At 43.9% G+C, this 143,812-nt stretch overlaps 4 protein-coding genes and 5 non-coding genes across 11 annotated transcripts in view; 7 read left to right on the top strand and 2 right to left on the bottom strand.

Annotated features, from left to right (window-relative positions):
* Positions 1-11,305, bottom strand: part of ZNF343 (zinc finger protein 343) — a 15,853-nt gene extending 4,548 nt beyond the window's left edge. Inside the window, exons 1-5 of one of the 2 annotated variants that reach the window (XM_057530028.1) lie at positions 11,124-11,305; positions 9,226-9,291; positions 3,999-4,264; positions 3,761-3,819; positions 784-910 (exon numbers count right to left, since the gene is read on the bottom strand). In XM_057530028.1, coding sequence (XP_057386011.1) covers positions 784-910; positions 3,761-3,819; positions 3,999-4,116 — 304 coding nt within the window. In that variant the 5' untranslated portion in view covers positions 4,117-4,264; positions 9,226-9,291; positions 11,124-11,305. The remainder of the gene's footprint in view (positions 1-783; positions 911-3,760; positions 3,820-3,998; positions 4,265-9,225; positions 9,292-11,123) is intronic. The other variant, XM_057530027.1, reaches the window with a different exon arrangement.
* An 18,553-nt stretch (positions 11,306-29,858) lies between these two features.
* TMC2 (transmembrane channel like 2) lies at positions 29,859-113,745 on the top strand. Its single transcript, XM_007195813.2, is given in 20 exon segments — positions 29,859-29,912; positions 45,054-45,375; positions 48,178-48,330; positions 59,517-59,607; positions 64,320-64,401; positions 64,804-64,910; positions 69,489-69,587; positions 72,554-72,696; positions 74,918-75,065; positions 80,969-81,157; positions 82,262-82,441; positions 84,025-84,174; positions 86,155-86,283; positions 87,734-87,801; positions 88,624-88,863; positions 97,155-97,280; positions 100,658-100,736; positions 101,585-101,696; positions 113,544-113,642; positions 113,645-113,745. Coding segments are annotated over 20 exon segments (2,646 nt in total). The 5' UTR covers positions 29,859-29,884.
* Positions 113,746-127,480: 13,735 nt separating this feature from the next.
* On the top strand, positions 127,481-132,924 carry NOP56 (NOP56 ribonucleoprotein). The gene is made up of 12 exons (XM_028162255.2): positions 127,481-127,591; positions 127,734-127,823; positions 128,281-128,395; positions 128,981-129,142; positions 129,300-129,498; positions 129,868-130,055; positions 130,137-130,288; positions 130,469-130,569; positions 130,934-131,082; positions 131,302-131,423; positions 131,608-131,745; positions 132,510-132,924. The coding sequence occupies exons 1-12, from the start codon at positions 127,589-127,591 to the stop codon at positions 132,879-132,881; spliced, it is 1,791 nt and encodes a 596-aa protein (XP_028018056.2). The 5' UTR covers positions 127,481-127,588; the 3' UTR covers positions 132,882-132,924.
* On the top strand, positions 128,757-128,824 carry LOC114235721 (small nucleolar RNA SNORD110). The gene has a single exon (XR_003621830.2). It is a non-coding gene; the product is annotated as a small nucleolar RNA SNORD110 (small nucleolar RNA).
* Positions 129,613-129,744, top strand: LOC114235719 (small nucleolar RNA SNORA51). Its single transcript, XR_003621828.1, has one exon. It is a non-coding gene; the product is annotated as a small nucleolar RNA SNORA51 (small nucleolar RNA).
* LOC114235720 (small nucleolar RNA SNORD86) lies at positions 130,632-130,717 on the top strand. The gene has a single exon (XR_003621829.1). It is a non-coding gene; the product is annotated as a small nucleolar RNA SNORD86 (small nucleolar RNA).
* LOC114235718 (small nucleolar RNA SNORD56) lies at positions 131,140-131,210 on the top strand. Its single transcript, XR_003621827.1, has one exon. It is a non-coding gene; the product is annotated as a small nucleolar RNA SNORD56 (small nucleolar RNA).
* Positions 131,468-131,538, top strand: LOC114235725 (small nucleolar RNA SNORD57). The gene has a single exon (XR_003621833.2). It is a non-coding gene; the product is annotated as a small nucleolar RNA SNORD57 (small nucleolar RNA).
* A 45-nt stretch (positions 132,925-132,969) lies between the features above and the next one.
* IDH3B (isocitrate dehydrogenase (NAD(+)) 3 non-catalytic subunit beta) lies at positions 132,970-138,122 on the bottom strand. Of its 2 annotated transcripts, none has more exons than XM_007195814.3 (12): positions 138,063-138,122; positions 137,863-137,943; positions 137,652-137,750; positions 137,432-137,552; positions 135,449-135,509; positions 135,239-135,371; positions 135,004-135,137; positions 134,811-134,913; positions 134,573-134,719; positions 134,246-134,340; positions 134,072-134,132; positions 132,970-133,384 (listed from the first exon to the last, which is right to left on the bottom strand). In XM_007195814.3, exons 1-12 carry the CDS (start codon positions 138,096-138,098, stop codon positions 133,298-133,300), a joined length of 1,158 nt encoding a protein of 385 aa, XP_007195876.1. In that variant the 5' UTR covers positions 138,099-138,122; the 3' UTR covers positions 132,970-133,297. The 2 variants fall into 2 exon arrangements, with proteins under 2 accessions (XP_007195876.1, XP_007195877.1); XM_007195815.2 differs by having other exon boundaries at positions 132,970-133,093.
* Between the last annotated feature and the right edge of the window lie 5,690 nt (positions 138,123-143,812).

Raw genomic sequence — 143,812 nt, 5'->3', positions numbered from 1 at the left:
CCAGAGAAATATCACAATCAAAAGTATTTATCAACCTAGATTTAAAGAATCAATGTCAGTTTTTAAATAAATGAAAAAAAAATGGCTTATGAAACTCAAAAGCCATGCAAACTTTGATATTTAATGTTAACTTCTGCCTTAGAAGGCATTTCTCACTGCTCTCCCCTGTATACTGTGCCTCCACTGCAGTTCCTTATACCTGGCAGGCACCCCAATTCCTTAGGGCCTTAGCACCGACAAGGTCCTCCACCTGAAATGCTCTTATCCTAGATACCTAGAATTCTAACTCCCTTTGCTCAAATGTTACCTTCTTGGTGATTTCAAATATCCAATTTCAAAATTCAGCCAGCCACCCCCTCCCACTCAATACTCCTTTCTCCGGTTCTATTTTATTATTATTTTTTACTATGTAGCGCTTATCACCTTCTAACATACCATATTATAATATCCCTATATATGTAATAACCAAAAATGGAGTATAACCTTTAAAAATTGTGAATCACTACGTTGTACACCTGAAACTTATGTAATATTGTAAATCAACTATACCTCAATAAAAAAGAAAATAAAAATAAACATATGCAAAAATTTTTAAATAATAATAATGTCCCTGAATATGAAGCTTTTTGTTAGCTGTCTCCCTACAGTAGAAAGTAAGTCCCCATGGGCAGAGATTACCATTTCATTTACTAACATGTTCTAAGTGTCTAGAACATTTTCTGCCATATGGGAGGTGGTCAGTAAATCTCCACTGAATTAATGAAAGAAAGAACACTGCCTCACCCAACGAGAGCAGATTCCTATAATTCTCCAGCAACACTTCTCTGTATAGGTCCCTCTGCTCAGAGCTCAGTCTCTTCCATTCTGCCTCTGTGAAGACCACAGCCACATCCCTGAATGTAACTGGTACCTATAAACAAGCAATAAATTAAGGGACATACAGCAAGTCCCCATCAGTCCTCCCACTATGAGGAACATAGCTGGTGGCCCCAGAGAGTCTGGATATGCAAGAAGTTGATCTAATTCTTTTAAGGGTACGTGGTTCTCTGTACCAAGTTCTTCTGGGCATTATTACTGTGGCTTTGTGTTGAAATCTGAGGAGCACATAACTGATGCATAAAACTCATTCCTGGCCCTCGGAGGCTTTTGATTTCTTTGGAGGCTTTTGATTTCTTTGGAGAAACAATTTGTGAATCAATTTGAAAACCTAAAGCAGTGCTCAATGACCCTGAGGAATGGAGGAATTCTGAGATGAAGAGTAGAGGATGGGCTGGAGAAGAATAAAAGCATCATGTACACAAGGCTTGTGCTGGGCATTAGGGAATGGAGACGACTTAGAGGAGAAAATGAAAGAAAACTTCAACCACAGAGAAAAGCAGGAGTGAACAGATGGAGCCCGGAATAAGCATTTTGTCTTCAGGTTACTAAATGGGATCTGCAAAATCTGTCTTTGCCTGGTATTTTAGCAACCTTTTTAAAATAAAGCCCTTAATGCTTCACTCACCACGTAGAGCAGTACAGGTGTACCTCATTTTACTGCACTTTGCTTTATTGCCCTTCATAGATATCAAGTTTTTTACAATTGAAGGATCGTGGCAACCCCGCGTCAAACAAGTGTATTGGTGCCATTTTTCCAACAGCATTTGCTCACCACGTGTCTCTGTGTCAGATTTTGGTAATTCTCACATTTCAAATGTTTTTATTATTATTATATTTGTTACAGTGACCTGTGATGAATGATCTTTGATGTTACTACTGCAGCTTGCTGAAGCCTCAGAGGATGGTTAGCATTTTTTAGCAATAAAGTTTTTTTTAAAGATTTTTTTGATGTGGACCATTTTTAAAGTCTTTATTGAATTTGTTACAATAATGCTTCTGTTTTATGTTTTTGGTTTTTTGGCTGTGAGGCATGTGGGATCTTAGCTCCCTGACCAGGGATCGAACCTGTACCCCCTGCACTGGAAGGCGAAGTTTTAACCACTGGACCTCCAGGATCCAATAAAGTATTTTTTAATTAAGGTATGTATATTGTTTTTTCACACATAATGCTATTGAACACACAATAGACTACAGTATAGTGTAAACATAACTTTTATATGCACTGAGAAACCAAAAATTTCGTGTGTCTCACTTTACTGTGATATTCACTGTACCATGGTGGTCTGGAACCAAACCCACAATATCTCCAAGTTCTGCCTATACTTCAATAAGCTTCCTGGAATGAAAGCAGGGCATTTAGCTCACTTTGCTTCCTAGCCCCAACCCCACTGGACATTCCCTAAGAGTATAACTTTGTGTCCACAGTGTATCAGTGAATGAACAACTCATAACCAATAGGGGAAGATGAATTTACAATCCAGTGAGATTATAATTTAACTCATAGACCTGAAAAGTTGTTTTCATTTTACAGACCAGGAAAATTTATTTAGGCTTTCTCGCATTCTTAAATTCATATATTCTTTCTTTCCCTTTCCCTCCTTCTCCCTCCCCTTATCTATATAATTTTTCTTTGAATATTGGACATCTTAGGTAAAATATTGTAGCAACTCTGGATACCAACCCTGCCCTCTTCCTAGGCTATTGTTGTGGTTGTCTGCTTGTTCATTTGTTTTGAGACCTGTCTGGATTAGTTCAATGAAGGTTATTTCCCCTGAAGCAGTGGCTCCTCAGAGGGTGCAGCCTTGAGCAAACACACAGTCACCCAGACTGTCCCCCTCCTGACAGAGGGCTCTCTTTGTGTCTCTCCTTGACTTCCCCGTTAAGCTTCCAGCAGGTCTGCCTCTATTGGTATCACACCCGGCTGTCAGCCTCCACTATTGGTTGCTGACTGCTCTACTGTTTTCAACAATGTCCTGGAGTATAAATGGCTCCACAGTCTGATCCAATTAAAGTCAGATCCTTTTGCAGGGGTAGTTTTGAGGCCAGTATTTGAGACTTACTCTGAGCCGTAGGAGAGCTCCTCTCAGCAATCTCTTCCCCTGCTTTCTCTGTTAAGCTTCCAGCTTATCTGCCATTTCACTTGTTGCTATCACAGGCGTCTCAGTTTCCTCTTAATTGCTCACCACCAAAATCTCCACTGTTTTCAACAACACCCTAAGACTTCAACTTCCCTACTCAGTTCCACGCAAAGCCAGTCCCCTTAGGGAGCGCTGCAGAGCTCTCTGTTCCTATGGCCTGCCTCTCACCAGGGCAGGACCTCTGCACCACTACTCAGAGGTGGCACAGGACCGGCAGACCACTTCGCTCAGTGTGACACTCCTGCTCTAACAGCGGGGCACTGGGCGGGGTTGGCAGCTCCTTTTCTTCTCAGCATGCTTCTCCTAGCACAGGATCTCTGTCTGCCCTATGAGCAAGATGGGGAGAAGGCAATAAGGTCCCTCCTGATTCTTGACCCCCTGTGCCTGAGACAGAGCTTCCATCCTACAAATAGGGTCTAGTGGAGATAGAAAACACCAGACTTCTTGGCCACACTTGCCTGCCACACCGAGCTGGGGGGAATAAGAATTGCTGGTGGCTTGCCCCTCCCAGGGAAAAAGACTGGGAACTGGGGGAAGAAAGTCCCATCTTCTCAGCTATACCCATTTGGAGTACAGCTTCCGTTACACTGAGCTGAAGGGTGACCAGGAGGGAGCAGGTTGTGGGACAAATGCCACAGACTCTTGCTGATTTAGTAGATTTTCTTGAATAAATGTTTCGCTACTTGCCACATGTCCTTAAGGGCACTTTTGAGAGACTTTAAATAAACGTAACCCCAACTCACCAGTATTTTGGACTTTCCCTCCTTTTCTTGAAGCCAGTCAGTCTTGTGAGAAGGCAAACCTAGAGAAGGAAAAAGAAGCTATGAGAAACTGGGGCTCCCATGGTGCTGCCAGAGCAGCTCCTCCGTGCCTTGTGAAGAGGAAGTCGCCCCTTTCCTCAGCTGTGATCACAAGGCATTCGCAGTAAACCTGGAGCCCTGCTCCCCCTCTTCACCTCGCTGGACCCTCAACAGCTCTCACCTTTTGCCTTATGATTCTGAGTCAGTGTCTTCACAGTTTCCATAACTTCCCTGTTCTCCAAAGGCAACATCTCCTCCCAGTTCTGCTCTCTCCAGGCAGAAGGATCAGGCAACGTCATGGCCCCAGAGTCAGCCCAGTGTTCGCCTTGAAATTCTGCCAGGAGGCCTGGTAGAAATTATTTCATCTCAAGATCAATTTCTGCTGCCTGGTGTGATTCCTCCAAAACTTACTTATAAAAGCCCAATTTGTTGCCATGCAGCCAGGACCTGTGGGACAGAGAAGCAATTTGACATTGCTGGGACCCTTACTGTGGGCCCTATGCCTGTGCCTCTTCAGCAGGGATCCTGTCCTCTCACACAATACACGTGGCGTCTCAGTCCACAAGGTTCCTTGCATTTTTTTACCTCATTCCTTTCTAGCCTGTAGGCCCTTTGTGGTAGATATCATCATCATTCCCAATTATTTGTTTCTCTCTATAATTCTCTGCCCCTGACATCAGGCTTGGTCACATGACTTGCCCTGGACAAGGAAATGTGACTGAAAGTGACAGTGCCACTTGTAAGCACTGCATTATTCCACCATCTCTCATGTTCTGAGAACAGAGGAAAGGTAAACTTACTCAAAAAGAAAAAAAAACAGGGAGGTGTTTCCCTGGCAGTCCAGTGGTTAAGACTCCACACTTCCACTGCAGGGGGCTTAGGTTCAATCCCTGGTGGGGGAACTAAGATCCCGCAAGCCACACGGCATGGCCAAAAAAAACACACATAAAATCCAAAAGCCAGTAAGGAAGTGGTGGGTATATTTTATTACACATCAATTTAAAGGTTCAGTTTAACAAGGACCCCTTTAGGAAAGGTGGGGGGTGGGGAGCAGGGTTTAATATGTGTGTTTAATCTTTGATTGTCTTTTCATAAAAAATACTGCCGGATAAACAACAAGGTCCTACTGTATAGCATGGGAACTATATTCAAAATCCTGTGATAAACCATAATGGAAAAGAATATGAAAAAGAACAGATATATGTATAACTGAATCACTTTGCTGTATAGCAGAAATTAACACAACATTGTAAATCAACTGGACTTCAATAAAATTTTTTAAAAATACTAGAGGTATACATAGAAAAATAATAAAACTGATTATCTATGGGAAATAAACCTATCTTTGTTTGCACTGTCACGACTGTATCCTAGACTCCAAAAGTCCAAATAAAAACTAGAAGTTGTAGCAGCTCATACAACTCAATATCAAAAAAAACAACTCAATTAAAAAATGGGGGGACTTCCCTGGTGACGCAGTTGTTAAGAATCCGCCTGCCAATGCAGGGGATGCAGGTTCAAGCCCTGGTCCGGGAAGATCCCACATGCAGTGGAGCAACTAAGCCCGTGCGCCACAACTACTGAGCTCTACAGCCTGCGAGCCACAACTACTGAGCCCACGTGCCACAACTATTGAAGCCCATGCGCCTAGAGCCCGTGCTCTGCAACAAGAGGAGCCACTGCAATGAGAAGCTCACACACCGCAACGAAGAGTAGCCCCTGCTCTCCACAACTAGAAAAAGCCCACACGCAGCAACGAAGACCCAACGCAGCCAAAAATTAATTAATTAATTAATTAATTTTAAAAAAGAAAAAAGGGCAGAAATCTGCAGAGACATGGATGGACCAAGAGACTGTCACACAGAGTGAAGTCAGAAAGAGAAAAACAAATATCGTATAATATCACTTATATGTGGACTGTAGAAAAATGATAGAGATGAACTTATTTGCAAAGCAGAAATAGAGTCAAAGATGTAGATAACAAACTTACGGTTACCAAGCGGGGAAGGGAAGGTAGGTTGAATTGGGAGATTGAGATTGACATGTATAGACTACTATGTATAAAATAGATCACTAATGAGAACCTGCTGTATAGCACAGGGAACTCTACTCAATGCTCTGTGGTGACCTAGATGGGAAGGAAAGCTGAAAAAGAGTGGATATATGTATACGTGTAACTGATTCACTTTGCTGTACAGCAGAAACTAACACAATATTGTAAAGCAACTATACTCTGATAAAAATTAATTTTTAAAAAAGGGAAGATGTTTAGTGAAGACTGATACACAGTATGGCACCTAGAGACCTCAAATTTTCAGTATACACAGAACATGGACGGGATAAGAAGCATTGCCACCAATGAATATACAATTCTGTTTTCCAACTTTTTACCAACACTAGGAACTATCTAACTTTTTAATCTTTGCTAATCGAATACATTAAAAATATCCATTTTTTGGAAGATAAAATAAAATAAAAATAAAAAATGAGCAGATGTGAATAGACATTTTTCCAAAGAGAACATGAAGATGGCCAACAGGCACATGAAAGGATGCTCAACATCACTAACCATCAGAGAAATGCAATTAAAACTACAGTGAGATATCACCTCACACCTGTCAGAATGGCCATCATCAAAAAAAACACAAATAACAAATGTTGGTGAGAACTGTTGGTGGGCATGTAAATTGGTGCACCCACTGTGGAAAACAGCATGGAGGTTCCTCAAAAAACTAAAAATAGAAGTACTATACGATACAGCAATTCCACTCTGGGTATATACCTAAAGAAAACAAAAACACTAATTCGAAAAGATACATGCACCCCAATGTTCACAGAAGCATTATTTACAACAGCCAAGATATGGAAACAACCTAAATGTCCATCAACAGATGAACAGATAAAGAAGACGTGGTATACATGTACTACAATGGAATATTACTCAGCCATAAAAAGAATGAAATTTTGCCATTTGCAACAACATGGATGGACCTGGAGGGTACTATGCTTAACAAAATAGGTCAGAGAGCGAAAGTTTGTACCCAACATCTCTTCATTTCCCCTATCTCCAGCCCCTGGCAATCACCACTGTACTCTCTGCTTCCCTGAGTTCAGCTTTTTAAAATTCCACATATAAGTAAGATCACACAGTATTTGTCTTTCTCTGTCCGACTTATTTTACTAAGCATAATACCCTCCAGGGAATACAGGCAACATTTTATAATAACTGTAATGGAGTATAATTTTTAAAAATTGTGGATAACTATGTTGTACACCTGAAACCTGTATAATATTGTAAATCAACTATACCTCAATAAAAAAAAAACTAGAAGTAGTAAGTTAATTTAAATTTAGCAAGGTGGCTGGACATGAGGGGTCAACATACAAACATCAATTGTATTTTTAAATACTAGTCAGAAACAACTGGAGAGTTACATTTTAAAAACATTTCCAAAAATATCAAGAACATAAAATGTATAGGAATGAATTTGAAGAGATGTGCAAACATTCTACACTGAGAACTACAAAATGTTACTTTGAGAAATTAAAGACCTAAATAAACAGAGAGATATACCAAGTTTGTGGGCTGGAAAACTCAGTACTCTTGAGATGTCGATTCTAACCAAACTGATCTACGGATTCAACGCAATTCCAATCAAAATCCCACAAGACTTATTTTTGTTGAAAAAATCTAGCTGATTCAAAAAAATATTTGGAAATGAAAAGGACCTTGAATAGCTAAAATAACCCTGTAAAAGAAGACTTACGATAAATGGTTTCAAGACTTAGTATAGGGACTTCCCTGGTGGCACAGTAGTTAAGAATCCGCCTGCCAATGCAGGGGACAGGGGTTCGATCCCTGGTCCGGGAAGATCCCACATGCCCCGGAGCAACTAAGCCCGTGCGCCACAACTTCTCAGCCTGCGCTCTAGAGCCCACGAGCCACAACTGCTGAGCCCGCATGGCACAACTACTGAAGCCCACGCACCCTAGAGCCCGTGCGCCACAACTACTGAAGGCCACGTGCCTAGAGCCCATGCTCCGCAACAGAAGCCACTGCAATGAGAAGCTCGCACACCACAACGAAGAGTAGTCCCTGCTCACTGCAACTACAGAAAGCCCTTGTGCAGCAACACAGACCCACCGCAGCTAAAAATAAAATTTAAAAATTTTTTAAAAAGAAATATAAAAGAACAGACTAACTATAAAGCTGAAGTTATCAAGACAGTGTGATGTTGATTAAATTAACGGAACAGAAGAGACTGTCCAGAAATAAACCCACACTTACACAGTCAATGATTTTCAACAAAGGCACCAAAGCAATACAATGGTAAAAGGAGAGTCGATTCAACAAATGGTGCTATAAACAAGTACTATGTCAAACCTCAAAACCTCAAACCATACACAAAAAAAATACATCAAAATGGATCATAAACCTAAATGTAAAAGCTAAAACTTTAAGCTTCTAGGAAAAAAAATCATAGAATACCATCATGACTTTGGTGTAGGCAAAGAATTCTGAAACAGGACACAAATTCCAGTTGTTGGAGGTGATGGTTACATGGGAGTACATATCTGTCAAAATTCCTTGAAACATATACTTCAGATCTGTGTAGTTGGTTGTATGTAAATTATACCTCAGTTTTTTAAAAAAGGGTAAATTTAAGTCCTTCTCAGTTAAGGACACATAATGAAACATTTATAAGTGAAATGATATGATGTCTAGAATTAGCTTTAAAATAATTCTGCAAAAAAAGGTGGGAGGCAGGGGTGGTATATGAAACCACCTTGAACATGAATTGATTATTGTTGATGCTAGATGATGGATTTATAGTTTCTATGTGAAAAGTTAACCACCAAAAAAAAGGCATTAATTATGTAATTTTGTTCTTATGTTTTTAACTTAGAAGAAAGCCCTCTGGCAGCAGTTACATGCTCCAAACATGTGTTGTAGAAACTAACAGTGCAACTCTTATCCGTCACATGTAACAAAGAGAGGAATCATATGTGAGCATAGGTTTGTTCTAATAAGTCAGTGCTGAGGGAATAAAATATTACAGAGATTGTAAAGCCCAGTGCCTGGCACAGAACAACTCCCAATAAATGGTAGTTGTCATCATTTTTTATTTTACAACAGCTGCCACAGTCTTGGGAATCCAGCAGCCAGGATGAAATGTTGCTAGGGCAAGGATGGTGGTAACCTGAATGAGAGCACTTGTCTGGGGTAATATTCCCTGTTAAAGGCCCTTGCCCTTAAATCAGCCCTGGTATCCTACAGAAACAAGCAGGTCCTCTGAGCCTCAGATGGGACACTGCAGGGCACAAAACGTCAGGATGAGCAAGGAAATCTGCCCAAGGTCTGGAGAACAGAAGACACTGCAGAAACATGGAAGGTGAGTGGTATCCACCTGCAAGAAGTCCTCTCGTTCTCTATACAGTCCTCTCTGGGCAGGCAGGGATGTGAGAAGGTGAACCTGAGGATGAAACAGGCAGTGTGAGCTTCAGGACTGTCTCTTGGCCCCCAGATACCAAGCTAAAAATCCCCAAGCTTAAAATGAGGGGTGCTCCTCTTCTTTAAAAAAAAAAAAAGGGGGCTTCCCTGGTGGCGCAGCGGTTGAGAATCTGCCTGCCAATGCAGGGGACACGGGTTCGAGCCCTGGTCTGGGAAGATCCCACATGCCACGGAGCAACTGGGCCCGTGAGCCACAATTACTGAGCCTGCGCGTCTGGAGCCTGTGCTCCGCAACAAGAGAGGCTGCGATAGTGAGGGGCCCGCGCACCGCGATGAAGAGTGGCCCCTGCTTGCCGCAACTGGAGAAAGCCCTCCCACAGAAACGAAGACCCAACACAGCAAAAATAAATAAATAAATAAAAATTAAGGAAAAAAAAAAAAAAAAACAGCCTCAGATCTGTTAAAGAAGAATGTAGACAGCTTCCTGAAGACAGAGTCATGTGGGGGCATCAAAATACAGCCTATCCTGATATGCTATTAAACAGGAAAATCATCTTTTGTTACTAATTAACACTTACTGAACTCTTACTATACACCACAGACAATCCCAGGCACTGTACAACTTTTGTCTCCCAAAGGCCCGGAGTTAGGTCTTCTGATAAACTGAGGTGACAGAGCTAGAAAGTGCCTAGATTTGACCTCTAGCTGTGGAGTGCCATGGCCTTAGCCTGTTGGGTGAGTTGTAGTATCAGTGATGGTCAACCCCTACCAGCTGTGACAGTTCTCAAAGCATATCCACAGACAAGTTGAGGGGATGTATATGAAACAGGATTGTCTGTGAATTAATGAATGTTGAATCTGGTGATATGTCCATGTGAGTTTACTGTACTATTCTACTGCATGGGTTTAAAACTTGACCTTACCCAAAAATTAAAGTCCTGATACCTGGGCTTCACCAGATCCCAGAAGTGATTTGGACAGTTGGCCAGCAGCCCTCAGAGGTCCCCACACTACCTAATCTGGGTAAGTCCCAAACTAGAGGTCTGAACCCCAACACATGAGGGAAAAGCATTCAAAGAGAGGGAGAATTAGCCAAACAAGCCACTTACATTACAACCAAATCTGGGATCTCTGTCATAAAGCAGAGTGGGCCCCGGGATGAGGACAAACGCTGGGACAAGAGATCCCAGAGAAGCAGACCTGCCTGCACTCAAAAAACTGCCTAGATGCAGGCCCCAGCGGTGCAGTTTACCATCACTGCAGGATGTCTGCCTCAGGCCCAAAACCTCCCCATTTTCTAAAAACCCCAGGAACTCCAGACCCAAGACACTCCACCACCCCTTACAGATGTTTTGCCCACGTCGAACTCACCTCCACCCACCCCCAACAAGCCAACGCACAGCAGGGCCTGAGATGCTCTCTCCTCCACCCCAAATCCGCCCAATCACCATTGGGTCATATTCAGCCCCATCAAAAACAAAACTTGACATTCACGATCAGTCCTGGGTTCCCACAACCATTCAGTGATGCGCGACCCACGCAAGTGCTCCCATGCCAAACAACACCCAGGAACACATGGCCCAAGCCGCGCCCCCAGCCCGCATCACAGGGGATGTCTATTTGGCCCTGGCTGAACACACCCCTACACCCCAAATAAACGCCGGGGATGCGCACTGGAGCTGCCCCCTACTCGGAAATTGTTTGGCCCAGAATATACCCACCCCCTTTGCAAGAAATAAATTTGAGTTCCAGGTCTCTCGCCCCGGCCGAGGAGTGAAGGTCCGCGTAACGCCCCGCAACTCAGGGATTCGTAGCTGGTAGGAGTCACCCCATTTCCCCGCCACAAACGCGCACCTCGAGCCGCGCCCCCTCCTCCAAGCACGAAACCGCCCGAACCCGCCGGCCTGGGCCGCCGCACTCCCCCAGCAGCCGCACTCCTCCCCAGCTCCCAACCCTAGGCCCTGCCCGGCCTATCCCCACCCTCCTGCACCAGGGGAGGGACACCGTGGGGCCACGGGCCCGGCAGGCCTCGCTCTCCAGAGAGGACGGGACCGCTCACCCCGCCCTCGGCCGCTCAACTACACCAGAACTACAGTTCCCAGAATCCTCGCGGACTCCCTTCCCGCTGGCCGTCCCAGGAGCCGCTTGTGGACCGCGCGGTTAATTTACCACGACAGTGGCTATGTAGTGACAGCCTACACGTCTCTGTTTATAAAATACCCATGCATAAACAGGTAGTGGTTCCCAAATGAAATCTCTGTTCCCTCCGCCTGTTCGCTTGAAAGACTCCCCAGAAGCCTCTGCGGCCGCTTCCGTGACGGCTTCCAGGTCCCCACCCAGGCGCTCAGGGTCACCCGGCAAAGGTATTTCCGGTTGGCTTGTGGAGGGTCCGGCTTCCGGTTGCAGGCATCTCAGGTGGTTTTTTTCCTCTCGTTACCAGGCTAAATTCCCTGGACTTAGGCTCTAAAATATGCATGCCGCCTTCCGCGAGCACCATCTAAGTTTGGCTCCGTGCTGTCCGCGCACCCCTGTGTTCATTGCCATTTTACTTGTGGGGGGCGGGGGGCGGGGGGTTGGCGGTTGGAAAACGGACTGCGGAGGTAAAGCGGACTCCCAAAGTCTCTGTTGATCCCTTACACTCAACTCCGGCGTTCTCCTTGCCGTGTAGTCACTTTCCCCTCGTCCAGGTCCTCAGGGTTAGTGACAAGCTCACATCCAGTTCCTAGAGGATGGAAGTGATCTCGGGTGGCCTCCCCTGTGGTGGTTTGAAGCAGCATCTCAGTTCCCAGACCAGAGATTGAAGCCGCGCCCTGTGGCATTGAGAGCATGGAATCCTAACCGCTAGACCACGAGGGCCAGTGGCTAGTGACAAGGCCCTGGATCGTCTGCTTTGTAGAAATGGATTTCAGCAAAGAGATGGAAAGTAGTGAAACAAGTAAAGTGTTTATTAGGAGGAAAAAAAGTACATGTGGATAGACACACAGGGGTGGGCTCAGAGAAAGAGTAGCACCTTTGGGGTAGTTTAAATCACTTAACGTGGGGCATTTCTTCTGGGTTTCCTCTGGCCCATCGTCTTGCTTTGCCTGGCTCTGAGTCCACATTTGATCTGACTCAGGGCCCCCCACTTTGGGCAGTTGTGTGTCTTTTAGCCAAAATAGATTACAGCCCTAGGGTTTCTGGAAAGAAGAACATATTATGGTCTGGCACCCCCTCCATTCTCTGACCGCTGAGGAACCTTTCTGTGCACGTGTAGTTTGGGAGGTCTCCTTGACCTCAAGAATGAGAAATATGTGTTCTCTTTATCTTTTATCCAAGCAGCACTCAGCTTCTCCTTGCTCCTGCCATTATCTTTATCTTGGAGTGTCTGTCCACAGGGGAAGGATTCCAGCTGCTCAGCCTGGGGCCCATCTATCGCCTGCCTCAGAAACCTCACTCAGGCTGGAGTCTGGCTCTTTGGCTTTTTACCAAAGATCCTGGTTAAGGGCTAAGCTGGTACCTTCAACTGGCAACACGCCAATTGGGATTCGGCAAAGCAGACCAAGTTCAATTCATAGGAAGAGCGTTTAAATTGTAATGGTAACTGAAAATTAGCTTTCACTGTTACCATGTCCTTGAGAAACCTATTTGTAAATCATGTGCCCCTTTGATATGTATGTAAATCTTTTTAAAAGCTAAGAAGTATGTTGTTTTTCTTAAAGGCCTGGCAGCCATCTCTGAAATAAACCGTTAAGGAAGATATTGCCCTATCTTCCCGTCATGTGGGAATTTAGCTTCAATGCGTAGCTCAAAACTATAACTACCTCCTTGTCATAGAGTTAGAAGTTTTTTTTTTTTTTCCTTTCAAATAAAAGTAATTACTGTTCTCAGAGGGACAGCAGTGAGCAATGTCTTGAAGCAGGATCTTACTTCCCTGCCCAGGAATTGAACCTGAGCAGCCTGGATGGAAACCTGGAGTCCTAGCTGCTAGCCCACCAGGGGCTAGAGGCTGGAAGCAAAGTTGCCCTGGCTCTTGCCCCGTTGTAACAAGAATGTTTCAAGGAGGCAAAAACTGTAAAAATGGGTACAAAGTTTATTATTAGAAGCACAGCACAGGACTTCCCTGGTGGCACAGTGGTTAAGAATCCGCCTGCAGGGGACACGGGTTTGAGCCCTGGTCCGGGAAGATCCCACATGCCAGGGAGCAACTAAGCCTGTGCACCACACTACTGAGCCTGTGCTCTAGAGCCCTTGAGCCACAACTGCTGAGCCCATGTGCCACAACTACTGAAGCTCACGCACTTATAGCCCACGCACCGTGACGAAGAGTAGCCCCCGCTCATCACAACTAGAGAAAGCCCGCACGAAGCAACGAAAACCCAACACAGCCAAAAATAAATAAATAAATAAATTTATTTTTAAAAAAAGCACAACACATGGGAGAGCTCACAGGAAACAGTTTATTTATTTAAGACAGAAGCAAGGCAGAAATACACACCTGAAGAGAAAGGGTGTGGGCACCCTCCCTAATGAGGAGGAGTGCAGTAAAGAGGTGGTTAAATCATTTATACAGGGCAGTTCTTCTGGGTCTTTGTTTTCCTCTGGCCAATTATCTTGCTTCTTTTCCCACATCTGACCTGCCCTAAGACCTTCCCCAAATATGTGTGTGCCTCCTTTTGCCAAGATGGATTCCAGCACAAAGGCTAGTAGGAGGTCTGACAACACCTATTATGTGATGACACCCCCTCCATTTTTGACCTTCCTGCACATGTACAGTTGGTGAGGTTTCCTTGACCTCAGAGTGGTTATCTTATCTCTTTACTCTAGCAGAGCTCAGCTCCTGCCACTAACTTTGTCCTTGGAGTGTCTACGGAAAACAAAACTCCAATTTACTCCACTTGACAAATTCCAGCTGCTCAGCCCAGGGACCCATCTATCTCCTGCCTCATCGGCACAGGTGGCTACCCCCAATTACCAGGTGAATTTAGTATGAACTGTGACAAAAAATGTACAGTAAACAAAGTTGTCAAATCCTCTTATAAGAGGACAAATTACCATTAACCTTGACAACATGTTTGTAATGGGTTGTATCCACTCAACTATATAAAAATTGGGATTTCTCTCTTTGCAATCTCAGAAGATTGCCTATGATGCATTTCACAGTCTGGTTTAACACTTATTCAATAATAAAACTGTTTTCTTTCTTTTCTACATTTGCGGAGAGAACTATCTGGGTTGGCAGGCAATTTTATTCTTAATTTTCTCCAACACCATCTCTTCTTCCACCCTCTCATTTCTCTTCACCTTCCAGACATTATTACTAAACTCAGGGCCAGGGCTTACCACTCGAAAATCAATACCCTAGAGGCAAGTGTTTGTAGAAACAGAAAACGTTGCTTTTAATTAGAAAGCTGGCAATGTGGGGAGAAGGTGGACTCATCCCAAAACCACCTCCAAAGATTCTGCTTGGCCGTGAAAGTTTTCAAAGGGAAAAGGGGAAATAATCTCAGTTAATCATTGAGATAGGGGATCAAACTGTCACCATCTCCCACTGCATGCAGACTTGTCAACTCCTCGTGATCTTTCTTTAGATGTTATCTTGTTCAAACAGTTTGTTTGCAAGATTGCTAAAGGGGAAGCTAGGGAAGAGATCTGGTCATCTGTTAATTACTTATTCTTCATTTCTACTTCTTTGATCTATGGAAAGAACCAACAGTTTAGGCAAGGCGTTTTGTGATCAAAAGATTTGAAAGGTGTGCTTGGGCCAGAGGTGAGTAGAGCATGCGGTGCCTGGTTTAAGGTTACTTACAATATAACTTTGCTAAAGTGACAAGACAAAAAGGGCCTCCTGCAAAGAGCTCTTTCCTGTAAAGATCTCCTTCCTGCCAAAAGCTGCTTACAGTATCAGCCTTGTAAGACTTCTAAGGCTTAGTTCCAGATCAAAGGTAAGGGCACAAAGCAGAAGTCTAATGTCCAAGTCTAAGTTCAGATATTAAATCCTGCATAAACCAGGCTACTAGGCTGAATGAAGCTTGATTTCATTTGTACTTTCAACTAACTGTGCTCTAACTCACCCTAATCAGATACCATTGAGAAGAATACATCTGAACTTGCATAGTCCTAACGATAAATAGGAAGCTTCATTTGTAATGTACGAGTGGTATTGAACTTGACTTCACATAAAATGTCTTGATTTGCTCTCCCCATAAAAAGTTAGCTTTGGGAAGTGTGGTAGTTAATTTTATGTGTCAACTTGGAGGGTGTTTTTGGATGAGATTAACATTTAAATTAGTGAACTTTGAGTAAGCAGATTGCCTTCCATAATGTGGGTGGGCCTCATCCAATCAGTGGAAGGCCCGGCCTCCCAGAGCAAGAGGAAAATCTCCAGCAGACTGCCTTCAGACTGGAACTGCACCATTGGCTCTTCTGGGTCTCTAGCCAGCCAGCCCACACTGCAGGTTTTGGACTTGCCAGCCTCCATAATTGTGTGAGCCTATTTCTTACAATAAACCTCCATCTATACAAATACATACACACACAAACACATACACGTACGCATACACACACACTATTGGTTCTATTTCTCTGGAGAACTCAGACTAATACAGGAAGAATGATAGATTCTGAGCTTGTTTGACATAAAGAACTTAGTTTCATCTAAACATGCTCTAACTCATAGTGAGATATTTCATTTCAAATGTTCCTGAACGTGAACCTTAGTTGAAGGTTTTTCTGCCTGTTTTCAACGAACTACTTAGTTTCAGACAGATTTTTATCTAAATCACCATAGGAACTTATCTTAGATATGAATGTACGATTCTGACATTGTTGTCACTTAAGCTGCTTAACGTTCATCCTAATTTGTTGTAAGTCACAAAAACAAGGAAATTAAGAGAACAACATGTAACTGTGAGCTTATTTTCTCTAAAGCTTGCTTAGATTCATGTAATTTGGCTGTAAATCATTTATATTTGCACTATCTCACCATTTCACACTTCAGAAGAGAGGAATATCTGGTTCTTTGCTTGTATACAAATATACTGCTTGGTTGCACAGTTTCATCTATATTTCCACTAACTTAACATTATAAGTTAAGTGCTTTTGAGGACTAAGTCTGCCTCTGAACTAGGTTTCACTAATACTGCTTAGATGCACATTACTCTAATGTAATTTGAGATTGTGTGTTTGTGTCATATATGTATTTCTGAGCTAGTTTATATATATATATATATATATATATATATAATTTATATATCACTTATGAAGCTTATAAATTTCATTTATAATGGATGAGTGATTTTGAGTTTGATTCCACATGCACTAGCTAATTTATTTTTTTAATTTTTTAAAAAATATTTATTTATTCATTTATTTTGGCTGTGCCAGGTCTTAGTTGTGGCACGTGGGATCTTAGTTGCGGCATGCAGACTTCTTAGTTGCAGCATGCGTGCAGGATCTAGTTCCCCAACCTGGGATCGAACCTAGGCCCCCTGCATTGTGAGCACGGAGCCTTACCCACCAGGGAAGTCCCTACACTGGCTAATTTAGACCAGCTACACTCTAACTCCTTAAGAAGTTACAGTTTCTCTTGAGAACAATGTCTGAGTCTCAGCTTGTTTTTATTAATATGCTGCTTAATTTTGACTAAATACACTCTAACTCACTTTAAGGAGAAGGGGACTCAGCAGGAGACCCAGCTGGGAAGATTGCCGGTTGGCTCTGGCTAGGGGGACATACGTAGCCTCTGAAGCAAAATATAGGGGAATCACTGGCAGCACAGGTTGGCACTTAGACTCTGAAATGGAGACTCAGCCTCTGGAAGAGGGATTGGGACTTAGGCTCTGGAGCCAGCAGTGGGTTCTCATCCTCTGGAAAGAAAGCAGGGGCACGGCCTCTCATGTGAGAGGTAGGTACTGCCTATGGAGCCAAAATCCAGACTCAGCCTCTAGAGAGGGGAGTGTGGACCTAACCTTTGAGGAGAGCTCCGAAGACTTACCTTTTGGATCGAGAAGCAGAGACTTAGACTCCAGTGAGGGAAGCAGGATGTAGTCTCTGGCACCAGGTGACTGCTGCAGCCAAAACTGGGACCCATCAGCCTCTGTAAGGGGTCATGTGGACCTAGCCAATGGGGTGTGTGGTGGAAACTTAGCCTCTGGTTGGAGAAGTGGGGTCTTTAGCTTCTGGTGTGAGGAGTGGGGTCTTAGCCTCTGAAATGGGAGATTAGGACTTAGTTTCTCGAGCCGAAATATGGACTCAGCCTCTGGAGGGGGAAGTAGGGACATAGTCACTGGTGGTCTCAGTCAAATCAGCTTCGGTCTGTCATGAGGAAAAGAGGGGTCTTTGTGCCAGGCCTGAGGAGCTCCCCCTAGCGATTGAGGAAACTGGGAAATTTTGAGATGAATGTGTTTTCTGAGCTTGTTTGCATATGTAAAATTTACAAAGTACTTCTGAAGCTGTTTGAAATGAATGAATGATTTCGAGCTTGATTTCACATAAACTCTTAAATACACTCTAAGTTACCCTAAGAAGGTCCTTTTGGGAACACTTGAGTCTGTATTTGTTTTAATATCAACTGTTACATATGAATATCTCTAAGGAGGAATAAGAAGTTTCATTTGAAATGAAAGAGTGATTTTGAGCTTGATTTCACCTAAAATGCTTAGTATTAACTATATTTATTCTAATTCCTCACAAGTAAATGAAAGAATAATGACATATTCCCTAATACTGCTTAGATTTATCTAAATTGGTTCTAACTCATTCTTATTTGCTCTCTCTAACCATTAGAAGTTTCCTTAGAGGGGAATGTCTGATTCTCAGCTTGTTTACAAACATACTGTTTGTTTGCAGACATACTGCTTATTTGTACACATAGTTTAGTTTCATCTTTATTTTCACTAACTCAACATAATAAGGCACTGTTGATTTACCTTACATATAAGTGTGTGATTAACACTGTTTTCACTTAACCTACTTAATTTGCTCTAATTTGCACAAAGATAGTACTTTTGAGGTGACGGTGTGTTTCTGAGCTTATTTGCACAAAGAAAATTTTATATAGGACTTTAAAGATCATACATTTTATTTTAAATGAGTGCTTTTAAGTTTGACTTCACACAAACGCAATTTGTTCTAATTTCCCATGCCAGGTTAGGTTTAGGACTGCTTCTTAGATGTATCTTAATTTGCTCTAACTTGCAATAAGATCTTTTAGTTTGAAATGTTTCTGAGCTAATTTGTTAATTTGCATTTCTGAGCTAATGTGCTTCTAGCTCACTATAAGAAATCAATATAGCTTAGTTTTCATTTTAACTAAACTGCTTGGTTACATTTGTATACGCTCTAATTCACAAGAAGTTACTTTTGAGATCAAAGATCTGAGCCTCTTTTAATTATACTGCTTAGATTCATGTAAAGTTGTTCTAATTCTTACCTTGGCAAGGAGCGCGTGATTTCGAATTTGTTTTCACATATAACAAACACTGGTAGAGTCTCCCGGCGCCAACGCCCACTAAGGCTAGCCTTGCCCCCTGCAGAGGCTCTTTCTGGTTCTGGCCCCAGTCTGTCCCGGGGTTGCCGCAAAGGCCAAGTCCCGGCTTGGCCGGCAGGGGGCGTCCGACCGTCCGCCAGGACCCAGGCGCAATTTCTCCGGTCCGCTGGGGTGGGAGAGCGGCCGGAACCGCAGGGGGAGCCGAGGGGCCTTTGCGGGAATGCGAGGCCTTTCAGCCCCTCCCCGGCTTCCCCCAGGGCCGCGGACTAGAGGCCTCCCTCACCTGGTCCCTTCCTGGCCCCTGTTCTAAGGATGGAGAGCGCCAGGTCTGACCTGGGAACCTCCCGGGGAGTCCGCGGAGCTCTCAGGGCCTTTTAGCGGACATCCTGCGCACAGCTGGTCCCAGAGGCCAAGTTCCCCGGTCCCGATTTAGACACTGAGTCTCCCTCCCAAAGTCCACCTGGATCCCCGGTGACCACTCCCTATGCTTAGTCCCCGCTCTCCCTCCAGCGGCTAGGGTCCCTCTGTTCCCTCAGGACTCCCGAATTGTTCACCCCAGAACCTGAATTCGGAACTTTTGACCCAAGGTCGAAGTCCTGACCTTCGGCTCCAGAGACTAAGATCTATGCCACCCTCCCCCTACCCCACCCCCAGAGGCTGAGTGCCAATGGCCACCGACCCAGTCCCCCCTTTTTGCCTTGGTGGCCTCCCTGTCCCAACTTTTACAAGCCCGACCAAACAGCCAAGAGGGGACCAGCTGTCCGTGAGCCCTCTGCAAGGTGCCAAGGGGTGAGAGTGGGCCATGTTCCTGAACAAAGGGGAGATGAAACCCCAAACAAGGTTCAACCTCTCTGCAAGCTGGCTCTGCTCCCTCCCTCCTTCTGGACTTGGGGCACACGTGGCTAACAGAACTTTCACCAGGAAAGGGTTACCACAGAGCAAGTGTAAACCATAATCACAGTCAGCACCAAATTAGAAAAACTTAATGAAGCAGTCACCTCCAAAAACCAGAGACAAATGTTGTGTGAATGTATTAAAAACCACTGAATTGTACACTTTAAACGGGTGAATTTTTTGGTAAAGCTGTTATTTTTTGATAAAGCTGATATTAAAAAACAAACAAATAAAAAGTTAGAACCTTAGACCCCAGTTCCTCTCCCGGACTCCTGAAGAAGTTTCAGCATTGACTCTCTGGAGAGGCTGACAAAATGAGAAGCTCTGTACTGAGGGCAAGATGAGGTACACAGAAGACAGGAGAATTGAGTAAAAACCCACATACTGAAGAGTGGGACTCTCAGCCTCCTCTTCCTCAGCTTCCCAAACACTGGCGGCCAAGGTTGTTTTCCTCAGGCAGGAGATGGGAAGATTTCTCTCTGGGAAAGAAAAGGCACACAAACGCTGAGTGGGTGTTTCTTATCCCTGCCTCATCAGCCTAAACAGTGACTCTCAACCCCATGGCATTTTTGCCCCCAGGGGACACTTGGCAGTATCTGGAGACCCTGTTGGTCGTCTCACGTGAGGAGGGGGCTGGGGGTTAATGGGTATCTAATGGATAGGGGCCAGACACCTGCTTAACATCTTCAAGTCACAGGACAGCTCCCACAAAAAGAATTATCTGGTCCTAAATGTCAATAATGCTCGGGTTGAGAAACCCTGTCCTAAAGTGAGGCCCCCCCATCAGCAAGGCTTGCCCATGGGCAGAAAGCTTCCACATGGCTTTTCAGTACCTCAAGGTTAAATATAAACAGATAGCCAAGAACCCCCAGACAATAAAAACAAACATCAAAAGAGTGAGGACTCATGAGAGTTCACCCAAATCACTGAGGCGGGTCAGTATTATCCCTGACAGATACATGCATCTCAACAAGTGAAGCCCCCTGCACCCTTTCCGGTCCCTTCCCATGGTCCATGCTCACCAAGCAGCATTCCAACCACACGGCTGGTAGTTTCCCAGGGATCTTAAACCATGGGGAATATACAGCTCAGTAAAGGTCTTTTTCTCCACCCCACTCTGTGCATGATCAACTTGACAGTCTAGTTTATCAGATGAGAGGCATCGTGCCAGGAGGATTGAACTCTAGAAACAACATGGCAGGTGGCATTCAAAAACTTGGGGGAGGGGGGCAGGGCACAAGCAGCCAAGGAACTTCATGCTGTTAAGTTGTCCCTGTTTGGGATTTCCTGCCCAGGGCTCTGCTACAACCACACCTGGTTATCCGCAATCTGCTGATGACAGGCGATTGCACACCATGTCCTGGGTTTAGTGCTGCTCTGTGGGATGCAGGAGAAGCCACCCTGCTCCCAGAGCCACATGGCCCCGAGGGAGCACAGCAGAGGCCAGAGGTGGGCAGCAGTGGAGCGAATTTGACCTCTCTGCCGCCGTGGTAAAGAGCATTGCAGCAGGTGCATCAAGGAGCAGAGGAAAGGGCCCCCAGTCTGTGCTCTGCTAAAAGTGGGGCTGTGAGTGAGGGGACCCCTCTGAACTCTTCAGGGCTTCAGGGTGTTCCTGTTATAGCCACATGACTCCCTCTATCCCCAAAGCACCCTTGTAGGACTCGTAGCAGAATTACCTCCACCAAACAGATGAAGAAATGGAGTATCCTGTTTATGTCCTATATATATATAATGGGGGCTGAAGAGGGATTTGTCACCTGTCTGATTCAGGTGACATCTGTAAATGGCTTGCTTGTGAGGAGCATTCCAGTTATTAATTGTCCTTATCCCCTATGGGCAGAAGTAACAGGGCCTCGGAGTCCTGGCTCCCAGCTCTCTGCCTGACTGACTCCTGGGGTGGAGGGGAAAGAAGCAGACGCATAAAGCCCATGGCCCCGTACACCGCCTGGCTGCAGTATTCTTCGTGGGCCGTGGGTCATGACCAGCCAGGTCTCTTGATCTGCTCAGCTTCCATCTGGCCAGAATCATCCTCTCCCTGGGAGTAGTGCTCCCTGAGGTCCCAAATACCTGGGTGTGGGTCTCCCTTCCTGACAAAGAGTCCAGAATGGCAGACACAACACAGCAGATCTTTGCGAACATTTTCAGGGCTCTGCGCTACCCTCAGTGCTGATCTAGGAAAGTTGAGGAACAAAGAGCCTGCCCAAAGGAGCCTTAGAATCAGCCTGTTCTTAATACATGCCTCCAAGCTTGCAGGGCACATGGCTGCCGTCCAGATCTCTATGGTCCCGCTGCTGCCCTGCACCACAAACTTCCCTGCAGGGAGCTCTTTGGTGCAGCTTAGTAGGTGGAAGGTAAGCACCCGGCCACCGGCCAGCTCACCTTATCCAGGGAGGGCGTTCCCTCCTGTCACTGGATCCTCTCCATTGTGCTGGTTTACAACATCCTGAGGGACACTGGATGTTTGTAAGCAGATACCCATAGCTAATTATATAGAGATATGTTTTTTTAATTGGGGAGCTAAATTAACAAGGTGATCCAAGTAGTTTCCCCATTAATGAGGGGTTTTGAGACAAAAGGACCATCAGATTTGGATGCCTGTGACTTTTGTTGAAATCTCACGTCATTTTGTTGTTGTTGCATTGGATTTTAGGGTTTTATTTTCTCAGATCGAGCCACACCCATGAAAGAGAATTACTACAGAGCTTACCACCCTTAACCTTAGCAATAGAAATATTCATCATCGTGATAAAATACCACTCCAATATTATTACTCTTCAGAGCAATGTTTATTTATGTTGAGTTGAATGTCCAATAAATGTAACTCAGGTATTAATTAGCTAGATCCTGTGTTGAGCAGAATGAAAAAAAAGAAAAAATATTTTATGAAAAGTTAAAAGATGTGTTTTTGCACCCCCTGATTTGGTCTCACTGTCCTCAAAGTAGATTGCTTTTCTTAAAACTTGCAAATATGTGAAATCAAGAGATTTCACCTTATAGTCATGGTGAAATCACCACAAAGAAAAGACAACTCTTGAGGCAAAACTCAAGGGCAAAAGAGAGAAGGAATCCTCCCAGAGGCTCGAAGGATCTCCTCAGACACCAGCCCCCACGTGACGATTCGGGATGCAGTTCCTTCCCGTGGATGGAGTGTTGACCTCTGCCTTGCCACGTCTCCCCAAGTAAGGAGCAGAGCTTGTCTTCTTACAGGGCTTCTTGAGATGGTATCAGGTACACCACCTCCTCATCCTCTGAAGAAACCTGCCACCTAGGCCAGTGGAGTTGTGTGCCCGGGTCCTCGTGTACCCACCGTCCTGGAGAAGTGGCAAAGATGCAAGGAGAATATAAGCCAGAATCAGACATCTGGCAAAATGTTGACCATCTCAAGTGGACTCGGAATCTCCACAGGAAAGGAGTATAAAGAATGTGGACACCAGTGTAACTACAATACCCAAGCCAGACACCTGGAAAGATCTTCCACAGCCATGGCTGCCCCACCTGCCCTGCAACTACCAGAGGCCACCAGGCAGGATACCTATTCTCTCCTGCTGGTGGCTGGAGTCGGATATTGTTTTCAGACACTCCATATCCAACGGCTGGATTTCCTCAAGGATGGCAAAACTTTTAGAATTCAGTGACTCGGCGTCACAGAGGTCATATAACTCACCTGCTTCTAACCCTCTGTTTGTCTGAGAGTCTTGTGCCCTTGATCAAAACCCTTCAGGGTGCTGTATCCTTGAAATATGATTGCAAGTCTCCTCCACAGTCTGCCCAGCCTGCCCATCAGCCTCACCCTCCTCCTGGCCTCACCTCACACTTACCCAGCAACACCACCAAAGGACACGTGGCAGACTTCTTGCCCTGTCCTTGCTGTTACCTCAGCCCAAGATACCCTCCTCACGTTTAAAACTCAATTCAGCACGCCGCTTCCTGGGGGGTCCCCTGATCCCTCCCCACAAACAAGACGGGGTACCTCCTTTTTTCTAGCATTGTGGAGGGTCAAGGGCTGCCTCACACTTGCGGGAACACAGGGGAGGGAGAGAGATTCAAGTCGCCAAGTGTGGCCAGTGCAATCAAAGAGTTGTGGCAAGTGGGTTGGGGGTGACACCGAGCAGGGCCTGTGGGGCTCCTGGGCACAAAGCCCTTCTGTGTCCCCCACTTCTCTGATTACAGGAAAGAGGCTTCATTCAGCCTCCATGACCTTCCCTGAGTTCCAACGAGCAGATTCAAGCAGTTGTTAATTAGGGAAGGGAGGGGATGCGAGACCAGGGAGGAACAAACAGTCAAGAGAAACAACCGTGCAGCCTTGGGACAGGGTCCTGGTGCCCCATCAGGGGAGACACACAATATCTGTGAGCTGTTTCCCAGATACTGACACCCCCACCGGGTGAGAGACGTTAACGGTTAACAAAGGTGTGCTGCCCATATCCAGACCCCAGACGGGTTGGAACCAGAAGGTTGATGATGCTTACTCTCACTTACCTCACCACCAGCCAATCAGAATAATGTCCATGAGCTGATCATGCCCTCTTTGAACCATTACTATAAAATTTCTCACTACCCTCTCCAAGTGGGGACACGCAGTTTTGAGGGCATTAGCCCGCTGTGGCCCCCTTGGCCTGGCAAAGCAATAAAGCTATTCTTTTCTACTTCACCCAAAATTCTGTCTCCGAGATTTAATTTAGCATCAGGGTACAGAGGCTGGATTCAGCTTCAGAGACTGGTTTGGATGGATGCAAAGGACCAAAACTTGTGTGTGTGGCTGACCACCTGGGAAGGAGCACTCTGGGTGCTTCTGATGGTGAGCCTTCTGTGTCTGTGAAGCTTTCAGAAATAGGCACCAGAATGAACTCTCCCCAAAGCCAGTGTGTATGTGAGTGAAAAGAGCAGCTTAAAGAGGGAGTGAGCTCCCCATCCCTGGAGGTATTGGACTCATGCCCGCAAGAACTCCACTGTCCTCTAGCAGGAGGGAGACAAGGCGAAATCAGTATGGTGGGACATGAAGCCCATGCAGCAGGGCAGCAGGAGGGGGACTGCAAGTGACCCCGAGACTCCCTGGTGTGGCTCGACCTGCTCTAACAAGGTTCTCCCCTGGTTGGGAAGAGTGCTACCCACAGCCTGAGAAACATCACTTCGAAGTGGAGAAGCCACTCTGACTGGGCTCGGCTGCAGCGTTTTGGAAGAGCTGTTCTTGGACTCCGGCTTGGGTTGAGTCCAGGTGCTTCCCTGCTGACAGGTGAGCAGAGTTTCTTGGCTGACCTGGCACTGGCCTTGGGATCTTCCTATAAGAAGGAAGAGATAAGCCCTCTTTGCACAGCTGCCAAGGGCACAGAGGGGCATGGATAGAGAACATGGAGTGAGGGGAGGTGAACAAGGCCCAGGAGGGCCCAGAGCATGAAGCAGGCACCTCCCATGTGTGGGCAGTGGGATGTGCTCTCCATCTACTGGAGTTCTCTGGCCTGTGCAGGCTCCTTTACCTGCCTTCATCCATTTATCCCTCACAAGTCCCAGAAGGGGTCCTCTTATCCCCAGTTTCCAGATGAGGAAACAGAGGCTCAGGAAGGATAAATAACATGTGTAAGTGATCTTGGAGAGACAGCAATGAGCGGTGGCTTGAAGTGAGATCTTAGTCCCCTGCCCAGGAATTGGACCTGGGCAGCCTGGATGAAAACGAGGAATCCTAGCCACTAGTCCACCAGGGGCTAGAGGCTAGAAGCAAAATTCCCCTGGCCCTTGCACCCACTGAAAAATGCATTTCTCAAGGAGGCAAAAACTGTAAAAACAGGTATAAAGTTTATTATTAGAGACACAGCACAAGTGGGAGAGCACACAGAGAAACAGTTTGTTTAGTTAAGACAGAAGCAAGGCAGAGATGCACCTGTAGAGAAAGGATGTGGGCATCCTCCCTAATGAGGAGCGTAGTAAAGAAGCGGTTAAGTCATTTATACAGCACAGTTCTTCTGGGTCTTTGTTTACCTTTGGCCAATTATCTGGTTTCTGTTTCCACACCTGCCCTGCCCTAGGACCCTCCCCAACATGCATGCACAACTTTTTTCCAAGATGGATTACAGCCTAGAGGCCTATGGGACGGCCTTGGTATCACCTATTCTGGGGTGGTGTCCCCTCCTTTTTAACCCCGAGGAGCCTTCCTGCACATGTGCAGTGTCTCCCTTGCCCCAAGGATGGGAAATATGGGACCTCTTGATCCTTTACTCAAACAGGGTTTAGCCCCTCTCTGTTCCTGCCATGACTGTTATCTTAAAGTGTCCTCAGGAGACAAAGCCTGGCTCTCTGCCCTGTTTCTCATCCAAGTACTAACCAGGCCCGACCCTGCTTAGCTTCCAAGATCAGACGAGATCGGATGCATTCAGGGTGGTATGGCCGTAGACTAAAAGTTATGTTTTATGCAGCAGACATACTGAGGACTTCAAGCCCGGAGGCAGCATCTCAAGTAACCCTGAGAAAACTGCTCTGAGGAGGCGAGGAGGGTGCCAGACTATATAGGAGTATTGCAACAAGGGTCAGGTAGTCTGAACATCAAAAGATTATTGTTAATTAAAGAAAACCAGATATCTCAAGTTAAGGAATTTAGTGCTTTTCTATGTAGGGGAAGATGCAACGTTCTGGGCTCACTGAAATCATTCCTTTGATATGCACCTCAGCTATCTGGGGCCAGTATCCTGTGTTTTCTCATCCTGAGTTCCCTCAGGCTCACTGCTGGGAGTGGCTGCAGTCCCCATGATGGCTGCTAGATGGCAGGTATTCTTTGTTTCTTTCCTGAGTTCCCTCAGGAACTCACGAGCTCAGCGTTGGAGGGCTACAATCACTGATGACTGTGACATCCTTTGTTTGTTGATATGGCAGGCAATATTTTATTTCTCAAAGTGGTGCTGGGAAAACTGGACAGCTACATGTAAAAGAATGAAATTAGAACTTTTTCTAATACCACATGCAAAAATAAACTCAAAATGGATTAAAGATCTAAATATAAGACCAGAAACCATAAAACTCCTAGGGGAAAACATAGGCAGAATACTCTGACATAAATCATAGCAATATTTTTTTAGATCTGTCTCTTAAAGCAGAGGAAATAAAAAAAAAAAACTAAACAAATGGGACCTAATTAAACTTAAAACCTTTTGCACTGCAAAGGAAACCATCAACAAAATGAAAAGACAAACTACAGAATGGGAGAAAATATTTCCAAATGATATGACTGATAGGGGGTTAATATCCAAAATATATAAACTGCTCATACAACTCAACAACAACAACAAAACAAATAACTCGATTAAAAAATGGACAGAAGACCTGAACAGACATGTTTCCAGAGAGGACATGCAGATGGCCAACAGGCACATGAAAAGATGCTTAGCATCGCTAATCCTCAGGGAAATGCAAATCAAATCACCATGAGATATCACTTCACACTTGTCAAAATGGGTATCATCAAAAGAATACAAACAACAAATGTTGGCAAGGATGTGGGAAAAAGGGAACCCTCATACACTGTTGGTGAGAATGTAAATTGGTGCAGCCACTGTGGAAAACAGTATGGAGGTTTCTCAAAAAACTAAAAATAAAACTACCATATGACCCAGCAATTCCACTCCTGGGTATTTATCTTAAAGAAACAAAAACGCTAATTCAAAAAGATACATGTACCCCAATGTCCATCACAGCATTATTTACAACTGCCAAGATATGAAAGTAACCTAAGTGTCCAACAACAGATGAATGGACAAAGAAGATGTGGTATATATATATACAACGGAATACTACTCAACCATAAAACAAATGAAATTTTGCCATTTGCAGCAACATGGATGGACTTGGAGGGATGCTAAGTGAAATAAGTCGAACAGAAATATATATAAGTCAGATATATGATATCACTTATATGTGGAATCTAAAAAACACAACAAATGTGAATATAACAGAAAAAGAAACAGACTCACAGATATAGAGAACAAATTAGTGGTTACCAGTGTGGAGAGGGAAGCGGGGAGGGGCAATATAAGGGTAAGGGATTAAGCAGTACAAACTATTGTATATAAAATGAGCTACAAGGAAATATTGTACAACACAGGGAATATAGCCAATATTTTACAATAACTGTAAGTGGAGCATAACCTTTAAAATTGTGAATCAGTGTATTGTGCACCTGTACCATATAATATTGTACATCAACTATATTTCAATTAAAAAAAGAAAAGAAAATGTCCGTGACTCCTACTGGGGACAAAATCACACATTTTTTGAGGGAAATGCTAAATTTCAGTTAAAGGCTAGAAAAAATGAAGACGTAATGTTTTCCTCCATTCCTGTTCACAGACCCACAAAATTCCATCCATGACGCTCAGAGTGCCAGGGAACCCAGGTTAAGAACAGGGGACGCTGAGGGCTGTGATTACCTTTCAGAGGGTTCCTCTGAAAGTCTGGTCATGGTTTTCAGTGCAGCCAAATCTGCCTTTTTTGAAACCAGGCAGCAGTGGGAAGAGCTGGTGAGTGAGCAGGTATAGTGGGAGCAGGAACAGTTCATCAAAGTGGGCTCAGGACTCCTGCATCAGGATTCAGACCAGGGCTCATGTGAATGCCCAGTGGTAGCCCGGGAATCTGCATTTTAAATAGAAGCCCTGATGATGACTTTCACAAACATCCTAGGATTTCCCTGGTGCCTGTCCCAACCAGTGACTCAAGACAGAAGGAAAGAACCCTGGGATGATCCTCACACCTCCCCTGGCAGGAGTGCAAGTGGCATCATTGCTGGGAGATGAGCCAGCAGCTTCTGGCCCCTCCAGGGCCCCTCGTGTGTAAGTGATGCCTGAAACATGAGGCCACACCGCCTCTTTGCCGGGAAACCTGAGCAGAGGAGTGTGCAGCTGGATTGAAGGGCTGGGAACTCACCGCCTCCTGCCCTGCCTCTCTCCCAAACTTCACCCGCCTCCACATTCAATCTCAAACAAGCCAAGGAGCACTGGCTGCCAGGAAAGGAGGCCGGCCACCATGAGGGCCTCAAAACACCCTGGGCCGAAGGTGTGCGTGGATGAGCGAGCCTTGTGAGCCAGCCTGGGGACCAAGCGAGCCCTGCTGACCATGAGCTGCCAGCTAAAGGGCCTTGGGGAGGAAGGTGAGTTTATCCTCATCTCTGCCCACTCCCAGGTTTCCTGGGCAGCAGGGGATGGGGAAACAGACAGCGCCTTCGAGGCGCAGGGACACAGGTTTGAGTGCAGGGCCTGCCACTTGCTGGCTGAGCAGCCTCAGTCTGGTTATCCAAACTCTCCCTGCCTCATCTATGAAATGAAGGCAGCCGTGGCCCCGTTGCAGGGCTGTTGGAGGGATTAAAAACGACCTGCCCTGTGCCTGCATTAACACTGAGCGGCAGAAGCCATCAGAGCCCGCAGGGCTCTTTCAGCCGCCCCTGTCTTGGTTAGAGTCACCTTTCCTTAGCAATCCCTTCCACAGATTTCTCTATCTGTCTGTCCGGGGTTGTGGAGATGTTCTGACCTCATGACTTTCCAGGGTGTCAAAGAAATGTCAGGACTGGGAACTCTGGAGCTTGTTGAGTTAAATAGCTGGAGCCTGGTTCCCTCTGAGGTGCTGTAAACCCTCTGAGGGTCCCCACAGTGAGATGGGGCAGTGCAGGGAAGGGGACTTTCCAAAGGGCAGTGGATCATCCCTGTTGCATCTCTTACAGGAGGAGGTGGTGCGCGGGGGCGGGCGAGGAGCAGCCCTCCCGGCACAGGTGAGATGGGGTAAGGTGTCCTGGGGAGCCCCAAGGCCCAGCCACCCACCCAGCCTTCTCTTCCATTCTCCTGCTTCCCTCCCTCCCTCCCTTTCACCTTAAGGAGCCCTCCCAATGCAGGTAGTTTAACTGGGGAGGAGGCTGAGTGCTGCTCAGAGAGGGCCTGCCCTCAGCCACAGGAGTCAAGGGAGAGGCCCAGAGTTAGTGACACTGAGCTGAGCCTCAGGGAGCAGTGAACATTCGCCAGCCTGGGAGGTCGGGCCGTCGTTCCAGGCAGCTGGTAGGAGGTGGAGCCAGAGCTCACACCCAGGCCACCTGACTCCAGAGGGCACACCCTTACCCTCCACAAAATACCAGCAGTGGTGGGTCACCTTCCCATCGGGAATGCAGACACAGCTCCCCTGTGAGCCACTGAAGGCTTTACCTGGAGGGGGCGACCTGCTGCACAAGGAGCTGAAGAGCCAGCGGAAGTAACGGGGGAAGACCATCCACTGCCAGGAGGGCAGGAGCCACATGAACGGTCGGGCAGCCTGCACTTCAGGTCAGGAGACATGTGGTCACGGTGCCCTTCTCTCCTCCTCGCATCCCAGGCAGGGCCCTGCTTACAGGTGAGGAAGCAGAATCTCAGGAGCTGATGGACTTCTTGGTGGGCGTGGGGGTGCTGGGAGAGATCCCCTTACCTCATTCTGAGAAGGACTTGTCCTGACCCCATGCTGGCACACGGTACGTGGAGGAGCTGGCCCCAGGATCCACCCCATCTGCCCCCTCTGCCCGGCCCTTCCTCTTGCACCTACTGCTCCCCGACTGCCAGGGTTCTGAGCCCTTGGGGAAGCAGCCCCATGATGCGGGGTGTGGCGGGGCACCCAAGAGCAAGATGTGCAGAGGAGCCAGGGCTCTTGGGCAGGCGGGAGGAGTCATGGAGGCACCACCAGCATCTCAACACTCCTTCCTATCCCAGAGCTGCCCCATGGCCACTGTCCCTCCTCCCCACCCCACCTGCCTCCGCATCCAGTCCTCACATCTCTCCAGAGTCTTGGGAGTGAGTGTGAGAAAGTGCACGGTGCTCAGTGGGGCTGGACGAGGACCTGTCCTCGAGGAGGGTCAGCTCCCTTGGTGACACTGTGTGTAGGATGCTCGGGTCTGGTCCTCCACATTCCATTTCCCTGCTGTCTTCCAGGTGCTCTCCCATCTGCACCCATCCTGACTCCCCCTCCGCCACCCCTGAAGGGGTGGGCCTTGAGGGGGTCACCTGTGGGCGAATGGTCCTTGAGCAGGACTGAAATGGAAAGTCATTTTGCCTAAAACACAAACCTTTTTCTACTGAAATATGCCACGTACACACCCCTCCTCCCCGCCCCTTGCCATCTTCCCTTCTGCATAGAAAAGAGGAAGTGAGTCAAAATTTTAACTTCAGGGACCCAAATGGTCAAGGGATGCAGTGAAGTTCAATAATGGGAATCCGCTAAATGAACTGGAGCACAATTACATAAAGATTTCCATTTTAAATCTCCTGTGGAGTCACCTCTGAGGGGCCTAAATCCTATACCTTCAGCTTATGTTCTACAAGAAGGAAAAAAATGTCTGAGAATACAAAGTTTGTTTCTCAAAATAATTACAATTTTTTATTCCATTAGTTGAAAAGGAGGATCAGAATTCTCCCTCCTCTTGTATCATTTGGTGAACATACTTAACTGTTAAGAGTTGGAGGGTGAGCCAGACCCACTGGGTCTTCCAGCTTCTCTATTTTCCTTTCAGCCTATTTTTCGCTCTGAATTTTCTGACTTGAGTCAGGTGCATAAACGTGAGGAAGCCTGTTAAGTGTAAACGAGTGCATTCGGGGCTTGGAAGTCTTCCTAATGTGACAGCTGCCTTCCTAGCTCCTAAATTATGCATTACGTGGAGTCTGTTGAAAACTGACTATGAAAGAAAAACTAAAAAAGCAGCTTGCTTTCTGTGTAAAAGAGGTTGGGGAAGATTGAAAGGGAAATTCTGGCTTGCTTTCCACATTCCACATGAATTCCATTCAGTTGGGAAATGAGATTACAACAGGAATTACAGCTTGGAAAAAATATGCGAACCACCAAGTTACATCTACAGTGCTTGGAAGAATGCCTGGTACAGTTCATTACCAAAGAGAAAACTGTTTCTTAGCTGACTGAGGATGCACAGTTCAAAAGAGTTTACAATCGTATATTGCCTTTCTTACTCAGTCTTGTCAAGCAATATGGAACTGGTCTTTGATGACCATGAGACCCTTCTCCTTAATCCCTTGCCCACCCTCTCTGTTCCTCTGCTCTCTCTGAGAGCCTAGCTCAGTTCTAGAGCTCTTCCCTGGGATCACAGCTGTGGTGGCACACACTTTTTCACACTTGCTCCCATGTCTTTGGAGGAAGGAGATTTGTTTCTGGCCAAAGCCTTTCAGACCATGGGAAAGAGCATCTGTAGGACAAACCCATCTTTCATGGCTAATACTGAACAGCTTCCTAACTTGGATGAGTTATTATCACACTTAAATAATTTGTTGTTACATTGTCTTACCAAAACCCTCTTCCCATAGGAGGTGAGAAGGAGAAGACGTTAGGGTAGGAGTGGGTGAAGAAAACCTACCCTGCCACACATGCAATCACCTGTCTTTGAATCTGTAACTAGCACTCAGTACTTTTCAGTGTACTTACACCAGGTGTCTCATCAGACACTGCAGTCATCGCAGCAATTGGAAACCAAGTCCCAAAGACATGGAGATTGTTAATGGTGGAGTCAGACCCTTGCTTGATGCCTCTTCTTGCCTTCACAACAAGTGAAGCAACCACAACAAACATGCTCATAGAGTCTGCCCCACAGTGACTGGGAACCACTGTCCCCACCCTCAACAGCCTCTTCAATGCTGCTAGCATCATCCTTTGATGCAGATCACATCCGGTCGATGCTCCAGTATTACACTCTCTCCCTCCAGATTTCCCCCTGCTTCCCAAGGGTATGCACTGCTCTCTGGGCAACTTCCTCTCTCCATGCTCCCTGCCCCAGCACCAACCATACCCGAGACTCGACTCTGCCCTGGTCACCCATGCCCCAGACCTCTTGGCATTTTCACTGGAGCCCTTCAAGCCCCCATTTCCTTTGCCCAGAATCCCCCCACCTCACTACCACCACTACCCCTCTCTATCTCCACCCCTTTCTTCTCTTGCCAAACTCATGTTCATCCTTTAAGACTCAGAGGAAACATCAGTTCTTTGTGAAGCATTTCCAACCATCCCAACCATAATTCATCACTCTCCCTCTGTAGTTCCAAGATCTTTTCTTCTTTAGTCCACCTTTCGTTCCTTCTTTTAAAAAAAAATACGTTTATCTAAGTTATTGCAAGAGCTGGCTCCCTAAGTATCACCAACACAGCCTGTTGATAAGACAAAGCCGACTTATTGCTTACAGCAAGCTAAGTCTTGACAATATCTCAGAGAGGGGAAGGTAAGTCAGAATTTATTAAGAAATGAAAGTTTGATTTAGGATAGGACTTTCAAAGTGATGGCTTGATTAGGATTGGGTAAGACTCACAATATAACAATCCACAATAAACAGCAAGGCCAGGATTTTGAAGCAAAGCATTGAAAAAAATCTTAGGGAGCAAATTAGAGTCTGTTATGCTTTCCATTGCAGAGCTGATGGGTCTTTGGGAAAATTCTGTAATGAGCAATCATTTGCTGGTCAGGAGATTCCTGGAAAAATAAAGTCATGCTAATGAAGACAGAGGCATAGCACAACATCATCTTCATATAGACACTAAGGTGTAATTGGGCTTCTCCATGTCCAGGCTGAATGTGGGGAAATGGCTTCAGTTCTCAGTTCGTCTTTGTGGTCATTCTTCATCCTGAGCTGAAGGACTGACCATCAATATCTGAGAGTATCAATTCAGATCTTCACTGCTGTTTGAGGTGTCATAATCGCATGTCAATTGTCTGCTGAAAAGTTGTTTCTGCTGGTGGTCCTTTCAACCTGTGTATCAACCTGTGTATCAGGTTTTCCAGTTCTTTTTGATGGATGACCCTTTGCTGGATCATTTGACGCACAGCAGCTGTGTAATAGAATTCAAAACTCTGGAGATCACACATCTGAACAAGGGAATGCAGACAAATACTAAGAGGATTATGACCAGAGTTTACATAGCCCACTTTTCAGCCAGGAGCCAGGAGTGCCCAGACTGAACAAGAAAACAGATCTCATGCCCAATCTGAGGTGTCCACAGAACTACCTATGGGGTCATTAGACATATTACCCAGTTTTATGATATCTTCATTTACTACCTGGATCTTTTTAGTAATGTTAAAGATCTCTGAGAGGTCTGCAGGAATGTGAGTACAACATTCTTCCCCTGAAACAACTCATATTACCCTTGAGAGGTCAATATTATATCTAAAGCAGCTCTGTTCTGAACCTCTAAGGAAATATATTCTACGGCCTTAGTGGCATTGCCTGAGTCCGACTGCTTTTTTCTCTCAATCATAAGGTTCACCCTACTATCTGGGCCTCTTGTAAAGTATGAAATGAAGAGTCCTGAGGAGAGAAGAAAGAAATCCAGAATTCCCCTAGAGTAGTTAGGGTTTCAGTTCTGGAATCAGGTCCAGTTTTTCTCCTTTTTCAATGAAACTACCTGCTGATCTCTTTTTCCTAGAGGACAAACCAATGGGCCAAAATGGAGCCTGGGTAATGTCAGAGGCAATCTTGAGAGTCGGTATTAGTATACCAACGTAATAAGTTCCTGTCCAATTTGTGGGTAGTAGCTAGCAGGCTTCTGTGCCAGATTCAATACCAGTCATTGAGGGCCACCAGTGACCTGGTTTTGGCCAACTGATTTCTTACAAGGAACTGGGACCAAGGGAAGCTGGTTGGCTCCCAAGGCTCCTTTTTGCCAGTTCATGGGTGAATTGTAGCTGTGTATTAGAGTCATACCAAGGAGTGATTAAGGATGCAAACAGCAATATTAGAAACAAGGATTATAAGTAACACAGTTAAAAGTAGCCTTAAGTGAGTGAGAGGATAGAAGATAGGTAAAAGAATAGAAAACAGAGGAATACAGATCGTAAAGTAACAATCTGTGGTCTTGTTCTGTGGATCTTGGGCTCAGCTGTATACATCCAAAGGCTGTCTGCTTCAGGGTGGCTCCTAAGAACCCTCAGCCTGATGTCACCAGTAGGGACAATCTTCCAGTTATTTGAGGATGCTTATCTCCTATCTGTATAGTTTCTTTGGTTAAGTATCTGTTCAGATATTTTGTCCACTTTTTTTATTGAGTTTTTCTTACTGTTGAGTTTTAATAGTTCTTTGTATGTTTGTGTACAAGTTCTTTGTTGAATATGTGTTTTACAAATATTTTCTTCCAGCATATGGCTTGTATTTTCATTTTCTTCTTAACAGTGTCTTTTGCAGAGCAGAGCTTTTAAATTTTAATAAAGTCCAACTTATCAAATTTTTCTTTCACAGATCATGCTTTAGGTGTTTTATCTAAAAAGTTTTTTCAAAACCCAAGATCACTTAGATTTTCTCTTGTGTTATCTACTAGGAATTTTATAGTTTTGCATTTTACATTTAGATCTACGATTCATTTTGAGTTTATTTTTTTGAAAGGTATAAGGTCTGTGTCTAGATTTTTTTTTTCTTGACATATGATGTGATGTCCAGTTGTTCCAGTACCATTTGCTGAATTGCCTTTCCTCCTTTGTCAAAGATCAGTTGGCTATATTTGTGTGAGTCTACTCCTGGGCTCTCTATTCTGGTCCATTGATCTATTTGTCTATTCTTTCACTGATATCACACTGCCTTGTTACTGTAGCTTTATAGTAAGTCTTGAAGTTGGGTAATGTCAGTCCTTCAACCTTGTTCTTCTCTTATGTTGGCTCTTCTGGATCTTTTGCTATTCCATATAAACTTTAGAATAAATTTATCAAAATTCACAAAATGACTCATTGAGATTTTGATTGGGACTGTGTTGAATCTACTGATGAATTTGGGAAGAGTTGACATCTCAGTAATATTGAGGTTTCTTATCCATGAACATAAAATAGCTCTCCATTTATTCAGATATTTGATTTCTTTCATCAGAGTTTTGTAGTTTTCCTCATATAGACCTTACATAGTTTGTTAGATTTATACCTAAGTATTTCATTTTTTGGTACTAATGTAAATGATGTTTTGTTTTTAATTTCAATTCCAATTTTCTCATTGCTGGTATATAGGACTTTGGCATGTTAAATTTTTTTTTAAAGCAGCAATAAATATTTATCATTGCATACAGTTTCTGTGGGTCAGAAATCTGAGGATGGTTAGCGATATGGTTCTGACTCCTGATCTCTCAAGAGGGAGTGGGTGAGATGGTGGCTGGGGCTGTAGTCTCATCTGAAGGTTTGGCTAGGGCTGGAGGATCTGCTCCAGTCACATGGCTGTTGGCAAGATGATGCTGGTCAATGGCAGGAGGCCTCAGTTCCTCCCCACGTCGACGTCCCCCTAGGGCTGCTTGAGCTTTCTCACAACATGGTGGCCGGCTTCCCTCAGAGCAAATGAGCCGGTTGCTTGGGGGTTCCTCCCATCTTCCTGGGCATCAAAGTCCCCCACCAGCATCCGGAAGGCACCCTAGTTGTGGGGAGATGCAAACTCCACGTCTTCCCACACAGCCATCTTGACTCACCCCCCACTGCCACCCACCGCGGCACGTTAGCTTTGCATTCTGCAGCCTTGCTATAATCACTTTTTAGTTCTAGGAGGGTTTTTTGTGGATTCGTTGAGATTTTCTACATAGATAATAATATAATCTGTAAACAAAGACAGTTTTATTTCTTCCTTTCCAATCAGTATACCTTTTATTTCTTTTTCTTGTTTTATTGCATTAGCTGGGACATCCAGTAAAATGTTGAATAGGTAAGAGGGAACATCCACATGTTGTTCCCAATCTGAGGGGGAAAGCATATAGTTTCTCACCATTAACTGTGATATTAGCTGTAGGTTTTTTGTAAAAATTCTTTATCAGGTTGAGGAAGTTCCCATCTACTTTTAGTTTGCCGAGAGGTTTTATTATGAATGGGTGTTGTATTTTTTCAAATGCTTTATCTGAATCTATTGATATGATCATATTATATTTTGTCATTATCATGTTGATATGATGGATTATATTAATTGATTTTCTAATATTGAATCAGTCTTGCATACCTGGAATAAATCCTACTTGGTTGTGGTATGTTATTCTTCATATATATATTTTTGTTTTGTTTTGTTTTTTCTTTTGCCATGCCATGCAGTTCCCTGACCATGGATTGAACCCTGGCCATGGCAGTGAAAGCCTGGAATCCTAATGACTAGGCCACCAGGGAACTCTTAATTTGCTAATGTTTTATTGAGGATGTTCATATCTATGTTCATGAGGGATATTGATCTGTAATTTTCCTTCTGTGTAATGTTTTTGTCTAGTTTTGGTATTAGAGTAATGCGAGCTTCATAAAATGAGTTGGGAAGTATTCCCTAATAGAAATTTTATGGAAGAGATTGTAAAGAAATTATATTTCTTGTTTAAACATTTGGTGGAATTCACTAGTGAAACCATCTGGGCCAGGTTTGGGGTTTGTTTGGTTGGTTTTTGGCTTGGGTTTTTTTTGTTTGTTTGTTTGTTTAAGATTAATTGTTGATTCAATTTCTTAAATAGATATAGGCCTATTCAAATTACCTATTTTTTTCTTGTCTGAGTTTTGGTAAATTGTGTCTTTCTAGGAATTTGTCTATTTCATCCAAGCTGTCAGATTTATAAGCATCAAGTTTTTCATAATATTCCTTTACTACCCTTTTAAAGTCCATGGATAATAGTGATGACTACTTTTTCATTTCTGATATTAGAAATTTGTGTTTTCTCACTTTTTTTCCTTGGTTTGCCAGACTAGAGGTTTATCAATATTACTGCTCTTTAAAAAAAAAAAAGCTTTTGGTTTCATATTTTCTCCATTGCTTTCCTGTTTTAAATTTCATTGACGTCTTGTTCTAATTTTCATTATTTCTTTTCTTCTGCTTACTTTGGATTTAATTTGCTCTTCTATTCTAGTTTCACAAGGTGGAAGCTTGGATTATAGATTTTTAAGTGTCTTCTAATGTATGTATTCAGTACTACAATTTCTCTCTAAGCACTCCTTTTGCTGCATCCACAAATTTTGATAAGTTTTATTTTCATTTAAATTTAATTCAAAGTATTTTAAAATTTCTCTTGAGACTTCTTTGTCCCATGTGTTATTTAAAAATGTGTTGTTCCATCTTCAAATATTTTGGTATTTTCCAGTTATTTTTCTGTTACAGATTTCTAGTTTAATTCCATTGTGATCTTACCTCATACTTTGAATAATTTCTATTCTTTTAAATTTGTTAACATATGTTTATGGGCCAGAATGTTATCTATCTTGGTGAATGTTCCACGTGAGCTCAAGAAGAATGTATGTTCTGCTGTTGTTGGATGAAGTGTTTTATAAATGTCAATTAGATCCAGTTGATTGATGGTGCTGTTCAGTTCAATTATGTCCTTACTGATTTTCTGCCTACTGTATCTTTCAATTACTGATAGAGGTGTGTTGAAGTCTCCAACTATAGTAGTGGATTTGTCCATTTCTCCTTGCAGTTTTATCAGATTTTGCCTCACATATTTTAGTGCTCTGTTGTTAGGTGCATACATATGAAAGATTATTTTGTCTTCTTGGAGAAATTACCTCTTTATCATTATGTAATGCCCTACTTTATCCCAGGTAATTTTCCTTGCTTTGAAATCTGTATGTCTGAAATTAGTACAGTTACCCTAGCTTTCTTTTGGTTAGTGTTAGCATGATATTGTTTTCTCCATCCCTTTACTTCTAGTCTATATGTGTCTTTATATTTAAAGTAGATTTCTTTTTTTTTTTTAATTTAAATAAATTTATTTTATTTATTTATCTTTGGCTGCGTTGGGTCTTCGTTGCTGTGCGCGGGCTTTCTCTGGTTGCGTCGAGCGGGGGCTACTCTTCGTTGCGGTGGGCGGGCTTCTCATTGCGGTGGCTTCTCTTGTTGCAGAGCATGGGTTCTAGGTGCGCAGGCTTCAGTAGTTGTGGCATGCGGGCTCAGTAGTTGTGGCTTGTGGGCTGTAGAGCGCAGACTCAGTAGTTGTGGCGCATGGGCTTAGTTGCTCCACGGCATGTGGGATCTTCCAGGACCAGGGCTCAAACCCGTGTCCCCTGCACTGCCAGGTGGATTCTTAACCACTGCGACACCAGGGAAGCCCCCAGAGCTTTCTGAAGTTGTAGCCATTTTCAGAGAGCGTAGACTGCACAGCCGCCTCGAGAGAACTTGACTGAATGGAGAAATCACCGACGCGAGACGACCGAGCGTGCCTAAAGTAGATTTCTTGTAGACAACATATAGTTGTCTTTTTTTATCCACTTTGACAATCTCTGTCTTTAATTGCTTCATTTAGACCATTGACATTTAAAGTGATTATTGATATAGTTGGATTAATATTTACCATATTTGTTGCTGTTTTCTATTCACTGCCCTTGTTTTTTGTTCCTATTCTTGTCTTCCACTCTTGTTCTGTGTTTTGTGGTTTTGATTGAGCATATTATATGATTCCAATTTCTCTCCTTTTTTAGCATATTATACTAAATACTACATTTTCCCTTTTTTTAGTGGTTGCACTAGAGTTTACAGTATACATTAACAACTAAGCCAAGTCCACTTTCAAGTAACACTATACCTCTTCATGGGTAGTGCAAGTACTTTATAACAGAGTGTTCCCAATTCCTCCTTCCCATCCCTTTAACATTGCTGTCATTCATTTCACTTATCCATTAGCTATAGTCATCTAATATATTGTTGCTATTATTATTTTAAAACTCTTATCTGTTAGATTAAGAGTAAGAAACATAAAAGATTTTATATGCCATTTGTTTGTTCCTTCTTGAATGCTCTTTCTTTATGTATATCCAAGTTTCTGACCTACATCATTTTCCTTCTCTCTGAAGAACTTATCATCTCTTTCAAGGCAAGTCTAGTCAATTTTTGTTTGTCTCAGAAAGTCTTTATTTCTCCTTTATGTTTGAAGAATAATTTTGCTGGATACAAAGTTCTAGACTATGGGGTGTTTTTTTTTTCCTTTCAGCACTTTAAAATATTCCACTTCACTCTCTTCTTGCTTGTGTGGTTTCTGAAGAGAAATCATATAATTCTTATCCTTGTTTCTCTAGAGGTAAAATGAGCTTTTTTCTTCCCCCTTCTGTCTTCCTTCAAGATTTTTTCTCTGTCTTTGATTCTCTGTAATTTTAATACAATATACTAGGTGGAGATTTTTTGACATTTGTCCTTGTTGGTGTTCTCTGAGCTTCCTGGATCTGTGGTTTGGTGGCTGTCATTGATTTTAGACAATTTTCAGCCATTATTACTTCAAATATTTCTTCTATTCCTTTCTCTCTTTCTTCTCCTTCTGGTATCCCCATTACTCTATGTTGCACATTTTGTAATTGTCTCACAGTTCTTTGGATATTTTGTTCTATCTTTTTATCCTTTTTTCTATTTGTTTTTCAGTTTGGGAAGTTTCTATTGACATATCTTCCACTCTACTGATTCTTTACTTGACTATGATCAGTCTACTAATGAGCCCATCAAAGGCATTCTTCATTTCTGTTACAGTGTTTTTGGTTTCTATCATTTCCTTTCAATTCTTCTCTAGAGTTTCAATCTCTCTGCTTACACTACGCATCTGTTTTTGTATGTTGTCCACCTTTTCCATTAGCTCTGTTAGCATATTAATCATAGTTATTTTAAATTCTTGGTCTGATAATTCCAGAACCTCTGCCAGAGGACTCAATTTCCTTTAGTGTCCTTGTTCTTGTCTCTCCTGTTGTTTTGAGTTTCCCTAGGAACTCCTTTTTTTTTTTTTTTTTTTTTTGAGTCTGAGCTTTGCAGTTCTTTCTGTTGTCATCCCCTGTTATTATACTGGAGTCCTGTTTATGTGGTGGTGAAGTATGGGGCAGGAGAAGTGCTATAATCCTATGACTAGATTTCAGTCTTTAGTGAGCCTGTTCCTCTAGGCTGTGACCTTCACAAGAGCTTCTCAGCCTTCTCCCCCCAGCCTTTGGTGACACAAGAAGTCTAGAGGTGGCTGGAGTGGGGGTATTTCCATTCCTCCAGGTCAATAAAGCTGGTAAACTCTGGTCAGTTAGGCTCACTCTGGTAAAATAGTTTCCCTGGAGCATAGGTGTAAAGGAAAAACTCTGGTTTTTTTCTTTCCCACATAGGGAAAAACCCAATTCTTCCCTACTGTGAGTTTCTTCCCTATGTGTCTCCTTTACTACTCACACAGAACACTTCACTTCTGATATTTCTTGTCACCAAATGTATGGAAGTTTTCCCTTACAACAATGTGACACTAGCTGGGTGTCCCACAGTATAAGTCAATTCTGACGCTACCTACTCAGACCCCACAGGCTTATTTCCCCAAGACTGCAACCTACCCCCACTTCAGATACCAATCACAAGCCCAGGTCCTTCTGACCAACCAGCTATAGATGCAAGGTTCCAAAGACCCCCTCCTTGGGTTCAATTAATTTGCTAGAGTGGCTCACAGAACTCAGAGAAATATTTATTTACATTTACCAGTTTATTAAAGGATAAAATAAAAGATACAGAGTAACAGCAGATGAAGAGATACATGAGGCAAGGTCTGGGAGTTGGAGTGTGTCACCCTCGCAGTATGTGGATATGTTTACCCATCAAGAAGCTCTCCCAACCCACTGTTATTGGGATTTTATGGAGACTTCCTCACATAGGCATCATCAATTCTTAACTTCATTTCTAGCCCCTCTCTCCCATCTTGAGGATGGGGGTGGGGCAGGGCTGACAATTCCAAGCTTCTAATCATGGGTTGGTCTTTCTGGTGACCAGCCCCCATCCAGCCATTCAGGAGCCCATCAGAATCACCTCATTAGAAGAATAGATGTTCCTAGTGCTCTTAGGATTTTACAAAGAGTTTAGGACCTCTGTGCCTGGAACTGGGGACAGAGACCAATATATATTTCTATTATCTCACAACAGGCCTTTGTTAAAGAGAACAGGACACTCTGGGTTACTTTTCATATTTAAAAATGAGTACTTTCCCCTCCCACTGCTGGAAGCACCATGGATTTTCCTCCAGTCTTCACAGTGAGAACCTGCTAGTGCTCCCAGGAGGTAAAATTCACGAAAGTGTGCCCCCTCCTCCAAAGACTGGGCCCCATAGTTTTTAACTCTCAAACTAGTACACAATAAGCCTCCAGCATTTCATCAATTACAGTTTGTATTCCTACCAGTAATAGCCATGCTTTTTATCTTCTATATTCTGATCCTTTGGCACCTTGAGGCTTTGTTGACCCTGGAGGGACAGCCCTCCCAGTTTTAGCTAATTCTTAGAGATAGCAAACAACTCATCTGCAAGCTTTCCTTTCGTATGCAAACCAACCAACCCAGAGTTTATAACCTCAACTTTTATCAGGCTCATACTCTGGGCCTCTATCCACCCGCCCTATTCACCCCAGGGCCTGGTACCAGACAACTAGGGAATGCCCCTATGCTCCAGGGCCCACTGAAATTATCCAAATTAGCCAATCCTAACCCTGTTTACCCTGCCTCACCTTTTCCTTTCCTTAGAAACCATAATAAAGGCTCTTGCCCACATTTTTCCTCTCTGCCTTGCTACTGACTGAACATTGTGCTTCCTCATGTGGCCCTATGTGACATGGTGTTGCTTGGGATCTGTAAGTATAAAAACCTCTTCCTCCATGACAGTCATTTCCATGTCTGAGTATTTTACCATACCTAATTAAAATAAGTCCTGAATACTCTCCCTTTAAGCACTACAAGCCCTGGCTCCCATGGAGGGCTTCTGCTCAAGGTAAGCTATGATTCTCTGCCTCTCCAGTTTGCGGACAGTAGCTTGCCCTACAAACTCAATTCTCTGATGGATCTAAGAAGAATTGTTTTTCAGTTTGTTCAGCTTTTTTCTTGTTGGTAGGATGGAGCTTTTTACACATTGGAGTGAAACCCAGAAGTCCAATCATTCCATTTTTTACCTATTTTCTCTAACTTCTTAGCCAAAGCAGGACAATTCTTTTTCCAGTATCCTTTATGATTACAGTTTCTTGAAGTATCTTTATCAAGGAACTCCGTCCATTGGGTTTGGAATACTGAATGAGACCTTTATAAAAGCACAAAACTGACCATGTCACCTCTGCTTAAAACTTTTCTGGCGTCCTTCCTACCCACTCACTACCTAACCCTGCCCTATACCCACTCGCTGCACACACACACACCCACACACACTCTATTTTCACTCTAGGTCTCAGCTTAGAAGTTTCTTTCTCCAGAATATCTTCCTCAGGTTTGGGTGAAGCCCACCACTGTGCTTCTTGGATTCTACCAGTATCCTAGTTTGAGATCCAAGAAGAGAACTCTGGATAGTTTATCTCTGAACCACAGAGCAAATTCTGTTTGCTAAATCCAGCATGCTCCCCTTACATCACACTTGTATAGATATTATCTCAGTTGAATTTACCTACCACACTTTGAGATAGATGCCTATAGATAAATCAGGTCCCCTGGAAGCAGAGCCTGAGATGGGGATTCTTGTGCATGTGATTTATTGAAGGCAGCTCTCAGGAGACAAGGAGTAAGGGAAGCAGGACAGATCAAGGGAAGGAGCTGAGCAAAGCTGTGTGTTCAGCTGGGGTCTAGCCTCTGCCTGATCCCATGGGGACCTCTGGAGAGTGAATGAACCACAGACTTGCTCTGCCTGTAGGCCAGAGGACTGGACTTTTTGTACCCCATATCAGCTAGCAATTGGCTGTCAGCTGACTTGAGGAGAGGGGAGGGATGTAAACTCCCAGACATTTCCCAAGATGGTTTCCATCAACCATGGGCTCCCTTGGAAAAGGAGAAGCTGTGAACTGTAAGAGCCAACATGCATAGCAGCTAAGGGACAATGCCACAGCCAGATAATGGAGATCTGGGTAGACCACCAACAGCATACTCATGAGAAAACTGACTCAGAGAGGACAAGAAACCTGCCCAGTGTTACCGAGGTAATAACCAGCAGAACAAGGTTTCAGGCCCAAATATCCAGACTCTGAATCCCCAGCTTACTCTGCCCAAATCCACCAGTGACCAGTTTTGGTTGCTGTTTCACGGGGTGGCTTGCTTCTCAGAATGTAAAGCTCAAGGGTCAGGGAGCAGCGAGGAAAACTCTCTGTGGCTGTTACATTGCATGCACAACCTTGAGAGGCTGGAAAAGGAGTGGACAGAGGCAAGAATTTGAGAACCTGGGACTCCTTGTCCTGGACTCCATCACTGATGGGACTGCTGCTGGGGATGCTGGGTGACGAAACTCCACTCTGCCCTGCCCTGCCCAAAGTTGGGGCTCTCACAGCTCTGTTGGGAAAATCTCCCTAGTCATGGCAGAAAAGCCTGGATGGGGAGCCACTGTGAAAAGTGAGAACCTGTGCTCTGCAGCCAGATCAGGTTCCAGGTGATGCCCACATAGAGCACAAAAATGGCAAGGCAGGCTGGAGGCGGGAGGGAAGGAGGAGGGCCTTTGTTGAGTACCTCTCATGAGTCAGACCCTTTATTCCTGTTTTAAATTAACCTAACTATGTAGGGAAATAGTGGCTACTAGAGCCATTTTACAGGTGAGGAAACTGAGGTGCAGAAAAGTTAAGTAATTTATCTGTGATCACAGAGATAAGTAAATGATAGAACTGATATTTTCAGGCAGACTGGCCTAGCTCCAAACCTGTGTTCTTTATACAAGTAAAAAGATCTTATTTCTGGATAAGAATATCAGAGTAATGACGTCCGTTCTCAGAAGTCAGTCACTGTGTCATGTTCATTAACAAGCTGATGGAGTAGTAACATCCCCATGTTAGAGATGAGCTGAGACTCAGAGAGGTTAAGTGACTGGCTCAAAGACACCCTGCTAGTAAGTGGTGGAGAGGTTGCTTATGAATACCAGAACCTCATTACAATTTTTCCTGCATTTAATGTGTAACTGCCCAGATGGGATAGTTGTGCTTATTACACTAGGTGTTGGGCAAGCTGTTGGGGAAAGTTCACACTGTAGAGTAGATTCTGCTCAGCCGGGCCATTTGCCAGTGCTATAAAGTCATGGTTTAAAATAACAGCAACAACGTGGGAGCAGCGCTGAGGCACAGGATGGGAACCGACTCCACTGCTCTCACCAACCCCCCCACCCCGCCCCATCCCTTCCCTCATGCCAGGTGGGGCACATGAGGGGACAGCCCTTGGAGAATGGAGCCAGCAGGCCCTCCGCATCTCAGTCTTCCAGCCTTACCAAACAGAGGCTCACGCTTGGCCTCGGCCCTGGGCGTCAGGAGAGGACTGAGCTCTGACCCAAGGGACTGCACCCCCAAGCAGAGGAAGGCATGTGTCTGGGTCTCTAGCTGAGGTTTAGGTGAGAGTGTGGGAGTGCCAGCCGGTCAGAGGAGGGAGACATTAGCTCTCAGCCGAGACCAGAGGCTCTGTCTGAAAGAGGTGGCTTTTGGAACCAATAAGCTCCAGGAAGCATCTTGAACATCTGATTTCTCACAGCTGGGGGCACTTTCCTGGGGTCGAGGCCCGTGAGGCCAGAACTGTTCATTCCCTGCCCCTGCAGGTGACAGGTCCGGGAGGAGACCCTCGAGGAAGCGGACTTACAAAGCCAAGAACGCGCCGGGCAGGCGCCAAGCCCCACCTGGCCAGAAGGAGCAGGCCGGGGGCAGCCCGGGGTCGGGGTCTCCCCGGAGGAAGCAGGCAGAGCGCAGGGGACGACACAGAGAGCAGCTGGGGGAACGGGAGCGAGGCTCGGCAGAGAAGACCTGCGGAGGGAGGAGGAAGAGGGACGGGAGAGCTTCCCTCAGGGAGCACCAAGCACCTCCAAAGAAGGAAAAGGAGGTGCCGAGGAAGGAGGAGATGTGGAAGCAGCTGAAGAAACACAGGTATGTTGTGACCAGGCTTCAGGCGCGTTTCAATCCGCGCTCTCCCTCTCCTTCCAGCCCTGCTTCCTTCCTTGATACGGGCCAGGTGCCGTCTTCCCCCCTCATTCTCTTCCATAAGCGGGCGGCCCCTGCTCTCTTTTCTTTGTCCCTGCCTTTGCCCCTGCCAAGCTCTTCGCGGCTGGGAGCGGAACCGGGATGAGGATCACAGCCATCTCAGGTTGAGTGGCCACTGCACACTCTCCGACTCAAACCCCTCCTGGAGCGCAAGTACAAGTGGAGCTCTGAGTGGGGAGGTGACATGGCAGCAGGGTGAGAAAAGATCCCAATTCTCCTCAATTTCAGCTGGTGACTCACCACAGCTCTTGATGAGGAGCTGAGAGAAATGAACAAAATTGGATTTAGGAGTCATTCCAGGGCTTAAGCACACCATTTCCTAAGCTGACCTGTGTCCTCTTCTGTGAAATGTGGCTTTGATCTAGAAGAACTTCAAAAGTTCTACCAGCTCTGAAATTCTAGGATTTGGGGGTTTGATTTACTTGCTGTGTTTCCTTTGTTCCATTAGCATCTGCATACAGGGGTTAGTAGATAGAGCCAGTTTATGGAATCAGCAAGTTGGGATTTTAGTTTCATTTTTTGCTACCAATTTTGATGGGACATCTCCCTCTCTTTGCCTCCCTCTTCCACTTTACTTTGCATCACTTCTCAGGATGTTTTAAGAATCCCCATTGATAATGGGCTGGGAGGCTTTGGAAACAGAGATACCAGGACTATGGCAAAGAGCTGATGCTCCTTCCCATGGTTTCTAATAAACCTTCCTTGTCCACACCCTCACTCAGGTGTTCCACTGTACATCTCCAACTTTACAGAGAGGAAATTAAGGCCCACAAAAGGGGCCACTGATTTCTTCTGTCACCCCCGCCAGCCATCCCTGGCTCAGTTAGGGCTTTTGTCTACTGTCTGGTTGTCCCTAGACCTGAGCTAACAGGGTAAAGGGTGCATGGTGTCCTTAGCAACTTAGAGAGGACTTGAATGCATTATTGACAGGCCCCAGAGTGTCCGGAACTTTAGAAGGAGGTGGTCCCAATCCTGTCTGGATGGCAGATGCAAAGTAAGGGATGCAGACAAGGACTCATTTGTACCATTTTCAGCTGAGTGCCATGGCAGGGCATAGAGAGATGAAAAATATCCAGTCCTGTTCCTCAGAAACTGACAGTCTAGCAGGGGAGGTAGGACATGGGCATCAGCTATCACAACACAAAGCAGAAGGCAATATGTATGCAAGAAAGGATTTGACGAAGAGCATGTTGTTGGGAGGCTGGGGTTCCTCCACGAAGAAGGTAAATATTTCAATAAGACTTTGAAGCCCAGATGGAATTTGAACAAGCAATGACTGAATGTCCCACCCCCCCTACCACCACCCAAACTGAGGGAACAACTTATGCAAAGACTCAAAGGCAGATATCCTGGGGTGGTGGGGATGGTGAGATATGGCAAAAAATCCCCGTGCTCTAGGCTTTCCAGCATTTAAGAGCTAGGGTCCCCCCCACCTTCTCCACCTCACTCCTGTGACCTCTCCTTGCTCCTCAGGAGTTGATCAGAAGCTAAACTCACAGAGGCAAACTGGTCTCTAAAACCTGTGGTAACCCAAGCCCACATCCTGATATTTCCATTTATCAAACGTGCTAAAAAGGCTGCCCAGGCCCTTCTCCAGCCCCTCCCTCACCCCCTGTCAGCTGCTGCCATCTCAGCTGAGAGTCAAGCCTTTTCATGAGTGAAGGAGGCTGTGAGTAGCACAGACAAGAACTTGGATTTTGTGGCAGGCGAGCACACAGTCTTGTCTGGGAGATGGTGAGGGTCGTACCCTCCAGCTGGAAGGTCTCTGCAGCTGTGCTGTTCCATACAGTAGCCACTAGCCACATGCTAGGCATTTGAAATGTGGCTGGTGTGACTGAGGAACTGAATTTTTAATTCAATTTAATTTTAATCTGATGTTAATACCACTGAGTTAAAAATTTTACTTAACTTGGACAGACAGATGTAGTTTTGAAGTCGATTTAACTTTGAAGCCAAAGCATTTCTTCTGGGAAAAAAAAAAAAAAAAAGACAAACTAGTTTTGTCAGTGCAGATGTGAACATCAAAGGAAAATTATATTCTGTTACTTTATTCATTTACAAGGAAACTTTTAAGTATGTCTAAAACAATTTGGATATGTAAATCTACTTTTTCAACTAAATTTTATGAAATCCAAGTACAGATTAAATATGTTCAATGAAAATTTTGTGCCTGAATTGACATCCACGGTGAGTACAAGATGAACACTGGGTTTTGAAGACAGTACAAAAAGACTGTAAAATGTCTCATTAATAATTTTTACACCGATTATATTACTGTAATTATAAATTATAAATTTTTCATATACTGGGTTAAATGAAATGTATTATTAAAATTAATATGTCCATGTCCTTTTACCCTATTAATATAGCGACTAGAAAATTTAAAATTACGATACATGGCTCACATTATATTTCCACTGGTCAGCCCTGCACGAGCGAGGGTGTGCAGCGCGGGGAGGACTCAGAGGCGTGGAGTTTGAGGAGGCAACCCTCGAGGGGCCCTGGGCTCCAGCAAGAGGAGTGGCCTCCTCTGCCAGGTGGGGGGAGTCGCGGAGGGCTCTGAGCGGCACAGGCCTGTGTGGGCGGGAGCTGGGAGTGTCCTGCGTTGGGCTCCTCACATCCCACAGTGCCCCCGAGGACCCCCGCCGCCTCCTCACTCCCCTCTGCTCCACCCCGCCTCTGCTCCAGGTCATCCTCCTCGGCCTCCAGCACCTCCGGTGGGGAGCCTCTGTCTGAGGAGGAACTGGCCCGGATTCTGGAGCAGGTGGAAGACAAGAAGAAGCTCATCGCCACCATGCGGACCAAGCCCTGGCCCATGGCGACGAAGCTGGCGGAGCTCAGGTGAGCAGTGGTGGTCGGCCAGGGCCCTCCCCGTCCAGAAGACTCAGCTCCTCTGATGGGCGCGGGAGTCCCTTCCTCCTCTCCACTCCAAGGGGGCTCAACAAGAAGGGGGGTTCACCCTCCCACCCTGCTTTGGTCACCTCATCCCCAGCACGCAACTGGCCATCGGGCCCTGCCGTTGGCCAGCACCGAGCAGGGCCTGGCGGAAGACAAGGAGGATCGTGGCCCTCCGGCTACGCACCCCCCTCCACTGCCAGGCCACCTCTCTGTCCCGCGCCCCATCTGGTGGCTTCCGCACCTCCCTCACAACCAAAAAGACATGCCTTCCTTGGGGGCGGGGGGGGACTTTCCATGACCCCCATCTCAACAAGTTCAGACCTCTTTTGTGTTCTCTAAGCACTAGAATCTCTCCCCGTGTCATACACTCACCCTTGAAGTGTGGAGAGCAGGCGGAGGGGCTGTCTTAGCTACACTTGTGTCCCAAATGCCTAACACAGGGCCAAGCTTGCAGTGAGGTTCCGTGAATATTGCCTGGCCTGGTGCCCACGCCCCTGACTCCTATTTGCAACTCAGCTATTTCCCTGGTTTCCATATCATGGGCCAGCCCACCATGCATTTTACGGCTCTTGACTCTCTGCTGCAGTTTTGAGAGAAGGGCAGGGCGTTTTTCCTAAAAAAGTCCCATTCAGTGTTACCATCTTCCCCCAAGTCCCACCTCGGTCTTTCTGCCACAAGATTGGAATGGCTCCCTTCCTCCTTCCCTCTGTATAAGAAGCCATTTTCCCTGGTTCCTCTCACACCTGATTTTCCTCATTGCTCAAGTCAAATGCCTCGCCCTTTATTACATAGAACAATTTGGCAGACATATCTATATGTATTTTTTATAAATTTATTTATTTATTTATATTTATTTTTGGCTGTGTTGGGTCTTCGTTTCTGTGCGAGGGCTTTCTCCAGTTGCGGCGAGCGGGGGCCACTCTTCATCGCGGTGCGCGGGCTTCTCACCGTCGCGGCCTCTCCCGCTGCGGAGCACAGGCTCCAGACGCGCAGGCTCAGTAGCCGTGGCTCACGGGCTTAGTCGCTCCGCGGCATGTGGGATCTTCCCAGACCAGGGCTCGAAGCCGTGTCCCCTGCACTGGCAGGCAGACTCCCAACCACTGCGCCACCAGGGAAGCCGTTGGCAGACATATTTTGACGTTCAGCCTCACTGTGTCTCGGAGGCACAGCAAAGATGCTGGCTGTGCAAACCCTGACTAGGAAGGAGCCTGGTAAACAGAGCTTACTCCACTGTCTTGCAAATTATTACGTTGTCTCCAACTCAGCTGCAGGAAGAAATGCCTCCCTTCGGTGCCTCCAGGCCAGTGCTGACCAACAGAACTTTCTGGGATGATGGAAATGTTCTAAATCTGTGCTAATAGAGTAGCCTCCAGTCACATGAAACTAGTGAGCGCTTGAAAAGTAGTCAGTGCAATTGAGAAACTGAATTTCTGTTTTATTTCCATTTATTTAAATTTGTCATCACAGGTGAATGGTGGCGACAGTTTGGGCAGTAGGTACGGCTTCAGGCAGCAGGCTGTCTGCCTTCCCAGCTCCCTTTTTCTGAGTCTCTTCTCCCTGCTCCCCCAGAGCCGAGTTCTTCCTCCTTCCATCTGTCGGTCTAACAGAACCTCACCCCCACTCTGGTGTCACCGGAACACATCTTTTATTAACAGTGGAAAAAGAGCAACCTTGATGCTTATGGAAATGAGATCTCCAGCTGGCTGGAAGTCTCTGGGACATGAAAATCCCTGAGGGCCATTCAGCTGCCCTGAGGAGAAGTCTGCATCTCCTCCAGACCTGGGGGCAGGGTTCCTGCTTTTGGTGGGGGTGGGAAGTGGCTAAGGCCCTAGAAGCTGAAAAGACTCTTGTCTCTCCCACTGGAGCAGGTCTCCCCTCCTTTTCCCTCTTGCAAGACTCCTTATCCCAGACTCAGGCTCTCCAGCCTCTGGGTCTCAGCTCCACTGGTGCCTCTGCCCTCCCACCTGGCTAGTTCCTACCCTCTGAGACTCAGGCCAGGTGTCCCCTCTGCAGGGAAGTCCCCATTGCCCCTCCCTGCATTCAGGCTGAGTTAGTTACTGCCTCTTTGACCCCTAAGGCCCTCACTTGACTCGATGCTCTTGTTTGCAGAGCTGTTTCTTTTTTTTTTTTTTTTTTTTTTATTTTATTTATTTATGGCTGTGTTGGGTCTTCGTTTCTATGCGAGGGCTTTCTCTAGTTGTGGCAAGCGGGGGCCACTCTTCATCGCAGTGCGCAGGCCTCTCACTATCGCGGCCTCTCTTGTTGCGGAGCACAGGCTCCAGACGCGCAGGCTCAGTAGTTGTGGCTCACAGGCCTGGTTGCTCCGCGGCATGTGGGATCCTCCCAGACCAGGGCTTAAACCCGTGTCCCCTGCATTGGCAGGCAGATTCTCAACCACTGCGCCACCAGGGAAGCCCTGCAGAGCTGTTTCTTATTCATCTTTTAATATTCTTTCTTTTTTTATATATTGCCAACATTTGCTGAGTGCTCCCTATGTGCCAGGCACTGTTCTGAGTGCTGGGTGTGTAACAATTCATTTAATCCTCATAATCACCCTTTGATGTAAGTACCATTATTATTGCCCCCATTTTACTGATGAGCAAACTGAGACACAGAGCAATCTAGTAATTTGTCCAAGGCCAAACAGTGAGTTTAGTGATCTGGCCAGAATTTGAACTCAGGAATTCTGGCTCCAGAACTTGCACTCTTAAATTGTAACTGCTTCTCTAGGATTACTAGACATTCTAGAATACACCCCTTTGCCTCCTGTATGATTTCCTCTTCTGGCAGTAAAGTCTTCAGTTGCAGATCTGCAGATAGCATCCCCAGACTACAAATTTTTTTAGAAGCAGTGGTGTGGGGACCCCAGTCTCTGACCCACTCAGGCAGCTGGCACAGTTGTTGTAGACAATCAAAGAAGGATGGCAAGGCATAAAGAGCAACAGCAGGGAATTGGGGAAGCCTGTCTTCACACCTCTACCATACCTGGTGGTTTGACTAGCTATTCAATCCCCCTCAGGCTGGTTTCCTTCCCTTAACCTCTCTGGGCCTCACAGCTGTCTTTTATAAAGTAGGAATAATAATATCTACCTGCAGAGTTGTTCTGACAAATAAAAAATATTTAAGTACCCAGCATATAATATGCAATTAATAGATAGTAGTTATTGCTATTAAAGCTTGAACATCTTGTTCCAGACACTGTGCTGAACCCTGAGAGATGAGGATGGGGAACAAAGATGAATCAGAGAAGACATTATTAATGTACATCATTAATAATGACACGAGGCAGGCTGTGATGTTGGCAAAAGAGTTTCTAGTGCCCATGAGTCAGGGATGTTTGCTTTAATCATAGAATTAATCAGGTATGTCACTCAGCTTTGTCAGAAACCTAATGTGTTAGAAAATTACCCAAAGTGAGATCTGAAGAATTCCACTTCTAGGAAGATGGAGTAGATATACTTCTCCATAGTCTTCCCACTAAGTACAACTGAAACCCTGGATATTATGTGTAAAGCAAACATAAGAGACTCAGAAAGGTGGAGAGAAGAAAGGCAGACTGGCTAAGGACCTCGGGGTCAAATGAATGACAGAGTATTGAGTTCCAATTTTCCTTTTTGCCTGTATATCCAGACTGGATATTGGAGAAGCTGGCTGCCCCCAAACACTAACAGACACACACAAAAGCACCTCAAGAAAAGTCTGCTGTCTCTAGCCAAAGGACCAGAAAAGGGACAGCCTGGGAAGACAGAAGACTTGTAAACAATAACAACCCTACTCCGGCCAAACACCATAAACAAATGAGCAGCTGTAGCCCCAGCCTGGCAGCAAAAGCCAAGTGGAGAAGCCTACATTTCCTCCCTTGCCAGGCTGTAACATGGTGCCCCTAACACCCCCATCAAATGTCAGAGAAGGCCAAGTGAGGAGCAGGGACTCTCATCCCCACTGGGCAGTAATGAGCCCTCCCTCTCCCTGTGGTGTCAGTGGAGACTACATGGGGAGTCTGAACTTTCATCACCACCTGACAGTAACAAGGTATCTCTTCAAGCCAGGAGGATATGAGTGGAAGGCTTGTGGGAGCCTGAACTCCCATCCCTGCTCAGCAGTAACAAGGAGCTCCAGCCCAGCCCCAGGTATCAAAGGAGGCCAAGTGAATAATCTGGACTTCCACCTAGAAGTAAGCAGGCAGCATCCCCCTTCACCTACTGGAGCAGTGTCAGAGGAGGCCTGCTAAAACACAATATTTAAATAAGATCCAGATTCTCATAACATAATATCTCAAATTCCAGGCTTCAGTTGAAAACTCACTCATCATACCAAGAACGAGGAAGATCTCAAGCTTGAATGATAAAAGATAATCAACAGATGCTAACATCAAGAGGACATATATGTTAGAATTATCTGACAAAGATTTTAAAGAAACCATCATAAAAATGTTTCAGGGCTTCCCTGGTGGCGCAGTGGTTGAGAATCTGCCTGCCAATGCAGGGGACACAGGTTCGAGCCCTGGTCTGGGAGGATCCCACATGCCGCGGAGCAACTAGGCCCGTGAGCCACAATTACTGAGCCTGCGCGTCTGGAGCCTGTGCTCCGCAACAAGAGAGGCCGCGATGGTGAGAGGCCCGCGCACCGCGATGAAGAGTGGCCCCCACTTGCCGCAACTAGAGAAAGCCCTCGCACAGAAACGAAGACCCAACACAGCCATAAATAAATTTAAAAAAAAATTAAAATAGCTTTAAAAAAAAAAATGTTTCAGTGAGCAATTATGAACACATGAAACAAATGAAGAAATAGAAAGTCTCAGAAAATGAATAGAGGATATAAAGAAGAACAACTGGAAATTTTAGAAGTAGAAAATATAGTAACTAAAACTTTTTAAAGCTCAATGAATGGGCTCAACAGCAGAATGGAGAGAACTGAGTAGAGAATCAATGAAAGTGAAGGTAGAACAAGACAAATCAATCTGAACAACAGAGAGAAAATAGTCTGGGGAAAATAGTGAACAGAGCCTCAGGGACATGTAGGATTATTATAAATGATCTAACATTAGTGTCTCCTCCAAATCCCTAGATGATGAAAGAAAAAAATGGAGTCTCAAAATAAGAGAAAGAGGGTGAGACTGAAAAAGTCTTCAAAGATATAATGACTGAAAATTTCTCAAATTTGGCAAAACTTACAGATTCAAAAAGCTAAACAAAACCCCAACAGGATAAATCCAAAGTAATCCATGCCAATATACATCATGGTCAAACTTCTGAATACTTATAAGAGTCAGAGAGAAACAATGCATCACTATAAAGGAAAAACAATTAGAATGACAGCAAATTTCTCATCAGAAACCATGGAGGACAGAGGAGGTGACATAAAGATTCTTCAAGTGCTAAATGAAAAGAATTGTCAGTCCAGAATTCTATATCCAGCAGAAATATCCTTCAGGAATAAAGGAGAAATCAAGACATTCTGAGATGAAGGAAAACTAAAAGAATATGTCACCAGCAGACCTACCATAAAGTATAACTAAAGGAAGTTCTCTAAACATAAAGGAAATGGTAAAAGAAGGAATCTTGGAACATCAGGAAGGAAGAACATGGTGAGAGCAAAAATCTTGGAAAATACCATGGATTTACCTTCTCCTCTTGATTTTTAAAATTATGTTTGACAGTTGAAGCAAAACTTAAAACACCACCTAATGTGGTTCTCAATAATGCAGATGAAATAGTTAAGACAATTATAAATGGGGAGAATAAAGGGACATAAAGAGAAATAAGATTCTACACTTCATTCTAAATAGTAAAATGCACCAGTGGATTTTGATAATACATAGAGATAGCTGGCTAGCTAGCTAGCTAGGTAGACAGATAGATAACAGATAGATGGATGGCAGATAGAGATAGACATATAGTAATACCTAGAGCAACTATTGAAAAGGCTATACAAATCGATATACTCGAAAACACTGTAGGTAAAACAACATGGAATCCTAAAAAATATTCAGGAAGACAGGGAAAAAGGAAAGCAGAAATGAAAAACAGAACAAACAGAAAACAAGAAATAAAATGACGTGTTTAAACTGTAACATATAAATAATTACATTACATGTTAGTGGTCTAAATACATCACTTAAAAGACAGAGATTGGCAGACTGGATTTAAAAGATGACCCAGGGCTTCCCTGGTGGCGCAGTGTTAAGAATCCTCCTGCCAATGCAGGGGACAAGGGTTCGAGCCCTGATCTGGGAAGATCCCACATGCTGCAGAGCAACTAAGCCCATGTGCCACAACTACTGAGCCTGTGCTCTAGAGCCTGTGAGCCATAACTGCTGAGCCCGTGTGCCACAACTACTGAGCCTGTGCTCTAGAGCCTGCGAGCCATAACTACTGAGCCCGTGTGCCACAACTACCGAAGCCCGCATGCCTAGAGCCCCTGCTCCACAAGAGAAGCCGCTGCAATGAGAAGCCCACGCACCGCAACAAAGAGTAGCCCCCACTCGCCACAACTAGAGAAAGCCCACGCACAGCAACGAAGACCCAACACAGCCAAAAACAAAAATAAATAAAATAAATAAATTTATTTAAATTAATTAATTAATTTAAAAAAATAAAAGATGACCCAACTAAATACAGTCTATAAGAAACTCACTTTAAATATATCATATGTTGAGAGTAAAGGGTGGAAGAAAATATACCATGCAAACGTTAACCAAAAGATAGCAGGAGAAGCTATGTAAATATCAGACAAAGTCAATTTCAGAGTAAAGAAAATTACCAAGGACATAGAGAGACACTACATAATGATAAAAGGGTCAATCCACCAAGCAAACAGGACAATCCTAAATGTATATGCACCAAAGAGATCAGTGGTTTGGATTCTACAGAGTATTAATTTTCCAGTGCTACGTAATAAATTACCCCAAAACTTAGTAGTTTAAAACAATAATAAACACTTATTATCTTCTGTTGGTCAGAAATTCCAAAGCAGCTTAGCTGGGCAGTTCTGACTTGGAGTCTCTCATAAGGTTGAGTCAAGGTGTTGGTCAGGGCTTCAGGCTTCAGATGACTGGGGCTGGTGAATCCACTTCCAAGGTTGCTCACACAAATGGATGACAAGTTGGTTCTGTTTGTTAGTAAGCGCCTCAGTTTCTCTCCATACAGGCCTCTCCACAGGCTGCTTGAGTGTCCTCATAACATGGCAGCTGGCTTCCCCCAGAAGAGGGGGATTTCAAGGGGGAAGTCACAATACCTTTTATGTCCTAGTCTCAGAAGTCATAAACTGTCACTTCTACCACTTTCTATTCATTGGAAGCACATCGCTAAGTCTGCCCTGCATTCAAGTGGAAGAGAATTCAATTCTTTTTTTTTTTGGCTGCACCACTTGGCTTGTGGGATCTTAGTTCCCCGACCAGGTATTGAACCCAGGCCCTCAGCAGTGAACACGCAGAGTCCTAACCACTGAACAGCCAGGGAATTCCCCAGTTCTACATTTTAAAGGGAGGAATGTCAAATAAGTTGCTGACATAGTTTAAAACCACCACATATGGGAAGCCAGGCATGCTTGGTTAAACTCAACTGCCCTTAAATTGATTCAGTGACTCCTCTAGAACGGATGCCATCACCTGGCTCTTCTGAATTTCCACTTAGAGTGAGCTCAGCCTCTGTTTGATCTTTGTCTCCACAACTGAAAAATAAAAACTGCTTCAGGACAGAGGGAGACACCAAACCAACACAGCCCAGATCACCTTCAACCTCTGACCACCTCCAACCTCTAGCCACCTCGCTTTGGCCACCTGTATTCCCTACCTTTGTCTGGTTGTCTTCTGGATTTCAGGCTGGCTGATACATTCTCCCAACGTTCTGCATGGGACAGCAAAGCTCTGTGAGGATGCCATCAAATGCAGGCTGCCCTGTGTCTATTTATACCTCTGCATCTCAAAATTAAGTGTAATTTTGAATCTGATCTCCTTCACCAGGGGGTAGTTTTTGGAGGTATGTAGTCTCTCTGAGAGATGCTTTGGATCAACTTCAGAGTATTCTCATTGTGGAAGGCTGCATTGCTGAGCCCCTTGTCCAGACCCCTGGGGAGCAGAAGTCTCCTCACAGCAGCCCCCTGGGCTAGGAAAGAATCCTATCAGCTGCCCACTCCAGGAGCTGCTGTTTCCCCAGAAGGAGAAGGGTGACTGCCTGATAAATGAAATTGCTGTGCTTACATGGCATGCATCCACACGTTTAAGTCTCATAACATTGTCCCCATTTCTAGATGAGAACTGACACCCTGAGAGGCACAGAATCCTGCCTGGCTCTCTCTGGCACTAAAGCCACACAATACTCCCCTTCTCTCCCAGCAGTAATTGCTGGCCACCCTGACTGTGTCTTCCAAACTGTTATTTGGGCCCCTTTATCGACAAGGAGGGTCTTTCTAGGGCAATGTGAGGGGCTGCTGAAGTGCTGTCTGTGGATGGCTGCCCAGGAAAGCCTTGCCTCAATGGCTTCCTCCTCTCCTGAGTGTTGGAGGGACCTGAGGGGTTGCTAATCACCTGCCAAAAGTGACCTTGAGATCCAGGCCCCTAGAAGTTTCCACAAAGCAAAGGATCTCTCTTCTTTTGCCTTTTTACTTCATTTACCACACACCATCTGGTTTGAGGAAGAGGAGAGATGAGCTTGAAGGAAGTTCCCCATTTGGAAGGAGGGGACAAGGAGGGGACAGAAGCACCCTACAGAAGTAAGATTTGCAGAACTGTTCGGGGAAAAAAAAGAAGTAAGATTTGCAGGGAATTAATTCCCTGGCGGTCCAGTGGTTAGGCCTCCACACTTGCACTGCCGAGGGTGCGGGTTCAATCCCTGGTTGGGGAACTAAGATCCCGCAAGCCATGTGGCACAGCCAAAAAAAAAAGTAAGATGTGCAAAACTGTTGGAGGGGAGGGGAAGAAGTAAGATTTGCAACAGTTGGGACGTGCAGTGCAAGAGCCAGTATTTCCATAAACCAACTACTATCTCTAGTAAGAAGAACACTGATCACGTATGACATGTTTAAAGGGGTTTGCTGTAAAAATGTTAGTTGTGATTATTTATATACTTTCAGTGGACCCAAAAAAGCTTGCTGTGTCCATCATAACTGTTAGATCAGTTGTTCTCTTTGCAGTGAATGGTCCTCAGAATTTGCACCCAGCGTTGGGCAGGGCCCTCTGTTCTCCTAAGGGCTCTCTGGGCATCTGGACACAGTCTGGACATTGAGAAGAGAAGCATTTGGTGCCAGGCTCAATGGCTCAGGCATAAGAGCTGGCCCTTACTTTTTTTTTTTTTTTTTTTAATTTATTTTTGGCTGTGTTGGGTCTTCGTTTCTGTGCAAGGGCTTTCTCCAGTTGCGGCAAGCAGGGGCCACCCTTCATCGCAGTGAGCGGGCCTCTCACCATCGCGGCCTCTCCCGTTGCGGAGCACAGGCTCCAGACGTGCAGGCTCAGTAGTTGTGGCTCACGGGCCTAGCCGCTCCGCGGCATGTGGGATCTTCCCGGACCGGGGCACGAACCCATGTCCCCTGCATTGGCAGACAGATTCCTAACCACTGCGCCGCCAGGGAAGCCCTACTTTTGAGAATTTTTATCAGAAGTCTTCAAATCTTAAAAGTTGTCACATTTAAATTCACAAACCTCAAATGCTTAGCAGTCTCTACCCACTCATAAGATATAGGAAGAGGACAAAAATATGAATTTCATGAAAGCATTCTTTGGTGTCTTGGAGTCGTTGGTAGTCACAGATAACTCACTGCCAGAATGAGTGCTGCCTAGGGGGAAAACAGGGGCTGACCCCACAAAGGAGTCTTAATCCCATACAATCCAGTTTTTGACCCTGGACTCAGAAGCTAGACAGTTGGCCTTATTAACATTAGGACATCATTGAGACATCCTAATAAAACCAACCTTGGGGTTAACCCCAGGTTAGAATGTAACTTTGACAGTTGTCAACTGCCTGCGTTTGCACTTTGGAGGTGGTGTCGGTTGTTTTGCCAGCAGGGGGCGCTGTAACAACAGCAGCCAGACACACAGGACCCAATGTCTTCTTCCACCCACCCTGAGAAGGACTTCATTCTTCATCTACTTGTGTGGGTTTATCCAGTGGTTCCTGATAAACTGTTTCTGTGGGGGGATGGATGGGGGAACCCTGATTTGGAGCACTTGCTGAATCCCATAGTCTAAATACTCCCAACATGGCCGATTTCAAGCTACCAATAGTTTAATAATTTGTTGGCCAAGTTCCAGAATATTTAACAATCGGTTCTCAGAAGCCAGCCCTCACCAGCTCCAGCACACCACCCAGAATATTTAACAGACAAACCCATCCATGTGTTTCTCGTGCAGTCTTCCTTGGATGTTCACTCACTCATCCAGCGTTCATGCACTCCACAAATACCTACTGACTGCTGTACTGGTTTTTTTATTGCTGCTCTAACAAATTACTACAAGCTTAATAGTTTAAGACAATACTCATTTATTAGCTCACAATTCTGTTGGTCAGAAGTCCAGCATGGTGTGGCTGGATTCTCTGCTCAGGGTTTCACCAGGTTAAAATCAAAGTATCAGCAGGGCTGTGATTCCCTCCCACCTGGGACTTGAGGTCCTCTTCCAGGTTCCCTGACTTTTGATAGAAATTCATTTTCTTCTCTTGCTTTCCAATGTGGCATCCTCCAGAGGGGCCCCAGCAACAGAGGGTGGAGAATTCTCTTCTAATTTCTCTGATTTCCGCTTTTGCTGCATCTCTCTCTGACTCTTCTGCCTTCCTCTTCTTTTTCTAAGGGCTCACATGATTACACTGGGCCCTTCCAGATATCCAAGGTAATCTCCCTGGTTTCAAGTCAGTAATCTTAATTACATCTGCAGAATCCTTTGTGCCATTCACCAAGGGGCAAAGGTCATGGGAGCCAAAATTCTGCCTACTGGTGCCTACCATGTTCCAATCACTATTCTTGGCATTTGGGAAACTTCAGTGGACAAAACAGACAAAATGCCCTGCCTTCGTGGAACTTACATTCTAACTAGGGATATAAAACACTTAAGGCTTTCAGCCACATATACACCCTCATAGTTCAGATTTCTTTTGCTTGGGTGTTAATTGAATTTCTGCCTTTTTCCCCCATCTAACCAGGGAGGCCCAAGAATTTGTGGAGAAGTATGAAGGAGCCTTGGGAAAGGGGAAAGGCAAGCGACTCTACGCCTATAGGATGCTGATGGCTAAGGTGTGTGGTGCAGAGGCCGCAAACCTGTGGGAGGACTTGCTCAACGCCTGAATCTGGGTGACCATCACAGTGCCTGCCCAGCTGCACCATTTGTGTCCACCTCCCCCAGAATCCTGAGCGTGAGGTCCAGTCAACCATTCCAATTTATCCAGGAATGGAAACCAACTGTATCCTGTCCATTTCTCTCTACTTATCTGTGAGGGCTTCAGTATACTTGAGACTTGTTTCCTCTCCAGTGAAGAACTAAACTCACAGAATTAATGATGTTGAATCCACTGGGATCTTATTTTCCAAACCCCCAAATCAAGACTTTGATTTGGTGGAGACCCAGAGGGCCATGGTGTAATCAGGGTCATACAGAAGGATAAGAGTAGTGTTGATGGGGCATTGGGGGCAGCTCTGGTTTATTGAGTTATGCCATAACCTGAGCTTCTGATTCAGGCTAGGGTAATGATCTCTAATTGGATATTTAATGTGGAACTTATGGAAGTATCCTTCCTTTACCTACTGATCTGAAAAACTATCATTTTCATTCACTTAATTCTTATATAAGGCCTTTTGTTTTGTTTGTATATAATGCATTTTGTTTTGTTTTGTTTGCATTCTTTTTTTCCACATGCATTTTTCAAATCACTTTGCCAAGTTCCAGTATAACCCATTGAGATTTTGATTGGAAATTTTTTAAAATCCTTGATTTAATTTGGGAAGACTTATCTGTACAATATTTAGTCTTTACATCTAAGAATACCATATACTTCTCGAACCTTATTTTTATATCCTTCAGCAAAGTTTGTCATTTTCTTCATATAGATCTTTTCCATGTCATATGTTATTTCTACAAAATTTATGTTTTGGTTGCTTTTGTGAATGGAATCATTTTTCCATTTATTTAATAACTAGAGATTCCTGTCTGGTTCCCCTATTGTACTCCCTTATTAGTTCTAATCATTTTCATCTGATTGTGTATGTAAAGGTGTTCTTCTTGGGTTCTTCTAAATCATTCCTGTTCTAAAGTGTGGGTTAGCAATCCTAGAATAGTTTCAATTGATGTTGATGATAATAGGTCTCTTTGCTTTTCCATTACTTTAATGAAAATGGCTCTACTGTTTCACACTAAGTTGATGGGAGTTGTTGCCTTGAAATAGATTTTCTTTCTCACAATAAGAAATTATCCTTCTATTTCTAGTTTAATGACTTCCATTTTATTGGAAATAGATGTTAGATTTTATTAAATACCTTTCCCTTCTGTTCATAAACTTACTTTTATCAGGCACATCTGATTTTTCAAGTATTTTATTTACAATTTTTACATAAATTTTCATAAGATTGATTTGAATTTATGTGTGTACATACATGCACACACACTATCTTGGCATATTTTAATATTAGGGGTGCACTTGCTTTATAATATTAAACGAATAGCATCACCTCCTTTTTATGCTATAAATCAGTTTGTAGAGCATGATTTTCATTTTTTTGGAAATTTGAAAGATGACACCCTTAAAACTGTACAGATCAGGAAGCATTTTATAGAATATCTTGATAATTTTTTTTTTTTTTTTAGAAATTCACGTTCTTTTATTTATTTTATTTATTTATTTATGACTGTGTTGAGTCTTCGTTTCTGTGCGAGGGCTTTCTCTAGTTGCGGCAAGTGGGGACCACTCTTCATCGCGGTGCGCGGGCCCCTCACCATCGCGGCCTCTCTTGTTGCGGAGCACAGGCTCCAGACGCGCAGGCTCAGTAATTGTGGCTCACGGGCCCAGTTGCTCCGTGGCATGTGGGATCTTCCCAGACCAGGGCTCGAACCCGTGTCCCCTGCATTGGCAGGCAGATTCTCAACCACTGCGCCACCAGGGAAGCCCTTGATAATTTTTTAATGTTTTTCCAATTGGTGTAGTCAAGTTTTAACTTTTTCTTGGGGCCATTTTGATATTTTATATTCTTCCCCAAACTTGATCATTTCATTAAGATTTTCATATGTATTAACAGAAAGCTTCATATAGGTAGTCCCATAATTACATTTTACATATGTTGAGTTTTAATCTTTTTTATTCCTAATTTTATTTTTTCTTCCTTTTCAGTTATAGTTGCCTGACAACTATCTATGGGTTATTTATTAATTTTATCTAAAAACCATTTACCACTTAACAACTGCACACTCAGAACTTTTTTCCCAACTAAGGAATGTGTTCTTCAAATATACCTGATAAATGGTCTATTCAATCGTGTTTCTATTCTAACAGTTCTAGCTTCTTTGTTAGCAGAAGGATGGCTGCCAACTCTCCATTCTTTGTATTTACCTTCCTTCATGGATTTTAATTCTTTGCTTTCTCTCTCTTTGCATTCTCAAAACTTTCTCAGGTTTATTCTCAATATCATTGGATCAATTTTCTTCCGTCTCAAAGTGTAATGTTCATTTTCATTTTATTACTGAACTTTTAGCAACCTTGTAATCAATCCTTCCATACTTCACCTGTAACTTTTTTTTTTTTCTCCCCCGGCCACGCCATGCAGCTTGCAGGATCTTAGTTCCCCGACCAAATGCGGAGTCCTAACCACTGGACCGCCAGGGATTTCCCCTTCTGTCTTCTTTTTTAACTCTCTAAGTGCTAACCTGTACTCTAGAAGCCATATTTTTTGTATCCTACTAAGAATATTGAGCCATCTCTCAAAATTTAATTATGTATCCTGGAGGAAATGCTTTCCAAAAATTTCAAAGGATGACATCACTTCTTCCTTGTTTTGCCGTACTATTTCTCAGGCATCACTGGTTGTTTTTATTTATTCAGATCCAGATTTCATCCATGGACAGGATGTGCCTGTGTCTTGTTCAATCACTGTTTGAAATCTTTTTTTCCTATATACAGCTGACTAGCAAGATGACACGCACAGCTAGTAACCCAGTCTGAGGACGGCAGCTACCATCTCACACAGCTCTGAGGAAGGGAGTTGGGGTCTTCTCCCGCGCACGCCCAAGCTCAGTTTTCTGATTCTCTAAACCAATGAAGGAAAGAGCTTCAATGCAGAGCTTCTCCCAGGCCCCTCTCTGCCTCTGTCCCCTGCCCCCAGGCATCACCTTTTCAGGCCAAGATGCCCACAGCCTTGAGGGGCTGTCAGGTGGTTGCCAAGTGACCAACTGGCAGGCTATGTCTCCAGGGGCCTCACTTGACAACATTCATTACTCCATTGGTCCTCAGTCTTGCAAAGCTATATTTTATACTGATTTTATCAGCACCCTGACAGGGGATCTGTCTCTCGGGGGAGGACTCACATTAATAAAGCTTATGAGACTGATATATAAAACCAGATACCGGATTACTAATCTACAAGGAGGAATAACTGGTGCAAGAACTGAAAAATTTGAAGTCCACAGTAACAGTGCCTTTTATTTTTGGTAGTACAGTTAGTTATATGGGAAACTAAGCCATAGTCCCAATTCCAATCTATTAATTTGCAATGAAAAAAATTACTGCCATAGAAATCAAAATATTCACAGCCCAGGTGATGGGCAAATGCTTTCCTTATAGACAGACCTAGATAAGAAGCCAAATAAGTCAAGGATGGTTTTTGAGCACAGAATCAGAACTAGGGAAGGGAGAGGAAGCAATGGGGTTGGGGTGTCCATGCCCACCATCTGCCATTCCCCACATCCCTTCCTGTCTTCGGGAGATCTTTGCCGTTATTATCAACCTGTCTTTTGCTTATGAACCCCTCTTCTCCTTGGCATCTGTGACCATTTCCCTCTTCTGACAGGTGGTTTCCTTCCTTATACAGTAATTATCCAATCATGATATAGTCAAGGGCTTCAGGTTTGGAAGCTTGTCTGATTCCTTCAGATAAAATTTCCCTTTTATCCTTTGGTGAATTTGCAAAGGAAAATCTCATTTCCTTCATAAATAAGTTCTTTTGAGACCGTTGCAATAATAGAAACTGATCTTAGGATTTTCTCCTTACTTCCTCTTTGCCTGCTGTTTTCTATGAGGTGTTTTTTTTTTTTTCATTCCAAATGGATTTATTTCCAGGGGGTGGGGATGTTGGAGAGAAGCCCCTTGAAGAGTTGACAAATTTTCACGCAGCCAGAAGACAGACAGCTATTCAAGTTTCTGATTGGTACAAAGTGTTGGAGCTGGAATAGACCATGGAAAGGGGCATAATGCCTTTCTAACTACTTTTAGGAAAAAAAAAAAAGACAGGCTGCTGTTTCACTAGGAGAAGAATGGGAAACCATGGGCTGAGATCTCTTTACCACTTCCACCAGCCTTGTAGTTTAGCAACAGTTCCTATCAGATTAAGGCACTTGGCTGTCTGCCAAATGTAGGTATGAGAGTTGTGAGATTTCTTTTTTCCATTGAATTTTTGGTTTAAGATGAAGGAAGTTGTATCAGAGTTTGCTAAGCCAATTTGATTCCCCAAATCAGAAATTATACACAGACTTTCTAAGTTCATATGTAAAGTGTCCAAACCTGAAATTTTATCAGCACTATAGACAAATGCAAAGTACTGTGTTGCCCTTGCTTCTCTCTGACTCACACCTGACTTTGGAAAGTGAAGATGTGCGCATCCACCTCTGACAACCTAGGCTCAACAGCTCCAACATGGCAGCCTCACCCACGTGTCAACATGTCAACATCCACATGCACCTCCATCCTCCCCTCCAGGTCCCAAGGCAACGTGTTAATGAACTGAGGGTGTTGCCTGTTTAATTTCAGAAATGGGTCAAGCTTAAAAGAGACTTTGATAATTTCAAGACTCAATGTATTCCCTGGGAAATGAAGATCAAGGACATTGAAAGTGAGTATTTTGGTGTCACTGTTTTTAGTTCGTTTGCTGAAGGGTGTTCTTGACTAACTGATTAGGTTATGTTATAGGTTCTGTTGTACTAGAAAAAAGATGAAAGCAGAAACTAACACACCATTGTAAAGCAATTCTACTCCAATAAAGATGTTAAAAAAAAAAAAGAAAAGAAAAAAGATGAACTTTGGACTAGTCAGACCAAAATTTAAAATGTGCTTCTTCACTTCCTGATTGTAGGAACTTAGGCACATCGGTTAAGCCCTTTTATTTATCTAGAAAAAAAAAAGGGATGTATATTCCACAGACTGACATGAAAATTGAATCTATCACACACATAAAGTCCTCCTTTATGATAATGTCCTTCTGCAACACTTACATCCACCATCTTTCTCTCCTCAGGTCACTTTGGTTCTTCAGTGGCATCATATTTCATCTTTCTCCGATGGATGTATGGAGTTAACCTCGTCCTTTTTGGCTTAATATTTGGTCTAGTCATAATCCCAGAGGTAAGAAAAGAACTGCTTGCAACTTCAGATAGTGTTGAGGCTTATCATGACAGCCATCTTCATTTATATAAATCAAATACTCTGGTTTACAAAGAATCCGTCATTCATTTTAAATTCTGTGCTCACATCATTTGCCCAGATAGCCGAGTACAAAGAATGGAACCAAAATATTTCCATTTCTGAATTAACAGGTGGACCCTACATTCTTCTACCTTTCCTTTTACTTTAAAATTAGTGGAGAATTAATATCTCAGTGAGGTTTTTTCTCTTTCACCTTGAAAAAAAAAGAGATAGAATGCATTATATAATTTATTACCCCAAAGAAACCCTGCATTTGAATAGCACTCCTCACTGTTCTCCCAGATACAATCTTATTATGGGTGTAGGCAGATCCTTACCTATAGCTTAGTAATTGAGAGACAAAAAAGGAACAAGTGACCTGTACAAATTTAAGCAGTAAATTTGTAGTAAATGAGATTCCAGGTTTGCGGAGTGTTGGCCTGGGGCCTTTTCCAGGGCTGCCTGTGGTCCATTAGCGCTTAGCACAGTAATTGCTACAGTCCTGCCTGAACCATTTGGTGCTTGTGCTGGGTACACAAGTGAATTTACCTTTACAGCTTACAGGGTAATGGTATTTATGCATTTAGTATTTTTTCCTTTCAGGTTTATTAATTGGCTCTATGATAGGTTACTACTACTTTATTACAAATGATTCCATGAGAATATTAGAGTCAACTCTATCTGTAGTCACATCTTTGGGAAACTTTCCTGAACATCTATTTTTCACAAAATTAAAAGACTTCCATGGAATGTGAATTAAATCAGATTAGTTAGAAGAAGTTGAGGGCTTATTATAATAGTACTTGGTAGCAAAGAGTGTTATATTATTGATAAAACCATTGAATTCTTTTCTACATTACCCAAAGAGTGTACTTACAATTTTGTTTATGTCATTAACTAACCTTTATACTCTTTTATGTGCACACCTGGAAATCAAGGATTATGAGTCAGTCCACTTTGTCCTATATATATATTCTTAAGCCATTGTCACTCTCCAATACAGAGATAAGGATTTTATTTTATTTTATTAAATGATTCCATATTAACATTTTTTTTAATTTTTATTTATTTTTGGCTGTGTTGGGTCTTCGTTGCTGGGCGCGGGCTTTCTCTAGTTGCAGCGAGCAGGGGCTACTCTTCGTTGCGGTGCGCGGGCTTCTCATTGTGGTGGCTTCTCTTGTTGTGGAGCACGGGCTCTAGGCACGCGGGCTTCAGTAGTTGCAGCACGCAGGCCCTAGAGTGCACGGGCTTCAGTAGTTGCAGGCTGTGGGCTCAGTAGTTGTGGTGCACAGGGTCTAGGGTGCGCGATCTTCAGTAGTTGTGGCTTGCGGGCTCTAGAGCGCAGGCTCAGTAGTTGTGGTGCGTGGGCTTAGTTGCTCCACTGCATGTAGGATCTTCCCGGATCAGGGATTGAACCTGTGTCCCCTGCACCGGCAGGCGGATTCTTAACCACTGCACCACCAGGTAAGTCCCCAGAGATAAGGATTTTAAACCTTCTGGCAAATGTGTACAAATGCTCTTGAAACAAATCTGGTTCTCCCCAGTATTGTCAGAAGTTAAATAGAAGTTTTACTTCTCCCCTCCATAACCAAGGAGGAGAGAGTTTTCCCCAGTAGTCACTGGGGAAATTTACTCTCACAGACTCTTTACTTTCTTCCTGGGAGTTTTTGATTCCAAATGGATTTATTTCCATGAGAAGAGATTACATTTAAATGCTGTAGGCATATAAGACATCACTAGAATTTTGCTATACAGTGGTCCAGAAAGGCAGTGTTTTGGGGAAGGTGAATAATTTTAAAAACACTGAGAGTTTTTTTTTTCTCAAAGAAAACATTACATTTTATATAATTTATATATATTGATATAATTTGTAAATATTTCCTATCAAGGGGACATTTGTTTGAAACAATGAAAATTTAGTGATTGGTGCATTCCAATGAAGCAGCCAAGACCTGAACTGTCCAGGAAAGGACACCTTGATTTGATTGGCAGGTGTTTGGGAAGCTGGATGGGAGAAAGAAGAGAAAGAGAGAGACAGGGAAAGAGTAGAACAGACAAGACTTGATGATAGGTTGGGTAACAGCAGTTGAGAATGTGGGGTATCCCAAGATGCCCTCTTAATTAGGATAGTGGGAAATTGGCTTCGTGGGAATCTGACACATCCAAATTCACTGCAGGTAGAGTAGAGGAGATGACCTGTTGTTCAAGGACACGGCTAACTTCAGGGCCCAAAGGTTTTAAGCCTAAACCTAATGATCAGATATTCCTATGGCTCATGGCTGTTTTAAGGCTAACCACAGTGACTCAGAGGGTCTAGGAATAAGAATGTTAGAAGTGCTCAAATGTTAGACAACTCTAACAGAATTTTTCCTCATACTCATCTTCTTTTGCCACAAATCCTTGATACATTTCAATGGAATCAAACTGCTCTGAATGCTTGAGTGAATCTTGTTCAGCTTTAATGACAACTGCCTGCAGATCCCAGAATGCCTTCATGGTCCCAGGAGAGCCCTCAGTTATGCTGCAGGAGCTCACTATCAAGGCCTTGCTACATGATGAGCTCATGTATTTCTTGTCTTAACACGGGCTGCATATGAAAATCACTTGGGGAGTTTTTTTTAAATACGAAGTCCAATCAATTGAATCTGAATCTCTGAGAATGTGGCTCTGGCATCCCTATATTAAAAGCTCCTATGGTAGGCAGGCATCTGAGATTGCCCCCAGTGATCCTCCTCTCCTGGTAGCATGCCCTTGTATAATCAATCCCCTCCACCTGAGTAAAGCCTAGACCTTGTGGCTTGCTTTTAACAAATAGAATATAACCAAAGTGACAGGCTGTCACTTACATGATTAGGTTATAGATGACTGTGACTTCCATCTGGCATTTTCTCTTGGTCCCCTTCTTGGCTCACATGCTTTGATGAAGCAACCTGCCAGACTGGAGAGGCCCGCTGGCACGGAACTGATTGTGGCTTTGGACAAGAGCCAGCAAGGAACTGAGGCCCTCAGTCCAACAGCCCATGAGGAACTAAATCTTGCCAACAACCAAGGGAGTGCATCTGGAATCAGATCCTGCCCCACCAGGCCTTCAGATGAGACCAAAGCCCTGGCAGACACCTTGACTGAAGCCTGTGAAAGACCCTGAAGCAAAGGACCCAGCTAAGCCCAACCCAGGTTCCTGACCTGCAGAAACGAGGAGATAGTTTTAGGATAATTTGATATACAAAAATAGATGACAAATACAGCTCCCCAAGTTATCCTAATATGCAGCCAGGGTGTACATTGCTAGTGTACATTAATTAATTTAATTAAATAATTCTTTAAAATATCTTGTAAGTTCTGCTCTAGGGTTCACATAGGCAGCACTCAGTAAGCCTCATATTGGTACTTCCTCTAAAAATAACTATTAAAACTTTCAGATATATGGAAAGGTATAAAGAATGAGCCCATTTGCCTGCCACTAAGTTTAAAAATAAAAAATTACACACACACTAGAGTCCTCCATCTACTTCTCCCCAATTATGTTACCCACATAACTCTCACAAGTGATCACTTTCCTGAACTTTCCATTTCAACTTAACATTTTAAAATGTATTGGCTTAAAGTTAAATAACATAGTTTCTTGTTTTTTAAAATCACTCATGTATCTGAAGTTATATTCCCTTTTGCATGATAGTGTAATTTTTTCCTCATTTACATTGAAGGTTTGTCTCTTTTAGTTATTTTATTAAAGAAACAACTTTGGCTTTGTTTATTCTCTGACATGTCGCATCCCGCAGCTAGGGATCCCGCATGCTGCAACTATAAGATCCCACACGTGGCAATGAAGATCCCGCATGCCACAGCTAACACCCAGAGCAGCCAAATAAAAAAATATTTTAAAAAATATATATGACTGAATAAACAGGAGGGCACATTCGTGGAAGGGAAAACTTACTATCATAAAAAAGATCTATCCTTCCTAAATCAATATGTAAATTTAATACAATCCTTATTTTTTAAATAATTAAGGATGTGAATCAAGTCATATATATAAAAGGGTATTAATAACAGAATTATGTACACATGAAGAACTAGTAATACTCTAATTAGTCCAACAGTAGGGGATGTTGTAAGTAAGTTTATGGTACATACATGTGATTAGATATTTTAAAGTCATTTTATTTTGAAAAATACCATACACCATAGGGAATTGGTCATAAAATAATATTAAGCTAGATAATCAAGCTAAAACATATATAAAACTCAGAAACTTTGAAAGGAAATACATGAATATCTAACAGTCATTATCTTTAGGATGTGAAGGTGACAGGTAATTTTTTAAACACTCTTCTATACTTTTTCACATTTTCTACAGTGAGTATGTAATACTTTTAAAATCAGGAAAGTGATTAATGTTATTTAAAGGGAAAAAAATGGATGTTCCTGCTCTGAGAAGAGATTTAACCCACTATGTGCACATCTCCGTGTGTTTGTATCTTCTCCACGTGTAATTGTGTCATTCTGTCCCAACACAAGGTGCTGATGGGGATGCCCTATGGAAGTATACCCAGAAAGACGGTGCCTCGGGCTGAGGAAGAAAAAGCCATGGATTTTTCCGTCCTTTGGGATTTTGAGGTACCATTGCCAACATGCCAATGCACTTCCATTTTGTGATTGTGGATAAGTGTGAAGTGTTTAATTATTGGACAGCCAGTGCTTTAACCAAATGGGATCCTAGCACTGTGCAAAATGAGCTAGCCAACCATGTCTTCCTAGGTCCCCTTCGTGGGTCCTTTTATCACACACTCTGATAAACGTGACCTCCCCATGAGGCCACAGCTCCCCGCATTCTGCCAGATCTATGTAAGGCGATATTACAGGATGGTTTTATCTCAGCATAACCACAGTAAGACCCCAGGGCTATTGCCAGTCCAGCCTTTCCCCAAGCTTCACATGACATCTTCAACTGAATATCCTACCTGCTTCTCAAATCCAACAACTATCCACCCAAACCTACATCACTTTTTCCCATCTCCTTTATTGGAACCACCGTTCACCCAGTCATTCAAGTCTGAAACCTGAAAGTCATCCCACATTTCCTCTCCTCACCACCACCCCTCACATCCAATCAATCACTAAATCTGAGCCTATCTACTAAACGTTTCTTAAACCAGTCTCCTTTGCTCCATCCCTCACACCTCTCCTCGAACCTCACTGTACCAGGACCACCGTCAGAATCTTCTACCTCTCCTCCCTGCCTTGGCTTGTCTCCTCAAATCTCCATTCCCTCTGCTGCCAGGTGACCTTTCTAAAATGTAAACCTGACCCTGTCACTCCCCACCTCCAATATTCCTTTATTCCCACTCCCAGATGGAATAAAGCCCAGTGTTCTGAACTGGGTTTACAAAAGAATTGTTCATGACCTGGCTGCCTTCTACCTCTCCAGTCCCAGTCCCATGTCTGTCTAAGACCTCACACTTTATGCCCCAACATTATCAACTTTCAGGGAAGTCCAGTGCCTCCCTGCCTTTGCTCACGATCCTCTGCCTGGAACATCCCTCCTTCTTTTTGGAATCCTCATACCCCCGTGCCTCTGGGGGCCTTGGTCTGCAGCTCCAAGGAGATCGAGAGGCAGGAGGCCTGGCTGTGGTGGTTCAAGCAACACATCTTGCTGCTGCCATCCTTCACTCTCATAGTCAGATTCAAGACCCCTCAGAAATGTGTGAAAATGAGCTGGAGTATTTTTCTAAGTCATTTGGAACAGGAGTGTTCCAAATAACTACTATACCACTAAGAATTACATACTACTACCACTACATGCTACTACTAAGAATTTCCTTTATTCTTTATTTCACCCAAGGACCCCTGTTGAAATGTCCTATCCACTCAAAACCAACAATTTATTCAGCAATAATCCCATGTTGTACTTGTTATTGTTGCCAAGGATAAATTTTTATTTTTCAAGTAAAAATTAAAATTTTGGAAAACTTATATCCATCACCATGACAGTGGCAGTTTCTCAGTAGTTAAATACTTTTCTGATGAGATCAATGGAGATATTAACAGTGTGATTTTTTTTATATTGTATAAGAAATGTGTCAACATTTGGCATACGTTCGTAACTCAGTGAACCATTACTTTCCAGATGACCAATACATGATGTTACAAAATCATGTGTGAGTAAAAGATCCCACATCTTGATAGTAAAAGACAGAGCAATAGAGTTTTAAAAACTATATTTTGAGATAATTTTAGACTTACCGAACAGTTGCATAAATAGTACAGAGAGTTCCCATATACCCTTCACCCATTCATCTTATGATAACATCTCATATACCCATAGAACAATTATCAAAACTAAGAAATTAATCTTGATACAATATTATTAACTAAAATATAGTATTTATTTGGATTTCACCAGTTTTTCCACTAATGCTCTTTTTCTATCCCAGGACCCAACTCACAATCTCACATTGATTTAATTGTCACATCTCTTACTCTCCTCCAATCTGTGACTGTTCTCTGTCTTTCAGTGACCTTGACACTTTTGAATAGTGCTGGTCAGTTGTTTGCCCCTGAATTTGGGTTTGTCTGATGTTCTCTCGTGATTGTATTAAGGTTATGAATTGTTGGGGAGGTAACGTGCCTTTCTCAGAGTGTCAAATCAGGGTTACATTATGTTGACCACTTGGTTAAAGTGATATCTGCCAGAATTCTCTGCTGTAAAGTTAGTATTTTTCCCTTTTTAATTACTTAGTATTTGGGGGAGAGCAATGGATCTTAAGGTATGAAAAAGTTCATTATGTGATTCATATTCCACATTGCAACTAACCTTTAAGAAATAACTATTTAGTTATTGGGTTGAGGTATGATATCATAGAAGAAATAGCCACAAGTATATGAAAAAAACTATTAAAATTTGGCTCCCCTGTCCAACTACATATCTTTGTGAGGTCAGAATAATCCCCTGTTTTATATTCAGCAAAGACATAAAAGAAGTGCTAAAATTATAAGTTAATTTTACACCTAAATTATTATACCTAAAAAGTGCGCTAATTACACCTAAAGCCAATTATACCAAAAAACAAAACCAAAATGAAACTCGAAGCTCAGGTTAGATTGTGAGCCTTATCACATAGTTTTCTTTAGAAGTTTTGAAATACTGAGAAAGTTCACGGACTCCCTTCTAGTTCCAGAGTGTTAAATTAAGACCCTGGGCACAGGGTGGGGAGTGGAGGGGGAATTTGGAGCCGTGTGTGCATGTGCACACAGATGCACACACAGACACAGACGCACACACACACACCTTATCCCTAATTTGTCCCGAATGTTAACAACACTCTCCTCCCCGTGCTGTGTCTCCGAGCACTCTGTATAATGGAGAAATAGACAGGAGAAAGAAGAGGGCAGATGTGGAGACGGGCATAGACTCTGGAGCAACTGGGGGAGTGAAGGGAAGAACAGGAACATCGAGAACCCTTCCTTCCTCCCATCCGGCTCCCATCACACTCCTGAGAAAGATACCCCAGGTCGATGGAATCGTCCGATGACTGTCACGTTGAGCTTACAAACCCAGAGCATTTGGCTTTGCTGCCCCACAGGGCTACATCAAGTATTCCGCTCTCTTCTACGGCTACTACAACAACCAGAGGACCATCGGGTGGCTGAGGTACAGGTTACCCATGGCTTACTTCATGGTGGGGATCAGCGTGTTCGGCTACAGCCTGATGATCATCATTAGATCGTAAGTATGACCGTCTCATTTACAGGCTTTTAATTTTCTTCCCACAAACACCCCACTCCTGTGGCCACACTGTGCCTACTTACCTTCTTGTTGGGGATTTAGAGAGAAAACAAGGAAACAAATAAAGCAAATGCAGATTGTCATATGGGGTATAAAAGACACAGACAGGGTAATGTGGGAAGTTCTGGGAAATGGGATAGACAGTCCTTTAGAGGAGGCTGGGCACAGCACTTTAGACAAAGCAAGAGCATGTGCAAAGGCCCTGAGGCAGCAAATATCCTACTGAGTCCCCAAAACTGTCAAAAAAAACAGTGTGGCTTGAAAGGGAACATGGTACCCATTAAGGAAAGGCTGAAGAAGTTTGCAAGGTCTGTTTTTGTTTTCCCCAGAGCCCAGCTTCCTCAGAAAAACCCTCTGCTTCTCTGTCTAGCTGGCATGTGAGAACTGAGCTGGTGCCTACAAAGATACAATGAGGCTAAATCAGTGTACATGGCAGTGAGTAACCTTGGTGTCTTCTCCAGCCCCAACTCTACTTGTCTCTGTGGTCAGAAATGGCTTTTTAATATGTCTGTGCCTCTTAATTCATGTTCTCTGAAGAAAAACTTTGGCCCAGCCCACAAACTGCCTTCTTCTAAGTCAGAGGACCCCAGTCAGCACAGGCTGTGCAGGATGGGGACACAGTCTGTGCACAGACCTGACCACCAGGCCCACTCACCCTTCAGCAGAGCCACAAGAGAAGAACAGGGCCGCTGTGTGTGCACAAGAAACAGAGCGCCCTTGAAGCCCGGCTAGAACCCCCGGAAAGCGATGGGCGGGCCCAGCTGGGTTTTCTATCTCGTCATCTCAGGGGAAAATGCTGCTGTTTACAAGAGCCTGCCTGGCACAAGACAGTGACCACTAGGTGACATGTGGCTGCTCAGCTCTATCAAACAAAAGGAAAAAAAAACCAAGGAGACAGGAGAGACAGGCTTGGTTTTATTCTTAGCCTTCACATTGCTATGTTTTTCCCTGCCAAATTTAAGAATATGGAATGTTTCTCTGTTGAACCAAAAAATTAACTAAGGCAACCAGGCCCCTGGAACAGCAAATCCCAAAAGCCAACAGGTCAGATAGAGTCAGAGAGGGGCAACCCCACCCCCGTTGTATCTGATGGAGCCCCTGCCTGGGATTCCATGGTTCCCACGGGACTGATCTCCAGGAAGCGGCAAAGAGAGTGATACCAACCAGGGTTCTTGGCTTCCTTAATCAATAGAAATTGACCAGAGGCCAGATGAGAAATTCAGGCAAGGCTTTACTGGGGCCGCTGCTACAGCAGCTGGGGAGCAAGAACAAACAGCACGTTCCCTTGCTTGCTCACTGACGGGGGGGGGGGGGGGGGGGGGGGGGGGAAGCTTGTTTCTTATATGGGGTGAAGGTAGGGGCATGTCCAGGGGTCAGGCCAGAGGTGTGGCTTAGGTGTTTTGCCCATCCCTTAGGTGGTGTGTGCAGGCATGCTCAGTACCCTGCTTTTGCTCCCAATACCCTGCTTTTGCTCCTGGCTCTTCAGAAATGGCAGTTGGGATTTTTTTTTTTTTTTTTTGTCTTTTTGTATCTTTTGCGTACAGAATTTGCCCCAACTGTGCATGCACACAGTTATTTTTAGTCCCATATAGTTTCTTTGTATTTTGTAGCTCAAGGAGAGGTGTGTCCAGCACTGCAGCAAAGGGTCCCAGGTCCCAGGCCTGTCTCAAGAGGATGAGGACAGGTAGGATGAAATAGGGGGCTATCAAGGCAGGTCCAAGGTACTTTCCTCCGAGCTTGCTTAAGAAAAAGATGTGCGTATTATCTGGTTGTAGTACTAACTGCCTCAGGGCTTATTGAATTTTACATCAGAAATATATGATTTTTATACAAAAAAACCAGATGAATTAGAAGGGGATATTCTCTGTGAGAATGAAGAGTTCTAAAACATTTGCAGGTGAGTCAAGCCACAAGAAATCAGACGTCAGGGCAGAAAACATGGTTAGTGTTTTCTGTACCCTGCAGACTCCTTGTGACACAGTTGACACCATGTGTACACGCAGGGGACTCTGAATTTGGGGGGAAGGTGCTCTGGCTATCGGTAGCCAGATTCAAATCCATCTTGGCTCTTTCCCTTCACTGGATGTCTGCCACCTGTTTCCCTTGGGCTGACACAGTAGACACAGGGGCAGACATAACAACAGCAGTGTGCACCCTACAGGATGGCCGGCAACACCCAGGGCAGCACGAACGACGGGGAGAGCGATAACTTCACATTCAGCTTCAAGATGTTCACCAGCTGGGACTACCTGATCGGGAATTCAGAGACAGCCGACAACAAATACGCCTCCATCACCATCAGCTTCAAGGTAGTCCCTTCAGGGCCATTCCCACTTCCCGGGGGGAACTTTGGGTCCTTCCTGTCATTGGGAGACTTCTCCCAGCTGGGGCATGGGAAATAAGATCCCCGATTAATTTGTGGTAAGAGCTTTACCAGAAGTGGGAGCCTAGCTCTCAAGCCTTCAAGAAAGAATGCTCATGGCTGGTACCCACCATCTGTTTCTTAACATGGCAGAGAATCATGGAGTTGGTCCCTGGTTCTGCCTCTTTCCTCGTAGAACTGCTTTCTGCTGGAGGAAGTGAAAGGACACACTTGGGGCAGCCTTTCTCAACGTTTACACATATTTGTATGATCTAAGGAGCATTAAAAATCTTCTGGGCCCCACCCCCAGAGATTCTGGTGTAATTGGTCTGGGGTGGGGTCCTGGCATTGGTTTTTTGAAAACTCCCCCAAGAACACCCACAAAGAGTTGAGAACCCTGGTTTGGGGGTGTGGGAATAAAGGAATCAATTAAGTATACAACTCCACACTTAATTATCTTATTAATTTGTTCACAAGAGAGATATGAGGTGGCTTACAGAATATAGAACAAAAGCAAGCCTGAGGATGAGCAGATGAATGAAGGCAGAAGCACTGCACATCTCACTTTTCCCTCCATGACTGTAAAAACCATTCAAAGTTCTTTTTTATTTATTTATTTAGTTAGTTAGTTAGTTATTTTTAACATCTTTATTGGAGTATAATTGCTTTACAGTGGTGTGTTAGTTTCTGCTCTATAACAAGGTGAATCAGCTATATATATACATATATCCCCATATCTCCTTCCTCTTGCGTCTCCCTCCCACCCTCCCTATCCCACCCCTCTAGGTGGTCACCAAGCACCGAGCTGATCTTGTGCTATGTGGCTGCTTCCCACTAGCTATCTATTTTACATTTGGTAGTGTATATATGTCCATGCCACTCTCTCACTTCGTCTCAGCGTACCCTTCCCACTCTCCGTGTCCTCAAGTCCATTCTCTACATCTGCGTCTTTATTCCTGTCCTGCCCCTAGGTTCATTACAACCTTTTTTTTTTTTTTAGATTCCATGTATATGTGTTAACATACGGTATTTGTTTTTCTCCTTGTGACTTACTTCACTCTGTATGACAGACTCTAGGTCCATCCACCTCACTACAAATAGAGCTCTTTTTTTTTTACTTGAAGTATATTTGATTTACAATGTTGTGTTAGTTTCTGTTGTATAGCAAAGTGATTCAGTTATACATATATATTCATTTTCATATCCTTTTCCTCTATAGGTTACTACAAGATATTGAATATAGTTCCCTGTGCTATATACAGTAGGACCTTGTTGTTTGTCTATTTTGTATATAGTAGTTTGTATCTGCTAATCCCAAACTCCTAATTTATCCCCCCCTTTCTCCTTTAGTAACCATAAGTTTGTTTCCTATGTCTATGAGTCTGTTTTGTTTTGTAAATAAGTTCATTTGTAGCATATTTTAGATACCACATATAAGTGATATCATATGGTATTTGTCTTTCTCTTTCTGACTTACCTCACTTAGTATGATGAGCTCTAGGTCCATCCATTATTTCATTCTTTTTTATGGCTGGGTAATATTCCATTGTGTGTGTGTGTGTGTGTGTGTGTGTGTGTGTGTGTGTGTGTGTGTGTACGCCACATCTTCTTTATCCATTCATCTGTCAATGGACCCTTAGGTTGCTTCCATGTCTTGGTGCTTATAAATAGTGTTGCAATGAACATTGGGGGTGCATATATCTTTTCAAATTAGAATTTTTGTCTTTTCCAGATATATGCCCAGGAGTGGGATTGCTGGATCATGTGGTAACTCTATTTTTAGTTTTACTATTCTCCACAGTGGCTGCAGTTCCCACCAACAGCATAGGAGGGTTCCCTTTTCTCCACACCCTCTCCAGCATTTATTATTTGTAGACCTTTTAATGATGGCCATTCTGACAGGTGTGAGGTGACACCTCATTGTAGTTTTGATTTGCATTTCTCTGATAATTAGCATGTTGAGCATCTTTTCATGTGCCTGGTGGCCATCTGTATGTCTTCTTAAAAACCATTCAAAGTTCTTGATAGTCCAGTGCTTCTCCTGTCTGATCAGGCAGACTTTCTTACCCCAGGACCTTGCAGAGGTCAGATCTACACCACAACGGTGCTTGGTTGTCTTGCCTTCTTCTCTCTCTTCTCTCCTGGCCCTTCTGGGAGGAGAAGTGGGCTGCTGCCCACTGATACCAATCGTTGCCTACAGAAGGCAGGTACACCCACCAGGGACAGGGCTTGGGCTCAGCAACTCACTACATGGGTTTCATGAGCCCCAGAGTCAGCTTGGCAGTGGGTAGAGCAGGGAGCGGGCTCAGTTCCCCTTCTCCTTCTCCTTCTCCTTCTTCTCCTTCTCAGCAATGGGAAGCCTGTGGTGGAGCATCCAAGGGCAGGGTAGGGGTCAACAAAGGCTTTGACCCTTCCTTCAGGACTACTAGAGAGAGACAAAGAAGGTCAATGCCTGTGAAGCACTTTGAACATATGGGAAGGAGAAGGCTTCTCCTCTGAGTCTGTTAAAAACCACTTATATAACAGGGCACATGTTGTGAGAACTGTGTGCATTAATGTATACTAACTGCCTGATGAGTTAGTTGAAACTGAACCCGAACACAATAACTGTTAATTGATTGAAAAATCTCCTTCCTTCTCCCAAGGCAATAGAAGTAAAAACAAAAATAAACAAATGGGACCTAATCAAACTTACAAGCTTTTGCAAAGCAATGAAAACCATAAACAAAACAAAAAGACAACCTACAGAATGGGAGAAAATATTTGCAAATGATGCAACCGACAAGGGCTAAATTTCCAAAATATACAAACAGCGCATACAACTCAACAGCAAAAAAACAAACAACCCTATCCAAAAATGGGCAGAAGACCTAAATAGACATTTCTCCAAAGAAGAAATACAGATGGCCAATAGGCACATGAAAAGATGCTCAACATCACTAATTATTAGAGAAATACAAATCAAAACAACAATGAAGTACCACCTCACATGAGTCAGAATGGCCATCATTAAAAAGTCTACAAATAACAAATGCGGGAGAGGGTGTGGAGAAAAGGGACCTTCCTACACTGTTACTGGGAGTGTAAGTTGGTGCAGCCACTATGAAAACAGTATGGAGGTTCCTCAGAAAACTAAAAATAGAATTACCATATGATCCAGCAATCCCACTCCTGGGCATATATCCAGACAAAACTAGAATTCAAAAAAGATACATGCACCCCTATGTTCATAGCAGCACTATTCACAGTAGCCAAGACATGGAAACAACCTAAATGTCCATCGATAGATGAATGGATAAAGAAGATGTGGTACAGTGGAATACTACTCATCCATTAAAAAGAACAAAATAATGCCATTTGCAGCAACATGAATGCAACTAGAGATTATCATACTAAGTGAAATAAGTCAGAAAGAGAAAGACAAACACCATATGATATCACTTATATGTGGAATCTAAAAAATGACACAAATGAACCTATCTAGGAAACAGAAAGAGACTCATGGACGTAGAGAACAGACTTGTGGTTGCCAAGCGGGAGGGAGGTGGGGGAGGAATGGAGTGGGAGGTCGGGGTTAGCAGATGGACGCTTTTATATATAGAATGGATAAACAACAAGGTCTTACCATATAGCGCAGAGAACTATATTCAATATCCTATGATAAACCATAATGCAAAAGAATATTTTTTAAAAAGAATGTATATATATATATATATATATATATATATATATATGTATGTATAACTGAATCACTTTGCTGTACAGTAGTAATTAACACAACATTATAAATGAACTATACTTCAATTTAAAAAAAAAATCTCCCAGGTACTTTGGTGTCCGGGAGACCTCATTTTCCATCCTGGCTCTGCCATATACTAATTGTGTCTTTCTATGAAAAACTTACTAATGCAGGATACAAGGTTAATAGTAAAAAATCTATTGTGTTTTTATACACTAGCAGCAAATAATTAGAAAATAATTTATTTCCAGTTTCAATAAAATGACATAAAGTACAAAAAATTCCAAGGAATAGATTTAACCAAAAAAAAAAAAAAAAAAAAAAATGTGTGAGACTGCCTACACCAAAAAGTACAAAACATTGCTGAAAGGAATTAAGAAACTCTAAATAAATGGAAAAATATACCATGCCCATGGATTAGAACAGGGGTCAGCAAACTATGGCCCAGGGTCCAAATCCAGCCTGCTGCCTATTTTTGTAAATAAGATTTTATTGAGACAAAGTCATGCTCATTTATTTATATATTATCTATAGTTGCTTTCATGCTACAGTGACATAGTTGAGTAGCTATGAGAGAGACCACACGGCTTGCAAAACCAAAAATATTTGCTATCTGGTTTTTTAATAGAAAAAAACTTGGCCAGAACTTTTTTATTAAAAAAGCCAGCCGCGGGCTTCCCTGGTGGCGCAGTGGTTGAGAATCTGCCTGCCAATGCAGGGCACACGGGTTCGAGCCCTGGTCTGGGAAGATCCCACGTGCCGCGGAGCTACTGGGCCCGTGAGCCACAATTGCTGAGCCTGCGCGTCTGGAGCCTGTGCTCCGCAACGGGAGAGGCCGCGATGGTGAGAGGCCCGCGCACCGCGATGAAGAGTGGCCCCCGCTTGCCGCAACTGGAGAAAGCCCTCGCACAGAAACGAAGACCCAACACAGCCATTAATTAATTAATTAATTTAAAAAAAAAAAAAAAGCCAGCCCCTGTCTTAGAAGACTTGATATTGGCCGAGTCGGGTGGCATATGGGATCTTAGTTCCCCGACCAGGGATCAAACCTGCAGTGCCTGCAGTGAAAGTGCGGGGAAGTCCCAGAAGACTCAGTATTTTTCAGATTCAATTCTAAACTACTTGATCTATAGATTTAAAACAGTCCCCATTGGATACTGAGATCTCTCTGGGCATTAGTAGCTGTAACTGGTTTTTTGTTGGGATTAAGGATAATGGATGGTGAGTGTTCAGCAGCACATCTAACACACAGTAAGTATCCAGTAAATCTAAGCTTTGTCACTACATGTACCAAAGTAGAAGTAACAAGAAAAAATGTAATTTTTTAAGATTCCTTTTTTTCTTCCAGTTTTATTGAGATATAATTGGCATACAGCACTGTATAAGTTTAAGGTGCACAGCATAATGCTTTGACTTACATACATCATGCAATTATTACCACAATAAGTTTCATGAACATCCATCATCTCGTATAGATACAAAATTAAAGAAATAGAAAAAAATATATTTTTCCTTGTGATGAGAACGCGGGACTTACTCTAACAACTTTCATATATAACATACAGCAGTGTTAATTATATTTAACATGTACCTTACATCCCTAGTACTTATTTATCTTATAACTAGAAGTTTGTATCTTTTGACTGCCTTCCTCCAGTTCCCCCTCCATCCACCCCATCCCCCACCTCTGGTAACCACAAATCTGATCTCTTTTTCTATAAGTTTGTTTGTTTGTCTGTTTGTTGAGTATAATTGACTTTCAACACTATGTTAGTTCCTGTTATACGGCAGAGTGATATTTCTCTACAATTAAAAATGACCACCATCGTAAGTCTAGTTATAATATGTCACCATACAAAGATATTACTTAGTCATTAATTACATTCCCCACTTTGTACATTTTGTACTCATGACATTTATTTTTCACCTGGAAGTTTGTACCTCTTAATCTCCCTCACCTATTCAAAATGTATTTTCTTAAAGAAAAGCATTATCCATATACCACCCCCTCTGAATTCTTTCATTTCTGGAAATATAGAAAGTAGTAATCTCAAGGAACCCAACAACAATGGTTTCTTGTTATTATTCACATCTCATTTTCACACATCAAGGAATCAATAGTGGATGAACAAGAGAGTAACAAAGAAGAAAATGTCCATCTGACAAGATTTCTCCGTGTCCTGGCCAACTTTCTCATCATCTGCTGTTTGTGTGGAAGTGGGTACCTCATTTACTTTGTGGTGAAACGATCCCAAGAATTCTCCAAGATGCAGAACGTCAGCTGGTATGAAAGAAATGAGGTGAGGAGGGCATCTCTGCTGAAGTGAATATTTCAGGAAAATACTGACATTACCTTGGTTCCCATGCCATTAAGCTGAATTATTGAATTCTGGACTATAGGACTAATTTTAAAAAGTGAAATTACATCGCTTATAAATCAGTTGTCTAGTAATGCATGGGTGTGATTCTGGGCTTCCTTTTCTATTCCATTGGTGTATTTGTCTATTCTTGCACTAATAACACACTGATAAACTATGGCTTTATTGTATGTCTTGATATCTGATAGAGTGAGTTCTCTCATCAAGATCCACAATAACACACATTAAGTTTTTATCGCGCTTGCATTGAATCCATAAATCTCTCTTGGGAATTTGACATCTGTGGTAGTTGGCAAATTCTTCCCATCCTTGTATCCACATTTTTTGCAATGTGATTTTTCTAGCTCCTCCCATGAAGAGGTGGAATCTGTTTCCCATCCCTTGCCTTAGTCAGTGAAACAGTAGCAACGACGATACAAGCAGACTTGAAAAGTGCTTGTATTTTGGAACTTGTTCTCTTGGGAACCTGAGACCTCCACCATGTGAATGATGCCCAGCTAGGCTCCTAAATGATGAGCGGCACATGGCCCAATTATCTCATCACCTTAGGTGACAGCAAATCCACCACCAGATGTGTGAATGAAGCTGACCCCCAAGGCCACACCCTGCACCACATCCCTCTACTGTTGTTTCTGTTCTGTGATCTGAGTTTCTGGTCTTCCATGCTCCTGAGAGGAGGTGATTCTTACCTAGCTCACAACTTTTACAGAACACAAAGCACTGTCCCATATGTTAATTCATTTACTTCTCAAAGATAGTTTGCTATTTTTATCAATGCTAATAGCAGCAATCGTGATGACAACCAGTCACAGAGCAATTAGGACCTGTGGAACACACACTGACTGCTCAGGGCTTATTAGTGCCTTCGCCAGGGTCATACAGCAAGTTGTGGAGACCCCGGGGCATTTCCAGAGGCAGAGGAGGGGGCAAAAAGGAGATGGAGATGCACGGCCCTGGGGGTGCAGAGATGGTGGAGAAGCAAGTGATATTGACGACAAAACTAACCCAGCTCTCCCAATTTCTCAGGTAGAAATTGTGATGTCCCTGCTTGGGATGTTTTGTCCCCCTCTGTTTGAAACCATTGCTGCCCTGGAGAATTACCACCCACGCATTGGACTGAAGTGGCAGCTGGGGCGCATCTTTGCACTCTTCCTGGGAAACCTCTACACATTTCTTTTGGCCCTGATGGATGACATCCACCTGAAGGTAAAGACCACAAACATTCCCGCAATTCCTAGTGCCCACCAAATTTCTTTTTTAAATATAATAATTTCCTTGTGCATAATTTATATTAATTTAAAAATTTTTGGAAAGGTCAGAAAAGTAAAATGAAGAAAAATATCACCAGATTCCTATGACCCAATTGTTAACATTTTGCTTCAGTTCTTTACTGTCTTTTTTCTTAGGCTTTTTCACAACATCTGCATCTCATTTGGTACCCTTAATATTTTATCTGCAGGCTTTCCCGTATTGTTTCTTAGCTGCCATAAATGTTTACCGGCCCAGTATGCGTCCACTGAGATGATAAGTCATGGTTGAGTTAACCTTTCATCACTGCTCACCAGATGGTTATGGCGTACCCACCAAGCCAGGCCCTGGGGGTACAGCAGAGAGCAAGACACGCTCCTGTTCCAGGGGAGACAGACTCATTCATCAAAGCATGCTGGGGCAGGTGCTTCAGTGGGAGCAAGCCCAGGGCAGCGTGGCAGTGCACAGGAGGGGCTGCAAACCCCGCCGTGGGGGATCTTAGCGGACCTTGGAGAAAGCAGAGGGAACAGCTCATGCACACAGGGAACTATGAGTTAGCTGAATGATAGAGTGCAGGGGAAGAAGTGAAAAATGAAATTGGGGGACGGGCCAGATTATGATGCTCCTCTTCCCCACACCTCCCTCCTTATGAACTTTTTCCAGGAAAAAGGAAAACAGGAACAGGAAGCTAACTGCAAGTTAGCTAACAGGAACTTAACAGGAAGCTACTGGAAGTTTCTCAACATGGAAGTGACTGGATCTGACCCTTACCTACTCTCCACCTTCATTTCTTGCTTCCCTCCTACTCTAGTAAACTCCTTCACCCTCCTGAGCTTCACATTTCCTCCACGGGGCAAAATTCTCTCTTGCCTCTCTCTCCACCCTTCTCCCCATGTTTGACTAGTTGACTAATCCTCCTGCGGTTTGGCTCAGATGTCACTGCCTCCAGGAAGGGCCCTGTTGTCTGATGTGGATTTCCTCAGTCCCCAAAGAAAATTTCCCACAGCTCTTATCACTCTGGTCTGTAATTGTCTGTTCGTCTCTGTCACTTACTAGACAGTGAACTTTCTGAGGAAAGCTCCGTTCACTCCTGTGTCGCTCCTGTTCACTCTTGTGTCACCATTGCCTTATATGCCCAGAATAGACCCTGAATAAATTAATCTCTGCCTTATATGCCCAGAATAGACCCTGAATAAATTAATCTCTGCCTTATATGCCCAGAATAGACCCTGAATAAATTAATCTCAAAAGAAGAATGAATAACTGAATGGATGGATGGATGGACAAATGGATGAATGGACAGATGAATAATAACAGAGAAGAAAACTTCCTGGAAAAGACCCAAGGACTTTAGCCAGTTGCCCCCCTCTCCTCTATAGATTGAAAGGCTGGGGAGGGCATTTCTGGAGAGACCTGTTGAGGGGTAGGGCAGGGGCTAGATGGTAGGGTTGTGGCATATGCTGGCTCTATTTGTTGTTCCTGTGGAAACATTGGACCTTCCCTGGCTCCTTCCAACCCCACATCTCCATCTTCCATTCTAGCTTTCTAACGAAGAGACAATAAAGAACATCACCCACTGGACTCTGTTTCACTACTACAACTCCTCGGGTTGGAACGAGAGCGTCCCCCGGCCACCCCTGCGCCCTGCAGATGTGCCCCGGGGTTCTTGCTGGGAGACAGCTGTGGGCATTGTGAGTAGTTACGCTCTCCTGAAAAGGTGACCCCTGTTCTCAGTTCTTCGTTATCCCTTCTTGATGTTTCCATTTTTAAGCCACCAAAATGTCAAGCTAGCATTTCTTAGGAAAGTTCCACATTTTCACATTACCTTTTTTTCAGTGTCCCACATATTTCTCTCTGTGCTTCATCTAGTAGTCTAATACCGCTTGGATTTATTTAGAGTTTTACTGCAGATTTCACTGAAAGCCTGAGGTTCTCCACCTGGAAATCATGAATACAACTCCTAAAAGTTGTATACAAGATTTTGTGTTTATATGCATCTGTGCATTTTTCTGTAAAGAGAATTAAAGGTTTTCATTAGAATGTCAAAAATTAACAACTACCATTTCCCCTTATCCACTTTCGCTACTGTTCCTGTAGCTTACACAGTGTGGACTTCAAAGGCTAGTGTTCTTTGCCTTCCTAGGCAGAAACTTGAAGTATTCACAGGTAACACAGGAATCAGCTGCCTTCTCTTCCTCAACTCTGTCTTTGTGCATGGGGTTTCTATTCATCTGCCACCCCTGAAGAATCCATGCCCATAGAGCATTGGACAACAGTGTTTTTAACTGAGGTTGATGAAGTCCCATAGAGGAGAGGATTATATCACACACGTCATCAAACACTGCCTACAAGTCCACCAGCAGATATTTTCCTGAGGCAGGGTTTCCTTTCCACGGGGTCCTGGGGGCTTTTTCTCCCTGCTTCCTTCACAGAAGGCTCAGACTCATGACTTCTCATCTCCTCTAGTCTAAATTCCCCCATTCTCTTCAAATCGTCCTCATCTTTAATGTGTAGAGCAACTCACATTTCTAAACCCATCACAGTGTGTAACAGAGAAAGCCTTCAAGTCAGTAAAACCTACCCTCTTTAGAAGACAAAAGAGAGTTCATTACCTACATGATTCCTTTGGAATATTCTGCTATAGAATTTCTCTTTTCCTTCCTCACATCCTTGGAAGGCATCTCTCTTGCCCTCCTCCCTGAATGCCTATCACTAATTAAAACTTGTTTCCTTCTGAGTTTGTTGGTAATGATGGGTTTGAGGCATTATGTCCTGCTCGCCTATGTCCACCACCACCTTCACCCCAGGCCCCAGAGCATCACCTTGCATAGACGTGGAGACCTGATACAAGTCAGTTTGTGTTTTACTTAAGAGTAATAGTCTGAATTCTTGTTAAGGAAAAACCCTGAAAACTCATCAGCTGTTCATCCAGCAAGCATTTATTAATCATCTTGGAAGATACAAAAATGAATAGAGCAGACACTATGTCCCCTGGGAACTCCAAGTCTATTAGATGTCTTAAAGATTGTGACGAAGTCAGGTAGATCTTTCCAACTTTTCAAAAAAAATTAATAAATTATATGTACTCTACACATGAAAGAAAACTTTGTTCCTTTGCTTTTGGCTCTTCTTCTGTGTGCCTCTGTGAAAAACCTACATTATTTTCTCTACATACCCCCCCCCAAAAAATCCATTAGCAGGGGGTGAAGAAAACCAGCTGCTGTCCCCAGGGACAATGGTCAGATTCAGTCTTAGCTGGGGCAGCTGGCACTTCAGAGCAGGTGGGGAAAGCAAGGAGTGAGCCTTCAGATCCCACATCTATGCAATAGTGCTGATAACTACCAAATACTGGGTATTGCCAACTGCCAGGCAATTTGCATACATAATCACTAACTTTCCCAGTAACCCTGCAAGGTTAATGTTATCAACTTCAAAAGGTTCAGAGACTATCCCAAAGCAATAAATTAGTAACTTGTAGAGCTGGAACCTATAGTAAGCATTTTTCAAAGCATGGGGTCTTTTATCTGCACCACCATTCTGCCACCATTAATCAGAGGGTCACAGAGAAGAATACGAGTGGGTGGAGGAGCATTGGCATGGCTGCAGTCAGTTGGGAGAAGCAGGCATGGTCAAACCCTGACCATCCCCTTTCTCTATGTTCCTCCTTGCAGGAATTCATGAGGCTGACAGTGTCGGACATGCTGGTAACGTGTATCACCATCCTGCTGGGGGACTTCCTGCGGGCTTGTTTTGTCCGGTTCATGAACTACTGCTGGTGCTGGGACCTAGAGGCTGGATTTGTAGGTCACCACTTCATGGGCGTTGTGCAGAAAGGCGTTCCAATCATCCTCTCTGATATAGTCAGATGCATTCTGTGCATTTCTTTAGACGCTTAATGACAGTCTCTACTCTGTGAAGTAATATTTAATTTTTTCTAAGCAGGACACAAAATCCAATAGATAAAAAGTTTTTTTAATATTTTCAAATGTTAAATTTTAAATTCCCAAGATTTAACCCTCCTATATTTGGATTCTGCATGTTTCTTCCTTTAATCCACGCTCACCTGACTTTCCTTCTCTCTCTCCTCACTTTGTTTTCCTCCTTCTCTCATTCTTGTCACTTTTTATCTCCATTTCCGTAAGACAAATTGGGAAGCAGGTTTAAGCTGGCCTCACAAAGACCCCGACTCCCTAATGCTCACACACTTTATGTTCTTTCAAACAGTTGACAAATTTCCAAAACTCTGAAAATCAGAGTCAGGTTGAAAATCTGCATCTGGCTGAGGTGGTTCCTTTCCATGAAGAAGAAGATGAGAGCGGGGCTTCCCTGCTGGCGCAGTGGTTAAGAATCCACCTACCAATGCAGGGGATATGGGTTCGATCCCTGGTCCGGGAAGATCCCACATGCCACGGAGCAACTAAGCCCGTGCACCACAACTCCTGAGCCTGCGCTCTAGAGCCCGCGAGCCACAACTACTGAAGCTTGTGCGCCTAGAGCCCGTGCTCCGTAACAAGAGAAGCCACCACAATGAGAAGCCCGCACACCGCAACGAAGAGTAGCCCCTGCTTGCCACAACTAGAGAGAAAGCCCACGTGCAGCAACAAAGACCCAGTGCAGCCAAAAATTAATTAATTAATTAATTTTTAAAAATGATGAGAAGGAGAAAGATTGGAGGAGAGATTTATTTATTTTGTTTTTAAAGCTTTCTTTACATTTGACTCATTTAATTATTTGCATTTTGTTATTTATTTCATTTACTCCTTGCTTATAATTTCAAGTTACATTTCTGATTAGAACATTGATAAAACATTCTCTTGGGGCCTCCCAAGGACACACTGTCAGCCTGCAGGCCATAAAAGGTAAAAATTCTCTCTCTCGGTTTTTTTTTTTTTAGTTTGGCTATGCTGCACACCTTGCGGGATCTTTATTTCCCGACCAGGGATTGAACCCAGACCCCTGCGGTGGAAGTGTGGAGTCCTAACCACTGCACTGCCATGGAATTCCCAAAAAATTCTCATTATTTTAGTTGGAGAAGACATTGAAGAAAGTTTCAAGTTTGAGAACTTCAAAACTCTTTTTTTTAAAGTTGAAAACATGTTAAAGAAATAGAACTCCGAATCTAAGGTTCCTCTCTGGTCACCAGAGCAGGCTCTTTGGGGTGGAGTGGCTTGGTCAGTTGACTGGTAGTGGGGTCTGGCGGACACGACCTAACAGACTTTCTCTCTCTCCTCTCTCTCTCTCTCCCTCCAGCCCTCATATGCTGAGTTTGATATTAGTGGAAATGTGCTTGGTTTGATCTTCAACCAAGGAATGATCTGGTGAGTTATCCATTTCCTCTGGTGATCACCTCATCTGGGGAGTCAAAAAAGCTGGAATCCCAGACTTTGCCTCTCAACCAGCTAGAGAGAGGCTGGACAAATCATCTGGCCTCTCTGAGCTCCCTTCTTTCACTTGAGCAGGACTAGAGGAGAACCAGGACAGTGTCTGGCCTACCCACTTGCTACCATGTACGTAGAGAGGGGAGAGAAGAGCTAGGGAGAGAGAAGGAGAAAAGGAAGAGGGAGGAAAGAGGGGGGAGAGAGGGAAGAAGGAAAAAAGGAAAAAGTAGGGTGGGAAAGAAAGAAGAGAAGGAAAGGGAGGGAGGGAGAAGGAAGGGGAGGAAAGGAAAGAGAGAAGGAGGGAGGGAGATAAATGAACTGAGGAACTTCCCTCTGAGAAGGAGTTAGAGGAGGCTGCCTGACTTCAGCCAAAGGCTTTCAAAGGCTCATAGCAAGCCAATATCCAATTCTTTTAATTTAAGGACTTCAAATACTTTTCTGAGCAGCAATGCTGTTTAATGGAGACCATGGAGAAACAGACAAGAGACCATGTAATTTGCTCCATGCCTGGCGGTGGGGCAGTGGTAAAATCCTGGCCAGAACCCAAGCCAGGAATGCTCAGGGAGTCCCTGTCCTGAGGAATGGATGGCTATGGCTTGGTGATAAATGTCCTGGTTAAATGGGAGGCCCCTTCCCTTGGGACCTACAGAGAAAGCAACAAGGCCTCCTGCCCCTAGCCCATCAGTCCCGTTTCCTTCTGCCGTCCTTCCCCGGCCTCTCCTACTGTCGAGCCAACCAGGTGTGCGGTCTCTGCCCTTCCAGGATGGGCTCCTTCTATGCCCCAGGACTGGTGGGCATCAACGTGCTGCGCCTGCTGACCTCCATGTACTTCCAGTGCTGGGCGGTGATGAGCAGCAACGTCCCCCACGAACGTGTGTTCAAAGCCTCCCGATCCAACAACTTCTACATGGGCCTCTTGCTGCTGGTGCTCTTCCTCAGCCTCCTGCCGGTGGCCTACACCGTCATGTCCCTTCCACCCTCCTTTGACTGCGGGCCATTCAGGTGCACAGTCTCAGTTGCAGGGGAGCACCTCCTCTCCCAGGGCAGTCTGCTCAGAGATCTCAGGCTCAGAATTCCAGTTCTGGTGTCACTTCAGCCTGCAAAAGGCCATGGAGCTTTGGGAAAATCATTAATGCTGTTCAACAGAGTTTTCTGCAGGATGGAGATGTTCTATGTCTGTGCTATCCAATATGGTAGCCACCAGCCACATGTGGCTGTTGAGCACTTGAAATGAGGACCAAGAAATTGAATTTCTAATTTTATTTCATTTAAATTAATTTTAATTTAAATAACCACCAGTGGCTAATGGCTACCATATTGGACAGCACAGCTCTAACCTTTTAACATATGGATAATCTACTGCCCTGGATTACCTTGCCATGGGATGAGTAACGGGGCATTCTGAAAATGAAATGACCATACATTTACAAGTCCCATTCAAATGTGAAGCCGCTACTGAGACTCTGGACAGGGTCCTCATGCTCTACAGGGCACTGTAGGCTCAAGGTATAAGCCAGACTAGTTTCAGAGACTGGACATTGTATATAAAGAGCTAAATAATTATGTAAGGAGGTAGATGGAGATAGAATGTGCATCTACTGCTCAATTTCCAAATGTGACACCTTCTGAAAACAAAGCCCTTTCTTTTCTGCATAAAAAGGGATTCTGTGGTTCAAGAGTTTGGGACATGCTACCCCTTTCATCTACCACCTCCTTACTTAGAAATGCACAATGCACACTCCTTTATTCAAGGCTCTGAAGAAACGTGCAGTGAGAGACCGTGTGCAAGCCGGTGCTTCCATCCCTACTGACCACAGACCCTTGCTCCATGGAACACCATCTAGGGCAGGGAGGAGGGTGAGGCTAGTAAGGGGCCCACCCTGCACTTGCACAACCCCGAGGGCAGTACCTCCTTAAACTGTGCACCCCAGGGCCTCACCCACCTCACTCCAGTCCCGACCCTGCCTACTAATGTGGATCAACATGCTTTGGGAAATGCTGAACTGACACTTCTCAGTTTATAACGGACTGACCTTGATAAAGCCCTGTGCTTGGTGCCCCACAGCAAGGGCTGTGGGAGCTCAGAGGAGTCGTTAGCAGGAGAGTTCACAGCAGAGTGTGATGGGGCTGAACGGGGGTCCAGACAGAAGGAAAGGGGGGCTGGATCCAGAGTGGAGGACCATGCCGAGCGGCAGGAGGCCTGGGCACGAGGCTGAGGGACAACCATGTGGCAGAAGTGGCAGAAGCTTCTTTAGCCTTCTTCCTGAGCAAGGTTTGGAGGGCTGGGCTCTGGGTGCAAATGCCGGTGCCCCTTTGCCCAGACCACCCACCTGTTCCAGGCAGGAGGCCAGTGAGTAGGCCCGTGCCATGTCTGGCCCTCGCCACCTGCCCCGCTCTTGCTTCATCTGCTCCCTGAGGCCCTGACAGCTGACACCCAGATAGCAGAGGAAGGGACCCACGAGTGGAGCCCAGGAGGACACATGGCTGCCACCTCCTTCCTGTCACTCTTCTGATCAAAACCCACCAACAGCTAGAACATTCATCCCTCAAGCATTTTCACAGCTGTCCTCTCACTTGCTTCCGAGCTTTACTCAATGGTCACCTTTTCAAAGAGGCCTTCCCTGGAGACCCTAACTGAAATCACACACACACACACACACACACACACACACACGTCATTACTTCTGTTTATCACATCTCTTTACCAACATCTAGCATGCCATTCTTTTTGCTTTTTTATCTTGTTTGTTGTCTGTCTCCCCCACCAGACCATAAGCTCCATGCAGGTGTGATTTTTTTTTTTTTTCTTTCTTTCTCCCTGCTTTACACCCAGTGTCTAGGAGAAAATTTATGGTCAGTGCTTGAACCAGACCCTTCACCTGGCAGAAATTCACTTTTAGGGTTTGGACCAGATCCAGGCAGGCAAGATAAATGAGTGAGATGGGCAGCATTGCAGAGCATATAGTTAAAAGTAAGGGTTGGTAAACTACATCCCATGGACCAAATCCAGACCACCTGTTTTTGTAAATAAAGTTTTATTAGGATACAGCCTCACTCATTTGCTTACATATAATCTATGGCTGCTTTCTAACTACAACAGCAGAATTTGAGTAGTTCCAACAGAGGCCATCTGGCTCACAAAGCCTAAAATCTTTTTTGGAGAAAAATTGCCACCACTCCTGATTTAGAGCATAGACTCTAGAGCTGGCTCTGTCGTTTGCCAGCTGGGTCATCTTGAGCAAGTTACACAGCAGATTCATTGCCTCTGAGATGGAAAATTTCACAAGCTTTGTTAAGTTGTTCAGCTATGCCACCTTCTCCTCTGTATATAGTTTAACCATTATCAGTTGTAGCACGTCACAGCAGATTCCACTTTATTTCAGTTGTTGCTGTGAGGATTTAGTGTGCTGTTATCTGTAGAGTAGTTGAAGGAGTGTGCTAATCCATAGTAGGGCATATATACGAATTTGTTAAGCTTGAGCCCTGCCCGAATTCGGGGTAGCTGGTACTCATAACAATGCTATGAGGTGGGAAGCATTATCTACACCAGGGGTCAGCTAACTTTTCTTTTTTAGAACCTGATAGTACATATTTTAGGCTTCGGGGATCAAGAGACAAAATCAAGACTATTATGTAGGTACTTACATAACAGGAGAGAAACAAATGCCCACAAAGTTTTTACTGGCAAAATTCAAAATATGATAATAATAGAGTATAATTTTTTGTAATACTGGACTACCAATGAGAAGAATGGAATTCTTTTGAGGGGGGAGGAGGTGATATTTCACATAATAGAGGTTCAGAGTTACTATTCTCTATCATCAAAAATCAGTTGTCCTGCCCAGATAGCCATCTTTGCTGCCAGATCCATTTTTGTACGAGACATGGCAACACATCTACCACCATAGGAAAAAAATTTGCCATAAAGCTTTATTACTGCCAAGCTATCAGACTGCTGTGCAGTAGGGCAAGTCAGGATATTCAGTTTCTATTTTTGATAAAAATTCACAGATATGAAAATGATTAAGTCATGAGAGCAAATGAAGTTTACCATTGACACTATTGACTCAATTGTACATGATAGATTCAAATATTTTCTACAAATTACTTACTGATGAATAAGAAAATGAATAACCATAGTGTGCACACACTGAAAATTTCACAAGCTTTGTTAATTTGTTCAGCTCTGACTTCTGCTCTACATATAGTTTGACCATTATCAGTTGTAGCACATCATAGCAGATTCCACTTCATTTCAGTTGTACTGAATTCCATTCCATTCAGTTGTACTAAATTAGTGTTTTCTCAATTTCTTTGAGAAAATTTCACCCATATATGTCCTGCACAGAATATTCATAGGAGTTAATTCTTCAGTCACTTCAGACTTGGCATTAACTCCTCAAATAAACTAAGCAGTATCAGTAACATCTATTGACTCATTAAGAGCCAAGGAAAACCACCTGAGATCACTTGCCTTGTGTTTGAATGTCCTCAACTCTTCAAGCAACTGCTCTTGCTGGAAAATCTAAAAGTCTTAAGTATATTTTCTCTGAATACATTCCTTCAGCTCCTACAATTTAATTACTTCATCACTGGTAAATGAGGACCATGATTTTGGAAACTAGAGGAAAGGGTATCCTTGTTATATAGAGACAGAAAGCTTAGATAAACTATGTCCTTCAGTTGTATGGAAAGCTGAATTTGTAAATGATAAACTTGTATATTTAGCTGAGGATATTTTTTTTTTTTTTTGGTTGCACTGCGTGGCATGTGGGATCTTAATTCCCTGACCAGGGATCGAACCCACGCCCCCTACAGTGGAAGCACAGAGTCTTAACCACTAGACCGCCACAGCTGAGGATATTTCTTTTTTTTTTTTTTTGAAGATCAATCTTAGTAAAAACTTTTTTCTCTGTTTTTTTTTATTGAAGTATAGTTGATTTACAATATTGTGCTAATTTCTGCTGTACAGCAAAGTGATTTAGTTATACACATATATACATTTTTTTATATTCTTTTCCATTATGGTTTTTTTCCAGGAGATTGGATATAGTTCCCTGTGCTATACAGTAGGACCTTGTTGTTTATCCATCCCATATATAATAGCTTGCATCTACTAATCCCAAACTCCCAGTCCATCTCTCCCCCTCCCTGCCTCCCCCTTGGCAACCACAAGTCTGTTCTCTATATCTGTGAGTCTGTTTCTGTTTTGTAGATAAATTCATTTGTGCCATATTTTAGATTCCACATATAAGTGATATCATATGATATTTGTCTTTCGCTTTCTGACTTACTTCACTTAATATGATAATCTCTGGTTGTATCCATGTTGCTGCAAATGTCATTGTTTTGTTCTTTTTAATGGATGAGGAATATTCCATTGTATATATGTACCACATCTTCTTTATCCATTTATCTGTCGATGGACCTTAGGTTGTTTCCATGTCTTGGCTATTGTGAATAGTGCTTCTATGAACATAGGGGTGCATGTATCTTTTTGAATTATAGTTTTGTCCAGGTATATGCCCAGGAGTGGGATTGCTGGATCATATGGTAGTTCTATTTTTAGTTTTCTGAGGAAGCTCCATACTGTTTTCATAGTGGCTGCACCAACTTACATTCCCACCAACAGTGTAAGAGAGTTCCCTTTTCTCCACACTCTCTCCAGCATTTGTTATTTGTAGACTTTTTAATGATGGCCATTCTGACCAGTGTTAGGTGGTACCTCATTGTAGTTTTGATTTGCATTTCTCTAATAATTGGTGATATTGAGCATCTTTTCATGTGCCTACTGGCCATTTTTATGTCTTCTTTGGAGAAATGTCTGTTAAGGTTTTCTGCCCATTTTTCAATTGGGTTGTTTGTTTTTTTGTTGTAGAGTTATATGATCTGTTTGTATATTTTGGAGATTATAGCTGAGGATATTTCTAAGTAAAGTGTTGAAGGTGCAGCCTAGATTCTTCTTGCTGTTTATACTAAAAATGTGAGAAGAAAGAGATAAATTGAGGAAAGAACTGATAAGCAAAAAGGAACCAGGACTTGATGATTTGGGAAATTCTCAGACTGTCCAGTTTGCAGAAGACTCTAAAAACAGATCCACTGTTAGGAAAGCATGCTCTAAGGAGAAAGCCAAGGAGGAGGCTGGACAACCTTTTGCTAGTGCTTCTGAAGGATCTGAATATTCATTCACACAGATGATTCTTTAAGCATGTAGCTCGGATCCTCTCAACCATCTCAGCAGAGGCCAGAAATAGAAATGGAATTATCTGGGAAAGATCTTTGTAGGACCCTCTTGTGTAATGGACTGAATTCCCACAACATACTTGGAAGACCCACCAGGTATTTGAGATTGTTGTATGAGCAGTATCACAGCTTGGACTGAAAGGGGAAGAGAAGAGACAAAATGAAGGAAAGCTGTTGGACTCCAAATATTCTATAGTCAGTAAACAGGCTGATCAAATCTACTCAGCTGAAACCTGTGCTACTCTTCAAGAAAAAGGAAGGGTGACTCCGAGGCCAGAGTCTTGGGCCTGGAGGGCAGAGCTGCAGGCAGGCACAGAGGGTTGAGCCAAGAGAAATTTATTCTCAGACCTTTGAAATCTAATGGAATTTGGCTGATTGGACTTCAAAATTGCTGGGAACTGGTGATTCCTTTCTTCCTTCCATTTTCTTCCTTTTGGAATTGGAATATCTATAACTGTTATCCTATGGCTGACCCACCATTGTATTTTGGGAGTAAATAACTTGCTTTCTAGTTTCACAGCTCCACAGATAGAGAGAAATTTTGCCCCAAAATGGATCATACCCAAAGTCTCACCTACACCTGATTTAGATGAGATTTGGGACTTTTGAGTCCATGATATTTAGATGAGATTTTTGGACTCTGAGTTGATGCTGTAATAGGTTGAGACTTTGGGACATGTAGGGATGGTGGTGAATATATTTTGCAGGTGGAATGAGTATGAATGTTTGGAGGCCAGAGAGCAGACTGGTGGGCTGAATAATGGCTCCCAAAGATATCCAGGTCCTAATCCCTGGAACATGTGGATGTTACCTTATATATCAAAATGGTCTTTGCTTATCTGATTAAGGATGTTGAGATGGGGAGATTGTCTGAATTACCCAGATGGGCCCTAAATCACGTGTCCTTATTAGAGGGAGGCAAAGAGATATTTGACTGTAGAAGAGCAGTAAGTGATGTGACCTTGAAAGCAGAAAGAGATTTGAAGATTCTATGCTGCTAGCTTTGAAGATAGAGGAAGGGGCCATGAGCCAAGGAATGCAAGGAATGAAGCTCTAAAAGTTGAGAAAAAGAAACAGATTCTTCCCTAGAGCCTCCCTCTGAAAGGAGAGCAGCCCTGCTGACACCTTAGTTTCAGTCCAGTGAAACCATTTCAGACTTTTTGACCTCCAGAACTGTAAGAAAATAATTTGTATTGTTTTAAGCCTCCAGTGTGGTAATTGGTTGCACAGTAGTCACTGAAAACTAATGCATCATCTAATACGTCATAATTCAATGACAAAATAATCCACATTCTATTGTGACTTAAGCGTCACATTTGAAGTCCACTTTTCTTGTTTTTACAAAATGGGTATGCAGTAGTAATTAAAAAAATAATAGGGATCTCCTGGCGGTCCAGTGGTTAGGACTCTGCGCTTTCACTGGCGAGGGTGCGGGTTCAATTCCTGGTCGAGGAACTAAGATCCCGCAAGCTGCAGGGCACAGCCAAATAATACTACTAATAATAAATTAAATGTTATAATATGGTGATATGCATGGCACTTGAAATGCTGTCATGTTATAACTACATCATTGCAATTTGTAGTGTGCTGTGCAACAGTACTAAGCATCGAGATGGCCACAGATGTTTGCTAACACTCATCTCTGCTATTATAGCACAAAAACAACCAGAGACTATACATAAATAAATGAGCATGGCTGTATTCCAATAAAACATTTACAGACACTGAAGTTTGAATTTCATACTTCAATTTTTATGTGTCACAAAATATTATTCTTCTTTTGATATTTTTCCAATTATTTAAAAATGTAAAAGCCATTCTTAGCCCACAGGCCTTATAAAAACAGGTTACAAGCCAAATTTGGTCCATGGGCCATTGTTTGCTAACCCCTGATTGACACATAAGAGAAAAATGAAGCTTCTAGATGCAACATTTTGGAGGGCACTTATAATTTGACAGCCCCATACTCAATGTTTTATATGAATTCATGTCTATGTCCTCTAAACAATCTGAGACAAATGCTGTTATTATATTTATAATACCATATTGTATATACTATTTTATTATTGTACTATATTATATGGATGAGGAAGCCAGGGCAGAGAAATTTTCAGTATCTTGCCCAAAGATATCAAACCTCTGCAGCACTAACCAACAGAATTTTCTATATGAGGGGAAAAAATCCACATCTGCTTCTCAAATATAGTAGCTATTAGTCACATGACTCCTTGAAATGTGTGACTAAGAAACTGAATTTTTAATTTAATTTAATTTAATTTTAATAACCACATTGAAAAGTACAGCTCTAGTGGGGAGAGTGAGAGTATGAATACAGGCAGAAAGTGAGTAAGTAAATTGTCCATGGTGTCCCACAGCTAATAAGTGGAAGAGAGAGGATTTAAATCGGGAATTTCAAACCATAAATTCCAGTTCTTGGCACCAAAGCTACCAACCAAAAGCCAGGAGCAGACAGTAGTCTCTGGGCAGGTATTTGTGGAAGGCAGTCTGCATAATGGTTCTTAGGTATTTGAAGAAAATCAAAATTACTGTTGTGAACTGTCCAAGAGCCTGCCCTAGGCAATACTGGAATTCTCATCTGAAGACTAATTGTAGGGATTTTTGAGTCACCATGAGGCTGTCCATCACATCAGTATCTGGAGAGCTGCCTCCAGGCCCAGGGACCCAGAGGAAGCTCCATCTTGGTCTCGTAGCTACACCACAGGCCATTTTCTCCCATGAGAGTATAGGAGAAAACCCATTTTCATCTTGCCGAGGAAGGTGCCAGGCACAGGAGACCAAGGTAGTTTGAGAGGTTGTGAGCCGCCGAGGACTTGAAGCTGGGGAGCCAGGGTGCTGAGGCAGCTCTAAGCCCTCGCCTACAGGGCAGCCCCGCGTGGGGGCTTTTTCCACTGCAGTCCCTGTGGAGAAGAGCTCTGTTCTTCCAGGAGAGTAGTTGTGAGTGGTGGCCTGGACCCTCCAGGGTATGTACACAGTTGTTTATGCCATATGAGCTTCACAGCACGCTATAATGTATTCTCTCCTCTTTCCAGTGGGAAAAACAGAATGTATGACGTCATCCAAGAGACAGTCGAAAACGATTTCCCAACCTTCCTGGGCAAGATTTTTGCTTTCCTCGCCAATCCAGGCCTGATCATTCCAGCCATCCTGCTGATGTTGTAAGTTAGCCAGGGGCCATGGCTCTGTCTCGTGGAAACCTCCCCGAGACTTCCTTGGCAAGTCCTTCTTTCTTGCCCTCTCAATCTGGATTTCCCAGAAGCAGATCCTCAGACAAAGACTTAAACGCAATCTAAATTGCAACTGGAGGGGGCAGTGTGTGTAGGGAAGTAAGACAGAGAAGGGACAGGAAGGTGCATTCTAACTACTGGGGTGACTTTAATCCTGCTGGGAGTTCTGGGAAGGTGTGCTTCTGAGTTATCCTGCTTAAGGGTGAGGGATCCGGGGCATCTGTAGACCAGTTCCCATCCATCACTGGTTGAGTGCTGCTGGGAGATGTGGAAGGGAAGAGGCGTTGGTTAATTGCCTGGCAGTTTGGGCCAGCTGCCTTCATGGACAGAATGGTTTCCGAGTGTGGGGCGGGGCTTCAGGCACTGGCAGCTGTAAGTCTTTCAGTGAGCACACTGAAGATAGAGCCCAAAGCATAAGGTGAGTACTGACATTGTCTGCAGCACCCTCCAAAACATCCACTGGAAATATCAAAGACCCCTTCCCCAAGAAAGCTGAGGCCTGATGCAGCCTGTCCCTGGCTGGGCCCGCAGGATTTCTCTACAGAGCACCCCATGCACTAGAGTGTTCGGTGCATTTGTCACCATCCCTCTCACAGACTGAAGATGTGGGTGGGCTTGGCGATCTCTGTATCCCCAACACCAACCCCATGCCTGGGGCGTAGGAGGCAAACAATGAACGCTCAAGGAAGGAACAGGGCAGGAAATTGTGAAATATTCCTAACGTACAGAAACATACAGACAAGCATGTACAGGATCACAAGATTAAACAGATGTTAACATTTAGCAATATTTGCTTCAGATCAGTCTCTCTTTTTAAAAGAAATAAATGTTACACTTCAAGCCCCACCCAGTCTTTCTCTCTCCCTCCCTCTCCAAAGGTGACCACTATTTGGATTAGTTTTCCTCATTTCCAATCTGGACCATTTAATCACGTGTATGTACTATTGTTTTCTGAGTTCAAAAATTTTTCATGACTCGTTCAGACTACACAGCTTTCCTCACTCACATTATGTTTGGGGGACTTTTTCATGTGGATCCATGAGCACACATTTTCATGGCTCCACTGTATTCCATTGTGTCACAAAAATAATCAATAAACAATCTATAATAGGAATAGAAAAGAGTTTTATCTGAGCCAAACTGAGGACTATAGCCCAGAAGACAGCTTCTTAGATAACTCTGAGAAGTTGCTCCAGAGAAGCATGGTTTTCAGCACAATTTTATATCTTGACAGAACAAAGAACATTAAACAAATCAGGGATACATTCCTTCAAGGTTTCCAAAAAATAACAGATCAGCACATACACAGTGAGTCAGTACGGCCTTGGCATCTGGGAAGGGAATCTTATCATCAAAGGAGGACCAGCATTGGAATCCTAGGAAAGGAGACATTTAATCTTTATTTTTCACATGGACATTCTTTACTTCTGGTCAATGTGCCCTTTTGTTTCATAATTAAAACAGATATAGGAGGTCCCTGATGGCCTAGTGGTTAGGAATCTGGGCTTTTACTGCCGTGGCTCGGGTTCAATCCCTGGTCAGAGAACTGAGATCCCGCAAGTCGCAAGGTCACCAAAAAAAAAAAAAAAAAGCATATGTACAATGTATGCTTGATAGGTCACAAGCAGGCTACTTTAGTTAGCATAAAATTCAAGTTAGCTCATGTATAAACCAGAATGACTTCCCCATACCTCAATATGTGAAAATTTCTTTTATCAGTTGTGTGATCAAACCACAATTGGACCATTTCTCTGCATAGAGATAGGTTGTTTCCACTTTTTTGCTATTGCAAATGTGCTCCTTATATGTCTCCTTGTGCGCATATTACAGTTTTCTCTAAGATAGACTTCTAGACGTGGTATTGCTGGGTCATAGGTATGTGTTTCTTCAATCTTTGAAGACAGTGCTGAATTGTCTCCCAGATAGGTGTATTTCCTTACATCCTTGACTTCAGACATCCTCTGCTTCTAGTCCTGGCATGAAGGAGGGCTGACATGGTAGTGACAACCACCTGAGGAAATTCTGGAACCCAGACACCAAACCTGACCTTACGGGGGCGGGCGGCACAGGGAAATACTAAGCTTGGAAACAGCCTCAGGAGGAACACAGCCACCCAGGAGCATTTTATCTTCTCTGATCTCTGGCTCCTCTCTAACAAATGGGCTGTGAATTAGGAGAGAGGGCGAGGCCTCGTGGGCACCTTCCCAACAGATGGTGGTCCCTTGCCTGTCCTCCTTCTGGCCTCTTGTCGCCCACGGTCCTCTGAGTCTTTGCTTCAGGAAGCTCACGGGACAGCCTCTGACCCACACTCTGCCAAAGGCAGCGTGGTTCCTCCCTTCTGCCTGTAAGAGAGCTCGAGGATTCAGCTGAAGTGGCTCAGGGCAGCCCCACCCTGAGGGCAAGGATCAGAAGACCCCAGCTGGAGCAGCCGGGGCTTGAAATGCAGGAAGAAAAGTGACAGATAAGGACAGGCTGTCGGAGCACCCAGTCCAGGAGGCATCCGGGGCTTTTGTGGCCCCTCCTTCTCAGGTGGTACATCCAGGACAAGCCCCAAATCCTAGATCCTATGAAAGGGAAGCCCAGGCTATAGCCTCAAAGGACACCCAGCCACCCAGTCAGCCAGTGGGGGCTGGACTCTGAAAACCACAAGCCCAGGACAGACATTCCCATCAGTGCACCCTGGGTAGAGGGCCTTTGGGGTCTATGCAGTTGTGTTTCTAGGCAAGCTTGGAGCAGGTCGCTTAGCACCTCTCTCTCCTCTCTCAGCACTTGAAGACTTTGGCGTCAAATGTGGTCTCCGACGAGTGCAAATAGATAGGGTGGCCTTGGGCAAGTGACTTAACGTCTCTGCGTTCCAGGATGCTGACCTGTAAAGACGGGAGTCATCCTTTCTTCTTCACAGGGTTTCATCAAAACCAGTGAGATGTGGAGTGGGATGCACATGGCTCAGAGCCTGGCACAGGGCAGGTATCCAGGAAACACAAGCAGCTGCTTCTGCAGACAAGAAACCCTGCCTCTCTCCTGCCTCTTCAGGTTTCCCAGAAGAGGACTGATTCCTTTAGCTAAGCTTTATTAAACACTCTGAGAACTAGAAATGTGTTCAATAAAATAAAGAGAGAACAGGGATGTCCAAGACCTTGTCAATGTTAAGTGGAGAACTTAGGATGGTAAGACCTCCCTCCACCCTGCCCAGAGGCAAAGTCTGGTCACCTATTCCAGAAAGCCTGCTGTGATTCCTCAGGAAGGGTGTCCAGCTCTTGCCATTTTCCAAGATCACAGTACCCCCGGAGCATGCTTTTCTCTTGCAGCCTGGCCATTTACTACCTGAACTCAGTTTCCAAAAGCCTTTCCCGAGCTAATGCCCAGCTGAGAAAGAAAATCCAAGCGGTGAGTCTGTCGGGAGTTTTCATTCAAAAAGATGTTATGTTTTTGGTTTTTGCTAATTTGCTCTTTGAGCCCAGTTATATTCTTTAAATGGCTTTCTTCTAAACCAAACCCCAAATTATCTGCATGGTAGGAAGCAGCCTTGAGAGACTCAATGACATGCATTTATATTCTGAGAGTATTTGGGAATACATAACAGTAATGACTTAAATTTTGAGCGGTTGCTAAAGAACAGGAGAAACTCAATAGATTAAACCAATGCTCATACACAATAAAACCAGTACCCACAGTAATTCCTACCTATTAAAACTAAAACTAGAAATACTAAAGAAAACAGCATTGTCAGAACAACATAGTGTTTGTGCCCCATGACCTAAGGAGTCTCTTAAGTCCCCTCCACACTGGGGCAGCCTCTCTCAACATCCGCTGACACGCTGACTGCCTCTTCTGCTCTCCCAGCCCCCAACCCCACCTTCTTCACGTGGTAAAGGCTCTACACCAATCCTCCCTAAGCCCTGTCTTCCTTGCTTCCTCACCCCCTCTTCTGGAACTAATCTCATCAGCCTCACTGCCAGTTCCCCACCCACACTTCCTTCTGTTGCTCTCACTGTCCTCCTGCCCAGGTATAGAAAACCACTGAAATACAGGATTGGCAGAGGTTCTGTCCTCCCCTGGCCAGATGTTCCTTCAAATGCCATGCAAACCTGAGTCCCAGGTGCCCTCTCCAACCAGCGGTGAGGACAAGAACCGGCTACTTAAGGTGGCTGCCCTCTAGATCTCACCATCCTGGACTCCGAAACTCAAACACTCATTTCCCTGGCCAGGATCAACCTTTCATTTTTTTCCTGCAGCTACATGAAGTTGAAAAGAGCCACAAATCTTTCAAAGGCAGAGCCACAGCCAGAGATTCAGAGGACACAGCTAAAGGCAACTCCAAAAATGCCACCCAGCTCACCAAAGAAGGTAAATTCTATTTCATGATGATTACTTTTACAAGGTCACGTGGGAAAGTGTAAAGAGCAAATGCTGTGAAATCAGATACATCTGGGATTGAAATCAGATCTCTGGCAATTATTAGCTATATGAAGTTGGGCAAAATAAAACAAGAGTGAATCACAGGCAACCTCGCGGGTGGTACAAATGAGGTGGGATTATGCGTGTGAAGTGCTACACAGACTTCCTGGCACAGAGAACCAATGAACGTGAGCTGGTAGGAGGAGGAGGAGTGTCTGTAAAATGGGGAAATACCAGGGTTGTTTCCCTCATTTCTATCCCGAGTCTCTCACCACATTTTCTGTGGTGATGGTTCTTCGTCATTTCGTCTTCGTTTCTGAAATGACTTTGTCTTCTTCACTCTCACTCCTGAGTCTGTCATTTCCCGTGTCATATCCTCTTAATATCTGGCTATTTAACCCAACGAAGGAGCACGATTTGTGTCCCATCCAGATCCCTTTAAGATGCTCTGAGGTTGGCTGACAGGAATCACTGCTGCCAGGGTTGGAGGAAGTATTTGTTTTGTGTGCTGTTTTAAGCATTTTCTTTAGGAGGAGAAATAGGGAGATTTGCATCTAGCAGCTGCTACTCCCACCAGAACCAGTTTGTATTCTCTTAGAAAAAAGAGCAGCACTGGAATAGCTAGAATAACAGGGTGAGAAAAAGCCACACATATTCCAAAAAAGGTGCCACAGAGCTTCAAAGGGAAATAATCACAGACCATCTCTACCTTGGGAGTGAGGAAAGGTCAAATTGAAAGAGACCATCTCTGAGCTGATCTCATTTTCCAAGGATTGTCCCTGTGTCAAAATTAAAGTATCAATATGCGGTAATTTTGACCTTCGATGTGGAAATTGAATGAGATGCACAAGAAATGGCTGAGAGTTTAGGAGTTAGAATTTTTAGTGCAGAAATTACTTATCATTTATTTGATGCCTTTGTAACATATAAGCAAGACTCTAGAAGAATTTAAGCACATAGCAGTATTTCCCTGAAGATGAAAATCCTCAGTTCTTGAGCTCCAGTAGTGCAGAGTGACTGTAGAAGCAGATCAGGAGCAAAAATGGGCACCTGTGTGTATCCCTAGCAAACACTTGTTGATATTGGAATAGCAACAAGTATTGAAATAAGCCATAAACAAGTGGATGTTACAAAATGAGGACAAGAGGTCTGTGTCAATGTAGAACCTATTCCTGGTGAGTCTCCAAAATATATGGAAGGCATTTCAAAGCTACAGACATTCTTGTCAGCAAGATCAGCTGCAGTCCATCGATAGCTTGGAAGCCTCGTTCAGAGATGGAATGCAGAAGAACGAATGGCTGGCACTTATTGTGGCGCTGAAGAAAGTGTTTTTTGTGGGGTTTTTTGTTTGTTTTTTTATTATTTATTTATTTATTTTTATTTTATTTTATTTTTTAAAAGCTCCCCATTTAATTTATTTTTATTAATTTATTTTTGGCTGTGTTGGGTCTTCGTTTCTATGCGAGGGCTTTCTCTAGTTGTGGCAAGTGGGGGCCACTCTTCATCGCTGTGCGTGGGCCTCTCACTATCGCGGCCTCTCTTGTTGCAGAGCACAGGCTCCAGACATGCAAGCTCAGTAGTTGTGGCTCACGGGCCTAGTTGCTCCGCGGCACGTGGGATCCTCCCAGACCAGGGCTCGAACCCATGTCCCGTGCATTAGCAGGCAGATTCCCAACCACTGCACCACTAGGGAAGCCCTATTTATTTATTTATTTATTTTGGCTGCGCTGGGTCTTCATTGTGGCATGCAGGATCTTTAGTTGCAGCATGCAGACTCTTAGTTGTGGCATGTGAACTCTTAGTTGCAGCATGCATGCAGGATCTAGTTCCCAGACCAGGGATTGAACACTGGCCCCCTGCATTTGGAGCGTGGAGTCTTACCCACAGGACCACCAAGGAAGTCCCTGAAGAAAGTGTTTGAATTCACCTAATTTTTCCACACAGGGCAGGAAATGGAGTAAATGTGATACTATGTTGTCATATCACCAACAAAAACAAGACAAAAAAATGGAATGGACGTATTTGGACATGGATGGAAGGAAAAAATAGGTTTATAAAACATTTCACATGAGAAAGCAAGAAACTTACATTGGTTTGGCACTGTCCATTCATGTCCCCATGATCGTGGGAGACCTCGGCCTGCAGCAGCTTTAAGCAAGGTTTTGGTTCCTGGCCAGAGATAAAGGTCGGGTTGCAGCAGTGAAAGCGCAGAATCCTAGCCACTAGACAAATGGTCAGTGATAAGGCCCTGGCCCTTCAGCTTTGCAGAAAAGAATTCCCACAAAGAAGGAAGGTAGTGAAACAAGTAAAGTGTTTATTAGGAGGAAAAAGAGTACAGTACTTGTGGATAGACACAGGGGCAGGCTCAGAGAGAGTCACGCCCTTGTGGTAATTTAAATCACTTATATGGGGCATTTCTTCTGGGTTTTCTTTGGCCTATCATTTTGATTTGCCTGGTTCTGAGTCTGTATTTGGTATATCTCTGGGTCCTCCCCTGTGTGTGCATGAGCATCTTTCAGCCAAGATGGATTCCAGCAAAGAGGCCTATGGGTGGCCTTGACATCACTCCCCTTTTGACCTCCAAGGAGCTTTCTAGTCAGGAAGGTCTCCTTGACTTCAAGAATGAGAAATATGTGGTCTTTTATCTCTTATCTGGGCAGGGCCCAGCCTCCTCTCTTGATCATCCTGCTATTGATATTTTGGAGTTTCTGTCCTTGGGGAATGAACTCTAGCTGCTTACCCCTGGGGGGGGCCCCATCTATCTCCTACCTCACCTACAGTCCCAATGTTCCTGTCCACCTTACCCACTCCCTTCCCCTCTTTTCTCTACTGGCTGCTGATCTAAAGTTTGCCCCTCTCCAAATTTGAATTTTTTATTACAGATCTAAAGCTCTTTCTTTCCATTTTATGCTGATTAAGTCAATATTACAGTATATGAAAGGGTTATCTGAACACATCAGTGGGACTAGGGTGTGGGGGAGAGCTGAGGAAGATGGTTATTCTTTCCCTGGAAAACTCCAGTAGCCTCTGTTGCTGCCCTCATTTAGCTTCTCTTTCTTGAAGTAAGCACTAGAATTACACTGATGTAACAAACAGGCCAAAAACAGCTAATGGCTCAAACACAATAAAACTTTATTTCTCACTCCATAAAGTCCAAATTGGGTGTTTCCACTTGATGGCCACTTTGTTCCCAAGTGGTAATGTTAGCGCAAGTTCGTGTGCCTGATGCCAAAATATTGGCTCTCTGTGCACTGATGCCAAAAGGAAATACGAAGACAGAGTTTTGGAGGAATGAGAAAGAGTACCTTTATTCTTTGCCAGGCAAAGAGGGAACACAGGGGGCTAGGGCCTCAAGAACTGTGCTCCCCTCCCTGGGGAATAGAGAGAGAGGTTTATGTCCCAGGGCTTGTGGCCTGGGGTAGGTGATAAGGCTCAAAGTAATGAAGGTCTTACATGTTTTTCTTTTCTTCTGCAAATATACAGCCAATGCTGGCCTCAGGTGGCTCAGCAACCAGATCTGGTGTCCCTGAATTTATCTTGACCTTCTTTTTGAAATGCAGAATGCTACAAGGGAGTATAGGGGGAGAAGAATGCCAGATGCAGAGAACAATTCCTATGGAGTCAGAGAGTAATTAGCTTTGTTTAACTTTGTGATGGACAAGTCTAGCTACAAGTGTTTGTTAGTAGTAACTGCCAAAGAATAACCAGGATTGCTTAACTCTTTCAGGCCTGTTTATGCTGTTTCCCCAGCCTGTTCATTGTTTCCTTATTTTCCTCGTTTATCAGAAAAGAAAAGTCTCATTTCTATTTAAGAAAAGTCTCATTTCTATTTTTGCTGCAACAAATTCCCCACTGCTAGTTCATTCCCTCCATATCAATGGAGGAAGGGAAATGGGCATCGTTCTTACCTGGCTGAGGACAAAACTTCAGTTTTGGTCCATTTGACAAACATCAGCTGTCCAGCCCAGGGGCCCATCTATCTCCTACTTAAATCCCCCCTGAGATACATGAACCCCAAGAAATCTTTATTGATAGGATGAGAGATGACGGTCTGTCTTCTGTAGCTTCTTCAGACTGGCAAGGGGCTCATATCATAGACCTTACCTAGTTGGGGTCATGGAGCTCTCGCCTTGTCTCATTAAGGGGCCCCAGGGTGACTTCTGTTGTTATTTTGGCAGGATCTGTTCCGAGGAGTGGCTGGAATCTCTGTATCGTGATTATCTTGATGTGAACCTGTTGTATTCTGGAAGAGACAAAACTTAACAAGCAGTTTTAAAAAAGGCAGAGGCCAAAGATCAGGAAAAGAATTACTGTAACCAGGGGCCAAAGCAGGAATAAGAACCAAGTTACATTTGATAACAATTTTAATTGTGGTCCAGATAGAGTCAGTGTTTGGGTTATCCTGTCCAAAGGAATGGAGCCATTTGGCATGGTCATATATAGTTTTGATGTCTTTTCTATCAGCCCAGTGTGATTGATGTAGGTGTAACAGACTCAGAAGTAGTTGGAGGAGTGACCACCTGAATATTAATAGACAGAATAGATCTTAATTCTTTTTAGGAGAATGAGGCTGAATCCTAATCTAGACTTGGCACTTTGAGGAGACTTGTAGCCAGGTAGCCAGTTGTCTAATTTTAGCCAAGTAGGTTTTAACCTTTTATGTGGTATTAACATATAATAAACATATAAACCAAAGCAGTTGCCACTGTTAGTAATTTTAGTGTTTTTCTAGGTATGAGAAAATTCAAGAATTTGGGTTTATGAAAATCCTTACCTGAAAATATCTAACTATCTGAAGGCCTGTTCTGTCAGTTTTTCCCAGAGCACAGAATGCCTCATTTCTGATCTCCCCCCTGAACAGAGTTCAGGGGGTGTTGAAGCAGGGGGTGTTGAAGGTCAGCAGCTGTAGCAGCTCATGATTTAATCCTTGTAGAGGTAGACTGCAAGTGTCAGTTTCCAGTCAGCAGGGCCCCTTCATGGTCATAAGTTCGACCACAGTTTGGGGGGCATTTTATGACCATTTCATCCCATGGTGCTAGGAATGCTCATTCCGAAGTCTGGTAAAGATTTTGTTGATAGGCTACTCAATGTGCTATTACTGAATTAGGCTTTACTAGTAGCAAAAAGTCTCTGGACCACCTGGCTTACTAGTCTCTTATGGTCCAGGAAAATATTCCCTCTTGTTGTTTCTTTCCATATATAGAGTTACACTATTACAATCATTGATCTCATATGGAACTATATATCATCATTTTATCAGAGGCCCAGTCACACATTTGGTAATGCAGGAAACAACAATCTTGTAAAATAGACAAAATACAAATAACATAGCTAGCAGTATTAGTAAAGTCATAAGTACGAATTAAGCCAAGAACTTCCATGAGGTGTGGCCCAGTATATCCCAGGTCATCTGACTTAGTCTGTTCTGTACCAATCCTTATCTTTCAGGGAAATTGTATATTGGCATTGTCAATATACAATTAGGTGTATATACACCTAATATTGTATACACCTATCTTGTATATATACAATATACAATAAGGCACCCAGCCCAATTTTCTAGTGTTACTAGACTGATTATCCTCAGTATAGTCTGACTGTTTCTTTAAATTTAAATGACCATAGGCTGGTGTTAATCTCCTGGTTGTAGATCATGGAGCATCTGATCTTCATCTAAAGATTGATTTTTGAAGTTAGGCTTCAGAAACACACTTAGAATGTCCTTCTGACAGTTTAATTAACTTTTGTAACAATATAACATAACAGCAGGGAACTATCTGAGAAATGAGTCTTAGTAAACACAGACCTTAATTAACAAAACTAGAATCTAATATTTAGGGAAACATAATTTTTTCTAAAATTATCCCAATTTCTATTAAACATAGCCAAGACTAATTTGTTTTTAAAATTAGTGTGGTCCATTGACCACATAGGTTTCTTTACATTGACTCTGGCATAATTCCTCAGAAGGAGTCTCAGACTAAATTCCCAAAGTTCTCTTAAGGCCAAGAAAGCCATGCCAAAGGCCCGCCATCCTAGCTGGATTTTTCTCTTCTAGAGGTTTTTAAAATACTTTGAGACTTTTGTATCTGTCAGGAGACTGTCTTCTTTATTTACCTGATAAGGCTGTTCATTACCCAACAGTCTCCAATTTTTTTCTGCGGGACCAGGCAGAGAGAAAAGAAAATTGTTTTAATTTTACCCACAGATATAAATTACCAAATTGTTGTAAACCATAAGTAGCTTGAGGAGAAGAGCTTCTTTATATCTGAAAAACAAAGATTAAAAGCCAGTAATATGTCAGACAAAAAGTCATAAAAATTATCATCATATTTAGCAGTTCATTTGATCCCATGTAATTAATTTTTGTTCTGTTTGAGTCCGGTTTTTCCATTAGTTCTGTTGTCCTTACCTGATGATTGAGGATGATAGTGACCGTGATAATTCTTAAGAAGTTTGTGAAGTTTTTGTTAAGGCTTGTGTGATTTGTCCACTGAAGTGGGTGCCTTGATCACTGGAGATTGTAGAAAGTATACCCCAAGTGGAAAACACATTTTAACCTTTTTTTTTTTTTCATTTTGAGGGCATTAACCCTGTAGCCAGGGGAAGGCTTTAACCCATTAAATAAAAATGAGGTTTGTCAGGGAGCCGGGAAAAGCCAAGCAGCTGTCTTGGATTTTCCATAGCCCTGACTGTTTAATTTACAGCTATTGTTGACCCATTTTGAATTCTCTGACTTAGGAGTAGACTGTTGCCATGCTACAAGGACATCAGGATAGCAAAAGTCTGACAACAAGGGGTTAATTTTTGTAGTAGCAGAATGAACTTTATCTACATGGGTCATAATCTTCATAGGTCATTGTGAAATAATACGTATTTACTTTATCAAAGTAACAAAATATTTTAAAAACAAATATAAATCACTTAAAGGCAAAGAAATGTACACAGTCTGTTATCAAAAGCAGCATTCCAAGAAAACTTTGTTCTCTTAACAGAGAACCAAATTCCAGTCTGGTACCAGCTTACTGTTAATCACAAAATTTATTTGCCTAATTAATCTTTAATTTAATCTTAGAAAGTCCTTTCTATAAATCTTGAAGAGGTAGCACTTTTGCAAATGCATTCGAGTGAAAGCGTAAGTGTCTATAATGACAAAAGATTTAAGAAGGCATGTTTAAAATCTGATTACAATGCAATTGACAAAGTAACTTGGTTACTGCTGTGACGTACAACACTTTAAGATGATAACTAGAATTATGAGTGATAACATTTTACCCGGACATATCAGAAATTTAGGAATCCCATATAATTTCTAGAGTATCTATATTAGTAACATTTACCATGCAATGTAACCTAAGAAGATTTGTTGCTCATTTGACAATATTTCGCATGTAATTTAACATACCAAATCAACCTAATTAGTTTAATATCTCTCCTTGGGATATTTTAGTATCTTATTTTATTTGGCAGTGGCCTAGTTATTCAATAAACTTCCATCATTTAACTTAATTTAGCACAACTCTAAATTTTCAAGTCGTCAAATATCTGGAGAGATTATTCTTAAGTAGACTTTCCTAAACATAATTATTCCTAAAAAGTTTACCCAAAGCTCTTATCTCATTTGTTTTTTCTTTTTAATTTAGTAGATAGAGATTTATTAGACAGAGATCTAACTTGTTCTTTTTAAGAACTAGGGAAAATGTCATGGTATGGATTATACTACTATTTATTCAACCATTCCTCTGTTAGACAGTCATGCTGTCTCTGGGTAAGAGTGATGCTAGCAAGGCAGTCTCCTTTAGCAAAGCAAACATTTGGACAAGGCATGGGGATAAATTGAAAGACTTTGGGGAGGCATGGATTTCAGAGTTTGGAAGACTTTCAGGAGTAGAAGTGGGTTGAAGTCAGCTGTAGAAGCATGGTTTCTTGGGTCAGACTGACTGGCTGACTCTCAGAAATTTATTCACAGAGGGAAGTTATCTTTTTTTTTAAATGTCTTCAACATTTTATTCCAATAAGTATAGCTTGTATTAAAAACTGCTTTGAAAGATGTTACTATTTAAAGAAACTGGGTAAAGGGTTCACAGGATCCCTCTGTATTATTTCTTTTTTTTTTTAATTGGGGTATAGTTGCTTTACAATGCTGTGTTAGTTTCTGCTCTACAGTCTTATTTGTATTTTCTTTTTTTAAAAGTTTCTTCACATCGAGTTACTTTCCTTGTTGACAAATTTGCAACAGATATAATAAGATCTTATTTAGCTTATATTAAACCTAGGCACAATAAAAGTATACTTAATGTTGATGACTCTAAAGACATGTCTATATTAATTAGATCAACAAACTTAAACATTAATACCAGTATTAATTTAATATTGAATATTTCCCAGTTCACGTGAACCTGAAATTCATTTAGCTTAATTTCTCTTGTATTTAGAATTGTTTGATTTGTAAGCACTTACTTTTCTTTTAAGCCAATTAAATAGAGCTCATTTACAAATTAACCTCAGCAATATAATCCAAAGACAAGAACACATACTGAGACATACACAGGTATCCAGACAGACAGAGATCTCATAGCTTCTGCTTGAGATTTAAAATGTCTCTTTGCACCCCCCCCCCTTTTTTTCTTGGCTTGAAGTTCTACTAATTAACCCAAGGCTGAAGTCTCAGGCAAAGTGGGCCGTGTTTGTATCTCAAGGACATGATAAGTGTTAACTTCAAGCTTTCTCCTAGGCATATTTTTATTCTCTCAGGGTCAGAATTCTGAAAACAAGTACTTCAGCAAGCTAGCTTTTTCTAATTGCACATGTAAAAAAGAATTAGTTTGGCAATTTCAAAAAAAGTTTTATTTTAACCAATTTTCTCCAGAGTCTAAAGAATATTATGGCCATACTGTCAAAAGAAAATCATCTTTCCTTTCTATAGTCATAGTTTCATAGCTAAAATATAGACCAAATCGTGCTTGAATTGGCCCTAATAACAGGGGGAGACTGGCTGATAAAATGTTGTCCTAGCAGGGATTGTTTCTCTGGGGAGATGGGGTCTTAGTTTGATCAGAAGAATCTGGAACAGTAAGGGAACTTGCAGGAGTGGGGAAAGCTTGTTTCCCCCCTGAGAGTTGGGAGGAGTTAAGAGGGGATCATTTATAATGTTAGGAGAGATTTTTTGATTCCTCAGGCTTTTGATTACGGAGTCACATAGAGCAGGATTATGATAAAAGGGGCATAAAGTCCTGAACATAAGGGAACCTCAGTCCATTTTCCCATCCTGTGGCATTAAAGATCTAATTGTAAGAGATCCATTTTCAGGCCATTTTTTTTTTGTCACTGGATGATAGCTATAGGTTGACCAGTCATTTAAAATTTTCCCCAAAGGGTTCCCAGGTGAGGGTGGAACCTTAGAGGAAGCGCTTCCCATTTTAGCTCAAGCAGTTAGTACCAGATGTCTGCACGCTCAAACCAAACCTCGTTAGTGGAAAGTCACACTCAAAGTAAAACAAGCGGCAAAGAGATGCACAGATATCAAAAAGCCAAACGTCAGAAATGCCCAAACGTGACTTCCAAGTCCCGCTAAGCCTGTGATGTTTGTCCAAAACGGCACCTTACAAACAGAATTCCCCTTTACAGGGAGAATTCCCCAAATTGGAACTGAAGTTCCCCAAACAGACAAAGTCAAAAGACCTCAGTTGTGCACCCCAGAGGACTTACCAAAATGCTGGCGGGTGTGTCATGACGTACCAAACACCCTCTTTCTGATATTCCAAGAGTTAATGTCTTCTCAGAGTAGAAGTCCGAGCTGGCACAGGGAAGGGAAAAAGGTGCCCTCAAGGCAAAAAAAAGCTTCAGCAGCTTCTAGGTCAACCTCTCCCCCATTCTCCACCGCAGCCTCAGAGTTCTGCAGCCGAGAAGGCGGGTCAGGTGTGATCGGGGCACGGCCCTGCGGCAGGGAGTCCCTGGTGATCTGGCCTCAGAGAAATCCCCCAACCCTCATCTCTCCTGTAGGAGGCTGGTGTGGAGAGAGATTCCCAAGCCTCCGATCAAGCCAAGGGGCCCTGCAGGGCCACCTGCCCATGAGAAGATCCTGGACGAGCCCCTAAAATTTGATTCCAAAATATTGACTCTCTGTGCACTGATGCCAAAAAAGAAATATGGAAACGAGAAAGAGTACCTTTATTCTTTGCCAGGCAAAGAGGAAACACAGGGGGCTAGGGCCTCAAGAACTGTGCCCCACTCCCTGGGGAATAGAGAGAGGTTTATATCCCAGGGCTTGTGGCCTGGGAAGGTGATAAGGCTCAAAGTAATGAAGGTCTTACATGTTTTTCTTTTCTTCTGCAAATATACAGCCAAAGCTGGCCTCAGGTGGCTCAGCTACCAGATCTGATGTCCCTGAAGTTATCGTGACCTTCTTTTTGAAATGCAGAATGCTACAAGGGAGTATAGGGGGAGAAGAATGCCAGGTGCAGAGAACAATTCCTATGGAGTCAGAGAGTAATTAGCTTTGTTTAGCTTTGTGAAGAACAAGTCTAGCTACAAGTGTTTGTTAGTAGTAACCGCTAAAGAATAACCAAGATTGCTTAACTCTTTCAGGCCTGTTTATGCTGTTTCCCCAGCCTGTTCATTGTTTCCTTATTTTCCTTGTTTATCAGAAAAGAAAAGTCTCATTTCTATTTAAGTCTCATTTCTATTTTTGCTGCAACACGCCCAACGCACAGTGAGGCCAAACAAACTGAAACATCAGAGTTTGGAGCAGAGAAAGGTTTATTGCAGTGTCATGCAAGGAGACAGGTGGCTCATGCCCTAAAAGTCCCAAGCTCCCCAGAGGGTTTCGACAAAGCATTTTTAAAAGCCAGGTGAGGGAAGGGGGTCATAGGGTGTGTGATCAGCTCATGCACAATTCTCTGATTGGCTGATGGTGAGGGAACAGGGTGGTGTCACTGGGGTTAACATTATCAGTCCTTAGGCTCCAGGAGGCCTGGGGCTATGTTCTCATGGTCATCAAGTAGTTAACCTCTTCCATTTGGTGGGGTGTTTTCACATCTGTAAAACAACTCAGGAAATGTGCATCAAATACTGTTATCTAGGTACTTCAGAGAAGAGATAAAGCAGAGGATATGGGGGAAAGCCTGTCCCAGGAAGGCCCCATAGGGTCCTGCTCGGTAACAGTGATGCGGGGAACCCTGGCTCTGTCCGTCCTGTGATTCTACGTGCATCAAGCTGGGATGGGACGGAGCCTGGAGGTCACACATGGACATGGTGCCCATCAAAGCCTGGACTTCAGCCACAGGCCATACCATCCACGATGGAAACTTAGTCTATTTCTATGTCCCTGGAACTGGATTTGGTGAAGAACAAGCCAGTAATTGCCCCCAACTCAGAGCTGAAGGAGAGAAACAAGTAAGCGAAAGAGCTGGAAATGGATCTGATTAGCAGGAGCACCATTCTGGGGCTGATCCAAACAGTTTCCACAACCCTATCATCATATTTGACCCTGGTAGCCACCTGTGAGGCTGTTATTATGCTCCAGTTTTATTCTCAAGAAAACCAGGCTCACAGAGTCTAGCCTAAGGCCAGCCTTCAAAATCTAGTTCTCCAGACAGCTCCTCTTACGTGGCTGTTTATGCCAAGACTAGGCCAAGGTGCACCTAGATGCCTGAGGGTGATCCGACCATTCTCACGTCACTAAATAGGACTGAAAGCTAATGACAGCACAGGGCAGCTCCAGAAAGCTCCAGTTCCACACCAGGAAACTGTAGGGAAATCTCCTACATCCTCATTCTTGTCTTGTTCATTTTGCAGGGACCGCACATCACCCTGCTAGCCCAAGCCAGACCCTGGACCAGAAGGCGCAGGGCTCTAGGGCCTCCAGTTCTGCTGGCAGGACTGTGTCACCTGCCTCCCAGCACCCCCTGGCGTCAGACCAGACTCTGGCCAAGCGCAGCCTCAGGCTCGTCCTTGGAGGTCAGCCTCTGGAAGGAGTGCTCAGAAACCTCCCCACTGACAGCTGGGACTAATGGAGCATGGTCCTGGGGCTGATCCTTGGGCCCCCACCGGCTCACCTCACCCCCAAAATCGTTCTCTCTTCCTCTCTCTTCTCACACACATGCACATTCTCCCTCTTCTCAGTGAACATGGAAACCTTGATTACTCAGTCTCAAGCCCTTGTTAGCTACCAAAACAGGAGGACAATGGCTTTATCCACCTTTTAGAAGAGTTGAGCCTTCCCCTCACTAACTGCCCTTCCCTGTATCTTGGCTCAGGCAGCTCTAGACCTTGCACTCACAGCGGTTTCCCTCAGCTCCAGACTTGGGAAGAGGGGGCAGGACCATGACCACCAACATAGACTTTTTGCAAGGAGCCCATGTTGGGACAGGTTTCTGCCAGCCCCATCAACTGGGAGGAGGTTGCAGAGGGACCCACATTCCTGATCACCACCTCTATCCAAAGGAGGTGAGTCAGTGTAAACAAAAGGTTGAAGAAACCGATGAAAATAAAAGTAAATGAACTGAAGTCCAGCCTTGGTGAGTGGGAAGATGGTGATTCCCCAGAAACTAGCCGGAGGGGAGCTGATGCCATCAAGCACCAAAAATGCACTGGAGCCTCCGGGGCAGCAAGGCAAGGAGAGAGAGCAGTGTGGTTCTCCTTATCTAATTGAAGTAAACAAAATATTTCTCAGGGCATAAAAATCTTTCTCATGCACAAAATTCTGAAAGCAATTTGATTGTTTATTGTAAAGGGACACGGAAGATGGTTTTGGGGGGAGTTTCGCAAAGGGTGCAGTGCAGAGCCTTGTCTCCGGCAATGCTGTGGGTCACATACTGGTTCTGTGCCGAAGTCTCGTGGGGGCATTAGCCCTGGAGGCCAGACCGCTGAAGAGGCCTTGCCAGCAAGGGCAAGTATCAGCAGGGTGCCAGTAACAACCCAGGACTTCCAGTGGTTACCCTCAGGCTTCCAAGGTTAACCAATATCCCTACACACCCACCACAAACACAGACAAATTATCCTGTTCTGATGACGCACAATTTTATGTGAAGGAATGTATTTGTTATCCGTTGTTGCATAACAAATTATTCCCCAAACTTAACAGCTTAAAACAATAACATTTATTATCTTGCACAGTTTCTGTGGGTCAAGAACTTGGGATTGGCTTCACTGGGCAGTTCTGGTTCTGCATATTGCAGTCAAGATCTGAGGCAGGGCTATAGTCATCAGAAGATTTGACAGGGCTAGAAGATATGTTTGCAAATGGCTCACTCACAGCTGCTGGCAGGAGCCTTCGGTTCTTTGCTGGCTATCCACAGACTTGATTACTCCCCACGTGGACCTCTTCATAGGGCTGCTTGGGTGTCCTCACAACACAGCAGCTGATTTCCCCCCAGAGCCAGTGATCCGAGACAAAGCAAGGAGGAAGCCACAACGCCTCTTATAACCTGTTCTAAGAAGTTACACTATCAATTCCACCAGTTTCTATTCATTAGAATGGAGTCACTAAGTCTAGCTTACACTCAAAGAGAAGGAAATTTGGCTTCATCTCTCGAATAATTTTTGGACATATTTTAACAGGAGATTTCCTAATTCGAATAGTTACCAGATCTCTATCAAGAAAACGCTAAAGCTTTTTTGAAAGACATCCATCAGAGGATTTGTTAATGGCGGCTCCTGTGACTGTCAAGCACAACAGGAAACTAGGTAAGCTAGGGAGTTGGGTAGAGAAAGAAGGCAAGGGTAAGAGAGGAGGGATGTTCATGTGGTGTGGCTTTACAGCTGGGACATGTCGTTAGAAAACTGTCTAAAGTGTGCTTTCATCTCTGCGTTCTCAGGTTTGATCTTCCAGCTAATTCCATCTTAAAGCTTCGCTACTCAGCCTATCCAGGGGTCATCAAGCATGAAGACTGCTCTTCCCTCCTTCCCTCTTTCCTTCCCTTCCTTCCTTCTTTCCTCTCTTTCTTTCTTTCCTCAGCTCACCTAAGAATGATTTGAACTAGAAAGTCTATTTAATAATTCATCCGTAGGAATATAACTGGTATCTTACTGATATTACCTTAGTTTGTCTGTGAATTTGTCTTACTGGAGGGAAATGAAAGAGACACTGAATTTTTCTGTCAGACACTATTTCTACAGTGATCCTTTCATTTCTAATAATATACATGCTCAATGTCCATAAAGAGCTCCATTATACACAGAACCACATAAGTAGGAACACACTTTTGCTGAAGATCAAGGAGGACACCTGATCACCCTGTGACTCACACACTCACAGAAACTGGGAGTGATGCACCAGCCAGTAGGGACCTGGGCAGGGTACCAACAGCATCCAGTACACTGGTGATCCTCAATTCAGATATGCTTTGTAGAGCCCTACCCAAAGCTGGGGCACCAAAGTTCCACATGCTGTATAAGAGACAATAAGGAATAAACCTGCCAGGCAAAAGGGACATTTGACTCTTTACCTCAGCAGAAAGTGGTGGACAAAAAGTCTCCTTTGAGAATTTATATCCACAAGGCAACCCTCACACAGAGAATCAAAATCCCCATACCAGCTGCGTGTTCAAAAAAAAAAAACACTCAAATGGAAAATTTAATTTAAAGTGATCTTAGATTATTTACCATCACATCAAAAAGAATAAAATACTTAGGAATAAACCTACCTAAAGAGGCAAAAAACCTGTACTCCAAAAACTATAAGACGCTGATGAAAGAAATTAAAGACTATGCAAACAAATGAAAAGATATACAGTGTTCTTGGATTGGAAGAATCAATATTGTTAAAAAAGACCATACTACCCAAGGCAGTCTACACATTCAATGCATTCCCTATCAAATTACCAGTGGCATTTTTCACAGAACTAGAACAAAACATTTTTTAATTTGTATGGAAAAAACAAAAGACCCTGAATAGCCAAAACAATCTTGAGAAAGAAGAACAGGGGCTTCCCTGGTGGCGCAGCGGTTGAGAATCTGCCTGCCAATGCAGGGGACATGGGTTCAAGCCCTGGTCTGGGAAGATCCCACATGCCGCGGAGCAACTAGGCCCGTGAGCCACAATTACTGAGCCTGCGCGTCTGGAGCCTGTGCTCCGCAACAAGAGAGGCCGCGATGGTGAGAGGCCCGTGCACCATGATGAAGAGTGGCCCCCGCTTGCCGCAACTGGAGAAAGCCCTCGCACAGAAACGAAGACCCAACACAGCCATAAATAAATAAATAAATAATAAAAATTTAAAAAAAAAGAACAGAGCTAGAAAAACCATGCTCCCTGAATTCAGACTATACTACAAAGCTACAATAATCAAAATAGTACAGTACTGGCACAAAAACAGACACATAGATCAATGGAACAGGATAGAAAGCCCAGAAATAAACCAACGCTCTTATGGTCAATTAGTCTATGATAAAGATGACAAGAATATACAATGGAGAGAATACAGTCTCTTCAATAAGTGCTGCTGGGAAAACTGGACAGCTACATGTAAAAGAATGAAATTAGAACACTTCCTAACACCATACACAAAAATAAACTCAAAATGGATTAAAGACCTAAATATAAGACCAGATACTGTAAAACTCCTAGAGAAAAACATAGGCAGAACGCTCTTCGACATAAATCACAGCAATAGTTTTTTGGATTCATCTCCTAGAGTAATGTAAACAAAAGCAGAAATAAACAAATGGGACCAAATTAAACTTAAAAGCTTTTGCACAGCAGAGGAAGCCATAAACAAAATGAAAAGACAACCTATGGAATGGGAGAAAATATTTGCAAACAATGCAGCCAACAAGGGATTAATTTCCAAAATACACAAATGGTTCATACAGCTCAATATCAAAAAAAAACCCAATCAAAAAAATGGGCAGAAGACCTAAACAGACAATTCTCCAAAGAAGACATACAGATGACCAACAGTTCATGAAAAGATGCTAAACTTCACTAATTACTACAGAAATGCAAATCAAAATTATGAGGTATCACCTCACACCTGTCAGAATGGCCATCATCAAAAAGTCTAAAAATAATAAATGCTGGAGAGGGTATGGAGAAAAGGGAACCCTCCTAAACTATTTGTGGGAATGTAAATTGGTGCAGCCACTATGGAAAATAGTATGGAATTTCCTTAAAAAAACTGAAAATAGAGTTACCATATGATCCAGTAATCCCACTCCTGGGCATATATTTGGAAAAGACAAAAACTCTAATTCTAAAAGGTACATGCACCCCAATGTTCATAGCAGTACTATTTTCAGTCACCAAGACATGGAAGCAACCTAAGTGTCCATCAACAGATAAATGGATAAAGAAGACGTGGAATATATATATATATATATATATATATATATATATATATATACACACACACACATATATACACACACAATGGAATATTACTCAACCATAAAAAAAATGAAATAATGCCATTTGCAGCAACATGGATGGACCTAGAGATTATCACACTAAGACAGACAGAGAAAGACAAGTATCATATGATATCACTTATGTGTGAAATCTTAAAAAAATGATACAAATCAACTTATTTACAAAACAAAAATAGATTCACAGACATAGAAAACAAACTTATGGTTACCAAAGGGGAAGGGGGGATGAATTAGGAGTTTGCAATTAACAGATACACATTACTATATATAAAATAGATAAACAACAAGGATCTACTGTATAGCACAGGGAACTGTATTCAATATCTTCCTAGATATTTATTTACAAAACAGAAACAGACTCACAGACTTAGAGAACAAACTTATGGTTACCAGGGGAAAAGGGTGGGTGGGAGGGATAGTTAGGGAGTTTGGGATTGACATGTACACAGTGCTATATTTAAAATGGATAACCAACAAGACCTACTGTATAGCACAAGGAACTCTGCTCAGTATTATGTAGCAACCTAAATGTGAAAAGAATTTGAAAAAGAATAGATACATGTATATACATAACTGAATCACTTTGCTGTACACCTGAAACTAACACAACATTGTAAATCAACTACACTTCAATAAAAATTTTAATTAAAAAAATAGAAAAATAATAAAGAACATTAGCTACTAAAAAAATAAAAAATAAAAAAATAAAGTGATCTTAGGTTACTAGTGCCTCCAAGAAAAAGGGGGGGAGGGAGGAGCAAAGAAACAAAAACAGCACAAAAAATACAAAGCATATAAGATGCTAGAAATAAATCAAAATACATCAGGAATCAAAATAAATGCAAACGGACTAAACCCTCCAGACAGCAGACAAAGATCATCAGATGGATATTTTAAAATCTCATGTGCTGTTTCCAAGGGACACCTTTAAAACCTAAGGACAGGTGCATATGGATTTTATCCTTTTTGGTTCCTAGGGAACAAAAACTGAAATTCAATCTTCAAGGGCAAAATCACCGGGTGTGTGAGTGCCATCCAATTCTGTAAATTGGGATTGGTTTTGAGTGCTGAAGATTTCTATTAAAGACAGCTGTCTGTAGTATTGTGCCACATAATTTATTCTTCAATGCAGTATTAGTTTGGAAAATGTAAAGAAAGGCCCAGGATCATAGTCAGGCAGATGAGGTATGTAGATCATACAGATCTCTCTATCACTGACTGTGTCTGGAGAATGAACCATATAAACCCAACTTCCAAACTCTGTTGTGAAGATTCAACAAGCAGACACATGTAAGACTAAGTGCCAAGCATTAGGCTAAGCACTCAATAAATAACAGATATAATCACAGGCCTGGATAAGATCAAATATCCTCAGGCTCAGGTTATGAATACAAGCAGCATTGACTGATCAAAACTTTTACCCTGTACTCCTAAATGATTGTCCTAGAAGGCTTCCCATTCTTCTGTGTCTCTGTGAAGAAATGTTGCATATATGTGTAACTCATTACCAAAGAATGTTGCAGGGTTTCTTTGGCCTAGGAATTGCTAGAAGCCTTTGAAATTTGACGTGAAAAATTCACGAAATGAGTGTGAAGTGCCGCCATCCTGTGGTTGTTTCATGCAATGTCCTTTCCTGAAACTCTCCCTGGTCCCTGGAACTTAAATAGCACGTTCATTTCCATAGGTCCCCATTTAGTGTTGCCCAGAGTAAAAACTCTGGGTTAATTTACACCAAAATGACACAGTGAGCCAAAGGCTGGGCAAAATAAAAGAGGAAGAGATGCTATAGTGTATTATCCTTCCCAATGGGTGAACACAGAGAAAAGAAAGACCCACATGGCTTTTTAAAGCTGAGCCTGGAGCACACTTCAGACCTGCTGCCCATGCAGGACATTTTCTCAGCTGGAACTTGGTGAGAAATCTGTCTTGTACATCACCTCCAAACTAATCTCCAATCAAACACTGCTTTATGGAGAGTAAGAGTCTCATCAGACCCAAGCCACTCATCCTGGCCTTCATTCAAGGCTTCTTACATCCTGGATCTTACATGCTAGATCCTTTAGTCTTTTGTCCAACTACTGACCAGGATGGATCTTACACCTCTTGCCTCCACTCTCTTTCCACCCTCCATCTCTAAATGACCTACACATTCTTCTGTGAATACCTAAATTCCCTCCTGACCCTGAAATCTTCCTCAGGAACCCTGGTCAGCCTCCCACGGTGCTACATCTTAGCACTTGAAGATGAAGTCTTCAGTGAAGTCTCTGAAGGAGGAGGTCATGGGTTAGTACTACTACCGCTTTTGTTATCCTCCCAGATCTCTGCATGGTTTATCCCCTTAAGATCTCTACTCAAAATGTCGCCTCTTCACCGATGGCCTGTATAAAACAATGCAACATTCCTTAACACGTACCAAAATCTCATGTACTAAGTATTTACTTGATTTGCTGTCTCCCCTAGGGTGTAAACTCCATGGTGGCAGGGACTTGGTTTTGTTTAGTACTGTAGCCCCGGCACCTAGAAATATACTTGGCGTGCAATAGGCACACAAAACCTCTTTTTTCTTTAAGTACACTTACAGTACCTTCACACTCACTTTTTTTCTAGTATTTATTTGTCTGCGTAGCGTTTTAGTTGCGGCACGCAGGATCTCTGTTGCTGTGTGCAGGATCTTCCTTGTGGCATGTGGGATCTTTTAGTTGCAGTATGCGGGATCCTCAGCTGTGGTATGCGGGATCCTCAGCTGCGGCATGCAAACTCCTAGTCGCATCATGTGGGATCTAGTTCCCTGACCAGTGATCAAACCAGGGCCCCCTGCATTGGGAGTGTGGAGTCTTAGCCACTGGACCACCAGGGAAGTCCACCCCCCCTTTTTTTTAGTGAATGGAAAAATTGATTCTGTAGCTTCTTTTTTTTTTTTTTTTTAACATGTTAATTTCTTTCTTTATTTATTTATTTATTTTTGGCTGTGTTGGGTCTTCGTTTCTGTGCGAGAGCTTTCTCTAGTTGCAGCAAGTGGGGGCCACTCTTCATCGCGGTGCGTGGGCCTCTCACTATCGCGGCCTCTCTCGTTGCAGAGCACAGGCTCCAGACGCGCAGGCTCAGTAGTTGTGGCTCACGGGCCTAGTCGCTCCGCGGCATATGGGATCTTCCCAGACCAGGGCTCGAACCGGTGTCCCCTGCATTGGCAGGGGGATTCTCAACCACTGCGCCACCAGGGAAGCCCGATTCTGTAGCTTCTTGAACATCAACAGTTATAGCTGATTCCTCATCCACAAAAGATGTTAGATCATATGGTCTCCAAGGTGCCCGCTAGCTCAAAACTTACCTATGTTCTCAGGGGCCCAAAAAAGACCAGCTGAATTACATTGCTTAGTTTGGGTACTGAGAAGATGAATAGATGCAGCTTTGGGCTCATTTCTCTGCTCACCCTCCCACCACCCCCACCAGTTCAATCTTCCTGTCTGTGAGGTGCCGGCAGACTAAAATCAGTCCCCTGGGCCTCACACACATAGAATGATGCCAGCTGTCAGGGCGCCACACTGGCACTTAAAGAACTAGGCTGACATTGACAGAAGCTGGAACAATGCAATCAGGATAGTAAATCTGAGGTGAGGAAATGCAACAGCTTGTGGCACCCCAAAACTGTTTTGATCAATAGCATCTTGCCTCCTCATCCAAAGAGTAAGTAAGTAATGTCCTTTCCAGTGCAAAATTGGATGCTACCAGGCAGTGATAGGTGGCTGGGGTTTTTCTAAGAGAAAGAGGAGGAAAAAATGCTTAGAAAGCAGCAATGGAAAGCAAGGCAGACTTCAACCTTTAACACCCATCTAAACAATGTGTGGGTCATAAAAGCTATCATAATGGAAACTAGAATAAATTTGGAATTGAATTATAATGAAAGTATTGCATGCCAAAATTTGCAGAATACAGCTAAAGAAGTACTTAGAGGGAAATGCATATTGAAGGAGAAAAGTTTAAACCAATGAACCAACATTCATATTAAGAAATGAAATAGAGAACAGCAAAATAAAGCCAAACAAGTAGAAGAAAGGAAATAATAAATATAAGAGCAAAAACTAATTTAAAAGAAAATAAACAGACAATAGAGAGAATCAACAAAATCAAAAGTTCATTGTTTGAAATGGTATATAAGATTAAAAACTTTCTGACAAGACTGATGAAAAGAAAGTAAAAATAAATATTAAGGATAAAAAAAGATCACAACTACAGATGATGCAGAAAACATAAAAAATTCTCCAATTCAAATCTATACTACAAAATGTGAAAGCACAGATGAAATGAACAAATTCCCAGAAAACTATAACAAAAATGGTCCAAGAAAGTAGAAATCCTGAATAATCTGTGGCCATTATAAATTTGAATTAATAATTTAAAATATGCTTTCAAGATCTCTTTGTTCTTGGTGTTTTGCTGGTTTATTACAATGGGTGAAAGCCTGGATTTCTTTTTATTTATCCGGCTTGAGATGCATTCCTGCACCTTTGGATCCATGCTTTTCATCAGTTCTGGGGAAACTGCATCCACCAGCTCTTCAAATATTGTTCTTCCTGGTGATGGTTAATTTTATGTTGTATACTTGACTGGGCTGAGGGATGCCCAGATAGCTGGTAAAACACTATATCTGGGTGTGTTTATGAGGGTGGTCCTGGAAGAGATTAGCATCTGAATTGAACTGAGTAAAGCAGATGGCCCTCCCAAACGTGGGTGCTCATCCTCCAATCCACTGAGCACCAGAATAGAACCAAAAGGTGAAGGAAGGGCAAATTAGTTCCTTCTCTGCTTGAGCTGAGACATCCATTTCCTCCTCCCCTTAGACATTGGCACTCTGGGTTCTCAGGCTTTCAATATCAGACCTGGGCCTATAACATCAGTGGCCTCCACCCCCATTCTCAGGCCTTCTGGCTCAAACTGAATTACATCATCCAGCTCGCAGCCTGCAGACCAAGGAACTTCTTGGCCTCCATAACCGTGTGAGCCAATTCCTATAATAAATCTCTTATCTATATTTATATCTATATCTGTATCTATAGCTATATCCTATTGCTTCTGTTTCTCTGGAGAACCCTCACTAATACACTCCTATTTATCCTTTCTGTTTTCTGGGCAGAACAGAAGCTAGATTCTCTCATTCCACATTCTATATCTCCTAATTGCTCTTTCACCTCTTTATCTCTCTTTGTTGCATTCTAGATAAATTATTTGGTTAGATCTTCCAGTTCACTAATACTTTCTTAAGCCATGCCTAATTTGCTAATGAATCGATACATTTCCTTTAAATTTCAACAAGTTTCTCATTTCTACAAATATCATATCTGTTCACTTCTGCCATGCTCCCCGAACATGGCACAGATGAAGCTGCATACCTCAAGAACAGGAACTGGCAATCCCTTTGCATAAATGGTCAGATAATAAATAATAAATATTTTAGACTTTGTGGGCCACATATAGTCTCTGTCGCAAATTTCTTTTTATAACCCTTTAAAAATGTGAAAATCATTCTTAGCTCTTAGGCCCTACAAAAACAAGCCACAGGCCAGATTTGGTCCCAGGGTCATGGTTTACTGACCCCTGCTCTAGAGCTCCCACACTCAACCCAATGCAATGGTCAGTGCAGCACAGGAAAGCTTATAGAGCATTCATGAGGGAATGGTTAGGATACAAGTTCCTCTGGTAATGAGCCTGGGCTTCTCAGCCTATGTGTGGCAGGCAGATGATCCCAAAGACCGCGCATGCCTCAGTGAGGAAATACGCTGGTGCCACACGGCATGGAACCAGTAGAGGCCTGACATACGGAGACCCAGAGCTCAGAGATTTCAAGCACCTGTCTGAGATCAGTGTGTCTCAGAGGATAAAGCACACAGGTCCAGGGGCCAGTCCAAAGCAGCCATTTTATAGCAGGGATTGATGGGGTCCCAAGACACAGCACCAGATCCTGAGCACAGAGAACTGAGACATACCCCCTTTTCCCCTGCAACTAGGGTGTGAGAATGCTCCCAGAAACCCTACTGCAATTTTGAAAAGACCTGAAGAAGAGAGGAAATCTGAAGGATTCTTAGCAACCCTGTTTAAACCAGAAACAACTGAGATACCAGTAACTGGATAGTTTACACACTGAACATATTTTACAGGTTCCAACAACATTTAATCAGTAAATTGTCCATCTACTGCCACTGGAAGTTGAAAAATGAAATGCCTAACTGTTTCCTGTGTGAAACTAAAATGTTTAGAGGTGTTCTGTCTACATGTGCAAGTTAATGGCTAACATGATAGAAATGAATCAGAGCAGCTGGGTGTATAAAAAATGGGGTTTTAGTAGATTTTATGGGAAGTGATGGGAGAACTGAGACTCAACTGAGAATAGGTAAAATGAAATAGTGTGATAAAAAAAATGTATCACTATTTATTGATAAAGGGGACAAAAGAACAAGATGAAAGTCCACTAACATTCGTTGAGTTCCTACTACATGCCAGGTACCACATCTGTGTCACATACTAGCTACCACACCTCTGTCACACCTGGCCTATGTTTGGTAAAATGTTTGTTGACAGGATGAATGAATCCTCCATCTTCATTCTGCAAAAGAAATGAAAACTCAGGAAGGTTGGGCAATTAACTTAAGGTCACATTGTAAGTAGCAGAGCTGGGATCTTAACCCAGGTTTGCTGACTCATTCATATTCACGGCTGCTTAAAAATCATCCCCAAATTTGGTGAACCTAACAAACAGCCCAAAGGCAAGGGAGATATGGTCTTTGACATCACATGCTACAGAGATGCCCATGGAGGTCAGGATTATGAAGTACCAGGGGAGATAGTTTAGTAAAGAGAGGGAGGTAAAGAAGCCAAAGAAATATTCTTACTGTTTATACCATGTGCCCATCTAATCATAAGCTTTTCTGCCTCACTAGTGGAAGTGCACTTTTCTTCCTTACTAGTGGAAGTGCACTTTTCTTCAGCCACCTCTCTAAGTTAGCAAACTGCTTTAGCACAGTTCCTTTATAACCAGAGGACTCAAATCTATCCAAAGTATGACTCTGGTTAACTTTCAGCTCAGTGACTCTCAGGCTTTCTGTATTTAATCCACAGAAGTGTGCATTTATATAACTTATATATATGGTATATATATTTGTATATACATGTATATGTGTATATTTACATGTATGTATACATATGTATGTTTGAGACAAAAGTTTTATAAGTCAATACTCCTTACTCTATGTAATGTATTATTATTTCATATATTCTTTCATCCTACGTTTTTAATGCTGGCCAAGAATGTCTAAATTAATTCTGCAATCCCATTCCAACTTCTCCTTTGAAACCCCCTACCTTAGTAGATAAGCACCTGTAACCCCAGGAATATTTAGGATTAAGTATAGAAGTAACGAAGTAAATCAGTCATAGCATTAACATTTTCCGTTACATTTTTTAAAAATTTATTTATTTTATTTATTTTTGGCTGCACTGGGTCTTCATTGCTGTGAACTGCTTTCTCTAGTTGCAGCGAGTGGGGGCCACTATTCGTTGCGGTGCGCGGGCTTCTCACTGTGGTGGCTTCTCTTGTTGTGGAGCACGGGCTCTAAGTGCACAGGCTTCAGTAGTTGTGGCATGTGGGCTCAGTAGTTGTGGCTCGTGGGCTCTAGAGCGCAGGCTCAGTAGTTCTGGTGCACGGGGGCTTAGCTGCTCCATGGCATGTGGGATCTTCCCCGACCAGGGCTCGAACCTGTGTCCCCTGCGTTGGCAGGCAGATTCTTAACCACTGCGCCACCAGGGAAGTCCTTCCATTACATTTTGGAAACTTCTATTTAATTTGGTAATTATAATGTTTAAGAGAATTTAATATTCTGATGTAATAGATTAATTTTGCAATTCCATTTTAAAATGTGAGATGGAGTGACTGATTCAGACTCATGACTGTAAGTGGATACATGTAACAAAATTCAAGCACATTTGCAAGCAATATTGAGACTATGAGATTTTAAGATTTAAGATTAATTAAAGTTTATTAGATTTTAAGAGTGAGCTCAGGGACTTCCCTGGTGGCGCAGTGGTTAAGAATCTTCCTGCCAATGCAGGGCACACAGGTTCGATCCCTGGCCCAGGAAGATCCCACATGCCGCAGAGCAACTAAGCCCGTGTGCCACAACTACTGAGCCTGCGCTCTAGAGCCCGTGAGCCACAACTACTGAGCCCTTGTGCCACAACTAGTGAAGCCAGCACGCCTAGAGCCCATGCTCCACAACAAGAGAAGCTACCGCAATGAGAAGCCCACGCACCGCGAAGAGTAGCCCCCGCTCGCTGCAACTAGAGAAAGCCCAGGCGCAGCAACAAAGACCCAACGCAGCCAAAAATAAATAGACAAAATAAATAGTAATTTTAAAAAAAAAGTGAGCTCAGTACTTGGATCTTGTCAAATAAATGAATTGCTTAAGAAGAAAATACCTTAAAATTATAAATGCACGTTAGCTGTGGGAATTTAAGTTATAAAAAAATCCCCTTAAGATGACTTTTTAAATTTACCAGCATATATACCACTTTGGGGCAACCAGGTTTTGGATTTATAACTCTAATATTAATTATTAAAGCAAAAGTAATTTCAAAATAGTCGCCCGAGTGCCCAAAAGCTGCCCCGAGAACACGGAAGCAGCTCCAGTTCACTCGGAGCTAACCGAGTGTTAAGAATTTAGGGCCGTGCACTAGGGCGAGCGACACGTGGCCCCGCAAAAGGAGCAGGGTTCTGCAGCAGCAGGGAACGAGAAACCGACCTAGGAAGAGGTGGGATCATCGTTCTTTCCTACTTCAGCGCCTGCCGCCCTTATTTTTAAGAATAAATAAAAAACAATTTAAAAGCACGAAGCCAGCCACTAGGAATCACGATGCCTCAGGGTCTGCGCCAGCGCACCCCAGGCCCCGCTTCCGTCCCGGTAAGTAGGGGAGGGCGCGCGGACCCGGGGCTCCAGTCAGGGTCGTCCCCAGTGCCCGGCAGGGACGAAGGGGGTCATGAGGTCGCCTCGGTCCAGAGATCCCCGGCGCTGAGGACAGTGGGCTCCGCAATAGTTTCTGCCCGGAAGGATCGCCGCGGCCCGCGCGGGGGCCTCCAGCCCGGATTCCACAGAGCTCTGCTGCCCGTAATTTACAGGATGAAAATATGAGGGATTGGACAGTTATCCGGAAAAGCGCCTTTCCAAACCGTTTTGCGGCCTGCAGAGCCCCCTCCGCCCCGCGCGTCCCCGGCAACCAAGCCTCAGCGGAGGCCGGAGAAGGCCGGCTAGTCCGCACTCGCGCCCCCGCCCTGCGGGCCGTACCACCCCGGCGGACCCCCTCCGAAGTTGCGGAAAGGTACAGTCCCCGGCCTCTGATTGGCCGAAGACGCAGGGGCGTGGCCTCCGGAGCCTGGTTCTGCGCGCCAGAACCCACTCGCCGCAGTGCGAGCCGAGCCAAGAGCGAGCGCCATGGTGAGGAGTGGTTGCGGGTTGCCGGCGAGGCGGAGGCCATGGTTTGGGCCTGGGTTCGGGCCGGGGCCCGGGCCTGCCCGGGGAGCGAAGCCAGGCGAACGCGGAGGCCGCGCTGACGCTCGCGCCCCGGCTCCTTTTCCAGGTGCTGCTGCACGTGCTCTTCGAGCATGCGGTCGGCTACGCGCTGCTGGCGCTGAAGGAGGTGGAGGAGATCAGCCTGCTGCTGCCGCAGGTGAGTGGACGCGGTGGGCTCGCCCGGCCGCGCCGCAGCCCCTCGGGCAGCGCGGGCCCCAGCATGCACCGCGCGCTCCCACGTGGCCGGCCGCGCGTTGGGGGGGTGCGCTGTGCGCAGCAGCTCAAGAGCAGGGGGTCTTTACCTGCATTCGTGATTAGAATCGTGTTAGAAGCATTTAAAAGTAAGTCTCCCGCATTCGAATTTGTGTGCACTCTATACAAAATGCAGATTTTTATTTTTGCATAAAGAGCAAATAAAACTATATGAAGAATGCAAAAAAAAAAAGTCTCCCGGACTCCACCCCGTACCGATGAAGCGGAACCGGGATTTAGGCCCCGTGATCCGTTCATTTTTAAAGCGTTCGGTTGGTCCAGACCTGCAGCTGCTTTACTGCGCCCTAGAGTAGAGGCAAGGGCGAGGGAAGGAAACCACTCATCGTCTTTCTCCCCCCCAGGTGGAGGAGTGCGTGCTGAACCTGGGCAAGTTCCACAACATCGTTCGTCTCGTGGCTTTTTGTCCCTTTTCCTCGTCCCAGGTTGCCTTGGAAAATGCCAACGCTGTGTCTGAAGGTGAGTTTGCCACTAAATATTTTAGGGAGATAAGCCTGCTACTGTTAACCTTTTAAATTGCACAATCTAGGATGTAGGCTTTATTTCTTGGGGGCACTGTAGTGATAAATGATTCCTAAATGAAATCTGGCTGGGGTTGGGGGACTGGTATAATACTAGACCCAATCAAACGTGGTTTTCTGCTACTTTGTTCAATTGATTTTGATACCAAAAGCCAAGAGAAAGAGGTTTGGTCCCAGAAGGTAAATCCAGTACTGAATGCTCCTATTGTGCTCCAGGGTGTTTTTTAAGCTTTCAGTAATGTATTTCATACTTATGTTATTGGGCCCGAGTCGTGTTCCTCCCATGGTTGATGCAGGCTTTGCAGTGATGACCTGAGTCTGTCAATCCCCTGAGTATAATCACTGATGTCTCCATGTCTCTGAGCAAAGCCTGAAGGGGAGGGCTCTAGGCACACCATCCTAGCATGCTCTGCAAGACCAATGTAAAATCAGTCTGTCAGTGATCAGTTGAGGGGACAGGATTCCTTTTTATGATTTAAGCATCCTTCAGCATGTTAGTGGGAGCTCTGTTCTTTGCCCTGAGGTGTTGTTCATGAGGACCTCCGCCTGCTCTTGGAGACTCACCTACCAACCAAAAAGAAGAAAGTGCTCCTGGGGGTTGGGGACCCCAAGATAGGTGCTGCTATACAAGAGGAGTTAGGGTACAACTGCCAGACTGGAGGTGTCATAGCCGAGATCCTTCGAGGTGAGACCATCTATTGACATTTTTGAATTCTGGGTGGGGGTGTCTAGAAACTCATTAGGCTTAAGGTTGCTTTTTGGAAGCCCTCCTGCTTGGCTGGTGCCCATGGGTGCAGGAGCTAGCTCAGCCCTACCTTGCTCACAGTCTTGCCCTCCTCCAGGAGTCCGTCTGCACTTCCACAACCTGGTGAAAGGTCTGACTGATCTGTCTGCTTGTAAAGCCCAACTGGGGCTGGGACACAGCTATTCTCGTGCCAAAGTTAAGTTTAATGTGAACCGAGTGGACAATATGATTATCCAGTCCATTAGCCTCCTGGACCAGCTGGATAAGGACATCAATACCTTCTCCATGCGTGTCAGGTAAAGTGCAGGGATGACCCCTTAGAAACAAGGTCTTGGGTCTGTGGTTTAGCTAATTTTGAATCTTGAGATCAGGACTGGCTCCTGTGGGTAGAACCATGTGGGGTGGAGCTGGGCCTCCTGGTGCTTACCACAGGCTGTGTTCTTACACTGACTGTATAGAAAGAGGAGGCAGAGTAAACGCACCCCATATACACCTCAGCCCAGGCCCTTTGCCTGGTCTGTATTGTGAATGGGGGGACATGAAGTTGAGGTTTTGGATCTGATTTGTTCCCGTTTCCTCCAGGCAAAGAGTAGATCTGGAGAGGGCTGAGGCTATAGCTTTGAGACATGGCAGCTGGGCCATGGAGTGATTGTGGCTCTTTGCAGGGAGTGGTATGGGTATCACTTTCCTGAGCTGGTAAAGATCATCAATGACAATGCTACATACTGCCGCCTTGCTCAGTTCATTGGAAACCGAAGGGAGCTGAATGAAGAAAAGTTGGAGAAGCTGGAGGAGCTGACAATGGATGCAGCCAAGGCTAAGGCTATTCTGGATGCCTCGCGGTCCTCCATGGGTCAGTATAGAGCCTGGCAGCCAAAATAAGGTACAGGGCTCTGAATACTGGGCTCCTGCATTCATACTTGATGTCCCTTAGGCATGGACATATCAGCCATTGACTTGATAAACATCGAGAGCTTCTCCAGTCGTGTGGTGTCTTTGTCAGAGTACCGCCAAAGCCTACACACTTACCTGCGATCCAAGATGAGCCAAGTAGCCCCCAGCCTGTCCGCCCTAATTGGGGAAGCGGTGCGTCATGGGAAACCAAAAAATGGGGGATTAAGAAATTACCATGTACATTTGTATTGTTGTATTTCCTGACCCATCATATCTTCTCCAGTGGTACTTGATGGGGAGGAGGTGAAGCAGGATTATGCAGTTGGTAGGTTGGCAATCCCAGCTTCTCTAATTCCTTGAATCCTTCTCCAGGTAGGTGCACGTCTCATTGCTCACGCTGGCAGTCTCACCAATCTGGCCAAGTATCCAGCATCCACGGTGCAGATCCTTGGGGCTGAAAAGGCCCTGTTCAGGTACCAGTGAGGGCACCTGCCCACACTCAGGTGCCACTTCTGGTGCCCACTGCTTGTTTGGGGATCACAGTGATGGTTGACCAGGGCTCCCTGACCTGTACAGGCCTCTCCTATGGGGGTGATGGCCAGTCCTGGTGTCTGAGTGATTCCCTGGGCCCAGCACAGGGACCAGCTTTCCAGGTCAGCGACATTGGATGCCTTCCCTCTGCCTCTGGGAGTGGTGGCTTGGCATGAGGTGGGGTAGAGACCCATCCCGGCCTGAGGCTTACCTGGAAACAGGGAAGAGGGGAAGGGAGGTGCTGCCTTAGCTAACGAGGTTGAAATTTCTGATCTTAAAACTCTCCGCTGAATATTCTTCTCCCAGAGCCCTGAAGACAAGGGGTAATACCCCAAAATATGGACTCATTTTCCACTCTACCTTCATTGGCCGAGCAGCTGCCAAGAACAAAGGCCGCATCTCCCGATACCTGGCAAACAAATGCAGTATTGCCTCACGAATTGATTGCTTCTCTGGTATGGGTGGGGAAGTTGGCAGTTGGGAGGGAGGGAGGCCGACTACCCTAGCAGCTTCTACAATGATGGCAGTATTTTTCGTCAACAGCAGTTCACCTAGTGAGTGTTGATACTTTGAGTCTGAGTGAAGCTCAGGGTAGAGGGAATACTGGGGGTGGTGAGTAGTTTGTCCCTTTAGAGACTGACGTGCTCTGTTTACTTACATACATGCATATCCAGAGGTACCTACCAGTGTATTTGGGGAGAAGCTTCGAGAACAAGTTGAGGAGCGGCTGTCCTTCTATGAGACTGGAGAGATTCCACGAAAGAATCTGGATGTTATGAAGGAGGCAATGGTTCAGGTCAGTTTGGGTCAGGTCAGGTGGGGAGAACCAGAGCTGGCTGTTGGAGTTGATGAACTGTCTTAGCCTGACCATGTAGAGTGGAGGCATAAAACTGATTTAATGAGCCTGATCCAATAAAGCCAAGAGAGAGACCTGGGGAACCAGAGGTCTTCAAACTTTTTCAGCACTTTTCTTTGGCCAGGCAGAGGAAGCGGCTGCTGAGATTACTAGGAAGCTGGAGAAACAGGAGAAGAAACGCTTGAAGAAGGAAAAGAAAAGGCTGGCTGCGATTGCCCTAGCGTCTTCAGAAAACAGCAGTAGTACCCCAGAGGAATGTGAGGTCAGTAGTAGACAGCCCTTAGCCCTGGGTGAAGATCTTAAGCCGTAGGACAGAAAACAGCAGAACAGAGGATATGCCATCTCAAGTCAAGGTCTGGAATACAGGCTTTTGGACTGAAATAAGGATCTGAAACCTCTAAAACTACCTCTTGATTCTATAGGAAGGAGATAGGTGCTGAGAGAACTCGCTCAAGAGCCCAGAGCGCTGGTTTGTAGCAGCACCTGTTCACTGGGCGAGTGTGTTCTGTCCTTGGCTGCTTCCCAGGAGTCCTCAACCGGGGGTAGTGTAAATTCCTGCTCTGCTTGTTCCCAGACATGTCTAGAAATGGTAGCATTTCATACTGGGGGTTGAGGGCAGGGAGAGCTCCAGTGTGCTACGTTAGAATCATTCTCCCTGGGATTGTTGTAGTGCCCAGTCCGCCAGTGTTTCAGGGTCCCCTCTGGAACTTGGTGTCATGATTCTTTTGCAACCAGCATGGTAGGGCTTTCTGTAAATTACTTACTGGGCTTAGATAATTGTGTATTCTCCCTACCTTCTAAGTGATTGGCAGGGGGAGGGGGGGTCACCTTTGACATGCATTTCCAGAGTTAGAGCCATACAATTTAAAAATTATCCCAGAAACACTGGACAGTTTTAACACCATTTCCATCCACCAGTCTTTCTGCCCTGGGTACTTAACAGCTGGAATTCTAACGGGGTGTGTGTGCATGTTCATACAATGGATGACACTCTTTTCATGCCCATTTTTCCCTTTCTGCCATCAGGAGACAAGTGAAAGACCCAAAAAGAAGAAAAAGCAAAAGCCCCAGGAGGCTCCTCAGGAGAATGGAATGGAAGACCCATCTGTCTCCTCCAAACCCAAAAAAAAGAAATCTTTTTCCAAGGGGGAGCTGGTTAGTAGTGATCTTGAAGAGACAGCTGGCAGTGGAAGTCTTCCCAAGAGGAAAAAATCTTTCCCCAAAGAGGAACCAGATAGTGACCCTGAAGAGTCAGGAAACAAGAGGGTCCCCAAGAAAAAGAGGAAATTCTCTTCCAAGGAGGAGCCTCTCAGCAGTGGACCTGAAGAGGCTGCTGCCAGCAAGAGCAGCAGCTCCAAGAAAAAGAAAAAGCTCCGAAAGCTATCCCAGGAAAATTAGAATGGACATTTCCCTAGTAGGGCATAACTTAGAGATATTTCCCAACCCATCCCCTATAGCCCAATAAAAATAAAAACAAATTCACGAGTCATGTCATATCATGTTTTATTGGACACCTTACATGGTGGGACCTACAGGTTGGACAGGGCACCAATGACCGCCTCAGTGAAGTCTTGGCAGGCGGCATAACCACCCATGTGAGAAGTTCGAACCTGTGGTGGAGAACTGTCATCACCTCTCTGGCCTGGGCCCCATCCCTAACCCCCCACCACCTAAGTTCCCTAAGGAAGCCAGCCCCAGACAACCTAGGCTCTGCCCAGAAGGTGATAATGGTCTACAGGTTTAGGGCTCTTCTCTGGTCCACTGCACTGAAGGGAGGTGTATGGTCCTTGTGAGGCTGGAGAGAATAACGGGCTCTAGCCCCCATAGGGGTGCAGGTGGCCGATGACAGACTTGATGAAGTCGGTTGTGGTGCTGTAGCCGCCCATGTCTCGAGTCCGCACCTACAGCCACCACCGGCAACAGCCGTGGGGAAAAAAAGAGAGCCCATGAAGGCAGGGCAGTGTGATGGAAATGGAATCCAAAGAGGGTGAGAAGGCCAGAAAAAGAAGACAATGCAGCAGAGATGCAAGGAGGCGGCCAGGTTTGGAAGAGCATGGACCCGTCCATTCCTGTCTTTTGAGGGCCAGAGCCACTGTTCGAGCTCTGCTGTGGCCTGGGCGAGGGTGGGAAGCTGAGCATGAGTGAGAAGGGAAATGCAGATTGAAGACAGGAGAAGGATGCCTTGGAGGAAATAGAGAAGACCAGGTGGAAGCACAGATGACGGCAGGGGAATGGCAGATGAGGATGGGCTTCCAGGTGTGGAGAAGTGACACTGGTGCCTCATCCTGCCAGCTATCTCCCTCTGCTCCTCCATCTCCCCTTAGACGGGAAGCTGCAAGTTCTCCATTAAGATGGCCAATTAAAGAGCCAATGGATGGAGCAGGAAAGAGGGAATAGCAGATGGGAACTAGGAGGCAAAGGAGATCAAGAGGATGAAACAGCCAAGAGAAGGGAAATGAACAGCCCTGACAGGATTGGGGGAAAAGCAGAGCAGAGGCTCTTGGGACCTGGAGGGAAAGGACGCCCCAACTCAGGTTCCCCAGAAAGTCCTGCCGAGACCCTAAACCCCACAGCCTTTCTAAACTCACCTTGCCGACTTTGATCACCTTCTTCACCGCATCTGCAATCGTGTTGGAGTGATGCTCGAGACTGTCAATGTGGACAGAAAGAAACTGAGATAGCCCCCATATCATCCCCCTGATTTCCCCACCTGTGCTCCCCGAACAACAGCCAGCTGCCTCCCCGGGCTGGCAGTGACCTACTTGAGATGCCGCAGCATGTTGGAAGCTGACAACAGCATGGCTGTGGGGTTGGCTATATTCCTGCCCACTGCCTGGGCAAACGGATGCCGGGCACCCTGTGGAAAGAGGAGCAGGCCAGAGTCACTGGGAGAAGACATTCTGCAGAAGCTGAGGTCAGGGAAGGGCATTAGGATGAAAGGTCAGGCCAGGAACACTGATATGTAAGGGGGGGACAGGAGCAGGCCAGGGTCACTTAGGAGGGGGATGCACTGGGGGAGAGCTATCAAGGGGACCTGAGGTCAGAAGAAGGGCACAGAGAGGGCTGAGGGAGGCGGTGACTTCACTCACCGTCTCAAAGACTGCATACTCTGCACTGTAGCTCTCACCAGGGACCACACCAGCTCCCCCAACCAGGCCAGCAGCCAGATTGTCAATAATGTTCCCATAGAGGTTGGGCATTACCAGCACATCAAACTGGTAAGGATTCTGCACCAGCTGGGGGCAAAATGTGGGCATGGAGGAAAGACGTAAATCCTATTCCCTGCCTTTCTCAGCACTGAGAATGGAGACACCGGGAGGGCCTCACCTGCATGCAGCAGTTGTCTATGATCATTGTCTCAAACTTGATCTTGGGGTACAGTTCAGCAACTTCCTCACAGCACTGCAGGAACAACCCATCCCCCAGTTTCCTGTCCATGGGCCAAAGGGAACATTCAGCCGATAGAGTGCAGGGAGCTACCTTCCCAGGAACCTACCCCATGCAAAGCCATGTCCCTCACATGATATTGGCCTTGTGGACAGCTGTGACCTTGCCCCGCCCCTTCTTAGTGGCATAGTCAAAGGCGAACTTTGCGATCCGCTGAGATTTGGTTCGAGTGACAATCTTCAGGCACTCGATCACGCCCCTCGCACTCTGCATAAGACAGAAGCAGCTGGGTGACACTAGAAAAAAGGGAAGGAGCTGTGCCTCTCTCCCCACTTCACCCCTGCCCTCCACAATTTCTAGGGCCTCACCTCGTGTTCCAGAGAGCTGTACTCCCCTTCTGTCTGCTCTCGAATAATCACCAAATCTAGATTGTTGTGTCGAGTCTTGTACCCAGGAAGTGACTTCACATGGACTACGTTGGCAAACAAGTCCAACTTACGCCTGGGGATGGGGCAGAGCCATGAGCACTGTGCCTGGTGCCCCAGTACCCCACTCACCCATGTCCTCCCGCCACCTACCTCAGCCGCATATCGTAGGAGGCTAGTTCCCCCTTATACTCCATCGGGGTGTGGATCTTTCCTGCATAAACAAAGTTGAGGTGGGGCGGGGGGATTAGGCACAGGCCAAGCCCAAGGGAACCCAGATTGGTGTCCAATCCCCTCAATGATCCCCCCCAGACTCCCATCTCCCACTCCCAAATAAGTGACACTTAAATGCCTCTGGAGGCAAGGGGCAAAGGAAAATAATGTAGTTAAAACCAGAAACATTTTACCCACTGTTTCATTTCTAGTCACCAAATTTAATTTATGTTGAAACTTCAAAATGACCTAAAAGGACAGAAAAGAATTTTCTCATGTCATCAAAGAGCCTGGGTTTCGGGACTTCCCTGGTGGCCCAGTGGGTAAGACTCTGCACTCCCAATGCAGGGGGCCCGGGTTCGATCCCTGGTCGGGGAACTAGATCCCACATGCATGCCGCAACTAAAGATCCTGTGTGCCTCAACTAAGACCCAGTGCGGCATAAATAAATGAATGAATGAATGAATTAATTAATTAATTAAAATTAAAAAAAAAAAAAGGAGCCTGAGTTTAATAGGTTGAGAAACAACCTAGGGGATCTGTGACCTTTCTTGATGTTTCTATGACTACGTATTTGACATCTTCTCAACCAGCACTTATTGAATATCATGTGTCAGGCACTAGGGATATCAACCAAAAAACACAACACAAATTCCTGTCCTCAAGGGGCAAACAATGCATTGGGGGAAGACAGTTAATATGAAAGACATGATAAATACCATGGGAGAGGTATTACCAACACGCACAGGAGCACAGAGAAGAAATTCCCTCTGGTAACATCAGGAAGTATCATAGAACAGCTGGCACTTCAGCCAGACCTTAGGTTGGGTGAGTGTACTAGGTTGAACAGTGAACCACCCAAATGATATGTCCATGTCCTAACCCCCAGAACCTGTAAATGTGACCTTATTTGGGAAAACAGTGTCTGCAGATATAATAAGTTAAGGATCTTGAGACGGAATCACACTGGATCCAGGTAGGTCCTAAACCCAATGACAAGTCCTTATACAAGAAAAGAAGGAGAAACAGATACACAGACACAGAGTAGAGAAAACCATATAAAGACAGAGGCAGAGACTGAACTGATGCATCTACAAGCCAAGAAACACCGAGGAATGCCAGCAGCTGCCAGGAGCCACCAGCAGCTGGAAGAGGCAAGGAAGGATTCTACCCAAGTCTTCAGAAGGAGCTCTGCCAACACCTTAATTTCAGGATTCTGGCCTCCAGAACTGGGAGAGAATACATTTCTGTTATTTTAAGCCACCAGGTTTGTGGTAATTTGTTATGGCAGCCCTAGGAAACTAATACAGTGAGTGAGGAAGATTCTGACAGGTGGCACCAAAAGGAGAACACTGTGGCAGAAGGAACAGCAAAAGTCAAGACAGTACATGTATTTGGAAACTAATATAGTCTGGTGTGACCAAAGCACACAACAAGTGTTGTAGAAACAAAGGCAGAAAAGCTGAGGGTCAGCTCATAAACAGCTTACTCTCCTACACTAAGGCTGGGCCTGAAAGTCATGCTGGTTTTTCCAAGAGAAGAGCTGTAGAGGATGGACTGTAGGGGCAGAACTGAAAGCCAAAAAATCTAATGAGGCGATTGCAGTAGGGAAGCAGACGGGAAGACAAAAGAAAAAAGGCAGCTAGAAATGGCATTCTAGAAACACAGTTAACAAGACTTGATGACCCATAATGTAGCACCATGACAGACTACAAACTCATGGAGCCTTCCTGCATAGACAGCATGAGAGGCACACGATCTCTCAACTCCTGGGTTTCCAACTGGATTCCCACTGATGGCCACCAATCAGTGGCGGGAGCTCGGTAGAGTTAATGTATTATGTGTGTGCTGAGGGAAGGTTAATGAACACTTATTCGTTTTATTTTAACTAACATGGGTGGGGTAGCAAGGAGGCACACATACCAATGATGGCCACCTTGTTCTCCTTCATGGAACTCAGCACCTGCTCCAGCTTCTCCTCAGATGCCATATTCTGCACCTCGCTCAGGTGATGCTCCTGGAACTCCACTGGGACAGAGGCAGCCTTCAGGAGCAGGTGTCAAAAATCGCAGGGTCAGAATCGAGTAAGTCCTTTCCAACCCAGGCCATCGCCCCTGCTGGCTGACTCCCCCAGGCCACTCACCTTGAACACCTCCTTGACAGCGTGCATCAGTTCAGGCCCCACGCCGTCTCCCGGTAGCATAGTCACGGGAAAGGCGCCCTCCACCCTCACGTCCTCGCCCTGCGAGCGGGGTCATTAGAGCTAGAGCTGGGGCTGGGGCAGGAGTCCTGGGGTAGGCCAGGAGAGAACGGGTCAGGGGCGTGGGCGAGACCGGAGCCGGACTTGCACTTACCTGGCTCCGCGAGGCGGCTTGCGCTACCGCCGAGGTACACAGGCTCCTCCATGCCCTGGGATTCGGGGCGGCGACCAGCGCCTACGACAGTCACATAAGCCTTTGAGGTCGGATCTGGGAGCCTCAGGCCCCGAATACTTCACTGAGCCCGGTACAAACCCGCCGCCCTCCCGCCTGCCGCAGCATGCCCCAGGCCTCACTCGGGTCACCCAGCGGACACCGCCGAGGGCCGCCATGTTCTCCACAGGAAGTCGCGGCGAAATGACGCCAGAAGCCGGCGCGGCTCACCGCCCCTATTTCCGGTCCGTCACGAATGCTGGGAGGTACGCTCATTTTCTCCAACCGAAACCTCCGACCCGTTCTTCTTCCTCCGCGTTCATCCACTTCTACTCACCACTTCCCTTGGACCCTGATGCTACACAGCGCCGCTTTGTCTATTGCTTTATTTTCAGACACCGTATTTATGTTGAAACTTCAAAATAACATTAAAGGCGAATATGAGGTTTCATTTTATCAAACGAGTTTAATAAGTTGAAAAACAATACTGGAGAATCTGTCTTAATGTTTGTGTGTCCACGTATTTCTTATTCTTTTAATCAATTCTCACTGAACAATCGTATGTCCGACACTAAAGGCATTAATGAACGCCACACAATCCATGGGAGGAGGTGTCGTGTCTGGCTTCTTCAGTCTCCTAGCCTGCCCGGTTACTCTGTTAATCAAGTTTCCTTGTTTTTTCCTAGGTGGGCTTGTTCTTTGCTCTGACAGTTGTTTCCCTAATAGTGTATCCTAGGCCTGAACTCCTCTGAGCAGGATCGTAATTGGAGACAGAAATTACTTCAAGCTTGTAAGTGTGACTAAAAGGGAATTTCAGACCTATTTTTAAATTTCCAGTCACATGCTGTTTACAAACGACATGCCTAAAACAGATGACAAAAGTGGACCAGGGGCACTTGTTAAAAGTGCAGACTTATGAGTGTCACCCCAGACTTGCTGAATCCAAATCTCAGGATTGAGGCCCCAGAAAATGCATGTCTAACAGGCTCCCCCAGGTGATACACACAAATTTACGAACCACTAACTAGGTGATTTGTATACCTAATCCATCCAGAAAGGTGCAGAGCATTCTCCCAGCCCAAGGGAAAGAATGCAGTGGTTCTAATCTTGGGGATCAAGCACAAGCTTTGTGTCTCTTTTCTGCATTCCTTTAGGCAAGGGCATTCTCTACTGTTGGGTGAAAAGATTTAAATTAGATAATAAATGCATAAGAAACCTGAACACATGAAAAGTGCTTGAACACCTGAAAAAGCTGTTAATATTGTAGCTAATTGAATAATTTATCAATGTATAATGTTAATATGACATACTCCTCCATCTCCAGAATCAAAACCAGAGAACATTCACACCATCTTGCCTCCTTAAACTCCCTAGTTACCAGTTCCACACTGCTATTGCCATCCACCACCATTTTTCTCTTCCAAATGTTACTCTTTCTAATGGAGAAAAAGTGGGAGATTTACACTTTTTAAAAACTATGTTTTCTGTTACTTTAGGAAATTTAGGGTGGGAAAGAAGAGAGTGCCGTCTTGGTCTAATTTCTGATAATCTAATTTTCATCCCAGAAAATGTTAATTTTCTTGAGGGCAACTACAACATTATTTCCATTCCTAAATTCTGCACAGATCTGAGCCCAGCCTGACAAACAACATCTGCTAATTGGTATAACGCCATGTGGCTGTCAAAAGGGTGAAAGGAATTGATGAAGGATGCCAGTTGATTCAGGCCAAGGAAATGTGACCATCACTGTCTAAGGCCATTGTGTTCTTCTGGTGAGTTTGGTGAGTTTGGTGAGCTCTCCTGGACTTCGTGTCCCTATTAAGGCATCTCTCGCTGATACTACCTGAGAATAGGGAAGTTCAGTCAGGACCCTTGTAAAGTTCCTTAACCAGACTCTTGGGCACGTGAGGGAGGTTAAACCATCTTCTCCCTTCTAATTGTTATGAAGCATATATGAGTGTTCAGTATGAGGCTGGATGAATTGAATGTCAGTTTCCTAGGCCTATAAATTCTCCAGAATGGGGTCCTAACCAGAGCTCCAGGTGTCCATGAATAGAAATCAGTACCATAAACTTGGAAGGGGAAAATCAAAAAAAATCACATCTTTATTCTCACTAAACTCTAACTGAAATTTAGTATTTCCTATCATTATGAATGTAGAGTGAAATTGTAGTGCTACCTTTAGTACCCTTGACTTTGTCACTAATAGAAATTATAATTCATACCGCATTTCAGTTGTGGCAGATATCCTGAAATATCATTTACTCTGATCTCTACTTTGACATTATTTGACCTAATGCTAGATTTTGTTATTTAATGCACTAATAAAGCAGCACACATAGCACTGTATTACAAGGTTGCCTTATTATTATTATTATTATTATTATTATTATTATTATTATTATTATCAGTGTAATGAGTTTTATTTGTAATCCTATTTGTTTTGGTTTATGCATTTAGAATCCTTTCCTAAGAAGAGGGCAGGGGATGGAGCTCAGCAAGATGTAGCCTCAGCTGGAGTCTACCTCAGCTTGTTCTGGGGAGCCCTGGAGCAGGAATAATGTCTCAGGGTTGTCCCAATTTGAGGCAAGGCTTAATAACTCTGCTTCAGCCCCGTGTGGGCTAATCTTCCAGGCATCTCTGGCTCTTGGAGGCTCCACTGACCATGGACAACCCTCCCAGAGAAGGGGTTAGCTGTGAGCAGTTAATGACCAAGATCAGAAGCAGTTGGGGGACTGGATGCACCAGCTGGCAAAAAAGAACTGGGGAAGGCAGCTACTATTCTGTGGAGGTGAGAATGGCCATGGTGCACTGGGACCCAGTGAGGAGAGCAGGCATGTTTGAGGAGATGAGGTACAGTAAGGAGTAGTGAGTAAGATTGGTTTAAGTTCTAGAGCTGAGAGAAATGGAGAGGGATTAATGAGCAATACTAAGGACGCTGTTGGAATGGTGACCATGAATTTACCATGATATGATTATGTGTGATTTCATGGAGAAAGCCAATACTTGGGTTCATCTAAAGATGTATTTTGCCAGAGAGAGGTACAAGAGAGTTGAGGGTGTTGGCAAAATGGGATCGGGAGGGAAGTGAAGACAGTCAGAAGAGATCTAATGGATAGACAGGTGAGAAAAGTATCAAAGATCCCAAAATAGTCAGAGTAGTGCTCGTGGGAGTCACTGAGCAAGTAAGATGGAAGGAAAGGAGGATGTCTCCACCAGCCGTTTTGGAAATGGAGCAGATGCCGGTGATAGAGGAGTCCCAGATGGGACTATGGGAGTGGATCCCGAAGAGAGCTCGAGGAGACCTCTGCAGAGAGGACTCAGACCTACACTGGGTCATCTGTTTCCCTGTGCGAGTCACCTAAGATAGTGGCATGGCAGAGGCAGGAGAAAGTCTAGGATCCAGGAGCTGGGGTCTGCTCTTGATGAACAGAAGAGACCAAGAGGTCAGAGATGGCAGAGAATGAGAAAGGTGATTTCAGTGGGAAGAGTCCCCCAAAAGTAGAACTTCTTTTTTCTTGTTAATTTTAATATAAAATTTTGCTTGGGTATTTTTAATTGGACAGTAGGTAAATGATTACATTCCTTTTTTTAAAATTTATAAATTATAAATAAGGCCAAAGTTTCTTACCACCCCAGCCACAGCCCCAATCCTTTTGCCCTGTCCCCATAGGCAGCTAACTGTCTCCCCCGAAACGTTTTCCATATGCAAGCACGCCCCCTTACACGCACGGAATAATATATAGTATTACTTTTAGTGTATGGGTGTGTGCTTCAGAATAAATGGTTTCATACTCTATATACTTACTGTCTTATAATTTACGTTTCTCCCTCAGCACCATGTCTTAGAGATCTAAGATACCATGTTTTAGAAAATGAGCAGACTTACTGTTTTATTTTGCTACATAGTATTCTATAATGTGAATTTACTAAATTTATTGAGCTTTTCTCACGTCAATGGATTCTTAGGTGATTTCTAGTCTGGGCTATTACCAGCGATGTTGCTGTGTACATTCCTGTACAATTTTTTTTGTACACATGATAAATGTTACAAAGTGCATCCAAAACACCTGTATATGTTTCTGTTATGAATGTGATCTGCTGCAATAAACAGAAAACTCATTAAACAAATAAGGGTTGTTGGGTTTTTTCCCTTCTTTTCTGAAGGTAAGGAGTTACTGGGATTGGTTTAGTTGTGTGGTAATGCACCCTGAGATCCAGGCTCTCTAACTTTTCACTCTGCCAGCCTTAGTATATTGTCTAGTATCCTCATCCTTGGTGCCTCATACTCACCATATATGGTTGCTGTGGCTCTGGACATCACTTCTGGATTCAAAGCTAGAAAGGGGGAGAAAGAACAGTCACAGCCACATATGCTCCTTTTTATCAGAAATGTAAACACTGTCCCAGAAACAATCTCAGCGAATTTCCACTTAGGTATCACAGGCCAGAACTAGGTCCATGAGCTCTCCTACTACAAGGGAGACTGGGAAGGAGGGGAAGAAGTTTGTCCTTATTGGCTTAAACCAATTCTTCATAGTCTGACTGCGTATTAGACTCATAGGGGAGCTTTTTAAGAATACCCATATCTGGACCCTACCACGAGAGGTGTTGATGTAATTGGTCTGGGGTGAGATACTGGTGTTCTTTAAAAGCTCCCTGGATGACTGTAAAAGTCAACCAGAGTTGAGAACCAGTGGCTTACACAAACAATCATGATCTTTCACCTAGGGCTGAGAAGGTGTATCAGTTAGGATTAGATTCAGGTGCAAAGTGATAGTGCACAACATAACCACAACCCAAACAAGAAAGGGGTTTATTTCTTGCACACATAAGAGTTCATTGATAGTTGGTTCAGGGCTGGATTGGCCTCCATCCTGTCAGAGGCTCAGACTTCATTATTCTGTTGGTCCACCTTGCAAGGTCTTCATTCCCAAGTTGATTCAAGACAGTTATTCCAGCTCCAGCCACCATTTATGTATTCCACCCAGCAAGAAGGAGGACAGGGAAGAAGGAGAGCAGAGGCCCCCAGCCCTTTAATGACACTTCCTGCCAGTTGCACACACCGCTTCTGCTCTCCTTCCACATGATACAGAAAGAAATGTGTCAGTCTTTGTCTTCAATGCTCTAGCTTTCATTTCAGAAGGCCTCCTGTACCTTAAGGTGATAAGCATATTCTCCAATATTTTTTCTAATGCTATTATGGTCTTGTGTGTTTCTCTGGTTTAGGTCATTAATTTATCTGAAATGTAGTTTTATAAAAGGTGAAATATAAATACCTACGTTTATTTTTTCTGAAAGTTTAGCTAATTGCCCCAGTATCATTTATCTGTTTCTCCAGATAAGAATTTCTACTTTTGTCAAATATTAAATTCCCACGTATATATTAGGTGAAACCGTGTGAAACTGCTGATATCTATCACTTCACTGGAGCTTTATTTTCTCAGTTTTACCAGTCACTACTAGATGTCATATTATGTATTTGTTTCTTTGTTTTTTGTCTGTGTCTCTCACTTGAATGTAAGTTCATTGAGGGCTGGAATTTTGTCATTTTTGTCAACCCTGGGCCAATATGTATCTGCTAAATGAATGAATGAAATTTATCCTTGAGTCTGTTAATACATATTGATAAACTTTAATGCTGAGCCATCCTTATATGTTAGAAAAGCTTGGTTATGGTATATTATTCTTTAAGTATACTGCTGTATTTGATCTGCTAAGATCTATTTAAGTCTTTTGCATCTGTGATCTTAAAAGAGCTTGGGGGGACTTCCCTGGAGGTCCAGTGGTTAAGACTCCGTGCTTCCAATGCAGAGGGTGTGGGTATGATCCCTGGTAGGGGAACTAAGATCCCACGTGCCACGGTGTGGGGGGGGGGGAAAAAAAAAAGCTT

The sequence above is a fragment of the Balaenoptera acutorostrata genome, chromosome 15 (genome assembly GCF_949987535.1).
Source record: "Balaenoptera acutorostrata chromosome 15, mBalAcu1.1, whole genome shotgun sequence".
In the NCBI taxonomy this organism is placed as follows: Eukaryota; Metazoa; Chordata; class Mammalia; order Artiodactyla; family Balaenopteridae; genus Balaenoptera; species Balaenoptera acutorostrata.
This window is presented reverse-complemented; position numbering and strand designations above follow the sequence as displayed.

Coding starts and splice junctions, on each gene's coding strand:
- NOP56 (XM_028162255.2), top strand. Junction 130,056..130,136: donor TGCCTCGCGGTCCTCCATGG/GTCAGTATAGAG, acceptor GATGTCCCTTAG/GCATGGACATATCAGCCATT. Junction 131,746..132,509: donor GTACCCCAGAGGAATGTGAG/GTCAGTAGTAGA, acceptor TTCTGCCATCAG/GAGACAAGTGAAAGACCCAA.
- IDH3B (XM_007195814.3), bottom strand. CDS start 138,098: ATGGCGGCCCTCGGCGGTGTCCGCTGGGTGACCCGA. Junction 135,372..135,448: donor TCCTACGATATGCGGCTGAG/GTAGGTGGCGGG, acceptor CCCCATCCCCAG/GCGTAAGTTGGACTTGTTTG. Junction 135,138..135,238: donor ACAGCTCTCTGGAACACGAG/GTGAGGCCCTAG, acceptor TGTCTTATGCAG/AGTGCGAGGGGCGTGATCGA.